Source organism: Chiloscyllium punctatum, chromosome 46 (genome assembly GCF_047496795.1).
Source record: "Chiloscyllium punctatum isolate Juve2018m chromosome 46, sChiPun1.3, whole genome shotgun sequence".
Classification (NCBI taxonomy): Eukaryota; Metazoa; Chordata; class Chondrichthyes; order Orectolobiformes; family Hemiscylliidae; genus Chiloscyllium; species Chiloscyllium punctatum.
The window spans coordinates 49,309,182-49,453,360 of NC_092784.1; the positions used below are offsets into that span (position 1 = coordinate 49,309,182).

Below are 144,179 nucleotides of genomic sequence, written 5' to 3' on the forward strand. Positions count from 1 at the left end.
GGGAATTGGATTAATGTAACCGTTGTTGTCACACTGACTGTGTCAAGCCAAAACAATGCTCTGTCTATCACACAAATACTGACTCAGAATCTGAATTTCAGAGCTGATGTCATGCTATCTGTGTAGGCCACACATCCCAAAGATTGGTGGATCATATTAGACTGCATATCCTGCAGTTTACAGTGAGCAAGATATTGATCATACCCAACATTGCTGACAACACAACATCCAACCTTCTGAAAATGGATAACACTTGCTGGATAATCCTGAGTGTGCAAATCATCAACTAACACACCACAGAAGGAGGCCATGCAGCCCATCTAGTTTGTACTCGCTCTTCCAAAAAGCAATCCAGTTCATTCAGGTTTCATGCATTTTTCCCACTGGATTTTAGGCTTTCAAGTATTTAGTCAACCCCCATCTGAAAACGACAATGGAAGCTGTTCCGACAAGCCTATCAGACAGTATGTTCTGCTGGCTACATGGGAACATGTTTCCCTTTGTCAACTCAGGTTCATTTTCCAATCATTACAAACTAGTCTCCTCACCTTTTTTCACCTCTCATCTATATTGAAGCTCTTTGCAATTTTAAACACCTCTATCAAATCTTCCCTTTTCCTTCTCTGAAGGAAAACTACCCCAACTTCTCTAGTCTATCCATAAGACTGCAAACTTGGCCCACTATTTAGAGTTATCGAGTCATAGAGATGTACAGCACAGAAACAGACCCTTTGGTCCAACTCTTCCATGCCGACCAGATATCCTAACCTAATCTAGTCCCATTTGCCAGCATTTAGCCCATATCCCTCTAAACCCTCCCTATTCATGTACCCATCCAGATGCCTTTTAAATGTTGTAATTGTACCAGCCTCCAGCATGTCCTCTGGCTGCTCATTCAATACATGCACCACCCTCTGCGTGAAAAAGTGACCCCTTAGACTCCTTTTAAATCTTTCCCCTCTCATCATCAACCTATGCCCCCGAGTTCTGGACGTTACCAACATTGCTGGATGGGGCGGGATGGCGGCTCAGTGGTTAGCACCGCTGCCTCACAGCACCAAGGTCCCAGGTTCATTTCCAGCCTTGGGCGACTGTCTGTGTGGAGTTTGCACATTCTCCCCGTGTCTGTGTGGGTTTCCTCCCACAGTCCAAAGATGTGCAGGCCAGGTGAATTGGCTGTGCTAAATTGCCCATAGTGCTAGGTGCATTAGTCAGAGGGAAATGCGTCTGGGTGGGTTTCTCTTCGGAGGGTCGGTGTGGACTGGTTGGGCCGAAGGGCCTGTTTCCGCACTGTAGGGAATCTAATCTAACCTAATGTCCCTAATTAGCAATCAAATTCAGTTTCGTTGTGCCGCAGAGACGCTCCCACAAATATTTAAATTAGGAACAATCTCAGTCTCCACAATCTTCTACATATCCTTGTCCCAATAAAGCTATGGAAATATCTAATCATTATTTATTAATTCATAGAATTGACAAAATCAAATTAATCCCATTGCAAACATCTATCCCCATTTTATTTCAATCCTTTTCCATCCCCATTTCTGTGCAAGTTTATTTCCTTCACATATTTATCCAATTAGGTTTGAAATCCTCAATTACCCAGATTCCCCCATTCTTGCAATAATTTAGGATTGTTAGTTGGGCTCATGGATTGCACTGGAATCTCCATATGTTAATATAGGGCCTTGTTTATGTCAGGGTGAAAGAACCTATCCATGCATTGTGCCCATTTCAGCTCAGCAAAACAGGTGACAGCCATTAGCTGGCTCATGGTTCATTGGTCTATTGGTCTATGTCTTGACTATTCAGAGTCAACCTGCCTGATTGACAATTTAAACAGTTCAATCATCATTAACTGGCCAGGGACCATCCCAGGAGCATGAAAATCGACGGTTTGGGCAAAAGCCCTTCATCAGGATGGACTTCCTGATGAAGGGCTTTTGCCTGAAACGTCAATTTTCCTGTTCCTCAGATGCTGCCTGACCTGCTGCGCTTTTCCAGCACCACTCTAATCTTGACTCTAATCTCCAGCGTCTGCAGTGCCCACTTCCGCCTAATCATCATTAACTGGTGAATTCTCCAATTAGAGTCCACTCCACAATAACCAATCAGCACTTCTCTCTCAAACAGCATGAACGTTGTCTTTCCTCTCCAGCTGCTCTTAGTGTGAATTGTTCTAAGACAAAAAACTTCAACAAACCGTTTTTTCAAGCTCAGTACTTTCTAACAACTATTATTATATGAACAGAATAAAAAATTGCAGAGTTAAAAGGGAAAAGACAAGGAAGTGGGACCGGCTAAGTAGTTCTTAGAGTGTTAGCGCAAACGTAATTGGCCAACTTTAACCATTCTACTTTTCACAATGCATTTGGAATTCTGCATGGGGAGACCAGTTTGTGGATTTAATGGCATACCAGTTAACCCAGTTGTGGTGCAGTGGTACAGTCACTACCTGTGGAGTGGGAGGTCTGGGATTAAGTCCCACCTGCTCCAGAAGTGTGTAATAACATCTCTGAACATGTTATTTATAAAAACAGGCTAACTGAGTGACTGACTGTTAATTTGTTTTTCTCAATGCAAGGGTGGAACTGATGCAACTCTCCAGAGGGCAATCTGAGAGCCCACCTCCTCATACAATTGGTAAGTGATGTGGAGCAGGTGGCCTGGTATGTCATATTTGCTGATGACAGCAGGCTAACCCTCCCGTGCCGAGTTTGGGAGATTTGATCGTGGTGAAGGATGTGGAAAAGCAGATGATAGATTGAGTAATGGTCGATGATCTAAATATACACCAATACATTTTGGAACTGAAGGCTTGAAATGCAGGCATGTAATGAATGACTGTCCATTAATCGAGGCGAAAAGGGAAAAGGGTCTGGGTAGGATTAGCCATTGGCAAAATTAAGCAATTGACACATTTTATCATTGGGACTGATCCTTTGATGCAACGTGAGAAGATCTATTTATTTTAACCCTGCGTGACTTTCTACATTCAGTTGGCACTATTCACAATACTCTTATAACAGTCAAGCCTGTAACTGACTCCTAGGTAGCTCCTTATCTCGAAGCCGTTTAGACCAGTTCATTAGATTCCAGCCTGCACTGATTTCACCCCCATTTGTTTTTCTCTCTCTATGTACAATAGGGTTGATAAGGGTGTGCTTCAGAATAATCTTAGCAACACAGGCTTGATTGCCGTTCTGGTTGAGTGAGACTTGGACCCTGTAACGTCCCCTTGTCAGCGGCAGATCACCGCTGACAAAAGCTGTCAAGAAAACCGCTCAAGATGTAGCATCAGCAAACAAGGAGGTAAGGATCAGCCTTTGAGCAGATTAAAAACCCAATTTTCTGAACACCCTTGATTAGATTTCAGCTAACAACTCACTCCCAGGCATCTATTATTTGATAAATAATTCTGATTAGATTCTCGCTTATCTGTTATTCTATATGTGTACACAATTCCGGCCTGTAACATTTAATAGTATCTATTATTTTACGTACAAACCCATTGCAGTTCAATGCTTCAATTACAGTCTGAAACTCCTCTCTGCCTAGAAACCACTTTAATTGTTCAGTGGGAATTCAGCTTGTAACTCACTCCTGGTGGGCACTTATAATCCAGCCCAGCTGACAGGGAACAGATGGAAATCTGGTCAGCTTTGCATTTTACTATCCAAGCAATTTTATTTACCCTTGATTTTAACATAAAATAAAATCTTAGGGTTGGCCACCTGACCAGTTGTGTTTCTGGTTTGGAGAGTTAGTTGCAATAGCACGCCTGGTATCTGTTATTCTATATCTGAGTCATCCAAACCCCTCAGTTAGATTCCAGGCTGTAACAGTTTCCCATGGCTGCTATTCAATCTATTATACACCTGATCCTCTCAATAAAATTCTGGCCGACAGTCCAATCATGGCATTTATTACTTTATGCTTACGAAGCCGAATTTGGCTGCAATTATCTAAAAAGCAAAATGATTATTTCCATTTATATAACTTTGCATATGGCTTTGGGTCTTCCTTAGGTGCTTTCCAGGCAATGAGTATTTTTACCACATGGTTCACTGTTGCAATGTAGTTAATGTTCAGAATTGGTCAGTCGAGTCTGAGAGGATATGTATTGCTCAATATTACCCCTAAACCTCCCATAGGTGATTTCAAAGTCATCTTTCCCACAGACAAAGGCTGCACCTTCTCTCTTGGAATGCAATCTTCTTCTCGTTAATGAGTCATATTCAATGCTTACAGATGGGAGAGATAAACACCTTTTGTAAAGCGGATGTTGATGAGGGCATTGCCACAACTCATGCAGAGTGAAGTAAGCTACCATGATTATTTTACTGCTTCTTGCGATACAAGTGTCACTAGCAAGGCCAATATTTATTGGCAATCTCTCTTTGCCCTTCAGAAGGTGAGCTGCCTTCTTGAACCACTGCAAAGAGATTAATTGAACCACTGCAGTCTTATGGGATGTGGGTGCACCCGCAGTATTAGGGAGGGACTGCCAGAATTTTGATTCTATAACAAGAAAGGAACAGCAATAGGATAGTGTGGGGCTTGACAGGGAACTTGCAGAGGGTGATGTTCCTGTATAACTGCTGACCTTGTTCACCGAAAGGTTGCAGGTTTGGAAGATTCTGTTAATGGAGCGTTGGTTAGTTGTCCCATTGCGTAGCTGGTAAACATCAATATCATTGTGCGGAGTGATGGTTGGAGTGAATGTTTAAAGTCTGAGGGTGCACCTTTGTCCTGGCTACTGCTGAACTTCTGGCGTGTTGTTTGAGCTGCACTCATTCTGGCAACTTGGGAGTATTCCATCATATGCCTGATTTGTAACTTGCAGATGGTGGACAGCATTTAAGGGGTCAGCTTGCTGCAGAATTGTCAGCCTTTGACCAGCTTGTCCAAGCATACCAACAGATGATGCTTGTCTGGACATCCCAGGCATCAGACGCAGTTCTGAGAAGCTGTTAAAACATTTCTACCCATGAACAGAGTACAAGGATGCTTCTCCAGCCCATCCCACCTGACCCAAACAATACCAAATTAGAACTAGGTTGAGAGATGTTTATCTCATCTCCTTGGTAATCCTTCATGAAAACAACCGTCTTTCAAACAAAGTTTACATTGTTAAGAACAAATGGGATCAACAAGGAGTCAGACTTTAAACGTGAAGGATCCTTTATCTCCCCAGAAACTGTGAAAGCCGAGCTTGGGGATGCTGGTACTTTTCTGTAAACCTCTCTCGCTGAAGAATGCCCCTCATTAATTGTACTTTGAAAGGAAATCAACCGTTACAGATGTTTAGGGTCAGGAGCTCTTATCCTTTGAGATAGGGTGACATGCTTGTTCTAAGTGCTGATAAGGAATGTTGGGAGTTCAGAGACACTGCAAAGAGATTAATTTTTTTTTACTAGTCTATTATGACTTACATCTCTGCACCCTAACAGCCCTCTGTACTATTTTCAATGCAGCCAGCACTTTTTTTTTGTCAAATGCAAGTTTGGTATTTGACATTCCATCATTCATGCGAAAGTGGGTACTGCAGATGCTGGAGATTAGAGTGGTGCTCGAAAAGCACAGCAGGTCAGGCAGCATCCGAGGAGCAGGAAAAAGGGCTTTTGCCCGAAACGTCGATTCTCCTGCTCCTCTGATTCAACCATTTGTTGGCCCTTCATGTGAGTGCCTTTCTCTCCAAAGCAAGATGAGACATCCTTATAGATTAGCCGCAATTTCACACAATATTCTAGCAAAAGATCAATATTAAGCTATGTCAATAAGCTAACTTAGTCTTTATAATGTCTACTTTGTTTAATTACCAATAATTCTGGCAATAAAACATTAAAGCATGAGACTGAGGGTTAGCTTTATTTGAATGAACTTATTGCCTGCTTTGCCTTGAACAAAGAGCAAATAATGATCCGGTCTTAGTGTTTCTGATCCTAACATTAATATTAAACTTGTACTCATTTGTACCAATTCATTTGATGCTAATTCAGAGAGACTAGGATCGAATGTGTTAGTATTAGCAATAAAAGCAAAATGCTGCAGACATCTAAAATAAAAACACAAAGTACTAGAGAGCTCAGCAGTTCTGGCCACTTCCGTGCAGAGAGAAATGCAGTTCATATTTCAAGTCTAGTATGACTCAAGATTTTATTCTTGGTTCAAGTGGATCAGTCACATGTAGTTAAGAAGGCAGTTAACTTGCTTGCCTTCATTGCTCAGACCTTTGAGTATAGAATTGGGACGTTATGTTGAGGTAATACAGGATGTTGGTGAGGCCTCTTCTGGAGTATTGTGTCCAGCTCTGCTCTCCTTGTTACAGGAAAGATGTTATTACGGTGGAGAGGGTTCAGAAGCAGTTTATCAGGATGTTCCCAGGAATGGAGGGTTTGAACATAAGGAGAGGCTGGATAGACTGGGACATTTTCACTGGAGTGTAGGAGATTAAGAGATGACCTTATGAGGGTTTGTGAAATTATGAGGGGAGTAGATAAGATGAATGGCAGATGCCTTTTCCCTATGGTGGGGGATTTCAAGACGAGGGGGCACTAACATGAGAGGCCCTTCTTTTCCACAGAGTGGTTTATGTGTGGAATGAACTTCCTGAGGAAGTGGTGGATGTGGGTACAGTTACAATGTTTAACAGACATTTAGATACATTCCTGAATAAGAAATGTTTGGAAGGATATGAGCCAAACGCAGGCAGGTGGGACTAGATTAGTTTGAGATTATGGTCAGCACGGACTGGTTGGACCGAAGGGTCTGTTTCCATGCTGTATGATTCAATGAATATCAGAGGATTATCATTAAAGTGGAAGAATCATTGTATCACAAGGATGGGGGGGAGGGGTGCAGGGGTGGGGGGTGGGGAGCAGAATGAGAATGAAATGGACAATTGGCAGAGAGCTGATTTCAATGGGGCAAGAAGAGAGTTGGGCAGAATAAAGTGGAACAAATGATTAGCAAGAGAAACTGTTTCTGAGCAATGGACTACTTGCAAAGAGGATATAGTTTGGATACACTTAAAAGGAAAAGAAAGGACAAATAAATTCATCCCTGGATGACAACGGAATTTAGTAAGAATGTGCTTAAGGCCAGAGCCAGTTACAAAGCACAATTGAGAATCAAGAGAAATTCAGCAGGTTCAGAGAAGGGGAGAGAAAGCACATTAGAGAAGCAAAGATGAAATACGAGAAAAGACTGGCAGTTAGCATAGAATCAAACAGACCCCACTACCAGGGATATATTTCCCTCCCCTCCCCTATCAGCGTTCAGGAGAGACCACTCCCTCCGTGACTCCCTTGTCAGGTCCACACCTCCCACCAACCCAACCTCCACTCCCGGCACCTTCTCCTGCAACCGCAAGAAGTGCAAAACTTGCGCCCACACCTCTCCCCTCACCTCCCTCCAAGGCCCCAATGGATCCTTCCATATCCATCGCAAATTCACCTGCACCTCCACACACATCATTTACTGTATCTGCTGCACCCGATGTGGTCTCCTCTACATTGGGGAGACAGGCCGCCTACTTGCGGAGCGTTTCAGGGAACACCTCTGGGACATCCGCACCAACCAACCCAACCGCCCCGTGGCTGAACACTTTAGCTCCCCCTCCCACTCCGCCAATGACATGCAGGTCCTTGGCCTCCTCCATCGCCAGACTCTGGCCACATGACGCCTGGAGGAAGAGCACCTCATCTTCCGCCTAGGAACCCTCCAACCACACGGGATGAATGTAGATTTCTCCAGTTTCCTCATTTCCCCTTCCCCCACCTTATCTCAGTCCCAACCCCCGGATTCAGCACCGCCCTCTTGACCTGCAATCTTCTTCCCGACCCCTCCGCCCCCACCCCCTCTCCAGCCTATCACCCTCACCCTCACCTCCTTCCACCTATCGTATTCCCAGCGCCCGTCCCCCAAATTCCCTCCCCTCTACCTTTTATCTCAGCCCACTTGGCACACCAGCCTCATTCCTGAAGAAGGGCTTATGCCCAAAACGTCGATTCTCCTGCTCCTCGGATGCTGCCTGGCCTGCTGTATTTTTCCAGCACCACATTTTTCAACTCTGGTACTCCAGCATCTATAGTCCTCACTTTCTTCTAGAATCATACAATCCCTTTGGCCCAACAAGTCCACACCAATACTCCCACCCAGACCCTAATACTCTACATTTACCCCTGACTAATGCACCTAGCCTATCAGCCCTGAACACTATGGGCAATTTAGCATGGCCAATTCACCTTAACCCACACATCTTTGGACTGTGGGAGGAAACCCACACTGACACGGGGAGAATGTGCAAACTCCAGACAAACAGTCGCCCAAGGCTGGAATTGAACCTGGGCCTCTGGCACCATGAGACAGCAGTGCTAACCACTGAGATACCACACCACCCTGGTGGTAGATGTTCACAGAATTCCTAGAGTGTGGAAGAAGGCCATTCAGCCCATACCGCTGCTCTGAAGAGCATCCCACCCAGACCTGTACCCTATATTTCTGACGGCTAATCCGCGGGGCAATTTAACATGGCCAATCCACCGAACCTGTACATCTTTAGACTGAGAGAGGAAACCTGCACAAATGCAGGGAGAATGTGCAATCTCCACACAGTGACCCAAGGGGGGAATCAAACCCGAGTCCGTAGTGCTGGGAGGCAGCAGTGCTAACCACCGAAGCACCGTGCTACCCTTTATATCCATCATGCTAATGGGGAACCCTTTAACTTTATTCCTGATGAACCAGTTCAAAGGTGTTCCTACAAACCTCTACAACAGGAGCTTGATATTTAAAACAATACAGTCCCTGGCAGGTGGTTCCGAGAAACTAGTGTGTTCCATCCAAATGGAAGCTGAATGTCAAGTTCTCTCTTTATTTTTAAGCCTTAACAGTGAGCTGGGATGTTTGTTTCTTGGGTGTTCCTGCTAATTCCAGCTGTAATCAGCTGACAAACATCTTTATAATTTTCATAGCTGTCAACTCATGGCTGTTCTATGTTTGAGATGAAATGATTTGGATGAAAACAGAGATAGCATTGTTATTAAGTTTGTGGATGTCACCAAATTGGTGGAACAGAGGACAGTGAAGAAGATGATCTCAAAGTACAACAGGATCTGAATCAACTGGGCCAGTGGGCTACTGAAAGGTAAATGGGAGGCATCGCATCTTGGTAAGGCAAGCCAGGGAAGGACTTACACAGTTAACAGTTGAGCCCTGGGGAGTGTTGTCGAACAGAGAGACCTCGGGTTGCAGGTACATAGTTCCTTGAAAGTGGCATCACAGGTAGACAGGGTGGTGAAAGAGGCCTTTGACATACTTGCCTTTTTCAGTCAGAGCATTGAGTATAGGAGTTGGGATGTCATGTGACAGCTGTACAAGACATTGGTGAGGCCACATTTGGCGTACTGCGTGCAATTCTGGTCGCCCTGTTATAGGAAGGATGTTATTAAACTGGAAAGGGTGCAAAAAAAATTTACAAGGATGTTCCTGAGACTGGAAGGTTTAATTATAAGGAGAGGCTGTGACTTCTTTCTCTGGAGTGTTGGAGGTCCTAGGCAAGGGGAATCCCAAAGCCTTCTGTGGGCAGATGAATATTAAAAGAATGGCAAAAGAATAAGTAGGTTCAAATAGGAACCAAAAAGGGAATTTATCATGGTCAAGGTATTAAGTGAATAGTTTGCATCTGTCTTTACCAATGAGGGTGATGCTACCTAGACCAAGACAATACAGGATGAATCTCAGTCACTACAAGGGTTCTGAACTGTTAAGGAAGAAGTCTTGAATAGACAATTGATACTTGTATTTGACAAGGCACTGTGACTGAATAAGATGCATCCAAGGAAAATAGAAAGAAGTGAGAGTGGAAATTGCAGAGGTAGTGGCAATTAGCTTTCAAACTTCCCTACACTCAGCAGAAATACCATCAAATTGGAGAATTACACACCCCATGCCTTTGTCTGAAAAGAATTGTAAGGATAAGTCCAACAAATATACTAGGTAAGTGTAACATCAAAGCTGGGGAAGATTCCAGAAGCAATTATTTGGGATAGAATTAGCAGTCAAATGGTAAAAGATACAATAATTGAAATTTGAGTCGCAGGTGGATAGGATAGTGAATAAGTGTTTGGTATGCTTTCCCTTGTTGGTCAGAGTATTGAGTGCAGGGGTTGGGAGGTCATGTTGCAACTGTACAGGATGTTGGTTAGGCCACTTTTGGAATATTGCGTGTAATTCTGGTTTCCTTCCTATCGGAAGGATGTTGTGAAACTTGAAAGGGTTCAGAAAAGATTTACAAGGATGTTGCCAGAGTTGGAGGGTTTGAGCTACAGGGAGAGGCTGAATAGGCCGGGGCTATTTTCCCTGGAGCATTGGAGGCTGAGGGGTGGCCTTATAGAGGTTATAAAATTATGAGGGGCATGGATAGGATAAATAAATAAAATATTTTCTCTGGGCTGGGGGATAGGTTTAGGGTGAGGGGGAAAGGCATACAAGAGATCTAAGGGGCAACTTTTTCACGCAGAGGGTGGTATGTGTACGGATTGAGCTGCCAGAGGAAGTGGAGGAGGCTGGTACAATTACAACGTTTAAAAGGCATCTGGATGGGTATATGAATAGAAAGGGTTTAGAGGGATATGGGCTGGGTGCTGGCAAATGGGACTAGATTCATCTAGGATATCTGGTCAGCATGGAGGAGATGGACCGAAGGGTCTGTTTCCGTGCTATACATCTCTATGACTCTATTAGAAAGACCTTGCAAGGATTTGTAAAGAACATATTTACTAATTCGCTTTCTAAAGTGTTTATGGAAGAGGTACAGGTGCACAATCCTTTATCCGAAATGCTCTGGACCAGCTGGCTTTCGGAATTCAGAATTTTTTAAATTTCAGAATAAGTGGCAGTTTGATGGTGAAATGTTAAAAAAGTTTACCTGAGGAGCAGACCTACTGAGTAAAACGGACCTTGGAGACAGAATTGAGGCTGGCGAGTGCTGAGCCACACTCCCCCAACATCTGAGTGACACACATCAAATAGATGTCGACTTGTGGCGTTCAGAGAGAAACCTCAGGCCTCCCACATCACCTCTGAGCGACATGCATCGAGTGGGTGTCGACTTGGGTTAACTGTTTGCATGCCAAACAACCTTGTTAATGAGAAAAAAAACTTCACAAAGAACCTTCAGACTTTGGAGCTTTTCGGATTTCAGGTTGTCTACTTGTATCGGAAAGACTGAATGAGGGCGATGCTGTTGATTGGATGTTCACGGACGTCCAGAGGGTGTACAGTGCCACACAACAAGACTTGTCAGATAAGTTATGTTATATGCAATAAAAGGGACAGGAGTCACGTAGATACGAGATTGATTGAGTAATAAGAAATAGATCAATCGGAATTTTTTCAAGCTGGAGGGAGGTTTGTAGTGAAGTTCCTTGAGATTGGAATTGGGACCCTCGCTTTTTCTGATGGATATTAATGCTCTGTATCTTAGTGTGCAGGGGACAATTCCAAAGTGTGTGAACAATATGAAACCTGGAAGCAATGTAAACTCAAAGGAGTTCAGCATAGAACGCCAAAAGTACTTCGACAAGTTGGTGGAGTGGGCGGATAGATAGTTGATGATGTTCAATGTAGAGAAGTGTGAGGTCAAAAGAACACGAAGCGACGATATAAATAAGGAGTACTGTTCCAAAATGGATGCAGGAGCGGAGGATCTGGGTAATAGGGCAAGTGGATGGAGCCACTAATAAAGCAAACAGTACCCTTGATTTTTATTAATAAGGACTGATATTATTACTGGGAATGTCAGACCCCAGACTGAAATTTGGATTGATGATTGTATTTTGTTTTGTTTTCATGTGATAATCTTTCATTCGGGCACAAACACATAAAGTTGCAGGTATGAGTTTAACAATAAAACAGTAGTTTATTACACAAAAGAAATGAAGATTAAAATCATATAAACCAAACAATATACATATAACACAAATAATTTCAAAACACATGTTAAAATCCAATTCTATTGGTCCTAACAACATCTCTCTAATGTACTCAAACAGAAGAAAGAATTCCCTTTTCTATCCGACATAAAGTTTGGTTTAGCTGTGGCTTCCATTCCTTGTCATGAGAATCTAACAGCTCTTTCTGGAGCCTTCATGCAACCGAACCTAAACTTTCTCAGCTTGAAATAACCCCTTCAATGTTTTAACCAAACACTTCTGGTCTGGATCTCTTACACAGAGGTCAACTTTTCTATTAACAGTCCAAACATTCCTCAGGAGCAACTGAATTTACAAATCCAGTTTCAGCTAAGATCTTCAGAAAACTGCCCAATTGAATCCTATTAATCTTTTCTTCAACTCAGAAATAATATCCAGGATCTTGTATCTGAAAGGTTAATGCACTACACTGTTTACTTTATTTGCTCCTAAACACTTCCAACATAAACAAACTCCATTATTAGATTAGATTAGATTACTTACAGTGTGGAAACAGGCCCTTTGGCCCAACAAGTCCACACCGACCCGCCGAAGCGCAACTCACCCATTCCCCTACATTTACCTCTTCACCTAACACTACGGGCAATTTAGCGTGGCCAATTCACCTGACCTGCACATCTTTGGACTGTGGGAGGAAACCAGAGCACCCGGAGGAAACCCACGCAGACACGGGGAGAATGTGCAAACTCCACACAATCAGTTCGCCTGAGTCGTGAATTGAACCCGGGTCTCTGGCGCTGTGAGGCAGCAGTGCTCACCACTGTGCCACCGTGCTGCCCACAAGAAGTGCACACTCATGTCAATCGACCAGACTGCCATCGGGAACAAGACTGTTCTTGCCCAGGTTCAAATCGGGGATCTTTCGCGTATTAAGCAAATGCGATAACCACTACACTACAGAAACACTACAGAAATTATGTTAACTGTATTTAAATGTAAACCCTGGCTTCAGCCATACTTCCTAGTTAATCATTAAACTCCTTCAGATACACAAGCCAAATTCACCTAACAATAGTTCAAAACCCAGACTCTAACCGAAACTATACCATAATTTAAGAGGCCTTCATACAAAAGGTGGTTCATTTGTGGAATGAACTGCCAGAGGAAGTGGTCGATGCAGGTATAACTGCAACATTTAAAAGACATTTGGACAGATACATGAATAGAAAAGGTTTCAAGGGATATGGGCCAAACGCAGGCAAACGGGATTAGTTTAGTTTGGGAAACTTGGTTGACATGGACGAGTTGGGCCGAGTTAGACAAATTACACACTTGATATCACAGGGGTACAGAGTACAGGAGCAAGGAGTCAAGATTGAACTTTTGTAAGACACCCGATAGGTCTTACCTGGAGTATTGGGTATTGTTCATTTCCAAATATGATCTTTTTTCTGGTCTTTCCTGGATTCTGGGGCCTCCAGGTCAGGGGTCAATGGGATTCCTAGAGGCTGCACTTACTGGGAGTGACACACAGTACATTTGGCCACAGGTGCAAATGCCATCCTATTCAAGATGGCAGCTGGATACCTGATGTTGGCCAAGTCTGCTGAGGCAGACCCAAGAACTTGAGAGGGAGGCATCCTGTGGGGGGAGTGAAATGGGAGGTGGGGGGGGGGTGTGGTGGCTGGGGGAGGTGAATAGTGGTAAGTTTAAAAAATATAAAATTACTTACAATGCTGAAGATCTAAAATAAAAATGGAAAAGACTGGAGAAACTCACCAGCTCCAGCAGAATTTATGGAGGAAGATCTTGTTATGAAGGGGATAAGGATTGAACCCTTCTGATAATTAAGCCAAGACACTAGCTCCAATCTGTTATGGTGGGAGTAGAGGTGCCCTTCTCATAATTAAACCCGAAACATCCAGAGAAGCTCACCTTGCCCCTTGTGATCTGTTAAGAATGTAGTTAAATGAAAGGAATCCCTGATACTCACTCTGTGATCACAGGAATCGGTGCTGGAACCTCAGCTATCCACAATGTATAGTAATGATTTGGATGAGGGAACAAAATATGACATCTCAACATTCACAAATTTGGTGGGAGGGTGAACTGTGACTAGGATGCAGAAATCTTTCAGCATGATCTGGACAGGCTAGGTGAGTGGGCAAATCAACGGCAGATGCAGTACAACTGGGATAAATGTGAGGTTATTCACTTTGGAAGCAAAAACAAGAAGGCAGATCACTACCTGAATGGCTGTAAATTGGGAGAGGGGAGAGTGCAGCGGGACCTGGGTGTCCTTGTGCACCAGTCACTGAAGGTAAGCATACAGGTACAGCAAGCGGTAAAGAAGGCAAATGGTATGTTGGCCTTCATTGTGGGACGTTTCAAATACAGGAACTGGGATGTGTCATTGCAGCTTTACAGGGCCTTGGTGAGGCCACACCTGGAATAGTGTGTGCGACTTTGGTCTCCTTTTCTGGGGAAAGATGCTCCTGCTCTCAAGGGAGTACAGCGAGGGGTTTCCCAGGCTTATTTCAGGGATGGAGGGACTGATGCATGTGGAGAGATTGACTACGTTAGAATTATTTTCACTGGAGTTCAGATGAGTGAAGGGCGGAATGGGTTTCATACAGACTTATAAAATTCTAACAGGACTAGACAGGGTAGATGCAGGGAGGATGTTCCTGATGGTGGGTATATCCAGAACCAGGGGTCACAGTCTGAGGATTCAGGTGGACCATTTAGGATGGAGATCAGGAGACATTTCTTCACCCAAAGAGTGGGGAGCCTGTGGAATTCATTAGCACAGGAAGGAGCTGATGCCAAAACATTCAATGTATTCAAGAGACTGCTAGATATAGCACTTGGGGTGAATGGAATAAAGGATAAAGAGAGAAAGCAGGACTGGGCTATTGAGTTGGACAATCAGCCAATGATCATCGTGAGTGGCAGAGCGGGCTCAAACAATCTCCTCTTGCTCCTGTCTTCTATGTTTATGTTTCTATGTTACAAGTAACAAGTTACAGTTTATTTATTTAACCCCAACAGTGAACAAATTAACAGAATTACTGACAAACTGAACAATTCCATCCTAACTACTAACTATTCCCTTATGAACTAAATCCTATTGGTATGCGGTTTAAATTGCAACTTCTGAAGTTCAAACTCTCTCTCTTTTTCTTTCTCTCTTTCCTCTGCTTCGAACTGTAATTGAAACTGTTTCAGTTCCCTTTCTTCCTCATCTGCCCTGGCTCTTTTTTTTTCCCCTTTTTTTTTTAACCTTCTAACTCTAATTGTCTAATTTTCAATTTAATTTTTATAACTCCACTACACTTGACTTTTTCCCAACGAAGGAACTCCCTTTTTCCCTTTTTCCCAATTTTTATCCCTCATGGAATGAAATTGCTGTCTGAAGCTAAATTTCGATATATGCACGAATGCATATTGATTCACCCTCTCTCCAGCCCTTCCCGCTGTTTGAACTTTCTGTTCCTCAATATGAGCTTTTATCATGTCTGGAAGTGAGTTTTTAAACTCCTCCAGCAGCATAATCTCTCTAAGATCCTCATATGTCTTTTCTATCTTTAATGTTCTCTCCCATCTATCAAAGTTGCTATGTTTAATTCTTTAAAACTCAACATAAGGCCGACCTAGTTCCTTCTTTATGGTTCTGAATCATTGTCTATATGCTTCTGGTATCAATTCATAAGCACACAAAATAGCCTGTTTGACATAGAGTCAGAGACATGTACAGCATGGAAACAGACCCTTTGGTCCAACTCATCCGTGCCAACCAGATATCCCAACCCAATCCATTCCCACTTGGCCTATATCCCTCCAAACCTTTCCTATTCATATACCCATCCAGATACCTTTTAAATGTTGCAATTGTACCAGCCTCCACCACTTCCTCTGGCAGCTCATTCCATACATGTACCACCCTCTGTGAGAAAAAGTTGCCCCTAAGGTCTCTTTTATATCTTTCCCCTCTCACCCTAAACCTATGCCCTCTAGTTCTGGGCTCCTCCACCCCAGGGAAAAGACTTTGTCTATTTATCCTATCCATACCCTACATGATTTTAGAAACCTCTATCATGTCACCGTTCAGCCTCTGATGCTCCAGGGAAAACAGCCTCACCCCATTCAGCCGCTCCCTGTGGCTCAAATCCTCCAACTCCAGCAACATCTTTATAAATCTTTTCTGAACCCTTTCTGGTTTCACAACATCCTTCCAATAGGAAGGAGGCCAGAATTGCACGCAATATTCTAATAGTAGCCGAACCAATGTCCTGTTACAGCTGCAACATGACCTCCCAACTCCTGTACTCAATACTCTGATCGATAAAGGAAAGCATCTTCATAATCATCTGACAGTGCTGCAAACACCTCACTAGCCCTGCCTACCAACTTCGTTTGAATTAACATTGCCCATACTGTCTCTGACCAGCCCATCTGCCTAGCCAGTTTCTCAAAGGAAATCAGGAAATCTTCTTTTTCATTGAGTATTGACATATTTGTATATCCCTATCAGGTCTTTGGATATGGTGGGTCTGCTCATCGTCACTCTCTTCCTCACTGGACTTATCTTCTACCTTTATTTCCATCCTCTTACATCGATTATCTTGTCTGTTTGCTATTGGCCACACAATCTGTTGCACTTCTGCACATTTCTCTTCTGTACTAACCTGCCAAGGTCTCCATTTTTGCATTCGTTTTCCGAGTGGGCTTTATGATATCAATCTGCTATTGTGTCATCTTTTTGTTGTAACTCCAGTAATCTTTCAGAACTAAACACCCTTGTCTGATCCTCTGCTTGTTCATGTTTTTCCTTTACCATTTCATCAATCAGGGTGTCAGCTAACTGGACCTCAACTCCTTCATCTTTCTCTTTGGCTTTTTCCTTCTTGCTTTAACTCATGACCGTGGGATCCTGTTACTCCCCCCACCCCAGACTGCACAATTAGTCATTCCTGCCACAACTCTGTTCATAAGTCTCTTTAAATGTGGCTGGTGCTTTCTTCAGTCCAAAGGGCATTTACTTTAAATTTATATAGCCTATTTGGGGTTACCAATGCAGAAATCTCTTTTGTTTTCGCTCTCTCTCTGACAAAGGTACTTGCCAGTAATCACGCAGTAGGTCCAATTTTGTGATGTAAACGGCTTGCCCAACTTTTTCCATATAGTCCTCCAGCCTTGGAAATGGGTATGAGTCTGATTTCGTTACAGCGTTGATTTTCCAATGATCCACGCAGAATCATTGAGTCCAGTCAGGCTTCAGAACCAAAATGAACGGCAAACTCCACTCACTCTGACTCAGTTTGATGATGTCTTCTTGGAGCATCACTTCCACTTCCTTCTGAACCTGTGCTGCTTTGAGACGATTAAGCCTGTAGGGGTGTTGTTTTATCGGAATAGCATTCCCTACATCAATCTCATGCACTATAGTATTTGTCCACCCCACTATTCCTTCATAAGTCCTCATATCGCTGTAACAAACCTTTCAATTCAGTTCTCTGGTCCTGAGACAGATAGCTTACTATCCTATCTCATTCCTTCTGGACAATAGTGACTCAGAGTAAATTGTCCAGTTTACTCTGAGTCATATCAAAATCCAAACCTTCTGGATTTGATTCCTCACGCTGAGAGTCAGTAACTAATACCGGTTTCTCTGGTTCCCAGTCTAAAGGCATTGGTTTTATTACTGCCTGTGGCTTTCTTACCATTTAACCTGTATGACAAAGATGGCAAAATTCAACCACGTCCTTAATCCAGGCCATTAGAAATGCTCTTGTATCTTAGCTTGAGTCTTCCGCACTTCTAGATGACCTCCTACTGGTAATGCATGTGCTACCTGTAATACTACTTGCCTGTATAATTTTCAGCTACTTACAGACACAGTCTCTATGTAAAACTCTAAGCTTAGAAAAGCACTGTATCTCTGAAAGGGACCATGCACTCTTTCCTCCTATCACTTTCTAGCTTCCTGCCTTCTACATCACGTGTACTCTCACACAACTTTGTAACAATCTCTTTACTTGATGCTACCTAACCCATGATCATGCTTAGTACTTGCTTTTATATTAAAATAGTGAAATGTTATCAGTGGGGGCATCAGGAGGTGCAGGTCACTCAGATTGCCCTCCAGTTGGATTGCTGTGAAGGCATGGCAGTGACCTTTCTCCTGCAAGCCCCTCTTTGAACCTGGGATGCCAAGGGCAGGCGGATACAGGGGTATGCCAACCGCTTCATGTTCCCCTTCATCCTGACTTGGAAATATATCTCCATTCCTTCAGTGTCACTGGGTCAAAATCCTGGAATTCCCTCCCTCACAGCATTGTGGATCAACCCACAGCAAGTGGACTGCAGTGGTTCACCCCCACCTTCTCAAGGGGCAATTAGGGACAATAGATGCTGGGCCCAGCCAGTGAGACCCACATCCCATGAGAGAATAAAAAGCAGCTGCGCCAGACTAATCCAAAGGACGGCAGCCTCGCCCATGCACTGCAATGGTTTGGGTCCCTTCTGCAGGCGGCATAAGTAAAGTACTGCCCCTCCCATAATGCCGAGCAGCTACTTAAAATGGCCGACTGCCTCCCAGGCCCATGACCTGGGAAACTGTCACAGTTAGTGGGAAGCAAACACAGAAATTGCTGGAACAGCTCAGCAGACTCTCGCAGCATCTATGGGAGAGAAATGAGCGTTAACATTTCAGATCCAGTGATCTTCCTCAGAACTGATGGTAACTAGGAAAAGGTTGGTTTTTATGCAGAAAATAAGGTAGTGAGCAGGGGTAAGGAGTAAACAATAGGTGGGGATAGAGCCCAAAGAGAGAGAAGAGCATTTAGACAGACAAAGGGATGAATCACAATCAGGCCAGGGAGATGAATAGCTGATATTGGGGACTGTTAATGGCTAACAGTGGGTGGTGTGTAAAAGCAGACTATGTGATAACAAGGCCTAGTGTGTGGGGGCTGGGGTGAGGAAATGGGACAGTTCAAACCCTAAAGTTGTTGAACTCGATATTGAGTCCAGAAGGTTGTAGTTTTCCCATGTGGAAAATGAGATGCTAATCTTCCAGTTTGCCCTGAGCTTCGCCTGAGCACTGCAGCAAGTCTGAGACAGAGACGTTGGCCAGGGAACACTGGGGTGGGTTAAAGCAGCGCAGTTGATGGGAATGTGTCCTGGGAGTGGCTGCTGCTGTTTTCCCCACTACTTATCTCCTGCCGTGGGCCCTGCTGAGAGCAAGCACCTCCCCTTGGGAGGGGCAGGAAAGGGAGGTGTTACTTCACCTTGTTTCACTGACACAGCAGATGTTACAGCAACACTGCTTATTCCCATTGCTGAGATGAGAGTTTCTATTGCTAATTTAAATAAACATTCAGTACTGTTGCAGCCAGTGAGTCTAGCATTAACATGATGCATGGTAAAAGATCTGTATGTCCATGCCTGTGTACGTGTCTGTCCATCTGTTTATGTCTATGTGTGTGTCCATGTATGTTCTGTATCTGTTTATGCCTGTGTGTCTATGTGTGTGTCTGAGTATGTGTCTACGTGTGCCTGTGTGTCTGAGTATCTATGTATGTCTTGAGTGTGTGTTTGTGCTTGTATGTCCATTCCTATGCGTGTGTCTGTCTGTGTATGTCTATGCGTGTCTGTCTGTGCATTTATCTATCTACATACCTATGTATGTGTTTATGTGCGTGTCTGTGTCTATGTCAATGTTTGTGTTTGTATGTGAATGTCTTTGCAAGTCTGTGTGTGTCTGTTTATGTGTCTATGTATCTGTATGTGTGTGTACTTATGCAATGTGTTTGGACGTGTCTATGTGTGCATCCATATTTGTGTGTGTACCTTCGCACATGTATATGTGTCTATGCACGTATCTAAATGTGTGTGTGTGTCTATCACCTGAAACTCTATAGGTTTCTGCTATCAGTGTGAAATTCTGGGCTGGACTTTAGACTGAAGCTGAAATAGCTGCCAGGTTGTTGTGACAACAGCCAAGGGTGGCTTCAGTTGTTGTCGAATCCAGCTGAAATCTGAAGAATCAATCAGTTGAAGGAGATCACTTCATTTAATCAGAGATTATTTCTGAAGCTGGCACGCTCAGTGAGAGACCAATCCTTACCTCAGCTCCTCCATCATGTTTTGCTCCTTTATTCTGGGAACTTAGCAGTTGTTTGAACTTTATTTCCACTTAACAAGAGGTTTATCAATTGGATTTTTAATATCGTGAAGTGGATTTAATTCGGGTAAAGGAGATTTTATTGTCTTCCTTATCCTTCACTGGATATTCCGGTCTATGAGGTGAGGTGTAATTCTGCCCTGGGTGGTAAACCATTGGGACTTGGTCTGGCCTGAAGGGGCAGACTAGTATTTATGGTATGTTGTCCCGAATGTGGTGATTCTCCAATGGCCATTCTGAAGAGAGTACGGTTTCCTTTAGGATCTGTCTCAGTCTCAGGAGGGTTAGCTTCTCCTTTGCCCTCTTCCCATCTCATTTTCTCTTCCCTCAACAAAGTAAAGGCCTATTGGAGTCCTGCTGGTCTAAAGCCAGGGTGGCCTACTGTGCTTGGACACGTAGGTCACAGCATTAAAGCCAAGAATCGGCAGTTTAACACCAAGCCCACTAATTACATGGTGGGATATTTAGGAAAGCAATGGCCTGTTTAATGTTCACTTCCACTTTGCATTTAGAACAGCAATTTAATTTACATTAAGGAAACTATTCAAGCCAACATGACAGGAGAAAGCGACCGAGTTAATTTCTAGTAATGAAGAATAGAGCTACAATGAAAGGCTGGAAATAAATAATATTAAAACATAGAAGGTAGGAGCTGGAGGAGGCCATTCAGCCAGTCAAGCCTGCTCCACCATTCAGTATGATAATGGCTGATCATTGAGCATGATCAATGATCAATACCCTGATCCCATCCTCCACCCAATATCCATTCCTCTCTTTAGCCCCAAGAATATATCTACCTCTTTCTTGAAAAACATAATGTTTTGGCCCCCCACTACTTTCTGTGAATTCCACAGGTTCATCATGTTCTGAGTGAAGAGATTTCTCCTCATCTCAGTCCTAAAAAGATTAACCCTTATCCTTAATCTATGATCTCTTTTCCTGGACTCTCCCACCAGCGGGAAAAGCTTTGCTTCATCTAGCCTGTGTCTTACTGTTAAAACATTTGTCGGTTTCTAGGGCATCCCCCTGTCATTCTTCTAAGCTCCAGTGAACACCATCCTAACTGACTCGATCTCCCCTCATGCATCCGTCCGGCCATCCCAGGAATTGATTTGGTAAACTTTCCCTGCATTGCCTCTGCAGCAAAAACATCCTTCCTCAGATAAGGAGACCAAAACTGCACACAATATTCCAGGTGTGGTCTCACAATGCAGCAAGACATCCTTGTTCTTGTACTCGAACCCGCTCACTGTGAAGGCCAACATACAGTTCACCTTCTTTACTGCCGACTGTACCTGCACACTTACTTTCAATGACTGATGCACAAGGATAGCCAAGTCTCATTGAATAATTCTCTGTCTCAACAGAGAAGTCAAATATAATCTGCCTTCTTATTTTTGCTACCAAAGTGGGTAACCTCACAGTTATCAACATTATACTGCATCTGCCATGTATTTCCCATTCACTCAGCCAGTCCAAATGACATTGCAACATCTCTGCATCCTCCTAACAGCTCCCCCACCCATACTGCTTTGTGTCATCTGCAAATTTGGAGATATTGCATTCAGCTCCTTAATCTAAATCATTAATATACATTGGGAGTGGCTGTGGTCCTAGTACAGACCCTTGTAGTTACCCACTTGTCTCTGCTTGCCAGTCAGAAAAAGACCCATTTATTCCTACCCTTTGTTTCTTGCCTGCTCAGAAGTTTTCTACCATCTCAATAACTACCCCAATCCTATGCACTTTAATTTACTCATTAATCTCTTATTTGGGACCTTGTTGAAAGCTTTCTGAAAGTCCAAATATACCACATCCATTGGTTCCCCTGATCAACTCTACTAGTTACAGTAGTGGATACCTTCTAGAAATATGTAAAATATTAAAGTATTCAGATAAGTTGAGTCAAAGCAATATTTCAATGCAAGCTTATCCACTGGGTTCAGGTTAAAACTAGTGAAAGGTGGATTTAGGACCACTGTCTAGAAGAGCATCAATATTTGGACAAATTGTACTGGTGGGGAGGGAGAGGCAAATGTCTTAGATTCACTCATGGTTCAATTAAATGGTGCAATCAGGTGGATTTTTAATTTTGTTCCTAAAATAACAAACCAAAACAGCCCAAATGATTTCCCTCATCTGTCCATATGCTGTGGTCTTTGCAAAACTGAAAAGATAATTCTCGGAGCCATACAACACAGGAGGAAAGATATTGGAGCACGGCTAAAGTAATAAATATTCTGAGCCAAGCTTTAAATAGCCAGCATTAAGGTAAAGTATCTGGATTAGTGGTGTTGGAAGAGCACAGCAGTTCAGGCAGCATCCAAGGAGCAGCGAAATCGACGTTTCAGGCAAAAGCCCTTCATCAGGAATAAAGGCAGTGAGCCTGAAGCGTGGAGAGATAAGCTAGACGAGGGTGGGGGTGGGGAGAAAGTAGCATAGTGTACAATGGGTGAGTGGGGGAGGGGATGAAGGAGATAGGAAGGTAGGACAAGTCCGGACAAGTCATGGGGACAGTGCTGAGCTGGAAGTTGGGAACTAGGGTGAGGTGGGGGAAGGGGAAATGAGGAAACTGTTGAAGTCCACATTGATGCCCTGGGGTTGAAGTGTTCCGAGGCAGAAGATGAGGTGTTCGTCCTCCAGGCATCTGGTGGTGAGGGAGCGGCAATGAAGGAGGCCCAGGACCTCCATGTCCTCGGCAGAGTGGGAGGGGGAGTTGAAATGTTGGGCCACGGGACGGTGTAGTTGATCGGTGCAGGTGTCCCAGAGATGTTCCCTAAAGCGCTCTGCTAGGAGGCGCCCAGTCTCTCCAATGTAGAGGAGACCACATCGGGAGCAACGGATATAATAAATGATATTAGTGGATGTGCAGGTAAACCTTTGATGGATGTGGAAGGCCCCTTTAGGGCCTTGAATAGAGGTGAAGGAGGTGGTGTGGACGCAGGTTTTACAGTTCCTGCGGTGGCAGGGGAAAGTGCCAGGATGGGAGGATGGGTTGTGGGGGGGCGTGGACCTGACCAGGTAGTCACGGAGGGAACGGTCTTTGCAAAAGGCGGAAAGGGGTGGGGAGGGAAATATATCCCTGGTGGTGGGGTCTTTTTGGAGGTAGCAGAAATGTCGGCGGATGATTTGGTTTATGCGAAGGTTGGTAGTGTGGAAGGTGAGCACCAGGGCGTTCTGTCCTTGTTACGGTTGGAGGGGTGGGGCGGAGGTGCGGGATGTGGACGAGATGCGTTGGAGGGCATCTTTAACTATGTGGGAAGGGAAATTGCAATCTCTAAAGAAGGAGGCCATCTGGTGTGTTCTGTGATGGAACTGGTCCTCCTGGGAGCAGATACGGCAGAGGTGGAGGAATTGGGAATACGGGATGGCATTTTTGCAAGAGGTAGGGTGGGAAGAGGTGTAATCCAGGTAGCTGTGGGAGTCGGTGGGTTTGTAAAAAATGTCAATGTCAAGTTGGTCGTCATTAATGGAGATGGAGAGGTCCAGGAAGGGGAGGGAGGTGTCAAAGATCGTGCCTAAAATCCGGTGGCATGGTGGCTTAGTGGTTAGCACTGCTGCCTCACAGGGTCCTAGGTTTGATTCCAGCCTCAGGCAACTGTCTGTGTGGAGTTTGCACATTCTCCCTGTGCCTGCGTGGGTTTCCTCCGAGTGCTCTGGTTTCCTCCCACAGTCCAAGGATGTGCAGGTTAGGGTGAATTAGCCATGCTAAATTGCCCATAGTGTTAGCTGCATTAGTCAGAAGGGGGTGGGTCTGAGGGGTTGCTCTTCGGAGGGTCGGCATGGACTGGTTGGGCCAAAGGGCCGTTTCCACACTGTAGGGAATCTAGAACATAGAACATAGAACATAGAAAAATACAATGCAGTACAGGCCCTTTGGTCCTCGATGTTGCGCCGATCCAAGCCCACCTAACCTACACTAGCCCACTATCCTCCATATGTCTATCCAATGCCCGTTTAAATGCCCATAAAGAGGGAGAGTCCACCACTGCTACTGGCAGGGCATTCCATGAACTCACGACTCGCTGAGTAAAGAATCTACCCCTAACATCTGTCCTATACCTACCACCCCTTAATTTAAAGCGATGACCCCTCGTAATAGCTGACTCCATACGTGGAAAAAGGTTCTCATGGTCAACCCTATCTAAACCCCTAATCATCTTGTACACCTCTATCAAGTCACCCCCAAACCTTCTTTTCTCCAATGAAAACAGCCCCAAGTGCCTCAGCCTTTCCTCATACGATCTTCCTACCATACCAGGCAACATCCTGGTAAACCACCTCTGCACCTGTTCCAGTGCCTCCACATCCTTCCTATAGTATGGCGACCAAAACTGCACCCAATACTCCAGATGCGGCCGCACCAGAGTCTTATACAACTGCAACATGACCTCAGGACTCCGGAACTCAATTCCTCTACCAATAAAAGCCAGTACACTATATGCCTTCTTCACAGCACTACTTATCTAGGTGGCAACTTTCAGAGATCTATGTACATGGACACCAAGATCCCTCTGCTCATCCACACTACCAAGTAGTCTACCATTAGCCCAGTACCCCATCTTCTTGTTACTCTTACCAAAGTGAATCACTTCACACTTACCTACATTGAACTCCATTTGCCACCTTTCTGCCCAGCTCTGCATCTTATCTATATCCCGCTGTAACCTGCCACATCCTTCCTCACTGTCAACAACTCCACCGACTTTCGTATCATCCGCAAACTTGCTCACCCAACCTTCTAGCACCTCCTCCAGGTCATTTATAAAAATGACAAACAGCATTGGTCCCAAAACAGATCCTTGCAGAACACCGCTAGTAACTGCACTCCAAGATGAACCTTTTCCATCAACTACTACCCTCTGTCTTCTTCCAGCCAGCCAATTCCTAATCCAAACCTCCAACTCACCCTTAATGCCATACCTCCATATTTTTTGCAGTAGCCTACCATGGGGAACCTTATCGAACGCCTTACTAAAATCCATATACACCACATCTACCGCTTTACCCTCGTCAACCTCCTTAGTCACCTTCTCAAAGAATTCAATAGGTTGTGAGGCACAACCTGCCCTTCACAGAACCATGCTGACTATCCTTGATCACATTATTCCTATCCAGATGTTCATAAATCCTATCCCTTACAATTCTCTCTAAGACTTTGCCCACAACAGAAGTGAGACTCACCGGCCTATAGTTACTAGGGTTATCCCTACTCCCCTTCTTGAACAAGGGAACCACATTTGCTATCCTCCAGTCTTCTGGCACTATTCCTGTAGACAATGAGGACATAAAAATCAAGGCCCATGGCTCTGCAATTTCCTCCCTTGCTTCCCAGAGAATCCTAGGATAAATGCCATCAGGCCCAGGGGACTTATCCATTTTCACCTTTTCTAGAATTTCCAACACCTCTTCTCTACGTACCTCAAAGCCATCCATTCTAATTAATTGTGACTCAATATTCACATTGGCAACAATGTTCTGTTCCTAAGTGAATACTGACAAAAGGTATTCATTCAGTGTCTCCCCAATCTTTTCAGCCTCCACACGTAACTTCCCACTACTATCCTTGACTGGACCTATTCCTACTCTAGTCATTCTTTTATTCCTGACATACCTATAGAAAGCCTTTGGGTTTTCCCTAATCCTACCAACTAGGGACTTTTCATGTCCACTCCTTGCTGCTCTTAGCTCTCTCTTCAGATCCTTCCTGGCTACCTTATAACTCTCAATAGCCCCAATTGAACCTTCACGCCGCATCTTTACATAGGCCACCCTCTTCCCTTTAACAAGGGATTACAATTCCTTATTAAACCATGGCCCCCTCACATGACCCTTTCCTCCCTGCCTGACAGGTACATACTTATCAAGGACACTCAATAGTTGCTCCTTGAACAAGCTCCACATATCGATTGCGCCCTTGTCTTGAAGCCGACTTTTCCAAGCCACGCATCCTAAGTCATGCCTCACCACATCATAATTTCCCTGCCCCCAGCTATAACTCTTGCCCTGCAGTGCACACTTATCCCTCTCCATCACTAGAGTAAAAGTCACCGAGTTGTGGTCACTGCCCCCGAAGTGCTCACCTACCTCCAATTTTAACACCTGGCCTGGTTCGTTACCCAGAACCAAATCCAGTATGGCCTCACCTCTTGTTGGCCTGTCTACATGTTGTGTCAGGAAACCCTCCTGCACACATTGGACAAACACCGATCCATCTAACGAACTCGAGCTATAGCTTTCCCAGTCAATATCTGGAAAGTTAAAGCCCCCATAACAACCACCCTATTACTTTCACTCTTCTCCTGAATCATCCTCGCAATCCTTTCTTCTACGTTTCTAGGACTATTAGGAGGCCTGTAGAAAACTCCTAACAGGGTGACCTCACCTTTCCTATTCCTAACTTCAGCCCAAACTACCTCAGATGGTGAGTCTTCATCCATCATCCTTTCCACTACTGTAATACTATCTTTGACAAGCAATGCCACACCTCCCCCTCTTTTACCCCCACCCCTGACCCTCCTATAATATTTAAACTCTGGAACCTGCAACAGCCAATCCTGTCCCTGTTCTACCCATGTCTCCGTAATAGCCACAACATCGCAATCCCAGGTACCAACCCAAGTTCACCCAAGCTGCAAGTTCACCTACCTTATTTCACATACTTCTTGCATTGAAGTATACACACTTCAAACCACTTTCCTGTTTACAGGCACCCTTCTTTGAGATTGATGCCATGTTCCTAACCTCCCTACACTCCAGGTCCTGCACCCTAAAGCTACAGTCTAGGTTCCCATGCCCCTGCAGAGTTAGTTTAAACCCCCCCAAAGAGCACTAGCAAACCTTCCCCCAAGGATACTGGTGCCCCTCAGGTTCAAGTGTAGACCATCCTGTTTATAGAGGTCCCACCTTCCCCAGAAAGAACCCCGGTTATCCAGATACTGGAATCCCTCCCTCCTGCACCATCCCTGTAGCCACGCATTTAACTGTTCTCTCTCCCTATTCCTCGACTCTCTATCACATGGCACGGGTAACAAACCAGAGACAACAACATCTAATCTAACCTAACCTCAGGTCAGCTTTATAGTTTAAGTGTGTTGGCAGCAGTTCACTTGGCAGTTCAAGGTCCTTTGTGTAAACACTGAATGACCAGAGCTAATTGGGAAAGAGATCGGCCATGAACTGTACCAGTAGGCACCTCAACATGCAATGGCGAGTTTTTGGCAGGAAAGTCAAGGCTTTTAAAATAAATACATATCATGGGACTTGCACTTAGTTGGTTAGATGGCTGGAGGTATAATTATGGCAGAGAAAGGAGTGCTTTGCTTATTCACTGTGTACACAATAAAAGGATAATTAAAGGCATGTATAAATGTTTACATGTAGTGATGAGACGTGTGGGAACAAGGAATCTGTGCTGTGTGGAAAGCCAGTATATGATCTGAGATTTTCCCCGAAACCAAACTCCTCCATAAACAGCTCCACAGCAAGTGCACCTTGTCTAGCTCTTAACAGGAAATATTTTGCATGTGCAGGTCTTTTGAGAATAGGCAAACACACACACACATGGATAAGTGTTTGATTCACACAAATGCAGCGTTGGTGCAGAGATCAAGTGAGCAAGACTCAGGCATATTGAACACCCGAGTCTTTATGTCTGCAATCGTCTGGTTGCTCACATTTTTTATGTTTCAGCACTAAGCACATTTTGAGGCCATGGAATGCCTGCAAAGATATTGTGAACTAATTTCTGAAAAAAATATGCTGTCTTTTATATTAAGGTTTATTTCTTGCACTTGGGTCCATTTCCACTGACTCAAAAGAAACTCCATTAAGCCTTTTCAGAAAAGCAGGCTGCTGTTTTGTTGAAATCCTTATAATGCTGGTTTGTTATTGTGGTGTTTTTATGGCTACCTTTCAGTATTTTGGAAACTTTATATTAATAATACATCACCTGGAAACAATTTTTGTTTACTCAGTTTGGTTTCTAAACATTCCACATTGATCTTTTCCTGTCTAGGGTTTAGTTATTACAATACTACCATCTTGCATCCTTTCTAACTAGATCACATCCAAACATTAGCCATCTTGAACCAAACTCGCACCAAACTCATGGCACGGTGACTCAGTGGTTAGCACTGCTGCCTTGCAGCGCCAGAAACCCAGGTTCGATCCCAGCCTCGGGCGACTGTCTATGTGGAGTTTGCACATTCTCCCCGTGTCTGCGTGGGTTTCCTCCGGGTGCTCCGGTTTCCTCCCACAGTCTAATGATGTGCAGGCCATGCTGAATTGCCCATAGTGATAGGTACACTAGTAGTGAGTCGGGGAATTGGTCCAGGTGGGTTGCTCTTCAGAGGGTCTGTGTGGACTTGTTGGGCCGAAGGGCCTGTTTCCACACTGTAGGGAATCTAATCTAATCAAATCCCCAGCCTCTCAAAATTCTCACCCTCGTTTCTTAAACCATTCATGGTATCACCTGTCTCTATCTCTGTAACCTCCTCCACCCTACAATCCTTCAAAATTTCAACGTTGCTCAAACTCTCGCAATTTGTGGATCTCTTTCCATTGCTGAGTTCCTCCTTAAACAGATATAGCTCTCTCTCCTCCTTAAATGCTCCTGAAAACTGATTTCTTTGACCAAACCTTTGGCGACCTGTCCTAATGTCTCCCATGTGCATAGGTGTCAAATTGTGATTTGATAATGTTCCTGTGAAATGCCTTGGGGTAATTTACTATGTTGAAGGCCGTATATAAATGCAAGTTGTTGAGGTTTTACAGTTTATTATCTTCCAATGACTAGGCTGTGGATATAGACTTTAAAGAGCTCAATAGCAGATGAGAAAGAGGACATATGGTAGCTGTTCTTCAAACACAAGCTGGAATTATAGAATCCCGACAGTGCAGAAAGAGAGCCCAATCAAGTCTACACCAACCCTTCAAAGAGTGTCCCACCCTCTCCCTGCAATTCCCATGGTAAAGCCCCCTTGCCTGCTTATCCCTGGGGCAGTTTAGCCAATCCACCCGAACATGCACATCTTTGTGACTGTGGGAGGAAACTGGAGCAGACAGACATGGGGAGAATGTGCAAGCTCCACACAGACAGTCACCCAAAGCTGGGATCGAACCCAGTTCCTTGGCACTGTGAGGCAGCAGTGCTAACCACTGCGCCACCGTGCCACCGTTTGCGAAATCAGAAAGTATCGTCGCAGAATAAGGGTAAAGCGAATGATAAGAGTCTGTTTCAATTCATCTGAAATGTAGTATTTCATACAACACATAAACTACATTCAACAGATGTCTAAATTACACTGACCATCAACCATCTCTGCAGATTTTGGCAGTGAGCAAACACATTTGTCTTTGACAGTCCTGGGTGAAGAGAGAGTTGCCTTTGCAGAGGCAGCTGGAACTGCAGCGTGACATTCTCAATGTCAGTGAAGACAATTCTTGCCCTCAACTTGCTGCTGCATTGTGATTTTTATCCTAGTGATTAACCTGAGGTAATGCAATGATTGTGGGCCACCTTTTCAATTGTACAACCTATCACAAGAGTAATAATCCTGAGGCTAATGCTCTGAGGACATGGCTTCAACCCACTACAGTGGCTGATAGTATTTTAAAGCAATTGTAAAATATCCAGAATTGACAGCTACTTAAAACCTAAGTACCACAATTGAATGCAATGCTCCAGTCTCATTAATGCCTTGTACAATTGCAGTAACACTTTCCTATTCTATTCCTTTAGCAATTAATGCCAAAATTCCATTTGCCTTCATTATTATATGCTGTTCCTGCGTATTAGTTTTCTGTGATTCAGAGTTACCATTCCATCATTAACTGAGATTTAAGCACTAAAATTAGTGGGAAAGAAGACTGCACTGAAGAAATAAGAAACTTACAAGGTAGGTATAGGGAATCTTGGATGACTAAAGAAATTGAGGGTTTGGTTAAGAAAAGGAAGGAAGCATATGTCAAGTATCGACAGGATAGAGCGAGTGAATCCTTAGAAGAATATAAAGGCAATAGGAGTATACTTAAGAGGGGAATCAGGAGGGCAAAAAGGGGAATGAGGTAGCTTTAGTAATTAGAGTTAAGGAGAATCCAAAGGGTTTTTACAAAAGCATTAAGGACAAAAGGGTAACTAGGGAGAGAATAGGGGCCCTCAAAAACCAGCAAGGCAGCCTTTGTGTGTGGAGCCGCTGAAAATGGGGGCGATACTAAATGAGTATTTTGCTTCAGTATTTACAATGGAAAAGGACATGGAAGACATAGAATGTGGGGAAATAGATGGTGACATCTTGAAAAATGTCCATATTACAGAGGAGCAAGTGCTGGATGTCTTGAAAAGTATTAAAGTGGATAAATCCCCAGGTCCTGATCAGGTGTACCCTAGATCTCTGTGGGAAGCTAGGGAAGTGATTGCTGGCTTCCTTGCTGAGATATTTGGATTATGGATAGTCACAGGTGAGGTGCTGCAAGGCTGGAGGTTGGCTAATGTGGTGCCACTATTTAAGTAATGTGGTAAGGGCAAGCCAAGGAACTATAGATCAGTGAACTTGCCATCGATGAGGGCAAGTTGTTGAGGGAATCCTGAGGGACAGGATGCACATGTATTTGGAAAGGCAAGGACTGATTAGGGATAATCAACAGGGCTTTGTTTGTGGGAAATCATGTCTCATAAACTTGATTGAGTTTTTTGGAGAAGTAACTTAGAGGATTGATGAGGGCAGAGCAGTGGACTGATCTATTTGGACTTCAGTAAGGCATTCAACAAGGTTCCCCATGGGAGAGTGATTAGCAAGGTTAGATCACATGGGATACAGGGAGAACCAGCCATTTGGATACAGAACTGGCTCAAAGGTAGAAGACAGAGGGTGGTGGTATTGTATTTCAGACTGGAGACCAGTGATCAGTGATGTTCCCCAAGGATTAGTGCTGAGTCAACTACTTTTCATCATTTATATAAATGATTTGGATGCGAGCATAAGAAGTATTGTTAGCAAGTTTGCAGATGACACCAAAATTGGAGGTGTAGTGGACAATGAAGAAGGTTACCTCAGATTACAACAGGATCTTGATCAGATGGTCAATGGGCTGAGAAGTGGCAGATGAAGTTTAATTCAGATAAATGTAAGGTGCTGAATTTTGAGAAAGCGAATCTTAGCAGGACTTATACACTTAATGGTAAGGTCCTGGGGACTGTTGCTGAACAAAGAGACCTTGGAGTGCAGGTTCATAGCTCCTTGAGAGTGGAGTCACAGTTAGATAGGATAGTGAAGAAGGCATTTGGTATGTTTTCCTTTATTGGTCAGAGTATTGAGTACAGGAGTTGGGAGGTCATGTTGAGACTGTACAGGACATTGTTCAGGCCACTGTTGGAATATTGCGTGCTATTCTGGTCTCCTTCCTATCAGAAAGATGTTGTGAAACTTGAAAGGATGTTGCCAGGGTTGGAGGATTTGAGCTATAGGGAGAGGTTGAATAGGCTGGGACTGTTTTCCCTGAAGTGTTGGAGGCTGAGGTTTACAAAATCATGAGGGGCATGGATAGGATAAATAAACAAGGTCTTTTCCCTGGGGTGGGGGAGTCCAGAATGAGAGGGCATAGGTTTAGGGTGAGAGGGGAAAAATATAAAAGAGACCTAAGCGACAATGTTTTCATGCAGAGGATGGTACGTGTTTGTAATGAGCCGCCATATAAAGTGGTGGAGGCTGGTACAATTGCAACATTTAAAAGGCATTTGGATGGGTATATGATTAGGAAGGGGTTGGAGGGATATGGGCCGGGTGCTGGCAGGTGGGACTGGATTGGGTTGGGATATCTGGTCGGCATGGACGGGCTGGGCCAAAGAGTCTATTTCCATGCTGCACATCGCTATGACTCTAAATGGTAACATGAGGTCACCCAGATTCCTGTGCACCAAAGCAGTCTAACGTTTCTCTCCATTTTGTTAAAAGTCGTTTTCTACCCCTCAGACTCAAATGGAGAGCCTCACACATATGCACGCTCAATCTGCCAAATGTTAGTCTATTCATCTCACCTATCCATTTTGTAAATTTCCTATTTCTTCATTGCAATTTACTTTCCTACCAACTTTAGTGCTTAAATCTCACTCAGTGACGGAATTGTAACTTTTAATCTGGCAGGGTTGGGGTTTGAGGACCGCGATTTCAGAGCCACTGAATGACAGCCCACACTATAATCTGCGACCAGTAATCAGAGCCATGTGTGGCACGTATGGTGCGTGCATTTCCACTTGTTCATGCATGAGACAGCTTGAAGTAGGCCTGATGGAGACTAGATAGGGACAACATTCCAGCTGGATAGACACTGTTACTGCTACGCGAGATGAAATCAGGAGGTTTTGTTTGTGATCTGTACTGCTCATCAGGTCAGCATTTTGCTTATACTGCAATACTTTATTCATAAAAGTGTCACCATGACGTCCACCAACATACTTAAAGGTAAAGAGCCTCTTCATAAAAATGCCACCTTTTCGGCCATGGCTTTGGGTGTTGCCAAGCAACAGTGCAAATAAGATGTTTAAAGCTTCTAATTACAACCGACATTGGAGAAACAAAGATCGTTCCAAACAAATTATTTAGCCACAAGCTGTTAATCAGGATTTTGTAAAACACTTCCATGTATCAAGTTTCAATTATAAGTTTCACAGTCTAAAATGCCTTGGGATATTTCATGTGGTATATAAAATGTTATTAGTTTTTCTCTTAAATTGCAGTATTCTACAGCTGTTAAAATAAATTATATATCAGTCAGCATTACAAGCTCTCAAATGTTTTAAATGTCTTTTTAAAAGATGCTACAATTTCATTTCTTTGATTGTTCAGGAGATAAAGGCACTGTTATAAATCAGCTACAAAAGTTGTAAGATCTGTTCTTGATTTGTGTGTCATTAGTTGATAAGAACCATAGAAACATAAGCTAGCCATTCAGCCCATTGAGTCTGTTCAGCCACTCAATGAGATCAGGGCCAATCATCTACTTCAACATCAGTTTCCTATGCTATCTCGATAATTAGTCTCAGAAATCATTAGATGCTTAATTATTTAGCTTCTACCATTTTCTGAGGTAGAGAATTGCAAAGATTGACCGCTGAGTGAAGAAATTCCTCCTCATCTCAGTCCTGAATGGTCATATTTCTACTGGTTCGCAACTCACCAGCCACATCCAATCCTGTCACAACCTGAAATTTTTCAGAATGCAGGCTTAGTTTCCTCAATTCTTTCCTCATAAGACAATCCCAGGAATTAGTCTGGTAAACCTTTCTTACTGTCACTCGATGGCATATATATCCTTGCATAGAGATGGAGAAAACAACAATACTGAGTGCCCAGTTGTGGTTTCACCAAGACTCTAAATGATTGCATTGAGATTTACTCATTGAGATTATAGGAGAAAGTGAGGACTGCAGATGTTGGCAATCAGAGTCAAAAAGTCTGGTGCTGGAAAAGCACAGTCGGTCCGGCAACATCCGAGAAGCAGGAGAGTCGATGTTTCAAGCATAAGCCCTTCATCAGGAATGCCAATGAAGAACTTATGCTCGAAACATCAACTCTCCTGCTCCTCGGATGCTGTCTGACCAGTTGTGCTTTTGCAGCACCACACTTTTTGACTCATTGAGATTATTCAAATCTTCAGATGAAGGCTAATCATGACTCATTAATCAAGGATGCCCAAATCCTTTTCAATACCACACTTCCCCACCTCTTCACCATTTAAGAAATATTCCCTTTTCAGTTTTCTTTTTAACAACATGGTGAACTTCCCAATCATTCACATTAGGTTCAATTCTCCATGCTCTAACCCATTCATTTAGCCTGACCATGTCTTCTTGAAACCTCCTTGCAAAGTGCCCACAATTTATATTCCACCTAGTTTAATGCTTTCAACAAATTTGGAAATATTGCAATTGATTCCCCACATCCAAATCATTGGTACAGGTTGATAACAGTTGTGGACCCAGCACTGACCTTTAGGGTATCCCACTGTAAACGCCCATCATCCTGACATTTATCTGTTATTTTTACTCTCTGCTTTCAGTTAACCAAGTCTCAATCCATACAAGGATGCTATTTGCAATCCTATGTGTTCTAATTTTATTTTTTAATCCCCTGCGCATAATCTTATCAAAGATCTTCTGAAAATCCAAATACATCAGATCCACTGACCCTCCTTTATCTGTGCTGCAAGTAACATCCTCAAAATATACCAGCACAGTTGCCAAACCTGTTTCCCTTTCATAAATCCACATTGACCCAATTTTACCACTATTTTCGAAGTGTTCAGTTACCATATCCTTTATAATCGATTCTAATATATCTCTTCCATTGGCATCAGACTAGTAGGCCTGTAGTTTTCCATTCTGTCCTTCCTCCCTTCCTAAACGCAGAGGTTGTGTTTCCAGTCTGCAGGAATTTGGCAGGTTTTTGTTAAAACAGCGCTGCCTTTGATGCCCAGAGTTAAGGAGAACAAAATCAGCACAAGTTTCTACACAGTAGCTAGCCAGTAAACAGTGCTGAAAAGTCAATGTTTTTCAAGATGAAAACTGGAGTCAGCAAAATGTCCTGCGACCAAATAACCTATGGAAGCAGATTGAAAGTGCTTCCGTGCAGAGGGATCTGGGTGATTCTGTGCATGAATCACAACAAGTAGGAATGCAGGTGCAGTAATATAAAAGAAAAGGTAAATGGAATCCTGGCATTTACTGAAAAGCACTGGACTGTAAAAGTCAAGAAGTGTTGTTACAGTTAGATCGGGCAATGGTGAGACCACACCTGGAATATTGTGTCCAGCTTTGGTCTCCTTACTTAAGGAAGGATGTAGTGGCACTGGAGGCAGATCAAAGGAGGTTGACCAGGTTGATTCCAGGGATGAAAGGGCTATCATACGACGTGCAGTGGAATACTTGATGTTTGATTCCTCACATAAAAAAGGACACCATTCCTTCAGCTTGTTGTAAACTTTTATTTGATTTGTGCACTAGAATATCTAGATTCCCCAGGACTCAAAATAATTTTGAAGTTATTTTCCATTTAATTAATATTCTGTTTCTTTTTGTTCTTCAGTGAACAGCTTCACCTTTTCCCACGTTGTGCCCCATCCACCAGATTTTTGCCTCACACTCAGCCTGAATCCAACTTAGGTTCTCTTCACAACATTCTTCCCTCACCATCTTTGATTGACTTGCAAATTTTGCTGACATGCTCACTTCCTTCATCCCCTCTGGCTCCAGGTCTGACATCGCAGGTGGAGGAGCCGGGAGCTAGGATCCCAGTGACCAATAACCGGCAGCAGCGTCTGGCGGAGCATCGGAGGGGGCGCAGGACGCACGAGACCAAGCCGATGGCTCCGTCTCGGGCAGAGCAGTTGCAGGAACAGCAGCAACAACAGAGATCTCAGGGCCCATCCCAGAGATCTCAGGGCCCATCCCAGAGATCTCAGGGCCCATCACAGAGATCTCAGGGCCCATCACAGAGATCTCAGGGCCCATCACAGAGATCTCAGGGCCCATCCCAGAGATCTCAGAGCCCATCCCAGAGATCTCAGGACCCATCCCAGAGATCTCAGAGCTCCGAACCCAGTCCCCAAAGACTGGCTGAGATTTCTGCAACAATGTGAAGCAACAAATGGAAGAATAGCAGAGGGTAACAAGGAGAAGAGGAAATATGAACTACATTGCAGTAAAATCCTGCATCATATTCATTGTTTCAAGGTGACACCAGAGCATGGCAACACTTGGTGTTTTGCATATGAGAAACACCGTTCACTATATTTTAATATACACGTCAGAAACAAGGTTCCCTGTACTTTTATATACATGTGACGATAAACCTAAATCTCAGTGCCCAGATATTATCTCTGAAATAATTCCACAGAGGCCAGTATCCTGACATTAAATCACCCTTCATTTACATGTGGTGAGTCGTTGACACTGATCCAGCTCCCTCAGAGCCAATCCCAGAGTGAGCAGAACCCCTGACAATCCTGTTTATTTTTCTTTCAGTCCTTGACTATAGCATTGCCTCTTCAGAGTCAGCTCTCAGAATGAACAGAGCCTCTGACTCTCCTGTTTATTTATTTTTTCTTTCCCGCACACTACCACCTAACAGCAGTGACAATCCTGTTTATCCTGGTTTGTGAACAATCCTGTTTTTTTTTCTGCGGTAGTGCTTATTTTTCCCCCAGCACCCATGTTGTGTGTGTGTGGAGGTGTGGGACACAGTGAGAGACACAAGGTGCACAAATCTTTATTCAGTTTCCACCACCAGGAAGATAGGAAAACACCCAAGTGGCCAGTGACAAGCACTGCCCTTCACATCAAAGGGCAATGCTGTGTGAGCAAAACAGTGAAGGGGAGGGCAGGGATTAAATCAAAATAGAGTTGCAGGGAGAAATGATGCACTCCACTCCCTGTGGCGCCCACCTCTCCCTGAACAACTCCAGGGTGTTGGTGGACACCGCGTGCTCCTTCTCCAAGGACACCCGGGCTCTGACATAACCCCGGAAGAGGGGCAGGCAGTCGGCCCTAACGACCCCCTCCACGGCCCGCTGCCTGGACCTGTTGATGGCCAGTTTGGCCAGGCCCAGGAGCAGACCCACGTGGAGGTCTTCGGACCTGCCCTCCCTCCTCCGTACCGGGTGCCCGAAGATCAGGAGCGTGGGACTGAAGTGCAACGAAGAAAATCAAAACGGGAGTGCAAACGCCCACACCCAATATATACATGGTCCACGGACTCCACAGCGCCACAGAACAAGCAGTTGGGCTGGGAGTCCGTGAACCACCGCAATCTGCAGTTGCAGGGGATTGCTGCGTGCAGCACCCTCCACCCCAGATCCCCGAGAGAAAGGGGGAGGACTCCCGCGTAGAGAGCACTCCACTGGGGATCTCCACCGCCCGGTGGCAAATGGGCACGCCAAGGGGTGTCCGGACGGTGGATGAGGGAGAAGAGGTGGACGGTGTGCAGCAGCAGTCGATACAGGGACCGCCTTTTAACCCCCTGAAAAGGAACAAAATTAAAATTCCGGAGGCGGCTCAGGTTGTGGGGCACGGGCTCCCGCGGGAAGTACGGGACCTTGGGGCCAATGTGAAATTCCATCCGGGCTGGGGTGAGCGCGGACGGGATCCCACCGCACACCTGAGCGTCCTCCAATTTGTGCACTACGTCAGGTCCGAGCACCGCCGTTTTAAGGTGTCGGATGGCAGTGGCCACGTACCGGACGTCTACCACTGCCCTGCTCGCTCTGTCCCGCGGCAGCATCCAGCCCAGGCCCCTGGCACCCAGCACGTCCCCGACCCTGGTCACCCTCGCCACCACGGCCCTCCCCTCCGACAGCCACAATCCTGTTTTTTTTTTCTACCACACTTTTATTTACTTGCACAAAATGTACTCCAAACCACAGGTTAATAAGGGATGCTAAGTGATCATCTAGGTTCTATTTTCAAAGCATTGGTTGGCAAGCTCAAGGAAAATTATTACAATCCTGTTTATATCTGTCAGCCCTGATTGGGCCAGGTTAATAGTCCCAATGGGGGAATCTGGTTCTACGAGGCCGACCTAGCTGACCTCGTTACAGCCACTACAAACTCCTTAATGATTGCTTCGAACACCTTCCCACAACAAATATCAAGCTAACTGGCGGATAGTTTTCTGTGTCCCATCTCACTCCATTCCTGAATAGCTGAGGTATATTTGCTAATTTCCAATCTGAAGGAACCTTTCCGGAATTTAGTACATTTTGGAAACTGAACACCAACAGTTGACTAACTCATTAGCCACCTATTTGAAGGCTCTAGAACCAAATCCATGAAGACCTGAGGACGTGTCTACCCACAAATGCATCAATTTACTCAGTTCAACATTTTGCTATGTTCCTCTCTCTCTTCCACCTCTTGCTTTATCGTTCTTACTGGAACATATTCTTTGCATTTTCGATAATGAAGATAGATCAAAATATTTGTTCATTATGCCTGTCATTTCCTTACTTTACAATCAGATTGGGGAGAAAGTTCCCAAAGTTATAATGGCTCCAGACAGGATACCCAAATTGTCCAGGTCCTGGGAGAGGAGGATTGAACTGGATCCCCGCCTTTATTCAGCTGCCCTTTTCAGTTGGTCCAGAGAAGGTTAATTTACAAAGAACACTCTCCCTTCCTCCCAGACAAATGAATTTGTGTCTTAAAAGGAGCTAACTGAACTGGCTTTTCTTGAATTAAAAAAAAATGAGTTTATCAGTGACTAAAAGCAAGAGGAAATAGTAGCAAAACACATATTCACACGGATTAGGAGTAAGAGGTAAGCCCAGGAAAAGAATGAAGGTTAAAAATATGACATGAATCAGTCTTTGGGTCATTTATGAAGAGTTGATCATAAACTATTGCAGCTGTTACAGTGGATATTACTGGTAAAGTTGGTATTGATTGCTGAGCAGGTGATATTAAGATCCTTAGTTTTGCAGGTTTATTGGAATTTATTTGTCCTCCTGTAGTGCAATGGTGGCACAGTGAACAAAGTGGTTAGCACTGCTGCCTCACAGCGCCAGAGACCTGGGTTCAATTCCCGACTCAGGCGACTGACTGTGTGGAGTTTGCACATTCTCCCAGTGTCTGCGTGGGTTTCCTCCAGGTGCTCCGGTTTCCTCCCACAGTCTAAAAATGTGCTGGTTAGGTGAATTGGCCATGCTAAATTGCCCGTAGTGTTAGGTGTAGGGGAATGGGTCTGGATGGGTGCGCTTCGGCGGGTCGGTGTGGACTGGTTGGGCCGAAGGGCCTGTTTCCACACTGTAAGTAATCTAATACTGGTGTTTTAGTGGCTATTCATAACATTATTAGCTTCACGGTACACTGGACCTCCCATTAGGTTATCAGGCCACCAACCCACCTAGACCAGTGTTGAAACTTATTTTAAGCCCTGTCCCTGTATATTCCCAAGTGGAAAATGCTAATACATCTACCACCCGGATTACTGGTTCTTCTCATCATCATGTTTACAATCTGAGATACTGCATTTCTCCATTCTAAATCCATCCTGTTGTAGCTTCTCTGATGCCTTGTCAGGTGTGACATTCCTGTCTCTCTCTCTCTCCCTGTCCAGGCAGCCATGGAACTTACATAGGCAATCATTTTGCTATATCGCTCCTTTTTTAAAAAACAAGTTACACAGTCATAAAGTCTTCCAGCACGGAACCAGACCCTTCAGTCCAACTCATCCGTGCCGGACAGATGTCCTAAATAAATCTAGTCCCATTTGCCAGCATTTGGCCCACATCCCTCTGAACCTTCCTATTCATATACCCATCCAGATGCCTTTTAAATGCTGTAATTCTACCACTTCCTCTGGCAGCTCATTCCATACACATACCACCCTCTGCATGAAAAGGTTACCCGTTACATCTCTTTTAAAGCTTTCCTTTCTCACCCTAAACCCATGCCCTCTAGTTTTCAGACTCCCCACTCTGAGAAAAGACCTTGGCTATTTACCCTATCCATGCCCCTCATGATTTTATAAACCTCGATAAGGTCACCCCTCAGCCTCTGACGCTCCAGGGTAAACAGCCCCAGCCTATTCAGCCTCTCCCTACAGCTCAAACCCTCCAACCGTGGCAACATCCTTGTAAATCTTTTCTGAACCACTTCAAATTTCACAACATCCTTCCTATAGCAGGGAGACCGGAATTGCATGCAGTATTCCAAAGTGGTCTAACCAATATCATGTACAGCCGCAACATGACCTCCCAACCCCTTCTCTTAATGCACTGACCAATAAAGGCAAGCGTACAAAATGCATTCTTCACCACCCGGTCTATCTGCAACTCCATTTTCAAGGAACTATGAACCTGCACTCCAAGGTCTCTTTGTTCAGCAACACTTCCCAGGACCTTACCATTAAGTATAAAAGTCCTGCTAAGATTTGCTTTCCCAAAATGCAGCACCTCAGATTTATCTAAGTTAAACCCCATCTGCCAGTCCTTAGCCCATTGGATCAGCATCTGATCAAGATCCTGTGGTACTCTGAGGTAAACTTCTTTGTTGTCTGCTATATTAATCTTCTTTGTTATTACTTCAATAAGGGATAACATTACGGATGTACTTAGGGAGGATGTTCCAGGGAATACGTCCAGGGAAGTTATTTGGGTGGAACTGTGATATAAGAAAGGGGTGATTACCTTATTGGGATTGTAGTATAGACACCCACCCCCCCTCCCAATAGTCAGCTGGATATTGAGAAACAAATTTGTAAAGAGATCTCAGTTGTAAGAATAATAGGGTAGTTATGATCTGGGATTTTAACTTTCCAAACATGGACTGGGACTGCCACAGTCTGAAGGGTTTAGGTGGAGAGGAATTTGTTAAGTGTGCACAAGACAATTTTCTGATTCACTATGTGGATGTACCTGCTAGAGAAGGTGAAAAATTTGACTTACTTTTGGGAAATAAGGCAGGGCAGGTGAGTGAGGTGTCAGTGGGGGAGCACTTTGGGGCCAGCGACCCTAATTCTATTAGTTTTAAAATAGTGATGGAAAAGGAGAGACCAGATCTAAAAGTTGAAGTTCTAAATTGGAGAAAGGCCAATTTTGAAAGTATTAGGCAAGAACTTTCAAAAGCTGATTGGAGGCAGATGTTCGCAGGTAAAGGAATGGCTGGAAAATGGGAAGCCTTCAGAAATGAGACAACAAGAACTCAGAGATATTGCATTCCTTTTAGGGTGAAAGGCAGGCTGGTGGGTGTAGGTAGTGCTGGATGACGAGAGATATTGAGGGTTTGCTTAAGGAAAAGAAGGAAGCATACGTCAGGTATAGACAGGAGAGATCGAGTGAATTCTTAGAAGTATAAAGGCAGGACAAGTATACTTGAGGGAAATCAGGAGGACAAAAAGGGGACATGAGAGAGTTCAGGAGAATCGAACAAGATTTTACAAATACATTAAGGACAAAAGGGTAACTAGGGAGGGAATAGGGCCCCTCAAAGATCAGCAAGGCAGCCTTTGTGTGGAACCGCAGGAGACAGGGGAGAGGGGACAGGGGAGTATTTTGCATCAGTGTTTACTGTGGAAAATGATATGGAAGATATATAATGTGGGGAAATGGATTATGACATCTTGAAAAATGTCCATTTTACAGAGGAGGAGGTATTGGATGTCTTAAAATGCATAAAGGTGGATAAATTCCCATGACCTGATCAGGTGTATCCTAGAACTCTTTGGCAAACTAGGGAAGTGATTGCTGGGCCCCTTGCTGAAATATTCAGATCATTAATAGTCACAGATGAGGTGCTGGAAGACTGGCGGTTGGTTACTGTGATGCCACTATTTAAGAAAAGTGGTAAGGAAAAGCCAGGAACTATAGACCAGTGAGCCTGACCTCGGTGGTGGGCAAGTTATTGGAGGGAATCCTGAGGGACAGGATGTGCATGTATTTGGAAAGGCAACGACAGATTGGGGATAGTCAACATGGCTTTGTATGTGGGAAATCATGTCTCACAAACTTGATTGAGTGTTTTGAAGAAGTAACAACGAGGATTGATGAGGGCAGAGTGGTAGATGTGATCTATATGGACTTCAGGAAGGGGTTCAACAAGGTTCCTCATGGTAGACTAGTCAGCAAAGTTGAATCTCATGGAATACAGGAAAACTAGCCATTTGGAGACAGAACTGGCTCAAAGATAGAAGACAGAGGATTGTAGAGACTGGAGGCCTGTGACCAGTGGAACGCCATAAGGATCAGTGCTGGGTCCACTACTTTTCATCATTTATTTGGATGTGAACATAGGAGATATAGTTAGTAAATTTACAGATTACACCAAAATTGGAGGTATAGTGGACAGCGAAGAAGCTTACCACACAATACAATGGGATCTTGATCAGATGGGCAGATAAATATGAGGTGTGCATTTGGAAAGGTAAATCAGAGCAGGACTTATACATTGAATGGTAAGGTCCAAGGGAGTGTTGCTGAACAAAGAGACTTTGGAGTGCAGGTTCATAGCTCCTTGAAAGTGGAGTTGCAGGTAGATAGGATAGTGAAGAAGGCGTTTGGTATGCTTTCCTTTATTGGTCAGAGTATTGAGTACAGGGGTTGGGACGTCATGTTGCGGATGTAGAGGACATTGGTTGACCAATTTTGGAGCATTGTGTGCAATTCTGGTCTCCTTCCTATCGGAAAGATGTTGTTAAATTTGAAATGGTTCAGAAAAGATTTACAAGGATGTTGCCAGGGTTGGAGGGCTTGAGCTATAGGGAGAAGCTGAATAGGCTGAGGCTGTTTTCCCTGGACCGTCGGAGGCTGAGGGGTGACCTTATAGAGGTTCATAAAATCATGGGGGGCATTGATAGGGTAAATAGACAAGGCCTTTTCCCTGGGCTGGGGGAGTCCAGAACTGAGGGCATAGGTTTAGGGTGAGAGGGAAGAGATTTAAAAGAGACCTAAGAGGCAACTTTTTCATGCAGAGGATGGTACGTGTGTGGAATGAGCTGCCAGAGGAAGTGGTGGAGGCTGGTACAATTACAACATTAAGAGGCATTTGGATGGGTATATGAATAGGAAGGGTTTGGAGGGATATGGGCAGGGTGCTGGCAGGTGGGACTAGATTGGGTTAGGATACCTGGTCGGCATGGACGAGTTGGACAGAAAAGTCTGTTTCCATGCTATGAATCTCTATGACTCTAAATGATCTTGACACCCTATCATCTATCATTAATTCTACATTCTCGCTGACTAGAAGACCAACATTCACATGACTTGTAGAAATTCTTACTACTCGTTTTTACATTCTTAGCTAACTTCCTCTTGCATTCCAATTTCTTTTCATTGATTAATCTTGAAGTCATTTTCTGCCATGTTTTATGATCACCTGACCTGTCACTTATCCTTGCACAATTGTATGCCTTTTTCTTCAGTTTGATACTTTTGTTAACTTCTTTAATTAATTTATTTACTTCAGTACATGTTTTTAATTTGATTACGTTATTATGAATGGTGCATTCATTCAGATGCAGCCTCTAGTTTTGTATTTTTCTTATCTTTTTGTTATTTTAGTGACATATAGTTGATTAAATGTTAGTGCATTCAAGGGTTTATCCCTTCTGTCTCTTCCAGCTATTCTCTAACCTTCATTTCCCATATTACTATTTCCCTTACTTTTCTTGCCTTTACCCCTTGTGCCTTGTAGATGGTGGGCAAGCTTTTGGCAGTCAGGAGGTGAGTTACTATATAAATCCCAACCCGTACATTTAACAGAATTTGGTGACTCAAAGTTCAGAGTGTTACATTACTCGGTATTTTCCTGTTTATAACATTGTGCACTCTAAACTTAAAAAGACTAGCAATTTTTTGGGTCTTTATCAGAACATACACAAAAATAGAGGGGGCGGGTGATAGGATTTCCTGCTTTCTTTGAAGCAGCTGCAGGAACACTGGATTATCAGATAGGGTTCTGCAAGGAAATTCGGCAGATTTGTAACTCACTGCAACTCCACCAGCCAGATACGAAGCATTGGTGTTTAGGATGCTGTTAACACTCCTGAGACCAAGTGTTACCCCATCAACCCCTTGTGGGCGGCACGGTGGCTCAGTGGTTAGCACTGCTGCCTCACAGCGCCAGGGACTCAGGTTCGATTTCAGCCTTGGGTGACTTTCTGTGTGGGATTTGCACATTCTCCCCATGTCTGCTCCGGGTGCTCCGGTTTCCTCCCACAGTCCAAAGATGTGCAGGTTAGGGTGAATTGCCCATTGTATTAGGTACATTAGTCAGAGGGAAATGGGTCTGGGTGGGTTACTTTCCTGAGGGTTTGTGTGGACTTGTTGGGCCGAAGGGCCTGTTTCCACGCTGTAGGGAATCTAATCTAATCTAAGGAGGAGGAGTGGTAAAACCCAAAGCAACTATAACAAACCTGTCTTGTTTACCATTACGAGTGCTGACGAGGGAAAGGTGTATTAATAATTCAGATACAGATCTGACCTGTCTCCTCTCAGATGCATGCAAGCCAACTGTGTAGGTGTCAGCCGTGTCTCAGTGGGTAGCACTCTTGGCTTTGAGTCAGATGTTTGTGAATTCCAGTCTCGCACTAGCAACTTAATCTTGAGACTGATCCTTGAGGTGTACAGAGAGATAGGTTGTTGGAGGTCCTGATTTCTTTCTGATGAGACATTGTTACAGTTTTGGCCTCCTTTTTTGAGGGTTGATGTAAATCTGTCTGAAGCTGTTCAGAGGAAGTTCACTTGACTGACACCTGAGATTCGCTGAGGGTGAAGGTTTAAGGTTGGTCAATTTTTAGGAGACTTGGCAGAGTGGGTGCAGAGAGGATGGTAGGACAGACTGGAACCAGGGGACACAGTTCAAAAATAAATAATTTAAAATGACAATGAGCAAGGTTGCCTCGAATCTTTATATCCGCAGCCTGGTTTGTGCCCAGTAACAATGTCTGGAAGTGGCATGTTGATTGGCATGTGTAGAGATTCCAGCACAGGCACAGCTTCATGGGAAGGTTGGTGATGGGGACAAGTTCTTTTCTCAGAGAGGGGCTTTTGGCTTTGGATCTCCAGACTGTGGTTTAGGTGGGGTCATTGAATATTTTTAAGGCAGAGGTAGATGGGTTCTTGACTAACGAGGGAATCAAAGATTGTTGGGGGTGGCGGGCGTGAATGTGGAGTCAGGTGCATAATCACATCAGCTGTGGTCTTACTCAATAGCAGATTCAAGGGGCCAATGGCTTTATCTTGATTCACTACAGTGGGGAAGCAGGTGATTCAGCCCATTGAGTCCACACCAATCCTCCGAAGAGCATCCTACTGCAATCTACTGCCTTATCTTCTCCCTGTATCCCAGCATTTCTCATGGCCAATCCTCCCTAACCTGCACATCTTTGGACTTTGGGACGAAACTGGAGCCCTCAGGGGAAACCCACGCAGACATGGGGAGAATGTGCAAACTCCACATAGACAGTCTCCCGAGGGTGGAATTGAACTCAGGTCCCTGGCGCTGTGATGTAACAGTGCTAACCACTGAGACAATGTGCTGCCTCATCACTGGTATGTTTTTAAGCTCAGGCCTCACCTACTCTAAAGGCAAAAGATTCCATGGCATGATGTCAAAAAGCAGGAGAGGTGCTGTACCTTTAAGAGAGTTGAAAAGGTAACAATGTAAAACCAAAAGAGAAAATGCTGGAAAATCTCAGCAGGTCTGGCAGCATCTGTAAGGAGAGCAAAGAGCTGACATTTTGAGTCTAACTGACCCTTTGTCAAAGCTAAAAAAAGGGAGAAATAGGGAGGCATTGATACTAGCCTGAGAGAAGGTGACAGGAGAGAAGGTTTTTTAGCTTTGACAAAGGGTCAGTTAGACTCGAAACGTCAGCTCTTTTCTCTCCCTACAGATGCTACCAGACCTGCTGAGATTTTCTAGCATTTTCTCTTTTGGTTTCAGATTCCAGCATCCGCAGTAATTTGCTTTTATTAGGTAACAATGTAACACTTGATTGAAACCAATAGTGCGGTGGTATTGCTATGGAACACAAAAACAATTTAAAATTCGGCCAATCAGTTTAAATTATTCCCCAAGATACCAGAATCCAATCAAATTTGGATTTAGTATTTTGATAATATTAAAAACAAATATATAATCCAATGTTTTGGAGTATAAAACCGGACATTTTGAACAGTTATGGGGCGAACTGCCAAGTTATCAACAAGTACAAACTGCCAGCAGAACAACTCTCTGAAAAGTACCTGTCTCTCAGGAGGTTGTGCAGCAAAACATCGAAAAGATGACAGAGGAAAATCTCCAGAGGAAGATACAAACAGAAGATTTGACAGCTGACTGGTTTTGAAATTGAATTTTTTTGTAAATCTTATTTGGGTTTTTTTATCATACTAGTATTGTCGAGTGGGAGGTAGGACATAGGTATAAGAGAAAGGAGTTGTAAATAATTGTTAGTTTTAATATTCTCTGTTGGACTTAAAGAATGAATGTATTCATTTTTACTTTAAATCATGACCTCTAGGATAGGTCTTTGCCTCTGGAATTTTAACAGATTATAGCACGGGGTGAATCTTTTCTGTGTTGCCGGTTTAAATTAACAAAGGGGTTTACCCCGTGTCGTAATATATTGCTAACAGTGATGTTCTTCTCTGTGCTACCTCACACTCACTCTATCTCTGTTTCTGCACTCACCTCCCAACAAGTCTCCTGCTCTGCCACTATCACCATTGCAAGCAATATCTTCCATCACCTGCTCTCACCGCTTACCCCCCATCATCTGTGCACCTCCCCCACCCCCAGTGGGCGGCACGGTGGCACAGTGGTTAGCACTTCTGGCTCACAGTGCCAGAGACCCGGGTTCAATTCCCACCTCAGGCGACTGACCGTGTGGAATTTGCAAATTCTCCCCGTGTCTGCGTGGGTTTCCTCCGGGTGCTCCGGTTTCCTCCCACAGTCCAAAAATGTACAGGTTAGGTGAATGTTAGATGCAAGGGTAAATGTAGGGGAATGGGTATGTGTGGGTGCACTTCGGTGGGTCGGTGTGGACTTGTTGGGCCGGAGGGCCTGTTTCCACACTGTAAGTAATCTAATCCAACTAATCCTGCATGACCTCTACACTGTCGGCTCACTCACTCAGACACCTCTGCACATTGCTCCCACCTGCTCCAGGATTAACCTGCTGTGCTAGCCCCTTTCAATCTCACTCAATCCCTCCCTTTCTCTCATTCCAGGAGAAAACCATTCACAGTAGGACAAAGGAAGCTCAGACAGGTACAAGGATTAGAAGGATGTGGACCACAAAAAGGCAAAAGATGTTTAGATTCAAATAAGGCATCATGGGTCAGCATGGCTTTGATGGACCGAAGGGCCTGTTCCTGTGTTGTATTGTTCTTTGTTCTCCACTCTATGAGTAGAGGACCCTTGCCCTTGCCAGTGAGGAACACAGACGCTCCCGTGGTGATGCTGAAACAGCCAGGCCTGGACAATCATTGTCCATTGCTGTGCTGCTCTCCCATTAGCACCACTATGATCGTCACCAATCTTCAGAGGCATTTTGCGATGCATTCTGTCTTTTATCTCTTTGGTACTAGTAGCATCTGCATAATCTCTGTGGTCAAGACAGACTCCCAGTAGGGGTCAGAAATCCAACAGTGTATCAGTTTCTTCCAGGATTGAGCTGTAATCTGAGTTCTCCCACAATCCCAATAGCACCTTTCACAGCTGTGAGACCCCTTTACTCCACTCACAGTATTTTACAGCCAGCTATGTACTTCTGAGTTGTAATAGCTGCTGTAGTGTATGAGAGCAGGAACCAGCTCAAGCAGCAAGCTTCCACAAACAGCAATATGATAATGACCAGATAATTTTTTCCGTGATGTTGATTGAGTGATAAACATCACATACAAAGATCGTAGGGTGACAGAACAGAACGAGGAATACAATGTTACAGCTGCAAAGAAGGTGCACAGAGAGAGAGATCAACATTAGATTTGAAATTTGAGAGGTCCATTCAGAAGTCTAATAACAGCAGGGAAGAAGCTGTTCTTTAATCTGTTGGCCCATGTGTTTTAAGCTTAAGTATCTTCTCCCGATGGGAGAGAGTATAACTGGGGTGGGAGGGGTCTTTGATGATGTTGATTGCCTTGTTGTTCATTTTTGCCAGAGCAGCGAAGAGAGGAGAGGTGAAGCGAGGGCTGCTGGGAAGGGTGAGTTTTCCCACATTAAAAGGGACTTACCTCAGGAGTCGGGCCTCCATTTTGCCAGAGCGGCAAGGGAGGAACGAAGGACTTCTGGGAAGTCATATATTGGTGTGGTTGTGTTACCCGAAACACTACTCGGGTAGCGTCTCCCACCCATCCTCCTCCTCTAACCAAAAAAAAAGGACCTGTGCATCAGATTGGTAAGGTAACAAGTTTTTTTTTATTCCTTATTTTTTCAAGAGTCTCTTTGGGAATTTAGAATAGTGGGAATGGAGGTTAGGGCAGTTGAATGTTCCTCCTGCAGAATGTGGGAGGTAAGGATCACCACTAGTGTCCCTGCTGACTACATCTGCAGGAAGTGTACCCAACTCCAGCTCCTCGAAAACCGCGTTAGGGAACTGGAGCTAGAGCTGGATGAATTTCAGATCATTCAGGAAGCAGAGGGAGTTATTGAGAGGAGTTACAGGGAGGTAGTCACTCCTCAGGTACAAGAAAAAGGCAAATGGGTTACAGTCAGGGGAAGGAAAAGGAACCATCAGGCAGTGCAGGGATCCCTGTGGCCATTCCCCTCAACAATAAGTATACCGTTTTGGATAATGTTGGGGGGTTGACTTAGAGTCATAGAGTCAGAGAGATGTACAGCATGGAAACAGACCCTTCGGTCCAACCCGTCCACGCCAATCAGATATCCCAACCCAACCTAGTCCCACCTGCCAGCATCCGGCCCATATCCCTCCAAACCCTTCCTATTCATATACCCATCCAAATGCCTCTTAAATGTTGCAATTGTACCAGCCTTCACCACATCCTCTGGCAGCTCATTCCATACACGTACCATCCTCTGTGTGAAAAAGTTGCCCCTTAGGTCTCTTTTATATCTTTCCCCTCTCACCCTAAACCTATCCCCTCTAGTTCTGGACTCCCCAACCCCAAGGAAAAGACTTTGCCTATTTATCCTATCCATGCCCCTCATAATTTTGTAAACCGCTATAAGGTCACCCCTCAGCCTCTGATGCTCCAGGGAAAACAGCCCCAGGCTGTTCAGCCTCTCCCTGTAGCTCAGATCCTCCAACCCTGGCAGCATCCTTGTAAATCTTTTCTGAACCATTTCAAATTTAACAACATCTTTCCGATAGGAAGGAGACCAGAATTGCACGCAATATTCCAAACGTGGCCTAACCAATATCCTGTACAGCCACAACATGACCTCCCAACTCCTGTACTCAATACTCTGACCAATAAAGGAAAGCATACCAAATGCCTTCTTCACAATCCTATCTACCTGCGACTCCACTTTCAAGGAGCTATGAACCTGCACTCCAAGGTCTCTTTGTTCAGCAACACTCCCTCGGACCTTACCATTAAGTGTATAAGTCCTGCTAAGATTTGCTTTTCCAAAATGCAGCACCTCACATTTATCTGAATTAAACTCCATCTGCCACTTCTCAGCCCGTTGGCCCATCTGGTCCAGATCCTGTTATAATCTGAGGTTACCCTCTTCGCTGTCCACTACACCTCCAATTTTGGTCATCTGCAAACTTACTAACTGTACCTCTTATGCTCTCATCCAAATTATTTATGTAAATGACAAAATGTAGAGGGCCCAGCACCAGGGGAAAGCAGTGGGGTACAGGGCTCTGGCACAGAGTCTGTCCCTGCTGCTCAGAGGGGAAGGGGGAAGAGGAGCAGAGCAGTAGTCACTAGGGACTCCATAGTTAGGGGGACAGATAGGAGGTTCTGTGGGGACGAGAGAGACTCACGGTTGGTGTGTTGCCTCCCAGGTGCCAGGGTTCGTGATGTCTCTGATCGTGTTTTGGGGATCCTTAAGGGGGAGGGGGTGCAGCCCCAAGTCGTGGTCCACATAGGCACCAACGACATAGGTAGGAAGAGAGATGGGGATTTAAGGCAGAAATTCAGGGAGCTAGGATGGAAGCTTAGAGCTAGGATGAACAGAGTTGTTGTCTCTGGTTTGTTGCCTGTGCCACGTGCTAGTGAGGCAAAGAATGGGGAGAGAGAGGAGTTGAACATGTGGCTACAGGGATGGTGCAGGAGGGAGGGTTTTGGATTCTTGGATAATTGGGGCTCTTTCTGGGGTAGATCGGACCTCTACAAGCAGGATGGTCTTCATCTAAACCAGAGGGGTACCAATATCCTGGGGGGGACATTCGCTAAGGCTTTTGGGGTGGGTTTAAACTAATCCAGCAGGGGGATGGGAACTAAAAGTGTAGTTCAAGTATAGAAAAGGTTGAGAGTTGGGAGGTCCAAAATCAAATTTCAGGGATGCAAGATGGTACCAGCAAGCAAGAAGTTGGTTTGAAGTGTGTCTACTTCAATGTCAGGAGCATCCAGAATAAGGTGGGTGAACTTGCAGCATGGGTTGGTACCTGGGACTTCGATGTTGTGGCCATTTCAGAGACATGGTTAGAGCAGGGACAGGAATGGTTGTTGCAGGTTCCAGGATTTAGATGTTTCAGTAAGAACAGAGAAGGTGGTAAAAGAGGGGGAGGTGTGGCATTGTTGGTCAGAAAGGATGTTTGGGGACTCGTCAACTGAGGTAGTATGAGCTCAAGTTTGAAACAGGAAAGGAGGGGTCACCCTGTTGGGAGTTTTCTATAGGCCTCTGAATAGTTTCAGAGATGTAGAGGAAAGGATAGCAAAGATGATTCTCGATAGGAGTGAGAGAGACAGGGGAGTTGTCATGGGGGACTTCAACTTTCCAAATATTGACTGGGAACACTATAGTACGAGTACTATAGATGGGTCAGTTTTTGTCCAGTGTGTGCAGGAGGGCTTGCTGACACAGTATGTAGACAGGCCAACAAGGGGTGAAGCCACATTAGATTTGGTACTGGGTAATGAGCCCGGTCAGGTGTTAGACTTGGAAGTAGGTGAGCACTTTGGTGATAACGATCACAATTCTGTTATGTTTACTTTAGTGATAGAAAGGGATAGGTGTATACCACTGGGCAAGAGTTACAGCTGGGGGAAAGGCAATTACGATGCAATTAGGCAAGATTTAGGAAGCATAGGATGGAGAAGGAAACTGCAGGGGTCAGGTACATTAGAAGTGTGGAGCTTATTCAAGGAAAAGCTCCTGTGTGTCCTAGATAAGTATGTACCTGTCAGGCAGGGAGGAAGCTGTACAGCGCGGGAGCCGTGGTTTACGAAGGAAGTGGAATCTCTGGTCAAGAGGAAGAAAGCGGCTTATGTTAGGATGAGATGTGAAGGCTCAGTTAGGGTGCTCGAGGGTTACCAGGTAGCCAGGAAAGACCGAAAGAGAGAGCTCAGAAGAGCCAGGAGGAGACATGAGAAGTTGTTGGCGGATAGGATCAGGGTAAACCCTAAGGCTTTCTATAGGTATTTAAGGAATAAAAGAATGACGAGAGTAAGATTAGGACCAATCAAGGATAGTAGTGGGAAGTTGTGTGTGGAGTCAGAGGAGATAGGGGAAGCACTAAATGAATATTTTTCAACAGTATTCACTCTAGAAAATGACAATGTTGTTGAGGAGATTACTGAGATACAGGCTACTAGACGAGGTGGGATTGAGGTTCACAAGGAAGAGGTATTAGAAATCCTGCAGAGTGTGAAAATAGATAAGTCCCCTGGGCCAGATGAGATTTATCCTAGGGTCCTCTGGGAAGCCAGGGAGGAGATTGCCGAGCCTTTGATATTGATCTTTAAATCATCATTGTCTACAGGAATAGTGCCAGAAGACTGGAGGATAGCAAATGTGGTTCCCCTGTTCAAGAAGGGGAGTAGAGACAACCCTGGTAATTATAGACCAGTGAGCCTTACTTCAGTTGTTGGTAAAGTGTTGGAAAAGGTTATAAGAGATAGGATTTATAATCATCTAAAAAAGAATAAGTTGATTAGGGATAGTCAGCATGGTTTTGTGAAGGGTAGGTCATGCCTCACAAACCTTATTGAGTTCTTTGAGAAGATGACCAAACAGGTAGATGAGAGTAAACTGGTTAATGTGGTGTATATGGATTTCAGCAAGGCGTTTGATAAGGTTCCCCACAGTAGGCTATTGTACAAAATGCGGAGGAATGGGATTGTGGGAGTTTAGATCAGTAATTGGCTTGCTAAAAGAAGACAGAGGGTGGCAATTGATGGGAAATGTTTATCCTGGAGTCCAGTTACCAGTGGTGTACCACAAGGGTTGGGGTTGGGTCCACTGCTGTTCGTCATTTTTATAAATGACCTGGATGAGGGCATAGAAGGGTGGGTTAGTAAATTTGCGGACAACATTAAGGTCGGTGGAGTGACGAAGGATGTAGTAGGTTACAGAGAGACATAGATAAGCTGCAGAGCTGGGCTGAGAGGTGGCAAATGGAGTTTAATGTGGACAAGTGTGAGGTGATTCACTTTGGTCGGAGTAACCGGAATGCAAAGTACTGGGCTAATGGTAAGATTCTTGGTAGTGTAGATGAGCAGAGAGATCTCGGTGTCCAGGTACACAGATCCTTGAAAGTTGCCACCCAGGTTGACACAGTTGTTAAGAAGGCATACAGTGTTTTAGCTTTTATCAATAGAGGGATCGAGTTCCGGAACCATGAGGTTATGCTGCAGCTGTACAAAACTCTGGTGCGGTCGCACTTGGAGTATTGTGTACAGTTCTGGTCACCGCATTATAAGAAGGATGTGGAAGCTTTGGAAAGGGTGCAGAGGAGATTTACTAGGATGTTGCCTTGTATGGAGGGGAGGTCTTACAAGGAAAGGTTGAGGGACTTGAGGCTGTTTTCGTTAGAGAGAAGAAGGTTGAGAGGTGACTTAATAGAGACATATAAGATAATCAGAGGGTTAGATAGGGTGGACAGGGAGAGCCTTTACTCAGAGAGTAGTAAGGGTATGGAATGCTATGTGCCTGCAACGATAGTAGATTCGCCAACTTTAAGTACAGTTAAGTCGACATTGGACAAGCATATGGATGTACATGGAATAGTGTAGGTTAGATGGGCTTCAGATTGGTATGACAGGTCAGCGCAACATCGAGGGCCAAAGGGCCTGTACTGTACTGTAATGTTCTATGTTCTATGTTCCTGAGGCAGTGGGAAGTGTAGATGGAGTCGATGGATGGAAGATTAGACTTTGTGATGGATTGGGCTGTGCTCACAACTCTCCATAGTTTCTTATACCTCTGGGCAGAGCAGTTGCCATACCAAACTGTGATGCATTCAGATAGAATGCTTTCTATGCTTTCTAAGTTGGTGAGATTCTTTATGGACGTGCTGAATTTCCTTAACTTCTTGAGGAAGAAGAGATGTTTTAGTATTATTTTAGGGGCGGCATAATGGCTCAGTGGTTAGCACTGCTGCCTCACAGCGCCAGGGACCCAAGTTCAATTACAGCCTTGGGTGTAACGTCTATGTGGAGTTTGCGCATCTTCCCCATGTCTGCGTGGGTTTCCTCCAGGTGCTCCAGTTTCCTCCCACAATCCAAAGATGTGCAGGTCAGGTAAATTGGTCATGCTAAATTGCCCACAGTGTTAGATGCATTAGTCAGGGGTAAATATAGGGTAGGGGAATGGGTCTGGGTGGGTTACTCTTCGGAGGGCCGCTGTGGACTTGTTGGGCCGAAGGGCCTGTTTCCATACTGTAGGGAATCTAATCTAATTCTTTCATAGGATCAAACAGATTATTTTTTGCCACCTCAAACACTGGAAACAGAACAGAGACAAACACTGCTGGTCGGTCAGGGACAGAAAGGGAAATATTGGTTTGTGTGATCACTTCATTAGTGGATTGAGACTGACTCCAGGCCTCATGCACAGCATCTCTTTAACTGGATTGTTTCGGTATAGAGCTGACAGTGAGCCGTGTCTTTAAGTAGCATCATATTTCCCAATCCCAAACAGCCACATTCTCTTCGTAAGAGCAAGAAGGAAAACACAGCTGGTTCCATTTTCAGCTCCCGTCTCCAAGAAAACACAAACACCAGCTGTAAGAGAGGGAAAAGGCTCACAAGGCAAGTAAAAGTGAATGTTTTCCAAATATGGAGATATACTTGGGATGGTTACTGCTCGGGTCAATGAAACAGAGACTTGGTAATGAAACGCATATGACGAGTAAATTCATTCAAGTTACAAGGGTCTTCCTTAATGCCAAAGGAGGATCTTTGTGGAATATAAGAATAGAAGTTGTATGTGCAAATTTGCAGCAGTGCTGAGTGTGGCGAGCCTGATGACAAAATTGGCCTCCTTCTTCTTTGAAACTATCCCATTTCCCTATCCCTAAGGCTGACATGGTTAGGTTCTCCATCAGTCAGGAAATCCAGGGTCACAGGGAAAGTGCAGTTAAGCGGACGTGAGAATCCCAGCCACGATCCTATTGAATGGTGGAACAGGCTCAAGGGGCTGAATGGCCAACTCCTGTTCCTACTTCTTATGGTCTTATCCATTCCACTATTTAGTGGCCTTCTGATTCCACGGTCTCTGGTGTGGTTGGAGCTCGATGGCTTCCGTGAACCTGACAATAAAGAAGCTGTTTCTGTCCTTCCCTGTAAATAGCCCCATTATTTAGTGGAATACTCAACGAACTAAGAAGCTAAACAATCATGACAGTTATTAATTGAACTTTACATTGTAATTCCCTGCTCCCTCACCCCACCACCCCACCCCCATTCTAATACTGTCTCCATAACTCCAATCAGCTGAGATTTTTGCACCCGGGAGTTTGCATAATTTGTACTTGGTAGGCAGTACAAATGACATGCAATACTTTAAATGATGAATAGTTCATTGTTCTGCCTCTGCTAAAGATTGGAATATGATATTCTCTGTGAGCATAAAGGATCTGATGTCAACAAATAGTGAGTAATTTTATGAGCTAATCATACTGCCTGCTTAGTGCAGCACAAAGTACACCTGCCTGTTTTCTTTCCCCATAAAGGGAATTCACAAACCCTTACCAAGTGATTACACCTTTCTGTATTTTGTTATATTAATCCTCAGTTTAGGAACAGAAAGACGTGTCATTGAGTCAAGCTCCAGTATTTGATCATACAATCTCGACTGATATTTTAAGGACTGAGAGAATGTAGCATTAACAGGCATACTGAACAGTGAAGACATTAACCAGACCCTCTGCACAGTCAAGTGGACTCTAAAGAAGAGTAAGGATTCTCAATGTTTTGCGCCCCCCCCCCCCACCATTGAACACAACGAAGAAATGCATTAATTGGTCATATGCTGTGTTGTTTGTAGGATGTTGGGTTGTTGCATTTGGCACTGTCAGTCAGAGTCACTGCAATACAAAAGGAGGACATTCAGCCTATTAAGTCATGCTAGCAATTAGAAATAATCCATTGTGTACAGCTTTGAAGCAGGGACAATGTGATAAAATATAAAGCAATTGCAAATATTAAGATATTTGATGCTCAGTTTGGGTTTTGTCAGGCCCACTCAACTGCTGTCCTCTTTGGAGCCTTTGTCTAAACATGAACTAAAGAGCTGAACTCAAGAGGGGAAAGTCTGAAATCACATGACACCAGGTTATAGCCCAAAAGAATTATTTAAAATCACAAGCTTTCAGAGTGCTGCTCATTCGTCAGGTGAAGTGACTACTCATCTGATTAAGGAGCAGGGCTCCATAAGCTTGAGATTTTAAATAAATCTTTTGGACTATAACCTATAAATCTTTTGTCCACTCCAGTGCAAAACTGGCACCTCCAGCTCAAGAGGGAAAGTGATTGTGACTGTCTTTGACATCAAGATAAATTTTGACTGAATGCAGCTTCAAGGAGTCCTGGTTAAGCTGCAGTCAACAGGAATCAGTGGGAAAAATTCTCCACTGGTTTGAGTCATTAGTAGAACAGAGGAAGGTGATTATAGTTGTTAGAGGTCAATCATCTCAGCCATAATAATTCTGAAATATTCGCTAAATAGCAAGTATAACCTGCCAGCCAACTTGTCCACTCGCCTCAAAAGCACATCATGTACCCACCTTCAAACAAACTGTAAAAGACATTTTAATCATATTGGCCTTGCCTTTCGCTGGTCAGCAATTTCTTTAGAACAACCCTATTTTAATGGAACAGTTAGTTGGAATTATAGTTGACTGAGTGCTGAACTCTCTTTGCCATGTCATGGAAACACAAAACAGGCTTCCTGTTTTGACATCTTTCAGCTCTTGTGAAGACACAGACTTGTGCTGTGTCATGGTTCAAGAGCTGCTATTTTAACACCTTTACCTAGCCTGCATCAGCAAACCCTACCACCATGACAGCCAAGTCCAGTCCATTATTTCTGTAAGCACTGACTAGCAATTGTGGTGGTTAGCCTGCCAATAACGAAAACAGCACAGACTATGGAGAAAAGCCATTTACTTGCCTGGCTCTTGGAATAGCTTACTTCTGCTTTTACCCTGTTTCCTTGATTGTGGGGCCTGTGCTAACTCATAATGACATCCAATAGCTATCTCCTGCCTCACTGGAAAGTCCCACTGTCAGGAAAGGTTGCTTGGAAATTAACATGTGCATTCAGCTCCCACTAATTAAAAAATTCACAACTGGACAACGTACAAAGAAATGGCATGGAAATATCTGACCCTAAATCATTCTCATGTTAGTTTGGTCCCAATATCCACATAGCTGGAAGCTAATCCTGATTAATTGCAGTGGGAACATGGAGAAACGCCTGAACCTATTCAAGTTGATCCAGAACATGAGGCGTGGGAAAAAAATACAATGCACATTCTCAACCCATTGTCATATGTACTTAAAATAAAGTCGCCAGATTGCTGATTCACATCGTGTGTTAAGATCTCCCCTAGATTTTTTTTGCTGTGATCTTTTCTCTTTAGTTTTTTTATTTCTTCAGTCAGAATTTCCTCTCCTTGTTTCTTTGGATCTTCCAGTTTGCTACTAAACATCCTGATCAGAGTTATCAGTGAACAATGGAGTGGCATGGTAGCTCAGTGGTTAGCACTGCTACCTCACAGCGCCAGGGACCTGGGTTCAATCCCAGCCTGGGGAAACTGTCTGTGTGGAGTTTGCACATTCTCCCTGTATCTGTGTGGGTTTCCTCCGGGTGCTCCGGTTTCCTCCCACATCCAAAGATGTGCAGGTTTGGGTGAATTGGCCATGTTGAATTGCCCATGGTGTTAGATGCATCATTCAGGGGGAAATGGGTCTGAGTGGGTTATTGTTCAGAGGGTCAGTGTGGACTGGTTGGGCCGAAGGGCCAGTTTCCAAACTGTAAGGACCTTTTCCAAACTAATAACTGTAGGGACCTTTTGCAAAGGTCCAAACTTGTACTCGTTTTACTCAATTGCTTATTACTTACTGCAAAAGTTGACTTTAAATCAAATGGTGTCCTTGGCGCATTGCGTCACACAGTTTCGAGAGGGAAAATATTGCATTCTGCTGTGAGGTTATCGATTGTCTGAACATTGACAACAAGGCAAATATTGGAGGCAGTCCAAGAGAGAACGTTGAGGTTGGCTCACCTTGAGATTCAAGGGGGACTTTAGGACTTACGCCTTCATGTAAACAAGACACACTGGCAAATAGTGTGCTCAGCATCTGAATGTGTCAGAGGAAGGAGGATTCCAATTTTTTTGAAATTGTGCCTGGTTAGAGGAAGCACTGAGCAATTGATACATGCAATTTTGAGAGAAAATTCTCAACTTTTCTTGAGTGGTCCATCAGCTTAATGAGACTGGGGACATACTGGGAGATCTGAAGCATTCATGAGACTTCATGTTTCTAGACGTTGTTTAGTTACAGTAATCTGCCACAAGGCAGACTAACAGGACATTACCAATACTGCCACAAGAAAGATCCCACCTATACCCTGTTCCAATTCCCAGTTCCTATTGCTCAGCATAGTAGAAAGCACAGCAGAGGGATTACACTATCAAACACAGCAAGAGTGGGGATGAGATTATAAACAGAAGGAAATAATTTACCATGGTGCACTCCGAATACTTAATAACCAGAATCATGGCCAAATTTAATGTCTGAGAACTTGGTGTACTTTATAGTTAATGAGTTTCAAGCAAAGTTCTGTATCAGTGGGGCGTACCACAGGATGCTGTTATCACCAGAGATGTTGACAAATTCTAAACTTTCCATTTCAAATGTTAACCATTCACCAGCTGGGTGTGTTGCAGATTCCACCAGAAAACTTAACAATTAATCAGATGTATATTCAAATTAACGAAAGGCTAAATGCTTCAATATTTATTTTTAAAATGCGGTATTTAGGTTCATCTTAACAGGAATAAAATTGACAAACAGAGAAGCTTTATTGAACTTCCATCAAACCTTGCTCAGACCACACTTGGATGAAATGAGGCACTTCTGATTTCCATGTTCTGAAAAGTATATAGATCCATGGAAGGTGAGTCAAAAGATTTACAGAAAGAAAGGTTATATCTATCAGGAAAGAGTTAACAAGCTCGGGGTCTTTAATTGAGGATAGGGGACTGAGAGCAGATCCAGATATCAACAATTTGAGGGTCAGAATCCCAACAGTGTGGAAGCAGGCCACTCAGCCCATTGAGACAACACCAACCCTCCAAAGACCATCCCACTCAAACCCAACCCCATATCTATAACCCTACATTTCCCAGGGCTAATCCACACATCCCTGGACATTATGGGCAATTTAGCATAGCCAATCCACCTAACCTACACATCTTTGGACTGTGGGAGGAAACCCATGCGGACACGAGGAGAATGTGCAAACTCCACATAGACAGCAACCCAAGGCTGGGGTTGAACCCAGGTCCCTGGCGCTGTGAGACGTCATTGTTAACCACTGAGCCACCATGCTGTCCCCTAAGAAGCACAAGGAGCTTTCTCAGCTAACATTCCTTTCACAGCAAGCATGAATTTCCACAGTTTTTATGACTTATTTAGATTCTTTGTGGTTCTCAGTCCGCAGCTATTGTCGAAGTCCCAGTGGATTTCCAATGCAGAGATATCAGAGCACTTGAAAGTATCCAAGGCTGAATTGGGAGAGGGGAGAAAAGAGAATATTCTGGATGGTGCAAAAGCATTGACTTGAGGAGGGCAGATTTGGCAACAAAGGGAAAGGTCAATGGTGATGCTAAGAACAAGAAGATGGCTGATACCACAAAGTGGATGTAGGAGAGTGGAACTAGAGGTCACAAGTAGGAGGAGGCGAGGGAAGGCTAGGAAGATCAGGAATATTGAAGTTCATTCTCTGCAACAAAAGAAGCCAGTGGAGTTTGGCAGGAGTAAAGTGATGGTAATTGTATGTGAGTGAATATACAATGGAGTAGTTTATGAATGAAAAGAGACATTGTTTCATGAGGTGATGTGGGAAATGAAAGTGGCCAGCAGAAGGAGGCGTAGTTAATAATTAAACATCGATAAGGAATCTGAATTTAAAGTTAAGGAACAGGTTACAGCAATAAGCTGAACCTAAGGTCATGGCTGTGGATGGGCCTCCATAAAGCTTTATTGAAATTGCTATAAAAAACAATCAAATGCAAACTCAGAAATGGAATTAAGTGATGTGCGTTATAGGTTTTTGAACTTTTGATGGTGATAATCTGCAGACTGAGTCTAATTCTTGTGACTTATTTCTCAATCTCCAAAATATACAGACTTGATCAGTACTGCGCAGAAGAGAACAAGGGAAACATTGTTTTGACATTTCCCAGTTTGGGCTGGGTGACAGGCAGGTACATTGGATTTTGTCAAATAATCAGTTTACAGATGTTACACTGAGCTGTTACACTGAACAGTGCAGTGTTCACGCTGGACAATCAAGCTGCAATCAGAATCAGATTATTGGCTTGAGATCAATACACCCTCAAGAGAACAGTAAACTGTGGGATTTGGATTATTAGTCTCAGGAGAGCCATATTCCTGAACTAATTGAATCTGATCCTCCCCATTGCTGTCTTTGATTTAACACTTTCCTTGACCTTCTGAATCAGATTTTTCTCCATCTCCCGAAGTCATGCACCATTGTACTGGCAACCATCTGGTATCTTGCTTAACAAGGCATGCCAGTCATGCCCGGTCCTGTCATCACTTGATCTCCTTATGTTCATGATAGTGTGGACATATTGTCAGAATGTGGGAAGAGAGGGCAGTTGATTGAGTCAAGAGTCTGCCCTCCTTCTACCCATCAATGACCTCCATCCTTACTACTGCAGAACCTGGAGGCTAATGTTGGATGCAGATACCATCTGCAAACCAACAATGAGATCTCACTTCTACCCAGCCATTCTCAAGGAACAGCCATCTTCAACAAACGGATTTCTTGTGAGGAACAGGAGGAGGAAGTGAGGAATGAATGATCGGCAAGGAATCGACAAATAGCAGTTAGGGATCTCTGCTCTCTATAACTAGAGGTTCTGGGTGTGATGGTAGCACCCATGTGACCACATATACTGAGATCAGCAAACTTGACACAGAACAGGGATAGAACCTAATGTTTCTTGATCTAACTGCTCTTACTGCCAGGTAGGTTGTGCTGATACAGAGTACAGTGGCCCAGTATGCAACAGAAATAAGACCAAAACCAGATTCCCTGCTGTCCAAGTTCCAGTTTTTCAGTCAGATCAATTTAACCTCTTTGTACATTCAAGCTTTATTTATTTTTCAGCCCAAGCAGCCAAAAAAAATTAACCATTAAGTGTAATAAATACCTCCTTCGTGACATTAAAGAAAAATCATACGTTGGTACCGTTGTTGTTTTTCATGTTTTTCTGGTGAGTTGTTACACCTTTTGCCATCATGGCATTATTTTGAAAAAGAGCAAAAGTGTCATGATGGTAGCCTGGCTAATATCCATCCCTTCATCACCAACACAGTAACAAATGATCTGATCATTATCACGCTCTGTTAGTGGGAATTTATGATGCACCGGTTGGCTGTCCTGTTTCTTGCACTACAACAGTGACTTTCACCTTCAGAGTACATCAACACCTGTAAAGATTGCTGGAAAAGCTCAGCAGGTCTGGCAGCATCTGTGGAGAGAAATCAGAGTTGACATTTCAGGTCTGGTGCCCCTTCCTCAGAACTGATTTAAGCTCTTTGAGAAGTCTGGAGGTCATGAAGTGTGCTTTATAAATGGAAGTTGTTGTTTGTGTCCCTACCCTCTCCTACGAATGTTGGCAGATCTCATCCTCTGTGCCATGTTACACCCTAACTACATTGTTCAGCCTTTCTCCTGTTTGTTCTCCGATAGGCATTTATTCTTCCCTGGCATTCCTGCCTCCTAATATTCCCTTATCAGCTCATCTTTCAGGCCGGGATGGTGGATTCACGCTCTCCCCGTGTCTGTATGGGTTTCCTCGGGGTGCTCCAGTTTTCTCCCACAATCCAAAAGATGTGCAGGTTAGGGTAGATTGCCCATGCTAAACTGCCTATAGATTAGATTCCCTACAGTGTGGAAACAGACCCTTCAGCCCAACAAGTCCACACCGAAGAGCAATCCACCCAGACCCATTTCTCTCTGACTAATGCACCTAACCCTATGGGCAATTTAGCATGGCCAATAGGGTTAGGTGCTTTAGTCAGAGGGGAATGGGGCTGCGTGGTTTACACTTTGGAGTGTCGATGTGGACTTGTTGGGCCAACGGGCCTGTTTCCACATTATAGGGAAGCTAATCTAATCTCATCTAAAATGCTAAGATCTCAATCTTCGTTCTACATAGCAGCCCAAATGAACAGCAACAATTTGTTTTCACAAAAGATACACAGAGTAGTTGGCAAGAAAAATGCACTTAGTTCAGGGGCTTTTTACAGATGATCAGCTCCTTAGCTCATGACCAATGGAACTTGCTTTCATATTCATTCTTAGACTCTTGTTTCAGTGATCAGTCTTTATGTTTCATATTCCCATTGTGAACAGAAAGCCGTGTGTGATCATTAGGGCAAATGATTCGCATCAGTTTCACTGCCTCCAGGTCTTCTGCTTTTCAAAGGTGTACCGCCACAGTAAATCACACCCACCACCTGCTCCAAGTGAAGAAGCAAGTCGGATTTGTGCTGGGAGATGTCAAGATATTTGTTTTGCCGATTGTGTAAATGGAAAAAATACATATCCGGCGCAAACACGGAGCAAATGCCTTGCCACTTGCACTCTCCACAATTACTTTCTAAGATCAATTCTCAAGTACCAGTGACAATGGAAGAAAAGCCCAGGCAAAATCATCTAAAGGCAAAAACACCATTACAAGATCCATTTCTGAGTCATTAGCTCAGGGTAGGTTCTCACAGGCAAACAGTCCTGACACGTTATTACTGTCACTGGCTGAACCAAGTTGACTGAAGTGCTGGGGAAAGTCACATCTGAGACCACACATCTTGCCAGAATCACAACCTCTATTACTAAAGTAGTCATGATTCGGAGATGCCGGTGTTGGACTGGGGTGTACAAAGTTAAAAATCACACTACACCAGGTTATAGTCCAACAGGTTTAATTGGAGGTAAAAACAATGACTGCAGATGCTGAAAAGCAAATACTGGATTAGTGGTGCTGGAAGAGCACAGAAGATCAGGCAGCATCCAACGAGCAGCGAAATCGACGTTTCGGGTAAAAGCCCTTCATCAGGAATAATTGGAAGCACACTAGCTTTTGGAGCGACACTCCTTCATCAGGTGATTGTGGAGGGCTCGATCGTAACACAGAATTTATAGCAAAAATTTGCAGTGTGATGTAACTGAAATTATACATTGAAGAATTGATTGTCTGTTAAGCCTTTCATTTGTTAGAATACAGTGATAGTTTCACTTCTTTCATGTGTAAATCACAAAACCCTATTTTTAAAAGTTGCATTCTCGGGTTAGCTGTTAACAATAGTGATAGCTAGACAATATGTTGAAGGTGTTAGCCCCCTGTGTTCTCTGTCTATGACCTGATGTTTAGATTTATTCCGATCTAAAAAGTGAGATAACAGAGTTTTACATAAATTCATGCAGTTTTTGAGCTCAGAGTTCTACATGAATGCATGTAGTTTTTGAGCAAAGTGCAATGTAACTCTGCAAGTACAAAAAATTACACCACACAAAATATATGTGTGCATGTGGGTCTTTGTCTGTCTGTGTGTGTGTCTGTCTGTCTGGGGTGGGGGTTGTGAGTGTGAGAAAGTGTGTGTGAGCGTGTGAGTGTGTGTGTGTGTGTGTGTGTGTAGTGAGTGCTGAGTGTCTTAAGTCTGTGCATCAGGGGGTGCATGTGTGGGAGTGTGTGTGTCTATAAGGGTGTGTGTGGGTGTCTGTGTGCGTGTCTGTGTGTACCTGTGTCCGTGTGTATGTGAGAGTGTGTGTGTGTAGGAATATCTGTGTGTGTGTGTGTAGTGCAATGGTGGTCACCTGTAATGTGACATGAACCCAAGGTCCCGGTTGAGGCCCTCTCTATGCGTACCGAACTTAGCTATCAGCCTCTGCTCGGCCACTTTCTTCTGCTGCCTGTCCCGAAGTCCACCTTGGAGGACGGTCACCCGAAGGTCCGAGGCTGAATGTCCTGGACCACTGAAGTGTTCCCCAACTGGGAGGGAACCCTCCTGTCTGTTGATTGTTGTGCGGTGCCCATTCATCCGTTGTCGTAGCTTTTGCTCGGTTTCCCCAGTGTACCATGCCTCCGGGCATCCTTGCCTGCAACGTATAAGATAGATAATGTTGGCTGAGTAACATGAGTACCTGCCATGTACAAGGTGGGAGGTGTTCCCACGCGTAATGGTGGTATCTATGTCCACAATCTGACATGTCTTGCAGCGTCCACCGTGACAGGGTTGTATGGAGTTGTCCTGAGAGCCAGGCAGTTTGCTACGAACAATGATCTGTTTGAGGTTTGGCGGTTGTTTAAAGGCAAGTAGTGGAGGTTTGGGGAAGGTCTTGGTGAGGTGCTCATCCTCATTGATAATGTGTTGCAGGTCACGAAGAACATGGTGTAATTTTTCAGCCCCTGGGAAGTACTGAACAACGAAGGGTACCCTGTCAGTTGCAGCCCGTGTCTGTCTCCTGAGGAGGTCATTACGGTTCCTTGCTGTGGCACGTCGGAACTGGCGGTCGATGAGTTGAGCATTGTACCCCGTTCTTGTGAGGGCATCCTTGAGTACTTCCAGGTGTCCGTCACATTCCTCCTCATCTGAGCAGATCCGGTGTATGCGTAGGGCTTGTCCATAGGGAATGGCTGTTTTAATATCCACCCAAAACATATTAAAACCATATACTGGAAAAGCTCAGCAGGTCTGGCAGCATTTGTGGAGAGAAATTAATGTTAACATTTCAGGTCGAGTGACCCTTGATAGTAACTAGGATAATGTCTGTGTATATGCAGAAGATAGCGTGGGGCAGGGGTTAAGGAGTAAATGATAGGCAGGGATAGACCTCAAAGAGAGAGAATAGCAGTTGGACAGACATAGAAGTGGATAACGATCTGGCTCGGACGGTGAATGGCTGTTAATGGGGACTGTTAGTAGCTAACAATGGGAGGTGTATCACAGCACACTGTGTGGTAACAAGGCCTGGTGTGTGGGTGTGTGGGGGTGGGGTAAGGACATGGGACAGCTCAAGCCCTAAAGTTGTTGAACTCAATATTGAGTCCAGAAGACTGCAGGGTTCCCAGGTGGAAAATGATGTTCTGTTCTTCCAACTTGCGCTAAGCTACACTGGAAAACTGCAGCAAGCCTCTGGCTTGGGCGGCATGGTGGCTCATTGGTTAGCGCTGCTGCCTCACAGCACCAGGGTCCCAGGTTTGATTCCAGCCTCAGGCAACTGCCTGTGTGGAGTTTGCACATCCTCTCTGTGTCTGTATAGGTTTCCTCCGGGTGCTCTGGTTTACTCCCACAGTCCAAAGATGTGCAGGTTAGGTAAATTGGCCATGCTAAATTGCCCGCAGTGCTAGGTGCATTAGACAGAGGGAAATGGATCTGGGTGGGTTACTCTTCGGAGGGTCGGTGTGGACCGAAGGGCCTGTTTCCACACTGTAGGGAATCTAATCTATTGTTAGGACCTGATCCCTGAGGAATCAGCTGACTTATTTCTAACCCTTCTTGGTCTGTCAACAAATTGCTTTATGGCACACAACTATATCATTCATAGAATCCCTACAGAGCAGAAGCACGTCATTCAGCCCATCAAGTCCATGCTGACCCTCTGAAGAGCATCCCCATAACCATGGCGAACCCATCTAGCCTGCATATGTTGGCCAGGGTCAGTGATAATATCACTAAGCCATCACCTCTCCTATGCTGATCCTGGTAATATGCAAGTTACAATGTTCTGGATATTTTGGCATCACTAACTAATGAAAAAGAAAATCAAAGTTTACTCGTACTTTTTTTAAAAGACCCATGTCGGAAAATGCTTTTAGATTAGCTTTGGCAAATAGAATTAAGGAGAATCCAAAGAGTTTTTACAAATACATTAAGGATAAAAGGGTAACTAGGGAGAGAATAGCGCCCCTCAAAGATCAGCAAGGCGGCCTTTGTGTGGAGCCACAGAAAATGGGGGAGATACTAAATGAGTATTTTGCATCAGTATTTACTGTGGAAAAGGACATGGAAGATATAGACTGTAGGGAAATAGATGGCGACATCTTGCAACATGTCCAGATTACAGAGGAGGAAGTGCTGGATGTCTTGAAATGGGTAAAAGTGGATAAATCCCCAGGACCTGATCAACTATACCTTGGAACTCTGTGGGAAGCTAGAGAAGTGATTGCTGGGCCTCTTGCTGAGGTATTTGTATCATCAATAGTCACAGGTGAGGTGCCGGAAGACTGGAGGTTGGCAAACGTGGTGCCACTATTTAAGAAGGGCGGTAAAGACAAGCCAGGGAACTATAGACCAGTGAGCCTGACCTCGGTGGTGGGCAGGTTGTTGGAGGGAATCCTGAGGGACAGGATGTACATGTATTTGGAAAGGCAAGCACTGATTGGGGATAGTCAACATGATTTTGTGCATGGGAAATCATATCTCACAAACTTGATTGAGTTTTTTGAGGAAGTAACAAAGAGGATTGATGAGGGCAGAGTGGTAGATGTGATTTGTGTGGACTTCAGTAAGGTGCTTGACAAGGTTCCCTATGGGAGACTGATTAGCAAGGTTAGATCTCACGGAATACAGGGGAGAATAGCCATGTGGATACAGAACTGGCTCAAAGGTAGAAGACAGAGGGTGGTGGTGGAGGGTTGTTTTTCAAACTGGAGGCCTGTGACCAGTGGAGTGCCACAAGGATCGGTGCTGGGCCCTCTACTTTTTGTCATTTACATAAATGATTTGGATGCGAGCATAAGAGGTGCAGTTAGTAAGTTTGCAGATTACACCAAAATTGGAGGTGTAGTGGACAGAAAAGAGGGTTACCTCAGATTACAACAGGATCTGGACCAGATGGGCCAATGGGCTGAGAAGTGGCAGATGGAGTTTAATTCAGATAAATGCGAGGTGCTGCATTTTGGAAAAGCAAATCTTAGCAGGACTTATACACTTAGGGAGTGTTGCTGAACAAAGAGACCTTGGAGTGCAGGTTCATAGCTCCTTGAAAGTGGAGTCGCAGGTAGATAGGATAGTGAAGAAGACATTTGGTATGCTTTCTTTATTGGTCAGAGTATTGAGTACAGGGATTGGGAGGTCATGTTGCGGCTGTACAGGACATTGTTCAGGCCACTGTTGGAATATTGCATGCAATTCTGGTCTCCTTCCTATCGGAAAGATATTGTGAAACTTTAAAGGATTCAGAAAAGATTTACAAGGATGTTGGAGGGTTTGAGATATAGGGAGATGCTGAACAGGCTGGGGCTGTTTTCCCCAGAGTGTTGGAGGCTGAGGGGTGACCTTATAGAGGTTTACAAAATTATGAGGGGCGTGGAAAGGGTAAATAGACAAAGTCTTTTCCCTGGGGTCAGGGAGTCAAGAACTAGAGGGCATAGGTTTAGGGTGAGAGGGGAAAGATATAAAAGAGACCTAAGGGGCAAATTTTTCACAGAGTGTTACATGTATGGAATGCGCTGTCAGAGGAAGTTGTGGAGGCTAGTACAATTGCAACATTTAAAAGGCATTTGGATGGGTATATGAATAGGAAGAGTTTGGAGGGATATGGGCCGGGTGCTGGCAGGTATGACTAGATTGGGTTGGGATATCTGGTCGGCATGGACGGGTTGGACCGAAGGGTCTGTTTCCATGCTGTACATCTCTATGACTCTATGACTCTATCAGATTCCTTACAGTATGGAAACAAGCCTTCGGCCCAACAAGTCCATACCGACCCTCCAAAGAGTAACCTACCCATATTCATCTCTGACTATGGGCAACCACTTAATCTGCACATCTTTGGATTGTGGGAGAAAACCCACACAGACATAGGGGAGAATGTACAAACTCCATACAGTCAGTCACCCAAGGCAGGAATTGGTCCCTGGTGCTGTGAGGCAGCAGTGCTAGCCACTGTGCCGCCCCCTGATGGGATAATTCGGTCAGAACAGGATCAGGCTTGGTTATGGTGCCGTCAATAGTCAAATATTTACTATTTCTCACTGCCTATGTTACTAAATGAGCAGATCTCCTCAAACAAAGCTCGAGGTGTCATGGAACGGCACCTCAGTAAAAGGGTCAGGAGATGGTAGCGGGAGACAAATTAAATTCAGAGGCATGAGGAAGACAGAACTTAAACAACATATTCCATATCATGCTATTTGTTCAGAAGGTGCATATAGGTCAAAAACAGAGTCTTTGTTTGTATAGATACACAAGTGACCTTTGACTTTCACACGATTACAGGTATGATACAGATCAGGGAAGTCATCTGGCCCTACTTAGCTTGTGCATCCAGAATGACAACACTTTGTCTGTCATTACATCAACGTTCTGTAAATGTTTCCAGGCATTGTACCTCTTCTGCTGTCGGACTCCATTTTTGAGTTGATCGCTGTGTGTGAAAAAGCTGCTGATACCAGCTGAAATGTTTGTCTCCTCCCTGGATTTACATAGAAACCATTTTCTAAAATCAGTTTTTTTCTCGACCATTCACAAGCATTATACTTCAATGATATGACCTCTCAGTTGCTTTCTTCCACCACAGAGGACAATCATTTAGCATTTCCTTACTTCCTCTAACGAGTACTCTTTTTTTTTAAAATAACCAATATCTAGGTTCTGCACTGATTTACTGTTTCTTTAAACTTTCCTGCAGAGCTCTGTCTATTGTTAGGACCTGATCCCTGAGGAATTGGCTGACTTATTTCTAACCCCTCTTGGTCTGTCAATGAATTTCTTTATGGCACACAACTGTATCATTCATAGAATCCCTACAGAGCAGAAGCAGGCCATTCAGCCCATCAAGTCCACGCCGACCCTCTAAAGAGCATCCCCAGATCCCCACATTTCCCATGACTAACCCATCCAGCCTACACTTTCCTGGGCACTATGGACAATTTAGCACAGACAATCCATCTAACTAGACTACGGGAGGAAACCAGAACACTCAACAGAAACCCATAAAGCCACAGAGAGAACGTGCAAACACCACACAGACAGTTGCCCGAGGCTGGAATTGAACCCGATTCCCTGGTGCTGTGAGGCAAGAGTGCTAACTACTGAACCACCATGCCACCCAGCAATGTGAACTTGATCAAAATGAAGGGGTCAACTATAGTACTTTTTGAGTAAAAAGAAGAGGAATTTTATGACCTTCTAATGCTGCAAAAATGTGACATCAAAGTCAGGTAAAAAATTTAAAAGAGAGCAGTGTATAACACAGGCAGGATAAGTAAAGGCTGCACAGTTTAAAGGTCTGTAAAGTCTTTGAGATTTGTATTGTTAATCTGAGACCACACTTGTTTAATTGTTGATGGCTATCTTTAGCAGTGGTGACATTTATAGATATCTTTGAACTCTTAATATACAACTGTTTCACCAATTTGCTTTATAACTAGGCATTGCCTTCTGAGATAATAAGAGACAACGGTTGGAATATAGTTCATTGTATGTTCCTGAGGCTGACTCCATTGTCTTTCCAAGCTGCATAATTGGCAGGTACAACTTTCATCTCCTGTTTTATGAAAACATTATATAAGCGTGAATTAAAAAGGAGATGCAAACACACAACTCTTTTAGTTGTTTGGTTTCAATTTCTTTAGACAAAAATAGTAAAAGCAGTGCAAATATTTTTGTTTATTCTAATCTGTGGTCAGTTGACCATTATAGCCATTTTAGATCCATATTTCTTTATTTTCAAAAATCACTAAAGGTCATGAAAGATCTCAGGTTAAACAATCAAATGTTTGAAGTTAAAATTTGATAACCCACATTAAAGTTGAAACAATTTTGTGCCATTATATTTTCTCGAATCCCACTGAAATGAAATTTCAAAGTAGAAAGAACAAAGAATAAAAGTGCACAGGAACAGACCTTCAGCCCAACAACCCTGTGCCAATTCCTTATCCTTATTTAGATCCTCCACTTAATGCCCATGTGCAGTTTCTATCCCTCTGTTCACCTCCCGTCCATGTGTCTTATGAAGATACGCCTTAAACTTGGCTAATGTGCCTGATACCACCTCTACTGGCAGTGTATTCCAGACCGCACCACCCTCTAGGTGAAAACTTTCCCCACATTTCTCCCCTAAACCTTCCCCCTCTCACCTTGTACCTGTGCCCTTTCTACCCTGGGGGAAAAGGCGTCAGACAATCGTCCCCTATCTATGCCTTTCATAATTTCGGCGATCTCAATCAGGTCGCCCCTCGGCCTCTGTCTTTCCTGTGAAAACAATCTGAGTTTGTCCAAACCCTCCTTAGAACTAAAATTGTCCTGACCAGACAACGTCCTGGTAAACCTTTGCTGCACACTCTCCAAAGCATCCACATCCTTCTGGCGGTGTGGCAACCAGAACTGCACGCAATATTTCAAATGTGGCCTAACCAAAGGTTTGTACGGCTCTAGCATAACTTCCCGACTTTCACATTTGATGTCCCAAAAGATGAAGGCAAGCATGCTGTTGTGTTCTTTGAAGAAACAAGGAAACTTCCCATCAACTAAATAAAACCCAGATCGAAGAGTAGGAGCCATGATACACACACATACCATTTCAGGTGATTTATCATACAGGTTAAAATAAGATCCACACCTATTTTCTTATAATCTACTGACAGCAGTGACTTTTACAGGTTTACCTCATCCAAGTGGTCAATTTTGATCAAAGGCACATGCATTGGAACATCGGAGTTAGGACCGTGAGTAGGCAATTCAGCCCTTTCGAGCCCCCTCCGCAATTTATCCTGGTCTCATCTCCAGTCTCCTGCCTGCTCCCCTTTATCCCGCTTTCCATCAGAAACATATCAGTTTCTTCCTTGAACCTGTTGATTGATTCTGCCTGCACTGAACTCTGGGGTCCACACTGCTGTCCACAGACACACAACCCTCTGAGAGACATTGTTTCTCTTCGATTCAGTTTTGAACCTACCTCCTTTCACTCTATTAAAGGAGGGATGTAACTGTACTGTTGACGGTACAGGGGATGGTTATGAGATTGGCAAAAGAAAAATACTGCAGATGCTGGAAATCTGAAATAAAAACAGAAATTGATGGAGAAATTCAGCAGATCTGTGGAGAGAGAAAAACCAAGTTAATGTTATGAGTCTGATTTTCACTCTTCTTCTCCAATACTTTTTCTGTTTATTTACTGGATTGATGGCTGAAATGAGTGGGTTGTCTGATGAGGAAAGGTTGGACAGACTGGGCTTGTTTCCATTAGAGTTTAGAAGAGTGACGGGTGACTTATAGTCATAGAGACGTACAGCATGGAAACAGATCATTCAGTCCTACTCGTCCATGCTGACCATAGAGTAAGAGCGACGTACAACACGGAGACAGACCATTCGGTCCTACTCATCCATGCTGACCATAGAGTAAGAGCGACGTACAGCACGGAAACAGACCATTCGGTCCAACCCGTCCATGCTGACCATAGAGTAAGAGCGACGTACAGCACGGAAACAGACCATTCAGTCCTACTCGTCCATGCTGACCATGGAGACAGAGAGATGTACAGCACAGAAGCAGACCATTCGGTCCTACTCGTCCATGCTGACCATAGAGTCAGAGCGACGTACAGCACGGAAACAGACCATTTGGTCCTACTCGTCCATGCTGACCATAGAGTCAGAGCGACGTACAGCACGGAAACAGACCATTCTGTCCAACCTGTCCATGCTGACCATAGAGTCAGAGAGACGTACAGCACGGAAACAGACCATTCGGTCCAACCCGTCCATGCTGACCATAGAGTCAGAGAGACATACAGCATGGAAACAGACCATTCGGTCCTACCCATCCATGCTGACCATAGCGTCAGAGAGACGTACAGCATGGAAACAGACCATTCGGTCCAACCCGTCCATGCTGACCAGATATCCCAACCCAATCTAGTCCCACCTGCCAACATCCGGCCCATATCCCTCCAAACCCTTCCTATTCATATACCCATCCAAATGCCTCTTAAATGTTGTAATTGTACCAACCTCCACCACATCCTCTGGCAGCTCATTCCATACACGTACCACCCTCTGCGTGAAAAAAATGCACCTTAGGTCCCTTTTATATCTTTCCCCTTTCACCCTAAACCTATGCCCTCTAGTTCTGAACTCCCCGACCCCAGGGAAAAGACTTTGCCTATTTAACCTTTCCATGCCCCTCATGATTTTATAAACCTCTATAAGGTCACCCCTCAGCCTCTGACGCTCCAGGGAAAACAGTCCCAGCCTGTTCAGCCTCTCCCTATAACTCAAACCCTCCAACCCTGGCAACATCCTTGTAGATCTTTTCTGAACCCTTTCAAGTTACACAACAACCTTCCAATAGGAAGGAGACCAGAATTGCACGCAATACTCCAAAAGTGGCCTAACCAATAACTTGATTGAAGTGTACAAGATGCTGAAAGGTCTAGACAAGATGAATGTCTAAAAAATTGTGGATGAGTCTGGAACTAAGGGGGCACTGTTTTAAAATGAGACATTATCCTTTTAGGACAGAGATGAGGGGAATTTTGTTCTCTCAGAAGATTATGTGATTTTGGAATTCTCTGTCTCAGAAATTCAGTGGATGTGAGATCATTAAATATTTTTAGGGTGAAAGTCTTATTGGTGTTCAAATGGTGAAAAGCCTGATTCTGCTCCTAATTTGTATGTTCCTAAATGTTTGTTGCTGCAAGGAAGAGTTATCAATAATTGGATATTTATTCTTATGAATTCATTTTGGAAATCTTTCCCAAGAAATGATTGAGGCATTTCAATTACATCAAATTCAACATGTCATGAAGAACTATGAAAGGTATTAGCAAGATCACAATTGGGCTACTCCGAGCAGTTTTGGGCTCCACAGTTTTGCAAAAGTGGAAAAGTCATGGATCATGAGCAATACGGTTTCACTAGGATACTGCTTTTGTTTGTGGAAAGGTAGACATAAGAGGAAAAAAATGAAAACTTGGAGTCATTTTCATTAAAACCAAGATCTCAAGATAAGTTTATGCTGGTGTCTAAAATTATGAAGAGGTCGGACAGAGTAGACACAAATACATTTTTTTTCTAGTGTTTGATTGGTCCTGAAAGAAAGCTTATCAATGCAGGATTTAATTTAAGAGACCTAAAACATCCAGCAGAAGAAACCTTTTCACAAGGCGAGGTTGTAGACTGCATGAACATAGTTTGTGAATGGAGCAGAAATCACAAGACTGTTTAATAGTTGTTTAGATAGTTGTTGGATGGATTAGCAAAGGGATATATAAACAGGCCACATGTTGCAAGATAAACAGCAATGTAGCTGTGGGAAGAGGATGGTGGAGTGATATTGTCACTGTACTACTAAGAACCATAGGGTAATGCTCTGGGGACTATGTTCAAATCCCACAGTGCAGCTGGTAGCATTTCACAGAGTGTGGAAGCACACCATTTGGCCCATTGGGTCCACACCAGACCATCCTCCTACCATAACCCTACATTTTCCATGGCTAACCCCACTAACCTTCACATCCCTGGACACTATGGACAATTTTGCATGGTCAATCCACCCTAGCATGCACATCTTTGGACTGTGGGAGTAAACCAGAGCACCTGGAGGAAATGCACGCAGACACAGGGAGAATGTGCAAACTTCACACAGTTGCCTGAGGCTGGAATCGAACCCCGGTGCTGTGAGGCAGCAGTGCTAACCACTATGCAGCCAATTTAAGTTCAGTTAAATAAAATGATATTAAACACCAGTCTCAGTAAAGCAGACCATGAATCTATCATTTTTGTTGTAAAAGCCCATCAAATTTGTTAAAAACCTTCGGACATCCGCTATACTTGACTGGTTTGATCTACATGTGACTCCAGACACCCTCCCCCCACCCCCCCACCTCCCCCCCCCCACCCCCCGCCATACTGCTCTTGACAGCAATGTCCTATTAAAATCAAGACTATCTGGATTAATTGGCTTCTTTCAATGTTGTCATTTCTATATAATTATATCAGCTCGAGAGGGATCAGTTGAAGTACCACTGCTGAATATGTCAGTGCTTTATTTATGTCCATAATGTTTGCAGCCACTCATGTGATGTTCAACTGCATTTTAACACAAGGGCAAAAGTAATTGGAATTTCTGTTTCTGAATGTGGACACTACTTGTACCGACATATCACTTGTACAATTGAAAATACTCTCTCGTAATCTCAAAATGACATGGTCCTTCGAGGCTGCAAAATACCAGAACGGCATTGTGAAAGAAGGAACTCCAAATCTGGATGGTTTACCAACAATTCCATCTGATTTTCAATCACAACGCTATCTTCTGACGAATGCAGTCTTTACATACCAATCAAACAGCATTTGCTTATCAAATACTAGCAAGTTTTGACAGTCACATGGGGTGCAAATGACTTGACCTCAATGAAGTATTGAATCTATTAACATTGGTTCTAACAACACCTCTGTTAACTCCTCCCAAAATAAAGATAATGCACTATGTTTCTCTAGTTCCAAGTTCACACAGGCTTCACTCCAAGACTGGATAAGTTTGAGCTCTTTGAATTGGGATACGTCCAAGTGCTTTTAGATTTCTCCAATTCTCTTTTGGATCTGTTTCAGTTCCAGCTTTGCATTCTTTGAAACTTTTTTTGTTAAGACCTGATCCCAATTATAGCGAGTTACATCACACTTTCTCACTTTTCCCACCAGCATAATTACAATGACAGACTATTCAAACCTGGGGCAACTGGGGACGGTGAAGAATGAAACCAGAAGCTCAGTTTAAGTGACTCTAAGAGTCTAATGATTCTACAGCCATCCTGGCTGATGTGTTGAATACAAAGGCAAGTTGCCAGGATTATCCATAGACTACGTATGTTTCCTGTTTGATCAGAACATGATGGAAGCTGAATCAATGACATACAGAATTAGAGACTAACTGTGTGTAAAATATTAAATCACTTAAATGTAAATTGTTCAAGATAATACTAACTTGAATCTATGGGCTGAGTCATACATTCTTCAGTGCAAGTTACATTGAGTTTTTGGAGGCAAGGCCTAACATGTTTTCTTGGCCTACCTTATCAATCTCACTGCATTAAGTATCTATCCTGCTCCAATGCATCTTGCACAACTGATTTCCAGAATATTATCATCCTAGAAATTCCCAGAAAAAAAGCCACTCTCACCAGAAGTCTGCTGGAACACTGACATTCCTTTCCTCTGCACAATTTTTTTGAAGCCCATTGTGTTCCCGAATGAGCTGGAGCATTGTGACAGCACCCTGTCTGTTAACAGAACAGTTGGAAATGGCAGGGAGGAGAAAGGGGTTTTCCCAAGAGACCTGAACATTCTGGAGGTTGGTCTCGTACACAGAGGAGGCCAAGCCATCAGACTTTGCCAATCTGGTCTGAGCTCGCCACCCGGTCAATGCTGCCTTCAGGGTGCAGAGTAACAGCTAGCAGTGTTGAAAGATGGTCAGTGACCTTCTCCCCTCCACCTGTGTAAGGGCCAGATTCTCTCTGCTATCTAACATACTCACCCGATATCTCTTACTGCACCTGCCTCGCCCCAATATTCATGCCCTGCCACTCGCACTACTGCATGCAACAAATTACCTCAATTTCTCCCGCCTCCCTCAAAGTCCCACACTCAGAACTCTGCATGTCCTCTATGCTGCCTTCTCAGTCTTTCATGATATCTTATTACCTAGAACCAGCACTAACTGCTGTGACACCCACTCTAGTCTGATTCATTTGTCCCCTCCTCTCCACTTATTGCAGGAAAGGATAGCTGACAACAGGGCAGAGTGAGCCTGTATGAGTGGGTTGGGCCTGAAATCTGTCCTCACACCTCTTGGAGAAGGGAATATGGGCCCTGGCATTGGAAGATTGGGAATGGCTTCAAGTCCAACTCTCACCTGACTGCGTCCCTGACTCTTGGACCTTCAAGCAGAGGATGTTCAACTTCTGTTTCTGGCAAAAGAGGTGCATGCTCTGGTTTCCTTGTCGAGTTTACCCAGCGTTCAGCTTGTTTAGTAAACTCGGCAGCTGAATGAGGTGAGTGTGGCCTTAACAAGGTGTTTAACAAATGTTATTCCCTTCTAATTGTCATCTTGCCACTTCCTAGTCAGAACCTCACCCTAATGTTTGTAAGATGGAATGAGATGCTCTCAATGTTGAGATGGGCCTTGCTGCACTGGTTCTGCCACACATCTCGTTATAACCCATGTTGTCCACCTCTAAAGATAACAGCCCATAAGTTTGAAGTCTAAGCTTCAGGTTACAATGAGCTGTTAAAGTTGTAAAATCTTGAGTTAAAACAATGGGCGGTAATCCCACTTTTCTGTTATTGTTGCTGCCTTTGGATTAGGACAGAATCCTGAATGGTTTTGCTGCTAGGCTCCTTTAAACAAGGTATTACAACACCACATACGACATAATGAATGGATGCTCTTGGAAATTAACCAAGCAGTCAATATTATCCTAGACATATGATGTGAGCTAATCTCAGTTCGAACGCTGCAGTGAACTTTCAGTTTTGCTGAAAAAGATACATTTTGTCAAATATTTTCATCTTGCACTCAAGAGGACAATTTGAAGAAATACCAATGTAAAGGGAAAAGAACCTTATGATACTGGACAAGAAAAGAGCTAATTGATTGGTAAGTAGACTCTGATCGAGGCATGGTCATGAAGAATGCACTAGTTTGATGATGATTGACAATTAATTGTCAAGTTTTGTTTAAATTTAAACCAGGCGGGTTTGACTCTGATTGGTCAAGACGTTGCCCTAAGAAATGTACCAGAGAATGGCTGTCAGCTGTTGGATTGAGTTGAAACAGGTGTGCTCTGTGTACATTTTTTTGGCCTGCAGAACAGGGTTTTAATACATGTAGCTTCCAGCATGTGCAAGCGCACTGCAGGGCCACTTGATGAGTACAAGATGGAATTCTTCAACAACACGCCTTTGTCAACAATACTGAAGCTGTATAATATCAAACAACAATAAGATTGAATGCATTTAGTGAGAGAAGGGTAAAACTTTACCAGACACATAAATACTGTACTTTACAGTAGGATATTAGGTCAGAAGCTGCAAATCCTGTGGCAATTAATTTACCTCCTGACTCCTCAGAGATTGTCCAATGGCTGGAGTATTGCCTTGATGTCTGAGATTCAATAGCCCTCAAGAAATGCAACATCTCTCAGGGGAAAAAAACTTGTTTGATTCCCACATCATCTCCCACAATCACCAGCACTCCATCTGTACAGCAAGACCCCTTTGACATCAACTTCCAAACCTGCAACGCCTCCCGCCTAGAAGAACAGGACAATGGGTTAATGGGGACATAACAATTTCCTTTCCAAGTTGCACACCATCTTAATTTGGAAATAAGTGAGTTTTCTTTCACTGTCGCTGGGTCAAAAACCTGGAGCTGCCTCAAATGGGTGTACCTACACAAGGTGGACGGCAGTGACAAAGAAGGCAACTCACTAGTACCTTCTAAGGATAATTACGGAAGGGAAATGAATGTTGGCTTTATATTCACACTGCAGCTTGGGATTACTGCTGAATGTTTGGGGCATATGTAACAATAATGGTTTCAATTTATTTATCTTTTTTCTTTTTCTTATCAAAACAGTGAAGGGATTCTATGCTTTTTTTTTTCCCCAGCATCCATGGTGTGTGTGTGCAGGTGTGAGACACAGTGAAAGACACAAAGTGCACGAATCTTTATTCAATTTCCACCACCAGGAAGATAGGAAAAACACCCGAGTGGCCAGTGACAAGCACTGCCCTTCAAACCATAGGGCAATGCTAATGGTTTCAATTTATGTTGTGCCTTTAACATTGTGAAAGCTTCCAAGGGGAGTAATCAGATAAAAGTGGACAGAGAGCCAAACATGGAGACATTCAGATATTTGGTCATGGAGAAAGGATTTAAGAAATGTTTTAAATGAGGTGAGTGGAGTGGAGAGGCTAAAGCAGGAAACCAGCAAAAACGGACCATAAAGCTAGCATGGAGGGTGAGCAGGTCTTGTGACGCATGAGTTACTCCATATAGGAGGTCAGATCCTTGTTTTGTCAGTGAGACATTAATTATCAATGTGAAAGATAGTTAGCTAAGGTGAATTGTGGACTCTGGGTAAAGTGAGACAGAGTTTGGTTACAATGCTACCCATGGAAAACAGTCATCCACACTGTCCAAGCTTAAGGAGCGGAAGAGATTTGAGCTTGTCAATGGAAAGGATTGACAGTAAGAAGAAAGCAAAGAATTTGGCAGGCATGGTGGCTCAGTGGTTAGCACTGCTGCCTTACAGTGCTAGGGACCCAGGTTCGATTCCAGTCTCAGGGTGACTGTCTGTGTGGTGTTTGCAAGTGCTTCACATGTCAGAATGGGTTTCCTCCCACAGACCAAAGGTTAGGGTGGATTGGCCGTGCTAAATTACCCTGTAGTGCCCAAGGATGTGCAGGCTAGGTGGGTGCGTTTTGGGAAATACAGAATTACAGGGATAGGGTATTTCTGGGTGGGGTGCTCTTTGCAGATTTGGTGTGGACTTGATGGGCCAAATGGTTTGCTTCCACACTGTACAGATTCTATTAAAGGAGAACAGACAGCTATCTTGTATGAGTGGTCTGTTAGATAGTGCTACTAAAAGTAGTGTTACATGTCATCTTATGCCTACGGTCAATCCTTGGAACGTGGACGACATTTGCTGGAATGAGAAACCTGTGCTTGGAGTCTACAGGTCACTCTGTTATAATAGTCTCCAGGTCACTCTGCTGTAATGGTCTCCAGGTCATTCTGCTAAAATGGTCTCCAGGTCATTCTGCTACAATGGACTCCACGACATTCTGTATTAATAGTCTCCAGGCCATTCTGCTATAATGATCTGCAGATCACTCTGTTGTAATGGTCTCCTGGTCACTTTGCTATAATGGTCTCCAGATCATTCTGTTAAAATGGTCTCCAGGTTATCTCCTGGTCATTCCTCTATAACAGCATACAGGTCATTCTGCTATAATGGTCTCCAGATCATTCTGTTAATATGGTCTCTGGGTCATTCTGATTTAATGGTCTCCAGGTCATTCTGCTATAATGGTCTCCGGGGGGATCCAAGATGGCGGCGACCCAGCAAGTCTGAGTCTACAGTACTCCTCCCAAGACTTGGGCAAAGTGGGCCACCCACCCCCACCACACTCACCAAATCATTTAAAATAGCTGTTTAATTTAATTAGTTGCTTAGTATTAAATTTAAACAATCTAATCTTTCGTAAAAATGACTAAAGGGAAGGGAGCCCGCAGCTCTCAGAAAGCAGGAACCCCTTCCCCACCCTCTCCAGCTGCAGCAGAAGCGTCCATAGCTGCCCCGGGGGACTTACCTACAGTGGCGAGCCTTGTGGAAATCATCTCCAAACTGGATGCGAAGATCGAAGATTGAAGAATCCCGAAGTTGATGGGACTCACTCTCGGCCGCGCTGCAAAAGCACGACCGAGACATTAAAGAAATCAAGCGCCGAGTCGGAGGGGTGGAGCTAAAGGCCACGACCTCCGAAACTACAGCGCAATTGGCCGTGGATCGGGTCCGGACTCTCGAACAGCGAGTCCGGACCTTAGAGAATCATATTGATGACCTCGATAATCGAGGTCGTCAAAAAAATATTTGTTTGCTGGGCCTTCCCGAACGGGAAGAGGAAGGCCAGCTTACAGCGTTTCTCGAGCAGTGGCTGCCACAGCTTTTAAATCTGGAAGCTGGATCAGGCCAGGTAAGGGTAGAATGGGCCTACCGGGTTGCAATACGCGGGCCCGGCTCGAACCAGCGCCCACGCCCGGTCCTGTTCTGGCTGCAGAGCTATAGGGAGAGGCAGATACTCCTAGAAGCCTCTAGAAATCTTGGAAAAGATTCCCAAGCCATGATCTATAAAGGATCCAAGATCATGTTATTCCAGGACCTTTCCCCAGCTCTGGTCCGAAAGAGGAAGGCATTCGATGAGGCGAAGAAGTGTTTAAGGGACTTAAATATTCAGTACTCCTTACGCTACCCAGTGACGCTACCCTTTAACCATGAAGGATCCGTGTATAACTTCAGATCGCCAGAAAAGGCCAAGGAATTTTTGGACTCTCTTAGATAAATTGTAAGAGATAATGGATGTTGGTTTGCCTTTCTCCCTCTCCGGTTTATATCCCCCCCCCTTTTTCTTTTTTCTTACCTTACTGTTTAATATTATCTTGGAGGGTGGGGAGAGGGATTTATTTATTTGTTCTCTATTTAACGATTTTCTCCCCCCTTGGGGTTGTTTTTTTTAATTATTCCATGTATGTATGTGTGTATGTATATATAAATGTGTGTATATATATGTGTATGAATATATATGTATATAAGCTGGGGGGGTTTAGTTAATGTTGGTGGGGGGAGGTGGTTACCTTATTCTACTTTACCTCTGTCTCTAGGAGCGGGGTTGTTTTCCCTTGCTATTTTATATTATTATATTTTATTATTATTTGTTGAGGTTGTAATTTTATAGTTATATATGTTTATACATGGTATTAACATTACCAAATATATCCAGGTGTGGGTGGGGTGGGGGTGGGGTGGGGATAGGGTGCTCACTGTTAACTCTAGCTTTGTATTATCTCTGAATTCTCCTCATCCTATTGAGGAGCGCCTGGGTCAAGTGTGGGGCATTGGTTGGGAGAGGATACGATGGACCTTTGGAAAGGAAGTGACACCCCCTGGGAACAAGGGGGAAAATCTCCATTTAAATACGTTTTTTTTATTATTTAGAAATAGTTTTTTATTATACTGTTGTGAGTGTATTAGAGAGCCTTTACTTTTGTGAATTTTATATGCTCTATGCTCGGGATGTTTTGGATAGGGTTTCCCCTCCCGTGGGGTCTCGGATTTGCCTGAATGATTATGGTTGATCAGTCGGATAAGTGGTACACCTGGAATGTCAAGGGGTGTAATTCGCCTGTCAAAAGGAAGAAAATATTATCAAATCTTAAGAAAGAAAGGGTTGATATAGCTCTCCTACAGGAGACACACCTGTTGGATAAAGAACACTCCAATCCACATAAATGCCATACCAGAATTGATATGTTTTTTGCCCCCTCGATTTTTAAAAATTCCATATCATCCTGTAAAATAGGTAGTATAGCAACTTCTGACCATGTTGCTGTATATATGGAAACCAAGGCGAGGAATAATGGGACATCCCTTCGGCATTGGCTTATGGACCTCTTCCTGATGAAAGACAGTAAATTTGTAAAGTACTTTTCTCAAGAATTTAAAACTATTTTAGAAATTAATTTAGGTACAGCTAGCAACCCATCAATGATGTGGGAGACCATCAAAGCTTACACACGAGGTTTGATCATCTCCTACTCAGCGACCCAAAAAAAATTAAAGGGAGAACAACAGCGTCTGCTCGAAGCTCGCTTAAAAGCAACTGAAACTGCATACGCTGATAGACTTTCTATTATTAAATTGCAAAGGATTACGGCCCTTAGGACAGCTCTAAACACTACGCTTACCCAAATGGCTAAGAGGGAAATATTATTTGCAAAACAAAGGTTATATGAATTTGGCAACAAACCAGGTAGATACTTAGCATTTCTTGCAAAGAAAAAAAAGCCCCTCAAACTATTACGTCTATCAAGGAAAGTACGGGTATTTTGACTCATGATCATAAAAAGATTAATGCAATCTTTAGAAAATTTTATTCTGATTTATATAAATCACAGGATTGTGAAGACAGGACTAGGAGGATGCAATCATTTTTAAAAAATTTGACCTTTCTGGGCCTAATTCCGGAACAGGTATCGGTCTTAAATGCTCCCCTAACAGTCCAAGAAATACTTGACACAATCAGGCAACTTCAGAGTGTTGAGGCACCGGGCCCAGATGGTGTTCAATCTGAATTCTATAAAGAATTTACTGAAATATTGGCTGGTCCACTTATGGTCATGTATAACTGCATATAGTCAGGGCTGTCTCCCGCCTTCGCTGAAAGAAGCAAATATCTCTCTTATCCTTAAAAATGGAAAGGATCCAGAAGATTGTACGTCATACAGACCAATATCCTTGCTAAATGTAGATTTTAAAATCCTTTCTAAAACGTTAGCATTGAGACTAGAAAGGGTACTGCCACATATCATAAAGGAGGATCAGACGGGGTTTATTAAGGGCCGTAGATCATCCAATAATATTAGAAGGGTTTTGAATATGATTCAAGCCTGCCATCAGGGAAAGATACCAGGAGTAGTAGTTTCATTAGACGTAGAAAAGGCATCTGATAGGGTTGAATGGGCATATTTGTTTTACACATCGGAAAGGATTGGCATTGGAAAGGTGTTTACCAAATGGGTCTCAACATTGTATAGTGATCCCAAAGCAGTTGTGGTTACCAATGGATTAGGTTCGGATAGCTTCAGAGTGGGTAGGGGCTGCCGTCAGGGATGTCCTCTCTCGCCATTGCTATTTACGCTAATAATTGAGCCACTAGCAGAAGCTATACGAGCTAATCCTAATATAATGACCCCGAGGATTGGTACAGGTGAACATAAAATTACCCTGTATGCAGATGATGTTCTTCTATTCCTCAGTAATCCTCTGATGTCCATACCTCGCTTAATCCAAGTTATTAATACATTTAGCGCATTCTCAGGCTATAAAATTAATTTCTCAAAATCAGAGGCTATGCCAATGGGTGGCTTTGCTATGATACCCCACTTAGTGGACTGATCCCATTTTCCCTTTCGTTGGTCCCTGGAGGGTTTCTTATATTTAGGCATTTTTATTACCCCAGTATTTGGTCAGTTATACAAGGCTAACTTTGTGCATTTACTGGAAAGGATAAGGCAGGACCTCCAGCGATGGGGAGACCCTCCAATTTCCTGGCTGGGTAGAATAGCACTAATTAAAATGAATGTCCTGCCCCGTCTCCTATACGCTATGAGAATGCTTCCGGTGATGCTGCCGAGGCAGGCACTACGTAAATTATATGGCTGGCTGGGTTCCTTTATCTGGAATCATAGACGGTCCCTCATTAAGCTGAAGAAGCTACAGCTTCCCCAGGCAAGGGAGGATTGGACTTCCCAGATTTTAGGAAATATCAGTTAAGTTCCTTATTAAGTTACATAGCTGATTGGGTCTTGTTTGATCCGCAATCAATCTGGCTGGACATCGAGGCTTCTCAAGTAAAATGCCCACTTATTAACCTTTTATTTTCAGACAAGGGGAAAATCTTTACGGATTACTGTAAAAACCCTATAATACTAAATACAATTAAAGCTTGGAATATAATGCGGCAAAATGAGGGCAACTCACATAAAACATCCCCCTATGCTCCGATAGTGGGAGCATGGGGATTCCAACCGGGGTTTACAGACGCCACTTTTAAACTCTGGAGATCCAGGGGTATCTCATGTCTAGGGGACCTATTTAAAGATGAGGTCCTAATGTCTTTTGAACAGCTGCGTCAGAAATTCGGATTACCTAATGGAGACCTCTATCGATACTTCCAAATTTGAGACTATATACAGAAGAAGACTACATTATTAGATAGTCTTTATAAATCAGATAAAGAATGTAGAGTACTACGACCAATGGGGGTATCCTCCATCAGTACTATTTATCATTTACTACATGATGAAGTATCGGGAGATATGGACAATCTGCTTAAAACATGGGATCAGGAATTGGGACTAGAAATCTCTATAGAAACGTGGAATGACATTTGGGAAAACGCCAGAAGAATCACCAAATGTAACAGAACTCAGGCTATCCAGCTGAAGATACTTCATAGGGCCCATATAGCACCGGATCGATTGGCAAAATTTAAGGCAGGGGCATCTCCAATGTGTCCCAAATGTAAAATAGAGGTGGGCACTCTTGTACATTGTCTATGGACCTGTCATAAGATCCGTAGATACTGGACTAAAGTAGCAAGTGCCCTGACAGAAATTTTAGGAACGGAAATTAAAGTGGATCCTGTATCTCTCCTTTTGGGCTTTTCGAACTTATCCTCCCTGGACAGGGACTATTTTCTATTTTCTCTTTCTGTGCAAGGAAAAATATTTTGGTAAACTGGGTGGCTGAGAGCCCCCCTGGACTTTCAAATTGGCACAGATTAATTATGGAATGTATTCCCCTTGACCTCCTTACAAAGTGGGTGGCACAGTGGCACAGTGTTAGCACTGTTGCCTCACAGCGCCAGAGATCCGGGTTCAATTCCCACCTCAGGCGACTAACTGTGTGGAGTTTGCACGTTCTCCCTGTGTCTGCGTGGGTTTCCTCCGGGTGCTCCGGTTTCCTCCCACAGTCCAAAGATGTGCAGGTCAGGTGAATTGGCCATGCTAAATTGCCCGTTGTGTTAGGTAAGGGGTAAAGGTAGGGGTATGGGTGGGTTGTGCTTCGGCGGGGCGGTGTGGACTTGTTGGGCCGAAGGGCCTGTTTCCACACTGTAAGTAATCTAATCTAAAATATGGTGCACCGAAAGACCGAATTATTTTATAAAATATGGCAGCCCTTCTTGAATTATATGAATACAGATATTTCGGCTATCCTAACAAGGGCTTTTATTTAATTGAGATTACGAACCTGGCTGGTCTGGGGCCCCTTGGGAGATGAATCCCACACGAATACGGGTTTTGTTACATTTGATGTTAACACATTCCGAGCATGTATCTCACTACCCAATTTCTATGTTATCCGCTGTTTTTTTTTTCTCTTTCTCTTATTTGAATAATGTAAGAGACTTAAATATACACTCTGGTTAGTTATAGGTTAGATTAGTAGTTAGTTGAGTTTTGTTCATTTTTCTCGGTATTTTTCTTTTGTTAAATTTTGGTTATTATATATTTAAGATTTAATTGTTACTCAATGTTTGTACTTGAGAGTTTTGTTTATTTTTGTAAACTTGTAAAAGTGTTAAATTTCTAATAAAAATATCTATTAAAAAAAGCTGGTCTCCAGGCTATCTCCAGGTCATTCCGCTGTCACAGTTTACAGGTCATTCTGCTATAATGATCTCCAAGCCATTCTGCTATAATGGTCTCCAGATCACTCTGTTATAATGGTCTCCAGGTCATACTGCTATAATGATCTCCTGGTCATTCTGCTATCATGATCTCAAGACCATTCTGCTATGATGGACTCCAGGCCATTCTGTTATAATGATCACCAGATCACTCTGTGATAATGGTCTCCAGGTCATTCTGTATTAATGGTCTCCAGGTCATTCTGTTATAATGGTCTCCAGATCACTCTGCTATCATGGTCTCCAAGCCATTCTGCTATAATGATCTCCAGGTCATTCTGCTATAATGGTCTCCAGGCCATTCTGCTTTAATAGTCTCCAGGCCATTCTGCTTTAATAGTCTCCAGGCCATTCTGCTATAGGTCTCCAGGTCACTCTACTATCATGGTCTCCAGGTCATAGAGTCATAGAAATGTACAGCATGGAAACAGACCCTTCGGTCCAACCCGTCCATGCTGACCAGATTTCCCAATCCAATCTAGTCTGATCTGCCAACACCAGCCCAAATTCCTCCAAACCCTTCCTATTCATTATACCCTTCCACATGCCTTTCAAATGTTGCAATTGTACCAGCCTCCGCCACTTCCTCTGGCAGTTCATTCCATCCATGCACCATCCTCTGTGTGAAAAAGTTGCCCCTTAGGTCTCTTTTATATCTTTCTCCTCTCACCCTAAACTTATGCCCTCGAGTTCTGGACTCCCCCACCCCAGGGAAAAGACTTTGTCTATTTATCCAATCCATGCCCCTCAAAATTTTGTAAACCTCTATAAGTTCATGCCTCAGACTCCGACACTTCAGGAAAAACAGCACCAGCCTGTTCAGCCTCTCCCTGTAGCTCAAATCTTCCAACCCTGGCAATACCCTTGTAAATCTTTTCTGAACCCTTTCAAGTTTCACAACATCTTTCCGATAGGAAGGAGATCAGAATTGCACACAATATTCCAACAGTGGCCTAACCAATGACCTGTACAGCTGCAACATTCCCAAGGACCTTACCATTAAGTGTATAAGTCCTGCTAAGATTTGCTTTCGCAAAATGCAGCACATCGCATTTGTCTGTAATTAACTCCATTTGCCACTTCTCAGCCCATTGACCAATCTGATCAAGATCCTGTTGTAATCTGTGGTAACCTTCTTCGCTGTCTACCACACCTCCAATTTTGGAGTCATTTGCAAACTTACTAACCATACCACTTATCGTACCATCTAACTCATTTTGATAAATGACAAAACATAGAGGACACAACATTGATCCTTGTAGCACTCCACTGGTCACAGGCCTCCAGTCTGAAAAACAAGCCTCCACCACTAGCCTCTATCTTCTACCTTCAAGCCAGTTCTGTTACAATGACCTACAGGTCATTCCACTATAGTGGTCACCAGGTCATTCTGCTATAAAGGTCTCCAGATCATTCTGCTTTAATGGTCTCCAGGTCATTCTGCTATAATGGTCGCCAGGCCATTTTGCTATAATGGTCTCCAGGTCATTCTGATACAGGTCTCCAGGTCATTCTGCTATCATGATCTCCAGGTCATTCTGCTACAGGTCTCCAGGTCATTCTGCTATAATGGTCTCCAGGTCATTCTGTATTAATGATCTACAGGTCATTCTGCTATAATAGTCTCCAGGGCATTCTGCTATAATGCTCACCAGGTCATTCTGTTATCATGGTCTCCAGGTCATTCTGCTACAGGTCTCCAGGTCATTCTGCGATAATGGTCGCCAGGCCATTTTGCTTTAATGGTCTCCAGGTCATTCTGCTACAGGTCTCCAGGTCATTCTGCTATAATGGTCTACAGGTCATTCTGCTGTAATGGTCTCCAGGTCATTCTGCTATAATGGTCTACAGGTCATTCTGCTGTAATGGTCTCCAGGTCATTCTACTGTAATGGTCTCCAGGTCATTCTGCTACAGGTTTCCAGGTCATTCTGCTATAATGGTCTCCAGGACATTCTGCTATAATGGTCACCAGGTCATTTTGCTATCATGGTCTCCAGGTCATTCTGCTATAATGGTCTCCAGGTCATTCTGCTACAGGTCTCCAGGTCATTCTGCTGTAATGGTCTCTGGGTCATTCTGCTATCATGGTCTCCAGGCTATTCTGCTATAATGATCTCCAGGTCATTCTGCTACAGGTCTCCAGGTCATTCTGCTGTAATGGTCTACAGGTCATTCTGCTGTAATGGTCTCCAGGTCATTCTGCTATCATTGTCTCCAGGCTATTCTGCTATAATCGTCTCCCGGCCATTCTGTTATAATGGTCTTCCAGTCATTCTGCTATAATGGTCTCCAGGACATTCTGCTATAATGGTCTCCAGGACATTCTGCTATAATGGTCTCCAGGTCATTCTGCTGTCATGGTCTCCACGTCATTTTGCTTTAATGATCTCCAGGTCATTCTGTTATAATGGTCTCCAGGTCATTCTGCTATAATGGTCTGCTGGTCATTGTGTTATAATGGTCTCCAGGTCATTCTGCTACAGGTCTCCAGGTCATTCTGCTATAATGGTCTATAGGTCATTCTGCTAAAATGGTCTCCAGATCATTGTGTTATAATGGTCTCCAGGTCATTCTGATACAGGTCTCCAGGTCATTCTGCTATAAAGGTCTACAGGTCATTCTGTTATAATGGTCTACAGGTCATTCTACTGTAATGGTCTACAGGTCACTCCGATGTCATGGTTTCCAGGCTATTCTGCTATAATGGTCTCCAGGCCATTCTGTCATAATGGTCTCCAGGCCATTCTGTCATAATGGTCTCCAGGCCATTCTGTCATAATGGTCTCCAGGCCATTCTGCTTTAACAGTATACAGGTCATTCTGTTATAATGGTCTCCAGACTATTCTGCTATAATGGTCTCCACGTCATTCTGCTATAATGGTCTCCAGACTATTCTGCTATAATGGTCTCCACGTCATTCTGTTGTAATGGTCTCCAGGTCACTCTGCTGTAATGGTCTCCAGGTCATTCCACTACAGATCTCCAGGTCATTCTGCTATCATGGTCTCTAGGCTATTCTGCTATAAAGGTCTCCAGGTCATTCTGCTATAATGGTCTCCACGTCATTCTGCTGTAATGGTCTCAAGGTCATTCTGCTATAATGATCTCCAGGCTATTCTGCTATAATGATCTCCAGGCTATTCTGCTATAATGGTCTCCAGGCTATTCTGCTATAATGATCTCCAGGCTATTCTGCTATAATGGTCTCCAGGCTATTCTGCTATAATGGTCTCCAGGCCATTCTGCTATAATGGTCTACACGTCACTCTGCTATAATGGTCTCCGGGTCATTCTGCTATAATGGTCTCTAGGCCATTCTGCTAATGTGGTCTCCAGGTCATTGTGTTATAATGGTGTCCAGGTCATTCCACTACAGGTCTCCAGGTCATTCTGCTATCATGGTCTCCACGTAATTCTGTTATAATAGTTTCCAGGTCATTATGCTATAATGGCCTATAGTTCATTCTGCTTAACATGGTCTCTAGGATATTCTGCTATAATGGTCTCCACGTCATTCTGCTGTAATGGTCTCAAGGTCATTCTGCTATGATGATCTCCAGGCCATTCTGCTATCATGGTCTCCAGGCCATTCTGCTATAATGATCTCCAGATCACTCTGTTGTAATGGTCTGCAGGTCACTCTGCTATAATGGTCTCCAGGTCATTCTGCTATAATGATCTCCAGATCACTCTGTTGTAATCGTCTGCAGGTCACTCTGCTATAATGGTCCCCAGGTCATTCTGCTATCCTGGTCTCCTTGCCATTCTGTGATAATGGTCTGTAGGTCATTCTGCTATAATGGTCTCCAGGTCATTCTACTGTAATGGTCTCCAGGTCATTCTGCTATCATTGTCTCCAAACTATTCTGCTATAATGGTCTCCAGGCCATTCTGCTATAATGGTCTACACATCACTCTGCTATAATGGTCTCCGGGTCATTCTGCTATAATGGTCTCTAGGCCATTCTGCTAATGTGGTCTCCAGGTCATTCTGTATTAATGGTCTCCAGGTCATTGTGTTATAATGATGTCCAGGTCATTCCACTACAGGTCTCCAGGTCATTCTGCTATCATGGTCTCCACATAATTCTGCTCTAATGGTCTCCAGGCCATTCTGCTATCATGGTCTACAGTCATTCTACTACAATGGTCTCCCGGCCATTCTGTTATAATGGTCTCCAGGCCATTCTGCTATCATGGTCTACAGTCATTCTACTACAATGGTCTCCCGGCCATTCTGTTATAATGGTCTCCAGGCCATTCTGTTATCATGGTCTCCAGGCCATTCTGCTATCATGGTCTCCAGGTCATTCTGCTGTAATGGCCTCCAGGCCATTCTGCTACAGGTATCCAGGTCATTCTGCTATCATAGTCTCCAGATCATTCTGTTATAATGGTCTCCCGGCCATTCTGTTATCATGGTCTCCAGGCCATTCTGCTATCATGGTCTCCAGGTCATTCTGCTGTAATGGCCTCCAGGCCATTCTGCTACAGGTATCCAGGTCATTCTGCTATCATAGTCTCCAGATCATTCTGTTATAATGGTCTCCAGGTCATTCTGTTATAATGGTCTACAGGTCATTCTGTTATAATGGTCTCCAGGTCACTCTGCTATAATGGTCACCAGGCCATTCTGCTATAATGGTCTCCAGTTCATTCTGTTATGTTGGTCTACAGGTCATTCTGCTATAATGGTCTCCAGGTCACTCTGCTATAATGGTCTCCTGGCCATTCTGCTATCATGGTCTCCAGGTCATTCTGCTATAATGGTCTACAGGTCACTCTGCTATAATGGTCTCCTGGCCATTCTGCTATCATGGTCTCCAGGTCATTCTGCTCTAACCGTCTCCATGTCATTCTGCTACAGGTCTCCAGATCATTCTGCTATCATGGTCTCCTTGCCATTCTGTGATAATGATCTCCAGGCCATTCTGCTATCATGGTCTCCTTGCCATTCTGTGATAATGATCTCCAGGCCATTCTGCTATAATGATCTCCAGATCACTCTGTTGTAATCGTCTGCAGGTCACTCTGCTATAATGGTCCCCAGGTCATTCTGCTATCCTGGTCTCCAGGCTATTCTGCTATAATGCTCACCAGGTCATTCTGCTATAATGGTCTACAGGCCATTTTGCTATCATGGTCTCCAGGTCATTCTGCTTTAATGGTCGCCAGGCCATTCTGCTATCATGGTCTCCTTGCCATTCTGTGATAATGGTCTGCAGGTCATTCTGCTATAATGGTCTCCAGGTCATTCTACTGTAATGGTCTCCAGGTCATTCTGCTATCATTATCTCCAGGTCATTCTGCTATCATTGTCTCCAAACTATTCTGCTATAATGGTCTCCAGGCCATTCTGCTATAATGGTCTACACGTCACTCTGCTATAATGGTCTCCAGGTCACTCTGTATTAATGGTCTCCAGGTCATTGTGTTATAATGGTGTCCAGGTCATTCCACTACAGGTCTCCAGGTCATTCTGCTATAATGGTCTCCACGTAATTCTGTTATAATAGTTTCCAGGTCATTATGCTATAATGGCCTATAGTTCATTCTGCTCTAATGGTCTCCAGACCATTCTGCTATCATGGTCTACAGTCATTCTACTACAATGGTCTCCCGGCCATTCTGTTATAATGGTCTCCAGGTCATTCTGCTGTAATGGCCTCCAGGCCATTCTGCTACAGGTATCCAGGTCATTCTGCTATCATAGTCTCCAGATCATTCTGTTATAATGGTCTCCAGGTCATTCTGTTATAATAGTCTCCAGGTCATTCTGCTCTAACCGTCTCCATGTCATTCTGCTACAGGTCTCCAGATCATTCTGCTATCATGGTCTTCAGGTCACTCTGCTATAATGGTCTCCTGGCCATTCTGCTATAATGGTCTCCAGTTCATTCTGTTATGTTGGTCTACAGGTCATTCTGCTATAATGGTCTCCAGGTCATTCTGTTATATTGGTCTACAGGTCATTCTGCTATAATGGTCTCCACGTCATTCTGCTCTAATAGTCTCCAGGTCATTCTGCTACAGGTCTCCAGATCATTCTGCTATAATGGTCACCAGGTCATTCTGCTATAATGGATTCCAGGTCATTCTGCTACAGGTCACCAGGCCATTCTGCTATAATGGTCCACAGGTCATTCTGTTATAATGTGTGTTTCGTTAATACAAATTCCTTATCGTACGACTGATGAATTGAGGATGCAGTTTCTAAGGCACAACTTTAAAATGTGTGTTGTCTGAAACCCAATTTCATCACCAAAATGATAAGCGCTGTTTCTAAAGCACGATTTTTCTATAATGTGTGGTTGCACACGAACAATGAGAGACAGTTGAGCTGCACTTAATATGGATGATCCGGTAACTCTCCTGCTGTTACTGCCTGCCCCAGGCATATTGAAAGGATTTTCAAATTAATTACCAACTGACACACCTTCATGGTCGTCCAATCCTGAGGTAGGACTTGTACTTTGAGTTCCTGGTCCAGAGTTAGGGACATCTCCATTGTACCAAAATACCTCCAATTTTGCCTTCCAAAATGATTCCACTGCACAACAAATCTTGTGAGCTGAAGCTCAGAATCTAGCATATCTATAATGTTAAATTCTGGTCAAGAAGATTAGAATATGAACAGTGGAAATCAGGTTTTAGGCTCAGACTTTACATTTCAAATCCAAGCCCAGAAACCCGAATACAGAATAATAGCATCTGGTTTCTAGCGGAAGTGCTACAGGGTGGTTAGATAGTGGCATAAGCATAAGGGAGCATAGGTTGGCATGGGCTAGAGGGGCCCTAGAAGTAGATAGTTGTTATGAGGCCAGCTAAAGTGTATGAATAACCATGGAGATAAGGTAGGTAGCAAAGGATGGCATGGAGAGTTTGAGGGAAATGAGGTATTATGGCCATAGGTTTGCATGTAGAGTTTGAGGGACCAGGGGGTATTATGGCCATAGGTTGGCATGGAGGCCATGAGGAACCAATGGGATGGATCGGGGCAGGAAGTAGCTGAGAGGACATGAGGGGCTGTGGGGAAAGAGTCGGAAGCAAGTGGCAGCACAGGTTGGGCGAGGTGGGTCACATGGATCATGTGAGGGGTGATAGTGCTGTTTGAATGAAAACTCAGGACACTGCGGTTGTGGTTCTATTTTTATTAGTGAGTTTAAATGACCATCCTCCCTTGAGGGAGGCTGTCACTGACAAAATCAGGACTGACTCTGTACTGGATTGGCTGCCTTATCTTTTCAACTCAATTACCTAATGCCACAACTCATTGACACAGAAAGAAATCTTCAGTTAGCTAGTTAACCGGCAGTTTAGCTAGAAACGTTGAACACTTGAACACAGCCTCTTAAGTAAACAACTCATGAGATGTCAGGAGATGAAGAAGACCATATCTTCAAAAGACTCGCTGTCATTTTAACCTTTATTGGAACAGATCTCTTTTATGCATTCATCCTCCATTGATAACAGAATTGAGTCTTGCTATTTATCTTTCTCTCTCTGCTAGTTACTTGGTCTGTTTTCTTAAGTTCAAAAGTTTTTGTCAGCTGATAATACGATGGTGATGACAATATGGCTTCTGGAAACTTGGTGAATGACAGAGTATCTCCCTAAGCAATGAGTTTGAAGGATTAAGAAAGAAATGGAGGAATGATATGTAAATAAGGACAAATTAGATCATGCATATTAATATTAAAGCAGCTCGAGCAAGAGAAATAATGAGAGAGAAAAATACTGAATGAAATGAAAGTCAAAAAAGACTTTTATTAAAATTTGACATTTTTAAAATCTCTAATCATTGCTACATCCAGGAAATGAGATTGAACATTTTAAATTATTCCCATTCTGGCTAAAACCAGTTAATTGATTGTGTGTGCTGATTTTAAGAGCAAATTAATGTACAAATTCTTATAAACTATGAGGAGGCTAAAAATGTTTATCATTTATGCAAAACAAATTTGTAAATTAATCTGCAAATTCTGGAGCTCACAGCGTAACTCTTTTTTTTCCCACAAGTTTACAAAAGAAAACTAAAAAAAAGACCCAAGTATAAACATTGATATACAGTTAAATCTTAAATAAATGATAACCAAAATCTATCAAACAAGAAAACAGAAATACCAAGAAAAAAAAGACAAAACTCAACTAACTACTCATCTAACTTACAACGAACCAGAGTGTGTCATTAAAATTCTTACATTATTCAAGAGAAAAAAAATCCAATGGATAACACATAAATTGAGCGGTGATATACTTCCTCAGACTGTGTTAACATCAGATCACAACAAACCCGTATTTATCCAAAACATCCCAAGTATAGAGCATATAAAATTCACAAAAATAAAAGCTCTTTAGTACATTCAGATCAATATAATAAAAAAACCCATTTCTAAATAGTAAAAAAAAGTATAAAACGTATTTAAATGGAGATCTTCCCCCTTATTCACAGGGGGCATCACTTCCTTTCCAAAAAACCTATCATAACCTCTCCCAACCGGTGCCCCACCCTTGACCCAGGCACCCCACGATAGGATAAAGAAAATTCAAGTATACTACTGAATTAGAACTAACAGTGAATACCCTATCCCCCACCCCCACCCCTCCCACCCCCACATCAACACCTGGATATATTTGGTAATGGTAATACCATATATGAACATATATGACTATAAAATTACAGTCTCAGCAAATAATAATTAAATATATTAATACAAAATAACAGGGGAAAACAACCCCGCTCCCAAGGACAAAGATAAAATAAGGTAGCCACCTTCCCCCCATCTACATTAACTAGACCTCCTGGCCTATATAAGGAAATCACTAAGTAAAGGCTGAATAAATAAGTCCTTCTTCCCAACCCCTGGAGATAATATTAAACAGTAAGATAATGAAAGGAAAGAAAAGGGGGGGTAGACCGGGGTGGGGGTAGGGCAAAACAACATCAATTAACTCATATAGTTTGTCTAAGAGAGTCCAAAAGTTCCTTGGCCTTCTCCGGTGATCCGAAGTTATACACGGACCCTTCATGGCTAAAGCGTAGTATAGCTGGGTAGCGCAAGGAGTATTGAATGTTTAAATCCTTTAAACGCTTCTTTGCTTCATCAAAAGCCTTCCTCTTTCGAACCAAAGCTGGGGAAAAGTCCTGAAATAACATAATCCTGGATCCTTTATGAGTCATGGCTTGTGGATCTTTCCCAAGATTTCTGGAGGCTTCCAAAAGCATCTGCCTCACCTTATAGCTCTGCAGCCGGAACAGGACCAGGCCGAGGCGCTGGTTCGAGCCGGGCCTGCGTATTGCGACCCGGTAGGCCCATTCTACCCTTACCTGGCCTGATCCAGCCTCCAGCTTCAATAACTGCAGAAGCCACTGTTCAAGGAACCTTGTAAGCTGGCCGCCTTCTTCCCGTTCGGGAAGGCCCAGCAAACCAATATTTTTTCGACGACCTCGAAACTCGAGGTTGTCAATGTGATTCCCTAAGGTCCGGACTTGCTCTTCAAGAGTCCGGACCCGATCCACGGCTGATTCTGCAATGGCTTCGGAGGTCGCAACCTTTAGCTCCGCCCCTCTGACTCGGCATTCAATTTCTTCGATGTCTTGGCCGTGCTTTTGTAGCGCGGCCGAGAGTGAATTCCATCGACTTCAGGACTCTTCAATGAAAGCATCGATCTTTGCATCGAGTTTGGAGATTATTTCAGCGAGGCTCGCCACCGTAGGTAAGTCCCCCAGGGTGGCTGCGAACACCTCTGCTGCAGCTGGGGAGGGTGGAGGAGGGGCTGCTGACTGCTGAGAACTACAGGCTCTATTCCCCCCTAGTCATTTTTACAGGAGACTGAACTGTATAAATTTAGTACTAAACCACTAATTACATTAAATAAAAACTATTTTTAGTTGATTTGGTGAGTGTGGTGGGGGAGGGTGGCCCACTTTGCCTAGGTCTTGGGAGGAGCACTATAGACTCAGACTTGCTGAGTCGCCGCCATCTTGGATCCCACAGCGTAACTCTTAATCCCGGGAATAAATTGGCTGAGTTGGACATTGATTGCAGCATGTGTTGATAAAATAACACATGAGGTGTCAACTGCAACAAGTTTCCCTCCACAAGTGCTTTACTCTGAGCTCTGCAATGGTAAGTGATGATTGGGAGGGGCAGAGGAAACACTACAAAGACATCCTGAGAGTCTCTTGAGATAAATGCAACATCCCCAACATGGGAATCGCTTGCCCTAGAATACACAAACACTAGAAAAGAAGCATCCATGAAGGAACCAAACACTTTGAATGTCACCAGGTGGAGCACGTGGAGGTCAAATGCAAGCAGAATAAAGAAAGGGCATATCTGAAAATGTTTCACTCCCCTGCCTTCTCAAACACCACCACTTGCCCCTCCTGGGACAGAGTCTGAGGTGCCAGGATTGCACGATTCAGCCACCATGAAAGCCATACCCCTCTGGAGTGGGACCCAGAGAGAGAAGAAGAACAGTAATCTGACTTGTAAATGCTTACAATATCTGACAATTTAGAGCAGGATGTGAGTATTGTAGATATTCTGAGATGAAACAATGGGAAGTATTGCTCCCAGTGTTGTAAATTAGATTAGATTCCCTACAGTGTGGAAATAAGCCCTTCGGCCCAACTGACCCTCCAAAGACTAACCCACCCAAGAGCCATTTCCTTCTGACTAATGCACCTATCATGATGGGTAACTTAGCTTGGCTAATTCACCTGACCTGCAGGTCTTTGGACTGTAGGAGGAAACCCACACAGACATAGCGAGAATGTTCAAATGCCACACAGGCAGTCACCAAGGCTGGAATTGAACCTGGGACCCTAGGTGCTGTGAGGCAGCAGTGCTAACAACTGAGCCACAGTGCCGCCCTTAAATTGTCTGTATGTATGGCTTGTAGCCCCATGCTTTGTCAATCTTTATGATTCCTGATGTCTTTGTATGCCTAAGTGGCATTCTTACAATGAATTGAATCTTAACCCTGAGGTGTCCTCAGGTGGAAAGACATTGCTTCAGAAGATGAACTGATAGCCTACTTTCCCAGACCTCTTTTAGAAACAAGGAAATATTACTTCCCATTAAATTGGAACTAAATCCCAGAAAATAAATTTATTTTCGAGGCAAAATTCCAAAAAGGAAACTAGGTTTTAGCCATGAGATTCCATTTTTGTAATTAAACAGGAAATGAGATTCTCTGTCAAAGTACGCACTTTTGTTACTTGTTTCCGTCTGATAATAATATCTTTCGGATGTAACAAAACTGAGGATCTAAAAGCCAGAAGGCTTTCATCTAAGCTATGCATTATTATTTTTAGTGTGATGTTTATGTTCATCAAGATCAATGCTGTAGAATTGTCAAGCACTTCCAGGTCAGATCTATCACCTTGAAATACTATTTTCACCAAAACCCTTGTCATGACATGAATAAAAAAATTGTGCAAAGTTAAACAGCTCTGGCTCCTGACCTACGCCAAATCCTTACTTTTGCTGATACACATCAACTTCCTACCATCACTCCATCACAATTATAATCCTCATCTTCATCAACAAACCTTTCCATAACATTACTCCACCCTTTCCTTTATGGTTGCACCTCCTCCCCGGCCCTGTAGTCCTCTGATTTCTCCACACCCTTCCGATCTCCCTCCCTCCTCAATGTCTCCAATATTACAGATAGAGTTCAGTGTTACTCTTTCTGATGTGCTTAAACTCCACACGTATTCTATTTCCTTCCCACATCTATGTTCTTTTGAACCTCAGGGAGTTTTACTTTCACAGGACAAAGGCAGCCGCTTAATTTGAAAAAAAGTCAGTTCACTACTTTTACCATAAATTGAACCCAACTCCCAGATAACATTACTGATGTTACCAGGCTCAGTCAGCTGCCTGGGCAATATGCTGCCAGCATTCACCAGCCTCATTGTCCTTCAGGCTTCCTCTTTATTTCCGTAAAACAGTCAAGCTGTTGAAATAACGTCCTGGAGTCAGACAGCCTGTGTGCAAAACCATTCCTAGATAATCAGTCCTGTAGCTAGGTTCTGCGCTTCTAGAATAGTTCTGTTCTTTATTTTAGATCAGATCCTTGTTTAAGCATCAGTCTCATACCTACAAGATCATCTACCTGGCCTAACATTGAGTCTAGATCAGAGTGGTGCTGGAAAAGCACAGCAGGTCAGGCAGCATCTGAGGAGCAGGAAAATCGACGTTTCGGGCAAAAGCCCTTCATCAGCAGTCCTCACTTTTGCCTGGTCTAACATTGATGTAAGTCTTTAGAAATTATAGAACCCCTACAGCAGGCCATTCAGCCCATCGACTCCACCACAACTTTCTGAAGAGGAATACACCAAGACTCACCTTGCGCCCCCCCCTACTCTGTTCCTGTAATCCTACACTCCCCAAGGCTAACGCACTGTGGACTGTGGGAGGAAACCCATGCAGTCTCCACACAGACAGTCACCCCAGGGTGGAATCGAACCCAGGTCTCTGCCACTGTGAGGCAGCATTGCTAACCACTGAGCCCCCGTGTTGCCCAAAGTGGCTGTGAATGGCAAAGATTGATTGAACTTGTTAACACCATGAAAACTGCACGTGAGGACCTAGTTTCTTTCCAGTAGTGTCTGTGTTCAACAATTTGAACATAAGCCAGCATTTCAGATGCCAAAATCTCCACAGTTCCTTCACTGTGGAAGCTTGCAGAAATGTTGTTTTTCAACTTGGCAGAAACGTGTGTAAAATCGTTTGCTGTGTTTCCCGCATTACAACACCATTCCATTGGCTGCCAAGTGAGTTGAGACATCTGGTGGTCATATAAATGAAAGTCTTTCTTTTTGTATATGGGACCTGTGAAGTGGTCAACTTGGAACTGTTTCAAGAACGTTTCAGGTTTGTCTTTGACTATCATTTGGGGCAACAGCAAGGTAAATACATTAAAAGACATTTCAACATCCCTGGGGCAAGAAGGGTGAGAAAATTGATTATCCAGTGAAAGTGGCCCCATCTTGTTCACCAAAGTCCTTGAGGGAAAGAAACTGCCGTCCTTATGCAGTCTGGCCTGGCCTACAAGTGACTTCAGACCCATAGCAAAGGGGTTGACTTTTAAATGCAATTGAGCAGTTAGGGTCAGACAATAAATGCTGCAGTAGCCAAGAGACACCCTCATCCTGCAAGTGAATAAAACAAAAACTGAAGGTGGGATTAAACTTGAACATAAAACCCTCACCTACCAAATAGACTGCCTATGTACAGGTTGATACACAATATTATTTCACACGGTTGAGCCCCTGTTTAAGAAGGGAGGGAGGCAGAAGATGGAAAACAGTAGGCCAGTTAGCCTGACCTTGGTCATTGGTAAGGTTTTAAAGCTTATTATTAGGGATGAGATTGTGGAGGACTTGGAAGTGCATGGTAAAATCGGGGTCAGTCAGCACAGCTTTGTCAAGGGAAGATCATGCCTGGTAAATTTGTTAGGATTCTTTGTAATGAGCAAGTTAGACAAAGGAAAGCCAGTCGACATGATCTATTTGAATTTCCAGAAGGCTTTTGACAAGGTGTCAAAGAGGAGGCTGCGAAGTAAGACAAGAGCCCAAAGTGTTACTGGCAAGATACTGGCAAGGACAGAAGACTGGTTGACTGGAAGAAAGCCGAGAGTAGGATAAAGGGAACTTTTTTCAGAATGGCAACCAGTGACAAGTGGAGTTCCACAGGGGTCCATGTTGGGACCACACTATTCACTTTATACATTAATGATCTGGACAAAGCAACTGAGGGTATTGTTGCTATGTTTGCAGATGACACAAAGATAGGCAGAGGGACAAAATAAGAAGTGATAGTGATAAGAAGCAGGGAGGCTGCAGAAGGACTTGGAGAGGCTAGGACATTGAGCAAAAATGTGACCGACAGAATGCAATGTGGGAAACTGTGAGGTAATGCACTTAGAGCCACGGAGTCACAGAGATGTACAACAAGGAAACAGACCTTTCAGTTCAATTCATCCATGCCAACCAAATATCCTGAATTATCTAGTCCCATTTGCCAGCGTTTGGCCCATATCCCTCTAAACCCTTCCTATTCATATACCCATCCAGGAACTTTCAAATGCTATAATTGTACCAGCCTCCACCATCTTCCTCTGGCAGCTCATTCCATGCATGCACCACCCTTTGCGTGAAAAGTTGCCCCTTAGGTCCCTTTGAAATATTTCCCCTCTCACCTAAACCTATTCCCTCTAGTTTTGGACTCCCTTGCCCTGGGCAAAAGACCTTGACTATTTACCCTATCCATGCCTCTTATGATTTTATAAACCTCTGTAAGGTCAACCTTTAGCCTCCAATGCTCCAGGGAAAACAGCCCCAGCCTGTTCAGCCTCTCCCTATAGCTTAAACCCTCCAACCCTGGCAACATCCTTGTAAATCTTCTTTGAACCATTTCAAATTTCACAACATCCTTCCGATAGGAGGGAGACCATAATTGAACACGGTATTCCAAAAAAGGCCTAACCAATGTGCTGCACAGTGGCACATGACCTCCCAACTCCTATATTCAATGCCCTGACCAATGCAGACAAGTGTATCAAATGCTGCCTTCACTATCCTATCTAACTGCAATTCCACTTTCAAGGAACTATGAACATGCACTCGAAGGTCTCTGTTCAGCAACACTCTCCAGGACCCTACCATTGAGTATATAAGTCCTGCTCTGATTTGCATTTCCAAAATGCCACACCTCATTTATTTAGATTAAACTGTACCTGCCATTCCTTGGTAATTCAGGCCATCTGATCATTGTACTCTGAGATAACTTTCTTGGCTGTCCGCTACACCTCCAATTTTGATGCCATCTGCAAACTTATTAACCATACCTCCTATAATCACATCCAAATCATTTATATAAGCAACAAAAAGCAGTGAACCCACCACCGGTCACAGGTCTTCAGTCCAACAACAACCCTCTATCACTTTCATAGAAATTCACAAAGATGATCCTGGGGATGAAGTGCATGTCATATGAAGAGAGTTTGAGGACTCTGGGTCTGTACTCAGTGGAGTTTAGAAGAACGAGAGGGGGGGATCTCATCAAAACTTGTACTGTACTGAAACTCAGAACACTGAGAAATCTGGATAGAGTGGATGCTGAGAAGATGTTTCTTCCAGTAGGAGGGACTCAGAGACCTGAGGGCACAGCCTCAAAGTGAAGGGACAACCCTTTAGAGCTGAGATGAGGAGGAATTTCTTCAGCCAGGGAGGGGGTGGTGAATCTGTGGAACTGATTCTTCCTGACAATACAGCAGAGGTCTCAAGTGTCATAGCAACTTTAATCAGTTACTGTAATGCATCTTTTAAGTGTCTTGCATTCTCAGTGTGCCAGTTGGGGGGTTGGAGTAGAAATTGCATCTATAGTCTCCAATGAAACAAGCCATCTGTTCTAGATGGTGGCAGTCTACTGTTGCACTATCCAAGTGAGCAGTGAGCGTTCCGTCACATCTCTGACTTGAGGCTGTCAAGGGTTTTGGGAGGCCTTTGGAAATTTTCAGATAACATGAAAATTAACTCTGTTATCATTGGTTGGTTGGCAGACAGAAAAGTGATGATTGATGGAAGGATTAGAGGACAAACCTTTCACCCAGAGGATATGGTGGCTGCAATTCACTGCCTGGTTTGGTGGTGGAAGCAGTAACACTCAATCACTGAAAAAGTACTGAGATTTGTATCTGGAGTGCTGTAATCTGCCAGGCTTTGGGCCAGGTGCTGGAAGATGAGAATAGAATGAGCGCCTAGTTTTTCCTTCAGCCAGTACAGGACTCAACGGGCTGAATGGCCTTCTGTATTCAATCTTAGGACTTGGGTGTTGCTGGCTGGCCAGCATCTATTGTCTGTCCCTAGCTGCACTTTCCTGTCTCATAATTTTCCTTTGGTATTACAGATGAGTCATCAGCCACAGAATATCTCGCGTTTGAGTGGAGCTATGCTGTCAGTATGGCAGTGTTATGGACCAGACCAAAACCCCTCAAAATATTCAGAAGATAGTCAAGACTCTAACTACTACATATTTTCAATTCGATTCAGGACTGAGGTAAGGAAGAATTTCTTTATTCAGAGATTTGTGAACCTGTGGAATTCTCTCCCACAGGACACTGTTGAGATTGGTTCATGGCTCTTGCAACTCAAGGGATGAAGGCGTATGGAGAGAAAGTGGGAATGGGATACTGAGATTGCATGATCAGTCATGATCATATTGAATAATGGTGCAGACCCGAAGGGCTGAATGGCCTACTCCTGCACGAGTTTCCTGCATTTCTATGTAAATGTAAGACATTGCATGCCAGATGCAATCTAATTGATTATACCACCAGATTTAAAGCAAAACACTCTTCATTCAACCACTACAGTTAAAATATGACAAACCAAAAGAAAGAAAGAATTGGAATAGCTTAACTCTATTGGAACACTTAACCGAATAGCAGATACAATAACTATTACTAATTAACTGTTCCAATGGAATAACATTCCATAAACACAGCCTTTGGCAAAAGACAAATTGAGAAAACAGGTTGTCTCACATGCAACTCCAGCAGCAGGAAGGAACTTCCAGCTTTTGTTTGTAACCAAGACAGGGGAAACATAACCTCTAATTCTTTAAGACCTCAACAAAAACTGCTGAAAGCCCAAACTAAAAATTTTGGTTATGTGAGAGCTTGACCACACCCATTCAGGCTGCTTCTATTGTTCCGTTTAAAACAAAAACCATGACCTCACACGTCGCTTACTTTAGTGGCTCTGAGTACACTGCTCACTACCCCTGCCTTAAAACATCCCTTCAAAAAGAAAACACAGGACAAAATAAACTCTTAAAGCCACAACAGTGTACTCAGCTTTTCCCAATGTTTAAAATCACAACACCAGGTTATAGCCCAACAGATTTATTTGGAAGTACAAGCTTTCGGACCGCTGTTCCTTTGTCAGGTAGCTATTGGGGCAGGATGGTGGGACACAGAATTTATAGTCAAAAAGCACAGCAAGTCAGGCAGTATCTGAGGAGCAGGACAATCCACGTTTCGTCAGGAATTTATAGGAAAAGATCAAAGTGTCAAACAACTGATGTGAAGTATTGAACAAACCTAGATTGCTGTTTAGTCTTTAATCATTTAGAATGGGGATTTGGGTTTCCAGTGATTAATATGTAAATCCCAGAACTTCTTTCAAGTCACAGTCCTGAGATAACTTAAGGTTTTATATTAAAAAAGGTAACATCTCAGCTCAGACAATGCATTAAAGGTGTGAGGTGAGAGTCTGCATCCCAATCTTGAATCACACACTCACACACACTCTCACTCTCTGTCGCCCCGCGGGCACCACCACCCACCTCCCCCCCCCCCCCCCCCCCCACACACACACACACACACACGTCTATGGGGTGAACTTACATTTGCAGATTTGTATTTGCAGATGCATTCCATTTTGTTCAAAAAGCACACAATCTGCAGGCAGTCAGTCCATGTGACATTTTATAGTTCCTACTTTGGAAATAGAACCACTCTGACTCAAGGTTGGGATGCAGACATACTCTAACCTTACATCTTTAATGCATTGTCTGCAATACTTCTCATGTCGTATGACACTCTGTGACATTTTGATCTTTTACAATAAATTCTGTGTCCCACGATCCTGTCCCAATAGCTACCTGACAAAGGAGCAGCGCTCCAAAAGCTTGTACTTCCAAATAAACTTGTTGGACTATAACCTGGTGTTGTGTGATTTTTAACTTTGTACACCCCAGTCCAATGCCGGCACCTCCATAACATGACTCCCAACATTGTCCTGCTTAGCCGTCAAATCCTGAGATGGAATTTAAACACAGTCATTCCCAACCTTGTCAAACACTCACTGATATTCGTAAATTTGAAAGGTGAGAAGAGGTAGATGCGATTTGTATTGTTTTAGCTGGTTATCAGTGGCATGTGGTAGGTTTACCTCACAATTATCAATCTGTCTCCCACAATTACCTCACAATTATCAGGCCTAGACTGGAAAATCTCCAGGTCATAGAGTCATAGAGTCATAGAGATATATAGCATGGAAACAGACCCTTCGGTCCAACCCGTCCATGCCGATTACGGGGTCTATAATACAATCTCAATAAGTTGATCATCCCTTTCTTATTTCTCAGTTCCATCCAAATAACCTCCCTGGAATATCCTCCCTCAGCACAGTTGTAATGCTATCCCTTATCGAAAATGTCAATTCCCCATCATCTCTTGCCTCCCTTTCTAGCCTTCCTGTAGCATTTGTATCCTGGGACATTAAGCTGCCAGTCCTGCCCATCCCTGAGCCATGTTTCTGTGATTGCTGTGATATCCCAGTCCCATGTTCCTAGCCATGTCCTGAGTTCCTCTGCCTTCCCTGTTAGGCCCCTTGCATTGAAATAAATGCAGTTTAATTTATTAGTCCTACCTTGTCCCTGCCTGCCCTGACTGTTTGACTCGCTTCTGATCTCAACTGTACTAGTCTCAGATTGATCTCTTTCCTCACTATCTCCCTGGGTCCCACCTACAACCCCCAACCCCCACCACCACCACCCCCGCCACCTCCCCCCACATTACTAGTTTAAAACATCCTGAGCAGCTCTAGCAAATATCCCTGCAAGTATATTAGTCTCCTTCCAATTTAGGTGCAATCCGTCCTTCTTATACAGGTCACTTCTACCCTAAAACAGCTTCCAATGACCCAAAAATGTAAATCCTCCTCCCATACACCAGCTCCTCAGCCATGCATTCATCTGCTCTATCCTCCTATTCCTGCCCTCACTAGCTCGTAGCACCAGGAGTATTCCGGATATTATTACTCTTGAGGACCTCCTCTTTAAATTCCTGCCTAACTCTATGTAATCGCCTTTCAGAATCTCAACCTTTTCCCTTCCTATGTCGTTGGTTCCAATGTGGACAATGACCTCCTGCTGGCCCCTCTCCCCCATGAGAACATTCTGCACCCTCTCTGAGACATCCTTAATCCTGGCACCAGGGAAGCAACACACCATTCTGATTTTTAGATGCTGGCCCTTGTGAGTTATCACAATTCACATAGTAAATGAAGTAAGTCCAATTGCAATAATTGTCTGAACAAAACAAATCATGATTGCTTTATTAAAGTGTATCTTGTTTTTTCTTCATTTAGAACATGGTTGAGAGTTTTTCTGCTCTTCCTTCATCTTCAATATTTCATACCCCATGAATGTAAATTCCACAGTCGAAGCGATTGGAGAGATGAAGATAATTTTTCCGCGCCATAACTGAAATGCGCATGGTCATCACCTCAAGACTTAACATGCAAATGTATTTAGCCGTAAAGAAGGTGAACGATAGGTTCCTTACAGGTTTTTCAATGTATGTAGATTTAAAGATATGTCACTCATGCAATGATCATAGCTACTTTGTAACCAATGACTCAGATAAAATTGCTTAAACAGGCGAAACATTTCTGATATAAATTCCATCTCAAAAAAGTGGCAAGCTTTGAGACTCTTTAATGATAAGTACAGTAATAACGCAATAATGTGGATCATTGCCATGATATAATCTGCATTTGACAACTCAGAGATATAAACATACAAATTGAAGTTTCAAAATAAATAGGACGTCGAGAGGGTTGCACAGAAACAACGGGCAAAAAGTGCAGATTAACATTCTTGAAAACGAATTGATTTGCTCCAAGAAAATTTGTTGTTTTATTAACTGTCAAATGAAAAACACTCTAATGTGTTCCCTGATAGGAATAGCTAATTGCTACTCACAGTAAGAAAAAGTCAATTGTGTGCCATTTTTAAATTGTCATAGCTTAAACTGTCTTTGTTGTCAATTTATATCTCCATTCCAAATTTTACTTCATCAAGTGTCAATACATCCATAACCTTTGGTATCATTCAGAAGATATGGTGTTTTTAAAAATTCATTCATGGGATTAGGACGTCACTGGCTGAGACAGTACCTGTTGTCCATCCTTAATTGCCTGGTGGGGGTCAGGTAAGAGTCAGCCACATTACTGTGGGTCTGAAGCAACATATAGGCCAGGCCAAGTGAGGATGACAGATTTTCTTCCCTGAAGGACATTAGTGAACCAGATGTTTTTTTTTCCCAACATCACCAATGGATTCATGGTCATCATTAGCCTTTTAATTCCAGATTTTTAAAAATTAGTTTCAAATTTCGCTATCTGCCATAGCAGATATTCAAACCCTGATCCCCAGAACATTGCCTGGGTCTCTGGATTAATAATCCAGTGATAATACCACTAGGCCATCGCCTCCCCCTCATCGAGATCAATATTATGGATCTAAATGTAAAATTGATTAAAGGTAAAGTTGCTAACTCACCGGCCATCCAGTTAACTGAATTAACTAACTCGATGATGATTAAGATATCTGAATTAAGGGACTGTGACTCTCCTTCAGACACGGCAAAGATCGTTCGATTTCTGGACTAATAGTTTTTAAAACGATTTTGGGAGGATGAGTGGGGTTAGCTGCACTGCCTAAACACAAAAACCTCTGCTTAACTTTAGAAAATACCCAAGAGATCCCACAGACCACATGAGTACTTCTTGAATTCAGTTTGAGGTACTGTGATATACTCTGTCTGACAGGACAGTGGAAGAGTTCCCCACAGTGATCTTCCAACAACTGGACTTAAAGTGAGATCAGAACCTCACTTCTAAGTTGCACTGTTACGTTGATGTTGTGGCAAAGTAAAACTGTGCTCTATGATGACATTGTGATGAATTCCTATTGTTCCATTAGCTGCATCTACATTACAGAGGAAGAAAACTAAGGCATTTAAAATGTATTAAAATATTAAGATGTTCTGAATAGTAAAACTTCAAAAAATCAAAAACAGAGAAGGTCACCAGCTTCTTTGCTTTATTACCCTAAATTTCCTATTCTGGTATTTTGAACTTCTCTCATGTATTTACTACTTTGGATGTTCTTTCAGGCATATGTTTAACATTAACAAAAATGCAGAAAGCAGCAGTCTATTTTACTTTGATCTGTCCCTTGGTTAATGGTGTGTTTTCTGTTTTACTCATTGTGTTAATATGAAAAAACAATTTTTTTTCAGAACTGTAATGAAAGAGGTAGCGCCATGAAAGCTCTTTCAAGCAATAAACATGTGATAACTAATCTTGGAACTGTCTGTTTCAATTTTTAACATCTTTAACCTTATTAAACAGATCTTCATTTTTGTAGGTGCCAACTACAACTCAGCAGTATCATTTTTGTCATGTTTCTTACAAAATTGTGGATTCAAGCTTCACTCCAGGAATTTATCACATAATCTTGGCTGATATTCCAAAGGGAATGCTGTGCTGTCTTTTAGATGAGACATGAAATAGGGGCCCTTTTATAGCGAAAGACGTAAGAAAAAGAGCTGAGAGCAGAAATGTGAAAATAGTTGTTATTTGGGTGAAGTGTTAGTAAGACTAGACTGTTTGAAAGTCTGCACTGAACATATGCTTTTTTGGTCCTAAACGTTGATTATCATCATTTGTAGGATATGCTAAACAGACACTTTGCTGATTTAAATACTGATAGCGCAGTTTTTGTCAAATAGTTTTTTTAAAAGTATCAGTCTGTTTGGATGTGTTATGACACACCTTTTTAGCCATCAAATCCTGAGGTGGAACTTAAACTCTAGAGTTTCCATCCCAAAGGTATGGATACAACAAAATCCTTTGAAAATCAGCTGTGCAAAGCTGTAAAATAAAACCTCTTTTCAGTGTAATTGAGAATGGAAACAGCAGTATAGATGGGCTCTTCTCACCTATCCTGCTGAAAGTGTAGAGTAGCTGCCACACAAAGCACAGTCCAGGATTGTTCAGAGATCTAGTGAGAGACTGCACAATACAGAGGACATCCAGAGACTGAAGAATGTCCTGTTCCCGTGAGGAAATATAAGCTGTTTCAGTTAGAGTCATAGAGTCATAGAGGTGCACTGCACGGAATCAGACCCTTCGGTCCAACACCTCCATGCCGACCAGGAATCCCAATCCAATCCCAAGCCAATCTAGTCTCACCTGCCAGCAACCAGCCCATATGCCTCCAAATCCTTTCTATTCATATACCCATCCAGATGCCTTTTAAATCTTATAATTGTACCAGCCTCCACCACTTCCCCTGGTAGCTCATTCAGGGGAAAAGCTGTGTGGAAAAGTTGCCCCTTAGGTCCCTAAACCTCTAATTCTGGACTCCCTTGTCCCAGGGAAAAGACCTTGCCTATTTATCCTATCCATGCCCCTCATAATTTTGTAAACCTCTATAAGGTCACCCTTCAGCCTTCCATGCCCCAGCTGATTCAGTCTCTCCCTATAGCTCAAACCCTCCAACTCTGGCAACATCCTTGTAAATCTTTTCTGAATCTTTCAAGTTTCCCAACATCCCTCTGATAGGAAGGAGACCAGAATTGCACACAATATTCCAAAAGTGGCCTAACCTATGTCCTGTAGAGCCACAACATGACCTCCCAACTCCTGTACTCAATACTCTTCCCTTGTCTATCTGTTCCCTGCGCCTGTATCACCTGGTACTGTTCAGCCTAGCCCATCCCCCATCCAGACAATAGGGACTCTAAGCAAAACCCCAACCAAACAACCCCTTTCTCCAGTCACTCATATAAGTTGCCTAATAAGATTGAATAGCACAGCTCCTTTTACAGGTGAAATCATCAGCGAGTAAATGTTATTCAAGTCTTGGTGGAATCCTGATGAAATGCTCTAGAAAATCTCCCAATGTGTTTCAGAGGTTCCTTTATACAACACCCCAGCAGCAATGAAAATTAAATGCTTGACTTGATTTATAATTGTTGCATGTACCTAGGTACAGTGAAACTTTTTTTGTTTTGTGTGCAGAAGAGGCAGATCAGACCACACAACGATCATGGGGTGGTAGAACAGACCGAGGATTACAAAGTTACAACTGCAGAGATGATGTGTAAAAAGCAAGATCAACATTAGATTTGAAATTTGAGAGGTCCATTCAGCAGAGTAATAACAGCAGGGGAGAAGCTGTTGGTACGTGTGTTTAAGCTTTTGTATCTTCTGCCTAATGGAAGAAATTAGTATAATCAGGATGGGAGGGGTCTTTGATGTTGGCTGCCTTTCTGAGGTAATAAGAGGTGTAGATGGAGTCAATGGATGGAAGGTTGGCTTGTGTGATGGACTGGGCTGTGTTCATAACATTCTGTCATTTCTTACGCTCCTGGGCAGAGCAGTTGTCATACCAAGCCATGATCCATCCAGATAGAATGTTTATTATGGTACATCTATAAAAGTTGGTGAGAGTCCCTTATGGATGTGTAGAATTTCCTTAGCCTCCTGAGGCGTTGTTGTGCCTTCTTGACTGTCACATCAGCATGGATGGACCAGGACAGATTGTTGGTGATCGTCATCCCTAGGACCTTGACTTCTCGACCATCTCCACCGCAGCTCAATTGGTGTAGTTAGGGGCATGCTCTCCTCCTTATTTCCAGAGGTCGATGATCAGCTGTTGAGTTTTGCTGACATTGAGGGGAAGATTGTTAACTTTATACCGCGCTACCAAGCATTCTATCTTTTTCCTGCTGAGTATCCCTTTAAGTGGTGAATATCCCTTTAAGTAACTCTTGAAATTTACATTAGTGCCACGTATGCTTCCAGACAGCTGTTCGCTATGAGTTGAGGACATTAGCTAAAGCAATTTTTTTGGTTCTAGAAGGCATTTAAAAGGGCCAGTGGCTGTTTAACCAGCTTCCTGGTGGCTGTCCCCTGTGTTGACTTCAAATGCTTTACCAAGATAGCTCTTATGCAAAATAAAGCTTAACTAGAGTTTCAACTTAAGGTCCTTTTGGAGCGCTCTGATAGCTAGTGCTTCCAATTAAACCTGTTGGATTATAACCTGGTGTTATGTGATTTTGTCAGAACTGCTGTCTTTCAGTTTAGACAATCAGCCTAGGCCCTTCCATCCCTCTCAGTTGAGTGGAACAGATCCTCTGGCAGGGAAACGTTCCTGGCACCTTTGCAATACTCTGCCTCAGCCTCTACTACACCTTATTTAGCACTCATCCAAAATTGCTATAACAAGTGATCTGATTGTTAATAATATTGCTGTTTCTGGGAACTTGCTGTGTATGAATTAGCTACCATATGTCTCCTTGATATAACAGTAACTACAGTTCAAAAATATTGAATTAGCTATGAGCTCTTTGGGAGAATCCTGAATTTGTGAAAGGCATTCAGTCTGAATTCTTTTTTTCTTTCCTCTGGGTCAATTCATTATTTCTGCTTTCAGCATTTGAAGTATTTTCACTTATTTTGAGTATTCCCAAACTCTCCCGATCTTAAAGGGCCCGCATCCTTTCTTTTACTCCTCTCTCCTTTTCGTCTTTTTCTCTTTACTTCATCTTCCTGATGTCACAGGGAGGCGTCACAGGGTGACAAGAGCGGGAACTGAACTCCTGGCTTCGTAGGCCCGATGCGTGGACTCCTGGAATTAGTGGTGAGGAGTCAACTGCAGTAATGTAGAAGCAGGAACTCCTGGAGGCAATGGGCCAGGAGCATGGACCTTGGAAAAGTCCTGGAGCCATATTTGGGACCCCAGCCAATGAAGATGTTTAAAGACGTTCTTTTCACTCTTTTGTGCCACAAAATGGTACCAGATTGTGACGACAGAACACTTTTCACTGTATCTCCTAAGAGATTCATTTGTCCTTTGAAAAAGCAAGAATATGTTGTCGGCACGGAAAACCCAAAATGGACACAGGTTTTACTTGCATGCTTTAACTGCTTTTTGTTTTTATATTCTGTGGAAGTTTTTATAAAAATATGCCTTTGACAGTCAGTAAAACTGCTGTCATGTTCATAGAACTTGTATGGTCTTGGTACCTTTTTATTAGTAGAGTGACAGAGTTAATACTGATGGAAATTAGTTAGGTATTGCTATATATCCTTAATTGTCTTGTACTGATAAAGACCGTAAAAGCTGATCCCTTTCAGTATTACTGTCTAAAGCATAATTTATCGTCGATGCTAGTTGTCCTTGAGAAGCTAATAATGAGCCACCTTTTTAAAGCATTGCAATCCATGTGGTGTAGGTATACACACAGAGCTATTAAACATGGTCCCAGCTGCATTGAAGAAACAATAATAGTCCATGCTGATGTATGGCTTGGAGGGGAAATGTGGAGAGCTGGTTTCCCCATTCACCTGATGCCCTTGTCCTTCTAGGTGGTAGAGGTGGTGGGTTTAGAAGCTACTAAGAGGAGAAACCTTTGGCAAATGACTGCCGTACCTCTTATACATGGTACACATTATCACCAGTGTCCCTGGTTGTGGGGGGGGATTGATTGTCTAAGTCACTGGGATCCTGATAAAGCACGTTGCTTTATCTTGGATGAGTTTTGTTGGAGCTGCACCCAAGTGGAGAATACCCCATCACATTGTGTCTTGCGGTCGGTAGACAGGTTTTGGGAAGTCAGGAGGTGAGTCACAGAATGCAGAATTCTCAAAATGAAATATTGAGGTAATTCACTGAACATATTCAAAACTTTTCAGATGCATTTGTGTCTGCTTATTATTCCAGTTAACTGTCCCCCCCAGTGAAAGCTTTGCATTTCTACACTAATGCAAAAATGATGCAATTTTTCTGGGAAATATTATCCTGACAAGATTCGACATCCAAGTTTTACTGGTCGACCTCTCAAAGATGTTTTTCTAAATGGGGTGAAAATAAGGGGTTGTACGCAACTCCCTCTTGACCAATAAGCTGGCTTGAATTAATTTCTAAAGCTTGGCAACTGTGCGGTGGGCCTGACTAACACATGGCTTATGGCAGTAACTCTGTATGGTATGGTGTCATTTAATCTCACCAGCTGGGACACGCGTGCTTGAATTGAAAATATTTGGGTTTTAAACGCACTGTTTCCTATGAATAGCGATTATTGCCTGACAAAAAACTGTGAATTATGGGCTCTGAAAAGGAAATTGCATTTGGCTTTTGGAGACTTTCTGTGTTTTCCTTTGAGAGGGAATCAGATACAATTACACAGCTAGAGAATTCCCAGGGAAGAGGAATTCTCAGAAAGAGAGAAGGGAAAAAAGGGGAAATTGCATCGGAGCGAGAAATATTTAAACTGTTTGTGTTTAAACTGAAGTTGGATCCCCTGTGGGTCATGCTTTGCTAATACCTCAAGTTTTTTTCTTAAGAGTGAAGAATGCTTGGTTTGAACTGCTTTCAGTCTTACAAATCCACAGGTTTTATTCCATTGGAATTGTGCCATAATATGATTTTGTAGAGAAGTATTCCACTTGATTGGTAAAAAATTAACTTTTGCTCTTTGGGGCTAATAGAACCTCGTTATAACCTGTGGGACATAGGGAAGCAAATCTGAATCCCACCAAGTTACATTGACAGAGATACAGGTCAGGGCTTTGGAGGGAAAGCTTCATGAAATAGTTTGTCACACCAGCTAACTTAATTGATAAAGCACTTTGCCACATCAACAGTTTTGTCACCCAATGCAGCAAGATGGCAGCACCAACCTGGTAGATAGCATTCGGGGTCCTGGGCGTGTCCGCTCCAGGTCAGCCACACTCTTCTTCACTCTTTCCTTTTCTTCTTCTTTCTTTCTCTTCATCTTCTTGTCGACGATAGTGGAGGCGTCCTCACAGAAGGGGCTGGAGTGGGACTCGTGGTGAAGGCGGTGATGTGGCTGCTGCAGCAGTGGCTCATGGTCCTGCAGTAGATCTGGTGTGGGACTCCCAGCAATGTCTGTGAGGGTGTGGTTACAGCTTTGGCTTTACAGTGGACCCGGATTGGGACTCCCAGCGATGTCCTTGAGGATGTGGCAGTGGAGCAGGGGACTGCTGGGGCATTGGGCTGGACATGAAACGGGGACTCACGTCGGCCCAGAGATTTAGAAGGGACCTAAGGGGCAACATTTTCACACAGAGGGTGGTGCATGTATGGAATGAACTGCCAGAGGAAGTGGTGGAGGCTGGTACAATTATAGCATTTATAAGGCATCTGGATGGATACATGAATAGGAAGCGTTTCAAGGGATATGTGCTAAGTGCTGGAACTAGATTAGCTTAGGATATCTAGTCAGCATGGACAAGTTGGACCGGAGGGTCTGTTTCTGTGCTGTACGTCTCTATGACTTTATCACTGTAAAGGTGAACAATTATTCTTATTTGTCTGCCTTTATATTTTTCTGTCAATTGAATGGGCAATGGAAGTCTATTTAAGTAATTTCTTTTTATTCCTCTTGTAATCCAAAATGGTGCCAGATTGTGGCAACACATTTAACTATATTTTCCCAAATACATGTGACAATATAATCATTTATTAATTCATTTTGCTCTGACAGGGTTCCAACCTTTGCAATACGCTGTCTCAACCCCTTTCGGCCTGTTGGAATGACTCCACTACCTTTATTTTCTACAGAAACAATTGTGTGTTTTGTTTACTCAATCATATAGTTTCAGTACGGTGGGTTTTTTTGCCTCTGCCATATTTATAAAAATATATACAATACTGGTCTTCCTGTTGAAATCCAACAATTGAGATTTTTTTTGGTGGAAGAAAAAGAACAGCGGAGAGATGCAGGTATTTGAATCTCCATACACGGACCATGTCCACTTTTCCTTACCCACTAACGCTGTTGGAAGTATCATTTACCTCTTTTTTATATGAAGAGATCTGTCCTGGTACACAGTACTTTACCTGAGTACCAGTGGTTAGGATTATATGACATGCTAAAGTTTCTCCCTTCTCGCATTCAGCTCAGCGCAATGTCCTCATTGTTAGTTATGAAAACTTAGATGGAAATGCTCAGCAGGGCCAGACATTATCAGAGGAGGTTGCCTGATTGAAGCATGATCCACCCAGCTTTTTGAACAAGGTAGGATGTGGTTTCTGTCCACAAACCTTTCCTGTTTTCAGTCTTAGTCCAAAAATGGAATATTCCATCCTCTGCCCTTTACTGATAATATTAGAAATTCCATTAAGGATGTCCTGGGAATATTATTCACTGTCAACCTGTGGATCTGGATGAAGTGCCTTTATCCATTCTTTTATCTGCATTAACGTCATTTTCTAACTTACTTCCTCCCTCCCATCTATCCAGAAAACAAGTTTGAACATGTTCCCCACTCTGAAGAAAACATCCACGGATTCACACACTCAGGATGTTGCTAGGTCTTTTTTTTAAATCAATGAACAGAGATGTTGTAGAGCTGCAATACTGTCAATCCAATGTTGCAACATTCAATCATATTCTTCTTTCTACTAGTCCTGACCATTCCAGTATTGGTCTGACTGCTTTCCATCTAATACCTTCTACAACCTTGTTGCAATCCAAACCTCTGCTGTCCATTTCGTAATTCACACAAAATCCCATTGCCGGGTTCATACTGACTGCATTGGCTCCAGGTCTGGCAATGCAACACATTTAAAATTCCCAGCCATGCGTTGAACTCTCTTTGTGCCCTCAAACCCTCTCCTGATCTCTGTTACTTCCTCCAGGCCTTCAACTGATTGCATCTGGCAAATCCCCACAAAACACCAAGTAAAACGAATGATCAATTGATCTGTTCTTGGAGCTTGTATGAGTTTCAATGTAGATGACAGGCACTTTCTGATTCATTTCTAGGGTTAATGATTAGGTCAATCAGAGCCAAGTTGCCTTGTTCAAAATTTAAACAAATCTCGGCAGTTAACTGTCCATCATTGTTAATTCTTCAGGGCAACAACTCTACCAATCAGAGTTTACATGCCAACAAATCAGTAATCTCATACAGCATAAGTGTTGTTTTCCCTTTACCTTGGTATTTCTGGAGTACTATTAGGGATAATCTATCTCCTGCTTATCTTTAATTAATACTATGAGAGCATTTACATACGACTGGACAGATAACAAAGGCTTCAGTTGAACATCTCATCTAAAAGTCACCAGCTTGCACAATGCAAGACTTTGTATCATAGCATTGGGTTAAAACTAAACTGTGTTCAAACTTTGGTATGAGATGTGAAACTACAACCTAACCAAGCTAAGAGTCCTAATAACTGAGCCAGTCAAGAGTGAAATGTTTTACTGAATTCCCCTGATCTCACTTCTCTCTCATCTAAGTTACAACATAGAACATAGAACATTCCAGCACAGTACAGGCCCTTAGGCCCTCGATGCTGCACCGAACTGTGGAACCAAACTGAAGCCCATCTAACCTAGCCTGTTCCATTCTCGTCCATATGCCTATCCAATGACCATTTAAAGTTGGCGGCAGGCAGTGCATTCCACACCCCTACTATTCTCTGAGTAAAAAAACTACCTTTGACATCTGTCCTATATCTATCACCCCTCAATTTAAAGCTATGTCCCCTCCTGCTAGCCATCACTACTTGAGGAAAAAGGCTCTCACTGTCTAACTTATCTAACCCTCTGATTATCTTATATGTCTCAATTAAGTCGCCTCTCAACCTTCTTTTCTCTAATAAAAAACAGCCTCAATCCCTCAGCCTTTCCTTATAAGACCTTCCCTCCATTCCAGGAAACATCCTAGTAAATCTCCTCTGAACCCTTTCCAAAGCTTCCACCCCACACTGTAAGTAATCTAATCTAATCTAATCCTTCCTATAATGCAGTGACCAGACTGTATGCAATACTCCAAATGTGGCCATACCAGAGTTTTGTACAACTGCAGCTGTTCCGAAACTCAATCCCTCTACCAATAAAATCTAACACACTGTATGCCTCTTAAACAACCCTATCAACCTGGGTGGTAACTTTCAAGGATCTATGTACCTGGACACTGAGATCTCTCTGCCCATCTACACTACCAATAATCTTATCATTAGCCCAGTACTCTGCACTCCTGTTACTCCTTTCAAAGTGAATCACCTCACACTTTTCCGCATTAAACTCCATTTGCCACCTCTCAGCCCAGCTCTGCAGCTTATCTAAGTCTGTCTGTAAACTAGAACATCCTTTGTTACTATCTACAACTCTGCCAACCTTAGTGGCATCCGTGGCATGATCCCTCACAGCACCAGGGACCCAGGTTCGATTCCAGCCTCGGGCGACTGTGTGCAGTTTGCACATTCTCCCCGTGTCTGCGTGGGTTTCCTCCGGGTGCGCCGGTTTCCTCCCACAGCCCAAAGATGTGCAGGTCAGGTGAATTGGCCATTCTAAATTGCCCATAGTGTTAGGTGCATTAGTCAGCGGGAGATGGGTCTGGGTGGGTTGCTCTTTCTCGGAGGGTCAGTGTGGGCTGGTTGGGCCGAAGGGCCTGTTTCCACACTATAGGGCAACTAGTCTAAACCCATCCTTCTACGCCCTCATCCAGGTCATTTAGATAAATGACAAACAACAGTGGACCCAAAACAGATCCTTGCGGTACACCACTAGAAACTGAACTCCCAGATGAATATTTCACATCAACCACCACCCTCTATCTTCTTTCAGCTAGCCAATTTCTGATCCAAACCACTAAATCACCCTCAATCCCATGCCTCCATATTTTGTGCAATAGCCTACCGTGGGGAACCTTATCAAATGCCTTACTGAACTCTACATACACCACATCAATTGGTTTACCCTCATCCACCTGTTTGGTCACCATCTCAAATAGCTCAATAACGTTTGTGAGGCATGACCTACCCTTCACAAAACTGAGTTGACTATCCCTAATCAACTTATTCCTCGCTAGATGATTATAAATTCTATCTCTTATAACCCTTTTCAACACTTTACCCACAACCGAAGTAAGGCTCACTGGTCTATAATTACCAGGGTTGTCTCTACTCCCCTTTTTGAGCAAGGAAACAATATTTGCTATCCTCCAGTCTTCTGGCGCTATTCCTGCAGACAATGACGACAAAAAGATCAAAGCCAAAGGATCAACAATCTCCTCCCTGGCTTCCCAGAGAATCCAAGATAAATCCCATCTGGCCCGGGGCTCTTTTCTATTTTTACACTTTCCAGAATTGCTAACACTTCCTGCTTATGCATCTCAATCCCATCTAGTCTATTAGCCTGTATCTCCTTGACCATATTGTTGTTTTCTAGTGTGAGTACTGATGAAAAGTATTCATTTAGCACTTTCCCTATCTCCTCTGATTCCACGCACAAATTCTCACTACTGTCCTTGATTGGCCCCCCACCCCCACCCCCACCCTCCTTTAGCTTATCTCTCCACGCTTCAGGCTCACTGTCTTTATTCCTGATGAAGGGCTTTTGCCCAAAACGTCGATTTCAAAGCTCCTTGGATGCTGCCTGAACTGCTATGCTCTTCCAGCACCACTAATCCAGAATCTGGTTTCCAGCATCTGCAGTCATTGTTTTTACCTAATCTTACTTTAGTCATTCTTTTATTCCTGATATAGCTATAGAAAGCCTCAGGGTTTTCCTTGATCCTATCTGCCAATGACTTCTCATGTTCCCTCCTGGTTCTTCTTAGCTCTCTCTTTAGGTCTTTCCTAGCTAACTTGTAACTCTCAAGCGTCCTAACTGAGCCATCACATCTCATCCTAACATTAGCCTTCTTCTTCCTCTTGACAAGGGATTCAACTTCCTTAGTAAACCACAGCTCTTGCGCTCGACAACTTCCTCCCTGCCTGACTGGTACAGATTTATCAAGGACCCACAGCAGCTGGTCCTTGAATAAATTTTCTTTAAGGCAGAGGAACCCATCTCAGAAATCCAGGACCTTCCAAACCCAGAACGCTAAATTCCTTTCAGGATTTGTGAATTTGGAGGCCTCAGAAAATGCACAGAATCCTCAGTGATCTCACTGGAGGAGTTGTCGTTTTTCTGGCATTATGATTTCTATCTTACTAAAATAAACATTCGTGCATCATTTAAACAGGGAGGGTATGAATCTCTGGGCTGAATCCCTGGTTCAAATTTAAATTGATCCTCTTCACAATGGAGTGTAATAATGGTCCCATTTTTAACTTGGTATAAGAGAATGGATTTTGAATGATGTGGAGATGTCAGTGTTGGACTGGGGTGGACAAAGTTAAAAGTCACACAACACCTGGTTATAGTCCGACAGGTTTACTTGGAAGTTCAAGCTTTTGGAGCTTGGTAGCTAGTCACCTGATCAAGGAGCAGCTCTCCGAAAGCTTGTACTTGCAAATAAACCTGTTGGACTATAACCTGGTGTTATGGGATTTTGAATGAGTTAAGGTTGGGCCCAGTTGTATTGACTCTGCACTGAACTTACCAGCGATCTCAGAACTCAGCCTTTGAAAAATCCCACCAAAGAAGGGTGTAAATTGGATGCCGAGTATAAAAGTGGGGGTATGGCTGGTCCTCATTTTGAAATGTCTTCAGCATCTAACGCAAAGTGTGTGGTGCCATGAGACATCCATACAGCACAGGTGGTATCATTCACTTGATACTTTGCTCCAAGTTACAAGGTACCAGTCAGTCAAAAAAGCATTTGTCAGGTGCCAAATTGAGCCTAATCATTAACGTGAGTACACTCTGTTGTGGCTGAACGGACAATTGGGCAGTATGCCACATATATGCAGATATTGAAGGCCAGAAGATGGAGTGGAACAGAATAGCAATTTATTGTCACTTATATTTTCTGAAAATACAGTGAAATGTGTATCATTCAGTGCCATGGGTTTGTTTTATATGTTGGGTCAACATGCACACACTGATTTAGTGATTTATGGGAAGAAACAAGTTAAGCAGCAACTGGCATTCTTGAACCTTCGGTTAAGGGCAGATGAAATTCAATCCAAAGTGCAAGTAGGTGCCAGAAGTTGAGTGAATGAGACTGGCGCCATGTTTGCAGATACTCAGGTCAGGTTGCTACTTGCATGCTTCAGTTTCCGTGTTCGGCTATCCACCTATCTTGTCCTGTCCAAGCTTGTTGGCTTTGGTTGATGATGAAAACATTCTTGCCAGCTTCCTTTCTCTCCTCCTCATCACCTTCCATCGATCAGACGGAATGCAATATAAATAGGAGGCACTCCCTTCCCCTGCCTGTGAAACGCTCAAATTGCTGTCTTATCAAATTCAGATGTTGAAAGAAAGTTAACCATTACCTGCTCGGTCAAGGTTTCTGGAGGTGTACAAAACCTATGTGTTTCACATCAATATTTGGCACAACAAATCGTCTAAACATCAACTAATATCACTCACCAGTAATCAGTAAGTTCACAATATACCTGTTTGTTTTTAGCTTATTTGAGCTCTGCCTCATTAAAAACATTATTTATAAATATATACTTTTTAAAATAAGTTCCATATACTCTAGTTTATTGGAAATCTAATGCAACTGTATAATTAAGTATTTCTTTTGGCCTAAATTAAATGAGTGCATAGAACAAACTTTCAGTGTAAGTGGTTGAATAGCAAAACCGGCATGCTGTGGAATTCATAAAAACTAGGGCCGAAAGCAGGCAGTCTTGTTGATATCAAGGTTATGAGAAGTTCAGCTCAGGCTCTTATAGGACACCAAAGTTGCAAAGAATTGGCAGTGGCCCAGGAGAGTGATGGAATTAGTGGTTGACAGAATGACAGAGACGCAATAGAACAATTTCCCAAATCTTATTTCACAGAACGTTTCTGCTCATCCAATCAGTACGTAATGATGTGGAATTGGGAAGGTAATCCAAACCAAATGATCAAAAGTGAGAAGGTGTGTTGTTGGAAACGAGATAACACTGGCTGCTCTGTTAAAGCTTACTTTGAAAACAATGTTGCCTTTGCTTTAAAAGCTGTGAAGTAAACCAGATATTTTCCCACATTTCCAGTGATTGCACTAAAAGCCTTTCATCACCAGTCAGGGAGAGTTGGAAGAGTAAGTCAATTCTGAAAATAATGGATAGGATCTTCCCCTCCTGAGAAATGCCTGGGAAAGTGTAAGATAATTGGACGGTTGGCGTCAGAGAGATACGGAACACTTCCCAGTCACCACAGGAATGAAGTGCTGAGGAGGAAGATCCAAACTTCTCCTTCCCGCTCTGCTGTCAATTGAGGCCCCCAAATGGTCACTTAACAGCCACTTATAGTCATAGTCATAGAGATGTACAGCATGGAAACAGACCTTTCGGTCCAACCTATCCAAGCCGACCAGATATCACTGCACCACCAAATCCGCTCTGTTCTCTGTTCCCACAGGTGAGAGCAGTGGCAGCCTTCCACGCTGGGGAAATGTAACACTTTGTCTGTGTCTTTGCTGGGGTGAAGGATGTTGAGGCGTCCATCTAGGGAAAAACAATGACTGCAGATGCTGGAAATCAGATTCTGGATTAGAGTGGTGCTGGAAAAGCACAGCAGGTCAGGCAGCATCCGAGGAGCAGTAAAATCGACGTTTCGGGCAAAAGCCCTTCATCAGGAATACAGGCAGAATGCCTGAAGGGTGGAGAGATAAATGAGAGGAGGGTGAGGGTGGGGAGAAAATAGCATAGAGTACAATAGGTGAGTGGGGGAGGGGATGAAGGTGATAGGTCAGGGAGGAGAAGGTGGAGTGAATTGGTGGAAAAGGAGATAGGCAAGTACGACAAGTCATGGGGACAGTGCTGAGCTGGAAGTTTGGAACTGGGGTGAGGTGGGGGTAGGAGAAATGAGGAAACTGTTAAAGTCCACATTGATGCCCTGGGGTTGAAGTGTTCCAAGGCAGAAGATGAGGCATTCTTCCTCCAGGCATCTGGTGGTGAGGGAGCAGTAGTGAAGGAGGCCCAGGACCTCCATGTCCTCGGCAGAGTGGGAGGGGGAGTTGAAATGTTGGGCCACAGGGCGATGTGGTTGATTGGTGCAGGTGTCCCAGAGATGTTCCCTAAAGCGCTCTGCTAGGAGGCGCCCAGTCTCCCCAATGTAGAGGACACCGCATCGGGAGCAACGGATACAATAAATGATATTGGTGGATGTGCAGGTAAATCTTTGATGGATGTGGAAGGCTCCTTTGGGGCCTTGGATGGAGGTGAGGGAGGAGGTGTGGGCACAGGTTTTGCAATTCCTGCGGTGGCAGGGGAAGGTGCCAGGATAGGAGGGTGGGTTGTAGGGGGATGTGGACCTGACCAGGTAGTCACGGATGGAACGGTCTTTGCGGAAGGCGGAAAGGGGTGGGGAGGGAAATATATCCCTGGTGGTGGGGGAAACGTTGGCGGATGATTTGGTTTATGCGAAGGTTGGTGGGGTGGAAGGTGAGCACCAGGAGCGTTCTGTCCTTGTTACGGTTGGAGGGTTGGGGTCTGAGGGCGGAGGTGCGGGATGTGGACGAGATGCGTTGGAGAGCATCTTTAACCACATGGGAAGGGAAATTGCGATCTCTAAAAAAGGAGGCCATCTGGTGTGTTCTGTGATGGAACTCGTACTCCTGGGAGCAGATACGGCAGAGGCGAAGGAATTGGGAATACGGGATGGCATTTTTGCAGGAGGTAGGGTGTGAAGAGGTGTAATCCAGGTAGCTGTGGGAGTCGGTGGGTTTGTAAAAAATAGCGGTGTCAAATCGGTCGTCATTAATGGAGATGGAGAGGTCCAGGAAGAAGAGGGAGGCGTCAGAGATGGTCCAGGTAAATTTAAGGTCAGGGTGGAATGTAGTGGTGAAGTTAATGAATTGCTCAACCTCCTCGCGGGAGCACGAGGTGGCACCAATGCAGTCATCAATGTAGCGGAGGAAGATATGGGGAGTGGTGCCCCAATCAGGGAACTCATATCCTATGGGGTCCACCTGGCTGATCTCATTACAATCACTACACGTATATATATATATATATATATATATATATAAAATGTCACACACAATCTTAGAACTACCAAATTACATTACAGTCAATGAACAAGTTTTGGAACTGTATATCTGTAACATGGACTAATTCATGTCTTTGTTACTCTAGACTTCACTCTTTCAATGCACCCTTGCAGTCTCCTAGATTCTACTTTTGTAAACCTGAGTGTATCCTAAACCCTGCTGCTCTTGTCCAAACTTGCATTGAGTCTCATTCACCTCTTACTCCTGACTTGCACTGCTCCTGATTAAGCAACATCTTGATTTTAAAATTCTGGTCCTTGTTTTCAAATCCCTCTGTGGTTTTGTCGCATCCTATCTCTTTAATCTCTTTTGGTTCCACACCTCCTGAGATCTCCAAACACATCAAATTCTGACCTCTTGAACATCCTGGAAATTATCTGTAATTTCTCCATATATGACTTAAGTTGGATTGTATATTGAATATATATATTGTGAAAACACAAGGCATTGCAGTTATATGTTCCTGTGGGAGGACCTAGATATTTTCCTCTCAGTCATTATTCATACATCTGTGATCCATGCCATACAGCTGACTGGGAACCTCTAGTGGCGCGCCTGAGATACTGCAATCCTGAATGAGTTAAAATAATAGTTTTGTTTAAGTCCCATAAAAGTGAAAATCATATGTTGCTTGGCAAACATTTTTAATTCCTTGAGGAAGACATAAATAGCCAAATTTTCATTAATCATGGAGTTGTTTTCAAATATTATAACAATTCATCCAAGTTCAATAGCAATCATCATGTTGTATATTTAATAATTTCTTTCCACTCACAGGATGAGGGCATCGCTGGCTGGGCCCAGCATTTATTGCCCATCCCTAGTTGCCCAGAGAGCAGTTAAGAGTCAACCACATTGCTGTGGGTCTGGAGTCACATGTAGGCCAGACCAGGTGAGAATGGTGGTTTCCTTCCCTAAAGGACATAAGTGAGCCAGGTGGGTTTTTTTTCCAACAATCAACAAGGGATTTGTGGTCTCATTAGATTCTTAATTCCAGATTTTTGTTGGATTCAAATTCCACTGTCTACCATGGCGGGATTTGAACACAGGTCCCCACATCACCTGAGACTCTGAATTAATAATCCAGCAATTATTCCACCAGTTCATTGCCTTCCCCAAATTAGCTCACAAACAACAGTGTGTACTTTGGGAATTTTACCTGAAAGTGGGAGGTCGTGGCATAATGTTAATGTCACTGAACTTGTAACACATTAATGTTCTGGAGACATGGGTTTGAATCTCACCACAGCAGATGATGAAATTTGATTTAAATAAAATAATCTGGGATCAAAAACTAGTCTAATGGTAACTATTGTCAATTGTCATAAAAACCCATGTCCTTCACTATCGTACTTTATGCGGGGAGGTCAGCTGTCCTTATGGCCTACATGTGATTCCAGCTGCCCATTGAAATGACAGGGGGGATCAATCAGTTCAAGGACTGGGATTGGTCAACAAGGTCTTCCAGAGCAGGGAGTTGACCCTAACTGAGTGTTCTGGACTGGCACATTCCAAGGTCCAGGACTACGTGCTGGGGAACGCACTAAAGCTTGGGGCAACTGCCACCAAGGCACAGTGAGGAAAGACCACCGTCTGAGGTCTTCTTGCTGAAGGTAAATGGTAATCCATTCAGTTATCAGACACTCCCAGTGCCTCAAATGTATGCAAATGTAGTCTTGTATAGGTAAGAAATACCTTTAGCTTGTTTGTTTAATAGAGTCAAACTCCAATGTTTGTTTGTTCCTTCATGTGCTACTGTACAGAACCAAACCGCTTTAGTGATTATTTTTATAAAAGTATTGCCAGTGATGCCCACTCCCATACAAGAATTTAAAATACATCAGCGATATTATTCCTACTATGAACTTTAACTCAAATTCACTGCATATCATTGCTGATTCAGAGTGGGAGCATGGAGCACGTGAACATTTCTCAGAGAATTCTGCAAATTAATCTGCATTCTGACAATCACACAGTGAGGGTTTTAGCATAACCCATATTCTAGTTCTGAACCTTTATCTCAAAAGACAAAATTTCACATTTGTAAACATGCAGAAGAGAAAGGGTTATGAAAATAGGTGATTGTGTTTAGTCAGTAAATATGTCCAAGTAAACTATTAATATGCACTGGCCAGAGATAAGAATTGAGAGAAAAAGAACCAAGCAGTGAAGAGTTGGTTTGGATATGTACAGGGAATTCTGTTCACCAAGATAAATTGTGCCTTTACGTAGCACTTTCAATACAAGGTGCTTCTCAAGAGCATTATCATGCAAAGATTTGACACTTAGCTGTATTATGTGCAAGATTTATGACTAAAACACTTGAACAAAGACATAGGCTTTAAGGAACCTTCAAGATGATACAGACATTTAGGGGGAGTTTCAGAGCTTAACACCATTGCAGATAAAGGATGATCTGCCAATGTTGGTGCAACTAAAATAGGGCATGCTAAAAACCACACAATTATTTGTGAGTTGCAGCTTGAGGGCACTATGGATATATAAGGGATTGGGGCCAAAGAGAGATATAAGACATTTAAATAAAAGTATGGTTGAACCAGAAGCCAAGGTGGGAGAACAAGTTATTGTTGGCATTGAGTTGCCAATAGAGTAAAGCAGAGTAAAGCAAGGGGCTAGCGTGACATGATTAAAGAAAACAGAGTTCAGTGAAGGAAATTCGTGGAAGATCTATATTCCTCAATGATTAATAGAATTGTACAATAATAATCTGTTATTTTCCACTCAATAAAATAATTCTGTCCCATTTGGCCTTGTACATGACTACTCATCAATCCTCCATTACTACACTGAACAAACTGATGAACTGCACTCAGCTGCAGTAGATCTTTTTATCAATGACTGCCAATTCTGCAAATTATTGTAGGTTTGTAAGGATAAATCAGCAGGGTAATGATGCAAGTAACCTTTGAGAAAAATCACAGGAACATTTAAAAAGTCTGTTTTTTTTTAATTTTTTATTGGTTATATTCAAATATTGATTAGATTAGATTACTTACAGTGTGGAAACAGGCCCTTCGGCCCAACAAGTCCACACCGCCCCGCCAAAGCGCAACCCACCCATACCCCTACATCTACCCCTTACCTAACACTACGGGCAATTTAGCATGGCCAATTCACCTGACCTGCACATCTTTGGACTGTGGGAAGAAACCCACGCAGACACAGGGAGAATGTGCAAACTCCACACAGAGAGTCACCTGAGGCGGGAATTGAACCCGGGTTTCTGGCGCTGTGAGGCAGCAGTGCTAACCACTGTGCCGCCCTATTGGAGACAGGAGAAAGTAGGGCTGTCTGAATGAGAGCCACAAACTATCCAATCAAGTGAGCCTGGCTGCTTTCTTATCTTCAGGTTAGGAGAGAGTGCACCATGCATCCATTTTGAGCGGCAGGTTGCAGCTCTTGGATGTGGGAGGTCATGAATCTCCATCTGAATAATGGAGGCAACTCAATGTGTTACTGGTCTTGTACGTGTCCAGGAGTGGGCCAATTTGCTTCTGAAAACAGAAGAATACATAAAAAATATGGTGCAGGCTGGAAAACTGAAAACTACAGAAATGTTCAGAGGAGTAGTGAGAGAATAACCATGGAGGAAACAATATAGTTAATACTTCAGTTGTGAAAGGTACCATGTGTGAAACATTTACTTGTCTGATTTCCTAATTTTTTATCTTGCCCTTGTTATTCATCCCTTTGTGGTAAGAAAGGAAGAGAGAATTTCTAATAATTCACCCAGAACTTTTTCTCTGATTGTCTAATTGAGGTTAGGAAGTTAATGCCAGAGTAAACGCAAATCCTATAATCCCTTCCTACCCAACTGAATTGTACGTGTGGAACCAATAGCAATTAGACTGTATAAAATTTTGGTGAAATAATCTGCTCCAATATGCACCAAATTTCTGAAGGTATTACCTCAAGATCTGGTTCTTGCTTTAAATTTATCCAATCGTTTTGTCATGTGAACCACAGTGTGGATTGTTGTGGTGCTGAGTCATTGGACTCAAATTGCTGTATACCACAAAGTTTTCTGAGCTGTTGCTGGAATGCCAATATTTCAGTTTAGAGCAAAGTATTCAAGGTTTGTACGTGATCCACCAATTGTGCTTTGGGTTGATCTTACTGCATATGAATAGAGTCATAGAGATGAACAGCATGGAAACAGACTCTTCGATCCAACTCATCTATGCTGACAAGATATCCTAAGTAGGGCTGTTTGAATGAGAGCCACAAACTATCCAATCAAGTGAGCCTGGCTGCTTTCTTATTTTCAGGTTAGGAGAGAGTGCACCATGCGTCCATTTTGAATGGCAGGAGGCAGCTCTTGGATGTGGGAGGTCATGAATCTCCATCTGAATAATGGAACATTATTCAGCAAAAGTTTACACTGTGCTATAAATTTTACTTTTACTATAAACTCTGTGTCTTACAATTGTGTACTGCACAACCACCTGATGAAGGAGCGGCACTCCAAAAGCTAGTATTTCCAATTAAACCTGTTGGACTATAACCTAGTGTTGTGTGATTTTTAACTTTGTACACCCCAGTCCAACATTAGCATCTCCAAATCATGTCTTTTAAATGTTGTAACTGTACCAGCCTCCACCACTTCCTCTGGCAGCTCATTCCATACACGTACCACCCTCTGTGTGAAAAAGCTGCTCCTTAGGTCTCTTATATCTTTCCCCTCTCACCCTGAGCCTAGGTCCTCTAGTTCTGGACTCCCCCACCCCAAGGAAAAGATCTTGTCTGTTTATCCTATTTCTATATTAATGTTTACATTTATCAATACATCATTTCACAGGCCATTGGTTACTTTTAATCATTTCCTTTCTTGTTTAGTATCACGAGTGTGGCATTTACAGGGGGGAGTCCACACCTCTAATTTATAAAGAGGATTTGAAGACATTAGCTTGTCCAATATCATGAAAGAAATTTCTTTATTTGTTGCAAACTTGCTAAAACCTAAACTAAATTAGTAAATAGTATGTAAGTTTCCTTTCATGGTATAATGTTAAACTGGGCTCTTCTTCAGTGCGACTCAGTATTTCTTTCAAGTAGTTACACAGAATGAATTCTTTTGTGGTCTTCTTGCCTAGGTCCTGTTTCCCATCCTTCTGAACGTGTTGTTACACATTTGGAATCCTAAGACAATGGTCGAGAGCAAAAAACAGACCAACTTCTTTCTTTCTTTCTGTCCTCACTAGTTTGAAGTCAGTTAGAACTGAGATTGGCCAACTGCATAGATCAGAAAGATGGAGGACCTTCAGCATAAGACATCATTTATTCAGTAAGGTCAGGCATTGTCATCTGTTTAAATAATGCAAATATAGAACTGTGTTTCATTTTAAATGTTTTATGTTGGATTATGAAATGAGTAAATTGAATGTGCTGAGGCAGAGTTATTAGTTTTAACCTACCTCTCTATCACCTTGCAGTGTTTGGTGTGAGTCATATTCATAACGTACATTTCAAGACCTAGTCACGTGAAGTGGTCACCACGTTCACTGCTCAGATACCCTTTAATCTACTGTCACTCGAAATATGTACAATTAGCAGGAGAAGCAGACCATTCAGCCCCTCGACCATGCCCTGCCAATCAAAGATCGTGGCTAATTTGATTGTAGCATCAACTCTACACTTCTGCTAACCCCATACCTTTAAATTCCTTGTTATTCAAGAATCTATATCCCTTCGCCTCAAAGACATCTAATGACTCTGCCCCTACTGCTCTGGCAAAGAGAGCTCCAAAGACTCTCACTCTTTGACTAGAAAATTCTCCTCATGTTCATTGCAAGTCGGAGACTCCTTATTTTTAAACTGTGTCTCGTAGTTCTAGTCTGACCAACAAGAGGAAGCATCATTCTCCTTATCAAGTACCCTCAGGATCTTATATACTTCAGTAAGATTCTTCTTGATCTTCTAAACTCCAATGAATACAGGCCTAAACTAAAACAAAGAACTGCAGATGTTGAAGGTCAGGTTCTGATGAAGTGTCACCAGCCTCAAAACATTAACTCTGCTTTCTTCCCATAGATGCTGCCAGACCTGCCGAGTTTTGCCAGCAAGTTCTGTTTTTGAATACAAGCCTAACCTGTCCAATGTTATCTCATGACATGACTCCCTCATCCTGGGAATCAGACAAGTGAACCTTCTCTGAACGTGTTCTAGTATAATTGTGTACTTTCTTAAATATACAGAGACTAAAGCTGTATACTGTACTCTAAATATGGTGTTACCAATACCCTGTAGAATTGTATTAAAATAACTGTACATTTACATTCCATTCCACTTGTAATATGTGACAATATTCCCATTTACCATGCCAGCCACAGTTTAGACAATGACCAATTGACCAATTTTTCATTTATAATTTGATTGTACCAACAAACAGTGAAGGGTTTATTATTTGTCCACAATATCAGTGAATTCCTTCCTCATTATTTACTCAAAAATTTCCAGCAGAAAGGAGATACGTTATGGTCATAGAATATTACAGCATGGAAAGAGACCCTTCAGCCCATCATGTATACACTGGTCATCAAGCACCTGTCTACTCTAATCCTAGTTCCCAGAGTACATGCATGCTATGACTTTTCAAAAGTTCATCTAAGTAATTCTTAAATATCATGATGGTTTCTGCCTTTACCATCCTTTTAGGCAGTGAGTTTCAGATACCCACCACCATCTAAGGGAAAAAATTCTTTCTTAAATCACCTTGAGATCTCCTGCCCCTTAAATTAAATCCATACCCCTCATTATTGTTCTCTCCAATCCATGCCTATCCTTGTCCTTCATAATTTTATAGGCCTCAATTAGATTCTCTCCTTCAGCCTTCCCTGCTCTAAGGAAAACAACGCCAGCCTATCTATAGCCAAATTGCTCCATCCTCGATAATGTTCCGGCAAATGCAGCACGGTGGCTCAGTGGTTAGCACTGCTGCCTCACAGCGCCAGGGACCCGGGTTCGATTCCAGCCTCGGGCGACTGTCTGTGTGGAGTTTGCACATTCTCACTGTGTCTGTGTGGGTTTCCTCCGGGTGTTCCAGTTTCTCCCGCAGTCCAAAGATGTGCAGGTTAGGATGGATTGGCCGTGCTAAATTGCCCGTAGTGTTCAGGGATGTGTAGCTTGGGTGCATTAGTCAGGGGTAAATGTAGGATAATAGTGTAGGGGAATGGGTCTGGGTGGGTCATTCTTTAGAGGGTTGGTGTGGACTTGTTGAGCCAAAGGGCCTGTTTCCACACCAGGGATTCTATGAAATTTCCTCTGCGCCCTCTCAAGTGCAATCACATTAACCCTAACCCTAACCCAAGCACCTGTACAATGCCCCAATAAGACTCATGCATGTATCTACCAGATGCAGTCATGAACAGGGCTGGAGGGGAATGCAAGGAGCAGTCTGGAGAAGATTGAGTGGGGCGAGAAACAAGCAGGGAAGGTGGGGGGAGGGATGACCATGAGGTAAGGGGGAGGGGGAAGGAGGGAGAGGAGAGGAGAGAGGCCTTTTCTCACTCTCAAAGCCTTTTCTTCTCCCACCCCCATCCCAAACTCATGCACCAACCCCCCTTCCTGGGCCTATACTCTAAGGTTTTCCGCTTTACTATTCACCATCTTTATTGTACACTACAAACAGAAAAGGTTCAGCATTGAACCTGATGGTATGCAACTAGACACATATTTTCAGTCACAAGATCAATCTTTAATAGCATCCTCAACTCCCGACACTTTGCCAATTTTGGTGCCAATTTGTCAAATTGCCCTGAATTCAGTGGACTCTTTAAATCTTGACAAGCCTCCCGTGTAACGCCTTATCAAAAGCCTTAGTAAAGTGAGACAACAGGGGGGTGGTTTAACCTGATAGTCACCATGCCTCAGGTGAAGGGAGACTACGTCATGGTAACCTCGGTGCGGGAATTGTTGGCATTACTCTGCATTGCAAATCAGCTGGACAGCCAACTGAGCTAACCAACCCCCAGATATAATCTTCCACCTGACAAAGGCAGGCTAACTATCCTTGGTTAATCATTGTCTCTCTGAATGGAGATTCATTTGGTCCCTCAGAACTTTTTTCAAGCATTTCCCTACCTCTGATGTTAGACTTGTTGGTCTATGGTTCCCTAATTTATCCCTACTAGACTCCTTGAATAATGGCATCACATTAACTATCTTCCTGTCTTCTGGCACCTGTTCTGTGGCTATGGAAGTCTTGAAAATGAATCTCAGGGGCCCTACAATCTCCTCCATTGTTTCACACTAAAGATTGCAATACATTTCGCCGGGGCCTGGGAATGTATCCAATTTTAAACCCACTAATACTGCTAATACCTCCACCTCTCCATACTAATTTGTTCATGTTTATCACAGTTCCCCTCTCTGATTCCTATACTTAACACCAAACTTCTCCATAGTCAATACAAAATACACATTCAAAACCCCATCTCCTTCTTCCAGCTCCATATTTTAGTCATTAATGGCCCCATGCTTTCCCTGGTTATCCTCTTGCCTCTAATGTACTTATAAAATGCCTTTGGATTTTCCTTTATCTGACTTGTCAGTGATTTTTCATGCCCATCTGTTACCTCTCATTGTTTCACAACTCGAATATAAATAAAGAAACATGAGTGTGTGTGTTTTATTGATTTCTTCAGTTTACTGAGGATGAATCTGGGTATTTAACATACCATCTTTGTCCCAAGAATTGCGTACATTAGAAGTACAACACTGAGGAATGCTGAAACAAGCGTACTTGTTAATATATCAGCATTCACTTTATCACAATGTGTTGCAGCTTACTATTGGCTGAAAATCACTTCATTAAAATTACTGGATAACTCAAATTTTGAACTGGGCTTTAAAAACAATTCGTCCAGTGCTTTTTTGCTGCCCTTGGGTTATTTAAAATTATTACATAATTTAGCTTTGGGAAGCAGAATGAATTTGTACGCATTATGCAATGATCTAAGCTACCACAAAGGGGCACTGTTTGCTACTGTCAGATGAAATAACTCAAAAGGCAACCTCCCTTGTGTTGAACTTGTACCTTTATGTGGAGAATGTTAAATTTTACTAAAACTTTAATTCAGTGGAAGCACAGAAGTAAATGTATTGCTAACTATAAAATATACAGGTTTTTAATACTTTGAGAAACTGTGAACTGTCTCAGCAGAAGCAACATGTAAATGTTCATAGTTAGAGAAAGGGGATTATTTGCAAATGGTGGCATGCAATAGACAATGAAAATATGATTTGAATCAAGAGTGAAAGGAAAGCTTACTATGCATTATCCCCTAACTATTTGCACTGTAGTTATTTGCCAGAAAATGTCATCACTGTACAGATGAGATTTGATACACCTTTTTTGAAAATTCAAAGAGCTATTGATACACATCTGCTTTACTTTTCAATTAAAGAACAATTAAGCAACAATTGAGATCACAGTTCAAACTGATATTAAAGATGCCCCTAATATATTGTAAGTTAGTGAGCAGAAATAATCATGTTGAGTTATAATTTGAGTTAGAATGATGGTCATGATCATGCACATATACCAGGTAATTTTTGTTCGCTGTAATCAAAATCTCTAGTTGTATTTTTTACTGTCACTCAAGCAATTCATGTCAATAAATGGGACAGTGGAGGATCAGGGCAAACAAACGAAGGGTTTAGTTATGTTGCTACTTGAGAATTGCTGCAAAATAGCTTTAAAGTTCCAGAATCCAGTGGAAAGCAATGGGAAACTCCTGGAGGAGTCTGACATCAAATGGGTTTGACACGTCCTGTAATCTGAACTGCAATGGAATGTTGAGCTGGGTTTTGTGATGTCAACCATGGTTCGCTTGTCTCGGAGTCAGAAAACTGCAGTTCTCATAGAGTCATAGAGATGTACAGCATGGAAACAGATCCTTCAGTCCAACTCGTCCATGCTGACAAGATATCCCAACCCAATCTTGTCCCACCTGCCAGCATCTAGCCCATATCCCTCCAAACCTTCCTATTCATATAACCATCCAAATGCCTTTTAAATGTTGTAATTGTACCAGCCTCCACCACTTCCCCTGCAGCTCATTCATACATGTACCACCCTCTACATGAAAAAGTTACCCCATAGGTATCTTTTATATCTTTCCACTCTCACCCTAGTTCTTTAATTCTGGACTCCTCCACCCCAGGGAAAAGACCTTGTCTATTTACCCTATCCATGCCCCTCATGATTTTATAAACCTCTATAAGGTCACCCCTCAGCCTCTGAGACTGCAGGGAAAACAGCCCCAGCCTGTTCAGCCTCTCCCTGTAGCTCAAATCCTCCAACCCTAGCAACATCCTTGTAAATCTTTTCTGAACCCTTTCATGTTTCACAACATCTTTCCAATAGGAAGGAGACCAGAATTGCACGCAATATTCCAACAGTGGCTGAACCAATGTCCTGTACAGCAACAACATGACCTCTCAACTCCTGTATTGTGGTATTTTCCCACCTGTATTTTCCACCTCTGTTGGTATGTAGTACTGGGTAAGGATCGTTTGATTCTCCTATGATCTTGCTTTCTTAGACCCAGCCAGTGATTGATGGTAGAGGATACAGCACTGTAGATTTTAGGCAGAAGAGACATTTTTCTTAGGTGAGAAGATAATTTATCGCACAATAGCACTAAGTGCAATTGCCAGTCATAATTACTGAAACCTAAGGAGCTCATACAGATATATCTGCTCCCTCTGAAAGCAAAAATAGAACTTATCTCAAGCACAACAACTGCATGTGACTTAAGGAGAATGGGTGGTGCCAATGTAGCATGAACATTAACCCTTTCAGAATCTTGTGCAATAGGCTCAAGTGTCAGTCCAGAGACTTAAGAACAAAGAACATCACAACACAGGAACAGGCCCTTTGGCCCTCCAAGCCTTTGCTGATCCAGATCCTCTATCTAAACGTGCTGCCTATTTTCTATGGATCGGTGTCCCTTTGCTCCATGCCCATTAATGTATCTGTCTAGACACATCTTAAATGATACTATCATTCCCGCCTCTACCACCTCCATTGACAACACGCTCCAAGCACCCACCACCCTCTGTGTAAAGAACTTTCCATGCATTTATCCCCAAACCTTTCCCCTCTCACTTTGAACTCGTGACCCCTACTAATTGACTCCCCACTCTGGGAAAAAATTTCTTGCTATCCACCCTGTCTTCACCACTCATGATTTTTTAGATCTCAATCAGGTCCCTCCTCAACCTCCATGTTTCTAATGAAAATCATCCTAATCTACTCAACCACTCTTCATAGCTAGCACCCTCCATACCAGGCAACATCCTGGTGAACCTCCTTTGCACCTTCTCCGAAGTATCCACATCCTTTTTGTAATGTAGTGCCTTGAGCAAAAAGTAAGTAAACATTCCAGCGGATTACTGTGAAAGTACAAGACTGTCAGAAATGTTATCTTCCTGATGGCCTTTATTCCCTCCCAAGTGAATGTAAAATCAAAATCCAGGAATCTTCTTTGAACAAGAGCATGGTCCTACTACCTGGTTTCTAGATTAGATTAGATTGCCTACAGGATGGAAACAGGCCCTTCGGCCCAACCAGTCCACACCGACCCTCCGAAGGGGAATCCACCCAGACCCATTTCCCTCTGACTAATGCACCTAACAATATGGGCAATTTAACCTGGCCAATCCACCCTAACCTGCACATCTTTGGACTGTGGGAGGAAACCAGAGCACCCAGAGGAAACCCACACGGGGAGAATGTACAAACTCCACACAGACACGAGGAGAATGTACAAACTCCACACAGACACGGGGAGAATGTACAAACTCCACACAGACACGAGGAGAATGTACAAACCCCACACAGACACGGGGAGAATGTACAAACTCCACACGGACACGAGGAGAATGTACAAACTCCACACAGACACGGGGAGAATGTACAAACTCCACACGGACACGGGGAGAATGTACAAACTCCACACGGACACGAGGAGAATGTACAAACTCCACACAGACACGGGGAGAATGTACAAACTCCACACGGACACAGGGAGAATGTACAAACTCCACATAGACACGGGGAGAATGTACAAACTCCACACTGACACAGGGAGAATGTACAAACTCCACACGGACACAGGGAGAATGTACAAACTCCACACGGACACGAGGAGAATGTACAAACTCCACACAGACACGGGGAGAATGTACAAACTCCACACGGACACAGGGAGAATGTACACACTCCACATAGACACGGGGAGAATGTACAAACTCCACACAGACACGGGGAGAATGTACAAACTCCACACGGACACAGGGAGAATGTACAAACTCCACATAGACACGGGGAGAATGTACAAACTCCACACTGACACAGGGAGAATGTGCAAACTCCACACAAATACGGGGAGAATGTACAAACCCCACACAGACACAGGGAGAATGTACAAACTCCACACAGACACGGGGAGAATGTACAAACTCCACACGGACACAGGGAGAATGTACAAACTCCACACAGACAAAGGGAGACTGTACAAACTCCACACAGACACAGGGAGACTGTACAAACTCCACACAGACACGGGGAGAATGTACAAACTCCACACGGACACGGGGAGAATGTACAAACTCCACACAGACACGGGGAAAATGTACAAACTCCACACAGACACGGGGAGAATATACAAACTCCACACAAACATGGGGAGAATGTACAAACTACACACAGATACGGGGAGAATGTGCAAACTCCACACAGAGACAGGGAGAATGTGCAAACTCCACACAGACACGAGGAGAATGTACAAACTCCACACAGACACAGGGAGAATGTACAAACTCCACACAGACACGGGGAGAATATACAAACTCCACACAAACACGGGGAGAATGTACAAACTACTTACAGACACGGGGGAGAATGTACAAACTCCACACAGATACGGGGAGAATGTGCAAACTCCACACAGAGACAGGGAGAATGTGCAAACTCCACACAGACACGAGGAGAATGTACAAACTCCACACAGAGACAGGGAGAATGTGCAAACTCCACACAGACACGAGGAGAATGTACAAACTCCACACAGACACAGGGAGAATGTACAAACTCCACACAGACACGGGGAGAATGTGCAAACTCCACACAGAGACAGGGAGAATGTGCAAACTCCACACAGACACGAGGAGAATGTACAAACTCCACACAGAGACAGGGAGAATGTGCAAACTCCACACAGACATGGGGAGAATGTACAAACTCCACACAGACACGGGGAGAATATACAAACTCCACACAGACACAGGGAGAATGTACAAACTCCACACAGACACGGGGAGAATGTACAAACTCCACACAGACACGGGGAGAATGTACAAACTCCACACAGACACGGGGAGAATATACAAACTCCACACAGACACAGGGAGAATGTACAAACTCCACACAGACACGGGGAGAATGTACAAACTCCACACAGACACGGGGAGAATTTGCAAACTCCACATGGATACAGGGAGAATGTGCAAACTCCACACGGACACAGGGAGAATGTGCAAACTCCACACAGACATAGGGAGAATGTACAAACTCCACACAGACACGGGGAGAATGTACAAACTCCACACAGACACAGGGAGAATGTGCAAACTCCACACGGACATAGGGAGAATGTACAAACTCCACACAGACACGGGGAGAATGTACAAACTCCACACAGACACGGGGAGAATGTACAAACTCCACACAGACACAGGGAGACTGTACAAACTCCACACGGACACAGGGAGAATGTACAAACTCCACACAGACATGGGGAGAATGTACAAACTCCACACAGACACGGGGAGAATATACAAACTCCACACTGACACGGGGAGAATATACAAACTCCACACTGACACGGGAGAATGTACAAACTCCACACTGACACGGGGAGAATGTACAAACTCCACACAGATACGGGGAGAATATACAAACTCCACACTGACACGGGGAGAATATACAAACTCCACACTGACACGGGGAGAATGTACAAACTCCACACAGATACGGGGAGAATATACAAACTCCACACTGACACGGGGAGAATATACAAACTCCACACTGACACGGGAGAATGTACAAACTCCACACTGACACGGGGAGAATGTACAAACTCCACACTGACACAGGGAGAATGTACAAACTCCACACAGACACAGGGAGAATGTACAAAGTCCACACTGAGAGTTGCCCGATCATCTGGTGACTGTTGCATTTTTTTTTGCAGGACATAATTCTGCATTAACTGATTCCATGTTGCATACATTGGCTTTGAGAAAGTAGATACTCTATCTAAGTTCACAAAGTATCTACAATTCAAGAGCAGAGCTCTATGCATTTGATTAAATGTAGCATTTCATACTGAACTTGACTGGGAGCCAGACTGAAGAAAAAAATTATCTCGGAATCTGCCTGGAAGCAGTCCTGACTTAAAGATAGTTACAATGTAAAAATGTCTTACAATATTGACCATTTGAGAAATTACAGTATATTTGGGTTTCCAGACCTTCAAATTGATGTGTCTATACCATCAAAATATCAACTTGGTTAAGTTGGCAGCATTTCTATTACTGAATTAGAGGTTTTGGGATTAAGATTCAACGTGGACTTGACTACATACTTAAGTCTAAAACATCAGTGTTATTCCGAGGGAGTGCTACATAGTTGAAGATGCTGTTTTTGGGGCAAGGTGCTAAAATGAATCCTGTTTTATAAACACAGCATGTTTCTTTATGAAAGAGTGATTCCCCATCATCCTAGCCAACTGTCTTTCCTTAATAAACACTGCAAAACCCAGAAGAGTGGACAGTTGTAACACCTTACAATGTGCACATTGGCACTTGTGTTTCTCTACATCACAAACAGCTGAAACTCAACAGTAAATTAATTAGCTGGGTAATGCTTTCAAACATGTTTGAAGTTGGGATGGAAAGCAACTTGCTTCTTCCTTCTTTTAAATGTTGCTATTAATTGTTCCAGTACTACTCTGTAAAACTGCACGAGCAATCTACAGAGGAAGCTCAATTTGCTCAATTCAGTTAAGGACAATTAGCATTTTAATTAATTGCTTTAGGATTGAAATTAAAGAAATTAAACTGATCTATCAGTCTTATCAGGTGAATATTTAGGCCCAGTTTTAGGGTGTTACAGAAAGCCAATTTGCTTTACTACAAATAGCACAGTCTGAGATGCAGGACTACTTTCTGAGGGACAGTCTTGGGGTAGAGTCCACACACGTTCAGTGAAGAAATGCCCCTATCTAAGGCCCTCCTACTACAGGACACCAAACAGCTGGAAACAATGTAAAACACCTCAGTATGAATGCAGCAAAGGATGTTTGACGTGGAATGTAATTGTAACTTGTAAATATAACGAGGTATCTCACATATTGAAAGAAAATTATCTCCACTGGTACTCTTGTCTTTTATTCATTCTCATTCTGAGAGGTGGTCACATTGTCAACAAACTTCCTCTGCTATGTTTGATTCTCTGCTGTCATCATTGTCTGCCCCATTAACAAACCAGTTCTTATTTTAATATTGTCCATCCAGGTCATCTTGCACATTTTCCAGGTGCTGTGTCTTTCTTAATCTCTTCTCCTGAACTCCTCCAGGTCACATCACATACCCAAAGCATGAGATCACTGCATTAAGCAAATTCACACCAGGTTTCTCAAGAATACACTCAATTGTCCTCTTGTTAGTCTGTGACATGACTGAGGCTATTCATTTTTCAAAAGCTCTAATTGAACTCTCATCACTCTTCTCGATGTCTAGATTTCACAAGGGACCCCAGAAGATGAACCTTCAATGCACTGAAGATGCTGTGGCTACTGAATACGTACTTAATGTAAGTTCACATTGCCACGGTCCTGATAAAGTCTAACCCAGATTTCTTTGGTCTTTCTTGTGTTTCATGTGAAAAAATGTAGTATTACTTTATGACATAGAAATAATAAAAGCTGTGTTTTAGTATGATAGATAAATAGAAAATGTGATAGATTAAGACAGTGTAGTACACAAAATTGTCATAAAGACCTGCATAAAGGCATTAATTACACCGTGCTTGTAAAGGGCTGAAACAGTAGGTGTTAATTAACTGAATAGTGCAAATGTCCTGTTGATGGGAGTGCAGTTGCTACGGCAACATTTATTTAGATCCTGTGCTCTTCTGTATGTAGATCGTTTTTTAAAATGTTCAGTGTTCTTTAAATTCACATAGCGATAGAAGGACTTGTTTGAAAATCACAGATGGATGTTATTTCATTAACGGAGTAATGCAGCCACCTCAAATAAATCACAGCGCAAGGGAAAAGCTGTCTTCAAAGTTGAGCAGAATTTATTCTTTTTTTGGTTACATGAGACACCTGAATTATTTGTTTTGCTAAATAAATCATGGATTTTAGGATTTTTATTTAAGTTGCCTGTCCATGGTGGTATATAAAGCATAATGTCTGGGATTCAGCCATTTATTCCATATCTGATTCTGTTCACAATGAATGGTAATCAAAAATCCAATTATGTTGCTGAACTATATATATCGAAAAGAATAGTGCACACATCAAAGATAATAATGTTTTAGTACATGTCAATTGTTCATGCTTTATACGGACAAAGATTTGGTTTGTGACCTTTTGTGGATATGAGTTCATATTGCACATATACTTTGAGTATAGGAGATGGGATGTTATGTTGAAGTTGTACAGGGCATTGGTGAGGCTTCTGGAGTACTGTCTCCAGTTCTAGTCACCCATTTAAAGGAAGGATATTATTAAGCTAGAGAGGGTTCCGAAGAGATTTACCCAGGGTGTTGCAGGATATGGAAGATTTAAGCTGGGAATTTTTTCTTGGGAGGTTGGGAGGTTGAGAGGAATCCATGTAGAAATTCATAAAATCATAAGGGACATAAATAAGATTAATGGTAGGTATCTTTTCCCAGAGCAGGGGATTTCAAGGCTGGGGGTGCATATTTTTAGGGTGAGAGGAGAAACATTTAAAAAAGACATGAGGGGTGAACCTTTTACACAGAGGGCAGTTCACTTGTGGAACTGAACTTCCTGAGGAAGTGGTGAATGTGGGCACAGTTACAACATTTAAAAGACATTTGGATAAGTCCATGAATAGGAAAGGTTTGAAGGATAAGGGCCAGGAGCAGGCAGGTGGGACTAGTTTAGTTTGGGATTATGTTTGGCACGGACTGGTTGAACTGAACAGTCTGCCTTTTTGTACTGAATGACTCTATGTCTCTACATACTTCTATGTACCTCACTGATTGTGTGATCAGTGGACAATGAGTTAAAACTGTTTTCAGTTTTACTGAAGAGATTTTTCTTTGCAAAATATAGTTTGTTCAAAAAAATTTGCAAGTTATAAGATAAATCAGTTCAAATTTGACAATCCATAAGGTGTCCCACTATTCTTGTCATTATAGGTTATTTTTACAAGTTATAATCACAACGCAAGGGAAAAGCTATCTTCAAAGTTGTGGAGAATTTATTTTTCTTTTGGTTACATCAGATACCTGAATTAAATTTCTTTTGTTAAATAAACTAAGAACTGTAGGATTTTAATATTTTATAAGTTACAGGTTATATTTTCTACTCCCAGCAGGTGAGCTTCAGGTGGTCAGAGGAAGTGCTTCACTAATACCCTTGAGGCCTCAGTGATGAAGTGTGGCATTCCCACTGATACCTGGGAATCATTGGCCCATGACCATCCAAAGCAGAGGACCATTATCCAGGAAGGCATCGGGCACTTCCAGACATTCAAGTGGGTAAAACTGGAAGCCAGGTGAAAACAGTGAAAGGAGCACACTGCCACACCAAAGCCCCACTTGTCCCTTCCCGTAACCACCTTCTGTCCCAAGTGTAACAGAGCCTGCCGAAACGACATCAGTCTGTACAGCCTCCTATGGATTCACACTGAGAGTAGAGGAGAGTCATCCTCATCTGTGAGGGACCATCAACAAGTGAATGAAAATTTATAAGGTACAATTACAATTCATGTCAAACATTCTCTGGTTTATACAGCCAAGGGTTTTAACATGGTTTCTAACCCCTCAGTGCTCTATGATGTAGGGGTGGGAGATGTGGGGATGGCTAGACAAGGGCCTTTCCCGCATTGAACCTTTATGGCAGTTCCCCAAACTTTAGTGCATCCTTCAGCACATTGTCAAGAACGTAGGAACTTGCTGCAACACATTTGGAAGACCAACGAGTGTCTTTAACAAGGTGTTCTGCCTCCAGCAGCCTCAAGTGCCTCACAACTGACTTCACCTTCAACGACGTGACCTACAAACAAATCAACTATAGGACTCTTAGCAGAAGCAGTTATGCAGAGGTTAGAACTAGCAGCCCTACCAACGATTCAGCCCAAGCTTCAGGTCCTCTATGTGGATGACACCTTTGTCATCACAAAACAGAACAAATTAGAAGAAACTCACAAACACATAAACAACATTCTTACTGGTATAACGTTCACCAAAGAGGAAGAGAACAACAATAGGCTCCCCTTCCTAGATATCACTGTCGAACTCAAAGCCAATGGAGAGCTACAGACCTGTTTTTACAGGGAAGTCATACAGACTGACCAGATACTCAAGCACAGGAGCAATCATCCCAATACCCACAAACGGACCAGCATCAGGACATTATTTAAATGAGCCATGACACACTGCAACACCCAAGAACTAAGAGAAACTAAGGAAAAAACACCTGTACACCATATTCAGGAACAACAGGTACCTGATAAGCGCAGTCTGCCAATTCCCAAAATAACAGACCTAAATAAGAAGACACAACACGCCCAGAAACTCTAGCTACCCTGCCTTACATTAAAGACATCTCGGAGATGACAAACAGAATATTCTGGCCCCCTAGGCATCACAGTAGCCCACAAACCTACCACCACACTGAAATAGCTCCTGATGAATTTAAAGGACCCTATACCAACAACCAGCAGGACGAACGTCATGTATAAAATATCCTACAAGAACTGCAACAAACATTACATCGGACAGACGGGCAGGAATCTAGCCACCAGGATACATGAGCACCAACTAGCCACCAAAAGACATGACCAACTATCACTGGTATCCGTACACACAGATGAAGAGGGACACCAGTTCAACTGGGGCAATACATCCATCCTACGGCAGGCTAAACAAAGACACTCACTGGAATTCCTGGAGGCCTGGAATTTAAACCGGAACTCTAATAAACACATTGATTTGGACACCAATTACCATCCTCTCAGAAAAAGTACCGGAAGTGATATCACCCACCATAACAGACCAAGACAGATAAATAGCAAGTGGGACAGAACACCAGCACTTCGTCGGAGGCTCACTGATGATCTTACCTAGCATGGTGACAAAACGTCTGAGAACAAATCTACCCACTCAGCGAACAAACTTAAAACCTGATTAATTTAGGATATCTGGTCAGCATGGACGAATTGGACCAAAGGATCTGTTTCCACACTGTACAGCTCTGAGACACTCTGACTCTATAACTTCAGGTACCAATCTTCATTATTCCAGACTGGCTATAGCAAACAGTGGTTCACTCTAAACTATTATACCAATTTAGCTTTTGTCCCTATTTTCTATTCTTACCACTAATTTACATTCCGCAATTAAAAGACACACTATGTTTTCTTTAGATAACTTGAAGCCAAGAGAGATTGATGCTCATTAATCTCTGTCAATGATTCCATTCTCATGGTTACAGATCCACCCAAGTACTTAGTTCTTTAATAACAGTGACCAGCAAAATGTCCTAAAGCTTTAAGACTTGAATGAATGGCTTTCCCACTTTTTCAGCATCCTTTAACAAAGCATTGAGGTTCATCTCAAGTAGCTCCATAATTCAGACGCGGTTCCCAGTGTTGTATGCTGAGATAAACATCACCAAAAGAAAATTGACCAAGAATGTCAAACACTTGCTTGTCTGCATTTAGATTTCGGGTCTCCTTGCCTCTTTGTAAATGAACATTATGACTGCTTGTACATTCTCCCCTAATGGCCACACAGGGGAGATCAAAACATGTCAAGGGCTGAGATTCTTACTATTGGAAGATTGGAGAACAGGGTCTCCTTGGAAAAGAGAGTCTCCAAATCTCCGGCGGTCAGATGTAGCCATACTACCAGTTTGTATCCCAAAGAGCCTGTATTTTTCCAGTTACCAGGGAAGGCTGCTTCAATCCAGAAACTCAGGTAAATTTCTGGCAGCTGGATTTGCTTTTAGCCACAGTAGATGGTCTAATTTGAATTCAATTTTGAAAAATCTGGAAGTAAGAATCTACCGGTGACCATGAAAGCATTGCTGATTGTCGGGAAAACTCACCTGGGATTCACTAATGTCTTTCAGAGAAAGAAATTTGCCATCTTCATGCATTCTGGTCTACAGGTGATTCCAGACCCATAATGTGGTTGACTCTCAATTGCCCTCTGAAATGATCTAACTGTTGTACCAGGCGCTACAAAGTCTCAAAGGAATGAAACCAGACAAATCACCTGGCATTCATCTAGGCACCGGCAACAGCAGAAACAGCCCTGTCGACCCTGCAAAGTCCCCTTACTAACATCTGAGCGCTAGAGCCAAAATTGGGAAAGCTGTCTCGGGGACTAGTCAAGCAACAGCTTGACATTGTTTATAAAGTATAGTTCCATGAGTATGACAATGTTCCAGACGCCACCATCACCAGCCCTGGATATGTCATTTTCCATCGGCAGAACAGACCCAGTAGAGGTGGCAGCACAGTGATACAGTCAAGATGGAGTTGCCCCGGGAGTCCTCAACATTGACTCCAGACCCCATTAAGTCTCATGGCTTCAGGTTAAACAACGGCACGGAGACTTCCTGTTGATTACCACGTACCGTTCTCCCTCAGCTGATGAATCGTCGCTCCTCCATGTTGAACAATACTTGGAGGAAGCACTGAGGATGGCAAGGGCACTCTGGATGGGGGATCTCAACGTCTTCCACCAGGAGTGGCTCAGCAGCAGTGCTACTGATCAAGCCGGTCAGGTCCTAAAGGACATAGCTGCTAAACTGGATCTACAGCAGCTGGTGAGGGAACCAACAAGAGGGAAAAACATACCTGACTTCATCCTTACCAATCTGCCAGCTGCAGATGCATCTGTCCATGACAGTATCGGTAAGAGTGACCACAGCACAGCCTTGGTTCAAACATAGAAAAAACAGCTGAATTCTGAGGTGAGAGTGACAGCCCTTGATGTCAAAACTGCATTTGACCAAGAGTGGCATCAAGGTGTCCTCATAAAGCTAGAATCAATGGGTACTGGGGGCAAACTGTCTGCTGGTTGGACTCATGGTGCCTATGTACAGTGACAGTATACACTTTTCACTGTATTTTAAATTGAATATTTGTAACAATAAATGATTCAATTCAATACCTGACACATAGGAAGATTGTCATGGTTGTTGGATGTTCAGCTCCAGGACGTTTCTGCAGGAGTTCCTCAGAATAGTGTTCTTGGCCCAACCATCTTCTGTTGCTTCAAAAATGACCTTCTCTTCACCATAAGGTTGGAAGTGGGGATGCACGCTGACGATTGCGCAATGTTCAGTACCATGCGCAACTTGTCAGATACTGAAGCAGTCCATGTTCAAATGCAACACGATCTGGACAACATCCAGGCTTGGGCTGACAAGTGACAAGTAATATTCAGGTCATACAAATACCAGGATATGAACATCACCAATAAGAGACAATCTAACGACCACCAATTGACATTGAATGGCGTTACCATCCCTGAATCCTCCAGTATTAACATCCTGGGATTTACCATTGATCAGAAACACAACTGGACTCACCACATAAATACAGTGACTACAAGAGCAGGTCAGAGGTTAGGAATACTGCAGCAAGTAACTCACCTCCTGACTCCCCAAACCCTGTCCACCATCTACAAGGCACAAGTCAGGAGTATGATGGACCCCCCTCTTGCCTGAATGGGTGCAGCTTCAACAAAACTCAAGAATATAGGCCAAAAGCTGGCAAATGGGGTATTATGACACAGGGTAAACCCTTCTGCTAATTTAAGCCAGACACACAGAAAAGCTCACCTCGCCTCTTAATGTGTAAAGGTATGAGTAACAAAGAACTACCATATCCCAGTATTTAAAGAAAATAAAACAATTTATTCTTTAACTCCAAGAAACAAGAACATTAAACATTAACTATCTACTCTGTAAACCTTCTTAATCTGATCAATTTATCTACCTCCCACTCTACAACAATGTACTGATCTGATAAACTCCCCCAGTTAAGTTTTACAAAAGGATTCAAATTTCAAAATCAGTCAGCTGTGTCAATTCTCTTTTGCATCTTCCCCTGCAGATTTTTCTGGGTCTTTTCTTCTATCTTCTGCTGCACAGATTTCATATTTCAGAGAGCAATTCTGCAGGCAGTTGGTGTTCTTTGCTGCTCTGGCTAACTGTTCAAAATACCCGATTTTTGTATCTTAGTCTGAATCTTCCATACACCTAGCTGATCTCCTACAAGTAGTCCATGTGCTACCTGTAACACTTACTGTCTGTATGCTACCGGCAACACAATCTGGTGCACTTTGGTCTATTTCTCCTCTGCACTAACCTGCTGTGGTCTCCATTTTCATCTGAGGATTATATCTTTCAGATAATAATCTTTAGGAATATCCTCTGCTTCCTTTTCGGATACATATCAACATATATATCTTTTATTGTCTTGTCTATCTGTTGCAAGTCCATTAGCCTTTCAGGACTAAACACTTCTGTCTGACCTTCTGCCTGTTCAGGTTCTTCCTACACCTTGACATCAAACAGGGTGTCTGCTAACTGAACCTCAACTCCTTCATCTTTCTCTTTAGTTTTTGCTTCATGCTGTGATTTATGATAGTGGGATCTTGTTACTACACAGTCTTGGAAAATACCAGGGTATTTATCTTTTAACTCATCAGTTCCCTGGTCTTCCTTGGGCTTCTCCACAAGGGATGTTACTCCCACCTTGGACCCTGCTAAATTATTCCCAAGAACAAACTAGATTCCTGGGACTGATACTCTGTCAATCACTGCCTCTGTTACGTCCCCAGTCTTAAGTTGGCACTCCAACCTAATCTTACATAGGGAAAGGCTAAATTTCTGTCCATCTATCCCTCAAATTGCCACTCTCAGGTAACAGGTCAGACAGAGTGCAAATACTTTCACCTCTTTCTATTAGAGACTGGTTAGATCCTGTATCTCTCAAAACTCTAACTTCTTGCCTTTCTTGCCATGGGCGGTACAGTGGCTTAGCGGTTACCACTGCTGTCTCACTGTGTCAGGGACTCCGGTTTGATTCTTGCCTCTGGCAACTGTCTGTGTAGAGTTTGCACATTCTCCCCATGTCTGTGTGGGTTTCCTCCAGGTGCTCCAGTTTCTTCCCACAGTCCAAGATGTGTAGGTTAGGTGGATTGGTCATGCTAAGTTGTCCATAGTGTTAGGTGCATTAGTGAGGGGTAAATATAGGATAAGGGAATGGGTCTGGGTGGGTTACTCTTCAGCGGATTGGTATGGACTTGTTGGGCCAAATGACCTGTTTCCATACTGTAGGGAATCTAATCTAATCCTCTCCCCTGTTTTTTCTGAGTAAACTTTACCCACAGAGACAACTCCTTTATAGACATCAGGCACTAACTCCATACCCAGCCCCTGCCTCAGCTGCGCACTCTCTGGCAGTTCCTCGGCTTTTCTAGGGGTTTCCTTTACTACTTTTACTAATGCCATTGGCTTAGCCTCTTTTATCACATCATTTCCCACAATGCCTTTCTTTAACGACCAGCACTGTGACTTTACATGTCCCACTTTACCACAATGAAAACACCTGAGGCCTTCACCACTTTTCCACCCTCTTGGGCTTCTTTTCTAACCTGTGGTAAACCATTACTAGTGTCCTCTACTCTTTGTTTCAGAGTGTTGGATCTCCCCTTCTCCTAACTTCTATCCCTCACAGGACAAATTCTTACTGGAAGCTTGTCTAATGCACCAACTTGTGTTCATCTGCTAACT

General features: G+C 43.2%; 1 long non-coding RNA gene across 2 annotated transcripts; it reads left to right on the plus strand.

Annotated features, from left to right (window-relative positions):
• Window positions 1–3,007: 3,007 nt before the first annotated feature.
• On the plus strand, window positions 3,008–105,460 carry LOC140468021 (uncharacterized). 2 transcript variants are annotated; one of them, XR_011955568.1, is made up of 4 exons: window positions 3,008–3,052; window positions 3,149–3,312; window positions 100,214–100,363; window positions 103,462–105,460. It is a non-coding gene; the product is annotated as an uncharacterized lncRNA (long non-coding RNA). The 2 variants fall into 2 exon arrangements; XR_011955567.1 differs by lacking the exon at window positions 3,008–3,052 and having other exon boundaries at window positions 3,066–3,312.
• Window positions 105,461–144,179: the final 38,719 nt, after the last annotated feature.